We start from the raw sequence: 111353 nt of genomic DNA on the forward strand, positions 1-111353 counted from the left end.
ATAGCAAACTTATAAACTTTATAATATAAAATTAGTTACAATTGTTACCTTATATTTATCTCACTAAGAACATTTAATGAATCAAAGTCAAACAATAACAAAACAAAGAAAAATATTGCCAAACAGCGCATTCTGCAGAACAGACAGTAATTACAAGTCACAGCAATCCGTCACGTTCCAATGAGGTTTAAATTATATTGTGTGTACTAAATAATTTCGAACGAAACTGTATTTTAAAAGATACGAGAGAGCACGAGAATATATCTATATCACTAATATGTGAATTGTGGAGATCACACATCCTGTATAAGGATGCACGTTTACAGATATTTGTATTAGTCGTTGATAAAAAGAAAAGAGATCTAGAATGCGTTATTGCTGCAGGAATTCGAAAGTTTACCTCGGACAACAGTTCCGAACAGTTGACATAACCAGCACAAATATAAGTGTAATGGCGTCTATTAGAGAACGTCGATCCTTCAATGATAACATACGATATCTGTTTAACAAATTTTTATAAGAATCCCGGGGGCAATACATTTGGTAGTTCAGAATACGAAGGAATTCGTCATGTCCAACGGCAAGATAAGCAGTTCTTCGAGCTACGTCGGTGACTTTGGTTCTTCTCCGGATCTCATTTCTGATTTGATCTCGCAGCGAAACTTCGAGCATATTCTTCACCATGGCTTTCTGGGTAGCCTTGAGCCTTCTTATAAGGCCTGTCGTAAGTGACCACGTTTCAGATCCGTATGTCATCAATGCCAACATACATTGGTCAAACACCTTCGTTTTAAATATTTTGAGCGATAAGAGGTTTCGGAGCTTTGAAAATTGATTTAAAAAAATAAACTATTTACATTTTATAAATAAATTCTCTATACGTTTTGATAAAAAATTAAAAATTGGTAGAAACGGAACGTGAAACGAGTGATCGTTGCCATGGTAACGTCCTTACAAACATGTTTATGGCCGACGCAACGACTGATGTAAGATAATAAACTGACATTACAAAACACATAATTTAGTCATGTCTTACAGGGATTTAAGAAGTGAGTATTAATCAACTAAAATCTGTTGACCCTTCAAGTTAAAGAATTTAAGTTAGAGTAGTGTTTCCCAACTTCGGGATCCAAGCCCCACAGGGAGGCGATTCGAAAATGGACTCGACACGACTATACCTTTCGTTTTAATATAAAAACCATGTTAAATCTGGAAACGTAAGAGTTTTAGAAAGGCTTAGGTGTGATATGGCATAAAAAAATCTGAAAAACACTGAGGAATAATATAGCCAACTGTAGGGATATGCTGTAAATGTTTATCTTTTTATATAAAAATCATAATTTTTTTTTGTAAATATAAATACACAACTTTACATTTGTCATGAATTATACATCTGTACGCAAATGATATTTAGATTCGTTTATTATTATTATTCCGTAGGATGTTCACAGCTGGATATAGGTTTCCCTGAAAGATTTACTATAATACAGGATGAAAGCGACATGCGTATCAACCTTCTGGTTTAACGTCCTGTGCTGTGCTTGCCAGTCTGTGGTCCACATTCTAGGATCTCAAGTCCTCAGCGGCCATCTGTTCCTTGATCTGCCTACTGCCACCTGAACCATCAGTTTGCTAGGCTATATCCGTTACATTAGTTCGTCTGCGGATCTTTTTATTTCTGATTCAATTATAATCCTATAATGTAGATATAGCTGGCACAATAGAAGCTACACATGTCGCCCAATTTCTAACTTTCGAGTGTCGATAACACACTAAGCAAGTAAAAACAATTGTCTTATTGGCTGATAGCAGACTTCGAGTAACGTCAAAAGTGGAACATGACGGTGATGCCAAACGTGGCACCCCTTCATGATATTTCGGACGGTGTATAAATATCAGTAATAGTATTCCATATGGAACACACATATGGTATACTTCACACGAGTGCTTCATTTTTAGTTAAAAAAATAGAATATCGGCAGTTGGTTTGGCACATCGCTGGTGCAATTGATGGTCGAAAGGTTCTCGACTTGCTCGTGACCACGAGCCGGTAGACGCGGTGTGGATATGCCTCCCACTAGGTGGACCGAAGACATAGTCAAACTTGTTGGAAGTCGCTGGATACGAGCAGCGCAAGAATATTCATCGTGGCGGTCTTTGGACAAGGCCTTTGCCATGCAGTGGGCGTCCATCGGCTGAAAAGAAGAAGAGTAGAGAATAAAGATGTGATGCTTTGGCTGTAGACTTCATGGAGGCGATGCGTGTGCTGGGGTTCCCGCAGCAGGTATCGATGGAGAGCTTCCGATCTCCGAACTGGAAGCTTTTAGAGAGCTGTGTGCGCTGGCTTGCAGCGCGTGTGGAGCCTGACGCGGTGCTCGCGGGCGGTGGGGGCTCGCTGGAAGGCCGCGTGGCACTTGTATCGCATGCTCTCGAACTATTTGTAAGTTTAAACTACACTTAGACTCTTAACCTAGCCATTAATCCAGTGAATATATTTCCGATGTGCCAAATCAAATGCCGGGCAGTATGAGTGGCTAAGAACTTTGCTCCAAGATCGAATCAGGAGAATCAGGAGAAGAACCAAGGTCACCAATGTAGTTCGAAGAGTTGCTCGTGAATAGTGGCAATAGGCGGAACTTTTTGAAATTTCGTGCTAACGGCAAACAATCCCAAAACTTACAAACCTTGAAGGCTAACATTGTAGAAGATATCGCCGATTTGGAGCCAAGTGCTATACACTTTCAAATAATCTTTTTTTTAACAATAGATCTCTTTCTTTAAATCTAATATATAAAATTCTCGTGTCACGGTGTTCGAACTTGAACTCCTCTGAAACGGCTTGACCGATTTTTACCAAATTTTATATGCGTATTTAGTAGGTCTGAGAATCGGCTACTATCTATTTTTCATACCCCTAAGTGATAAGGGTTGTTCACCCTTAAAAATTTTATTTTATTTTTTTGACGAAATTTTTTGTTTTTATTTTTTTATGATACAATATACAAAAATACATACAACCCTAAATTTTCACCCCTCTACGATCAACACTTATTTTTAAATTGAAAATTAAAAATATTTTTTTTGCAAAACAACGTTTGCGGGATCAGCTAGTTTATAATGCAATAGTTATCGGTTCAAATTATGACACTACTTTTGCACCACCTTTTAGATACGTAGTGATTCTGTGGCAATTATTTAATGCCTATCGTAAAGCAGGGCAATCTTTTTACTTTCACCCACTTGTTCTGATTTGACCAACAAGTTTCTTGACAATATCTATTCTGCTACAGCAAATCAAATATTGTTTAATATATTCAAGCATTCCCGTGCCAACTTGAAATTAAACGGAAAGCGACTGTACGGCGCGGATGGGTGGGCGGTCCGAGAGCTTCTGAAGGTTGCTGCATTCCTCCGCAGCGCTTTGGAATCTCCTCCGGCAGAGGAACTTCGAGCAGATACTGGTCCACTCTCCTATGACATCAGCAGCAAGGTTAATCCATCTATTATTTGATGCACTATGATTTACTATTTGATCAAAGTGCAAACAATGCAAACTACACAACTGCCACCGTTAATTCACTCAACACGTGTTTCACCCCTCCACGGGGCATCCTCAGGAGCCACGTCACCGAGTCTCGGTGTTTGGCACTAATCGGTGTGAGTGAATTAACGGTGGCGGTTGTGTAGTTTGCATTGTTTGCCGCATGTGCATTTATGAGCGGGCTGGCGGGCGGTGCACTTTGTTGCACGACTACCACTGCATGTGCGGCAGTGGCAAAATATTGGTCCCTTTCTTACTTAGGATGAACTTCCGCAATGTATCGCTCGATTCCATTAAATTACTATTTAATATTAAGGATTAGATAATGCTAACATTTATTTAGCGATCGATTCAATGTTTAATCTAGCATTTGGATTATTTCGGTTTCCTTTGCAGATAACCGAGATAAAGCAAGCCAGGACCCTGGCAATGGATATTACTGCACAAGGTGCACTGCTCTACGAGCTGCTGGCCAAAGAAGCTGATAATAAGGTAGAAAGTTCACCTATAATCCTGCTAAATTAAATAGGAATTTCGATCGATTTTGAAAATCCGTAAAGGAGTTCTATGTCCAACAGCAAGGGTTCTGCGGGTAAATAATGATGATGATGAAGGTTTTTATACAAAAAAGTGAATTCAATCATAAATATCAAGCGGATAGACGCCCATGGAAGGCTTAAGCCTTCTCCAAAATCACCACAACGACGTGTCTTGCGCTGCTCACACCCAGCTACGTCCCAACCTTCTTCTTTTCACCTGATAGACGCAAATTGCTAGGTAGAAGCTTTCTCCAAAAAGCTCCACAATAAGGGGTCTTGTACTGCCCGCGTTCAGCGATTTCCTGTAGTCTTGACTATATCAGCCTACCTAGTGAGGAGCTTACCCACGTCGCGTCTCTCAACCATCAAAGTGACCATTAAAGATGTTCACCGGTTTAAGCTCAGGGAGGAGGACCCCTTGTGCTTCTGTGAACCGGGCGTGGACCAGACCGTGGTAGCCCACTGTCCCGCATTCGGAGGACTCCGGGTCTACTCTGAATGCCGGTTGAGCGTAAAAATAAACGAGGGAAACATCGCCTCTATGTTAGATGCCAAAAGTAGGAAGTCGTTCCTCAGTTTTTGTAAAGTAATAGTTAAACATGTTACAAAAATAATAAAAGTGTAATAGAGTAAACATAAAACTGTTAAAAAAATGTGAAATAATGTAAACAAAATCGTAAAATAGAGAAATAAGAACCCGATGTATGAATGAGAATTAGAACGAAAGATAAAGATAGAATGAATTGTGAAAAGAAAGAATGGAACGATAGACTATGTGAAGAATGATAGTCGAAAATGAAAAGGACAGTGAAAAATAAATTTATAAGACAAAAAACTACCCTGTCCTTCCCAAAGATATGGGAACGAGAATAAAAAAACCATCAAAGTGAATACGACAGTAAAATCGCAGAGACAAAGAAAGTATTCCTATAAGTGATATACATACTTTATCTTGTTATAAGTATGTATAAGATCTACAAGATATGTAGTTGCTTTCTCAAGAGCGGGTGTGCCAAGGCATTTAAATCTCTTTAAAAGTTACGATGTAATTTCGGAGTAGCGGGAAAATATGGTTTGAGCTAGATCAAAACTACTCTCTGCTGGGGTTCTCTGAGTACCTTCACAGGTTCAAGCTCAAGGAGGACCCCTCGTGCTTCTGTGAACCGGGCTTGGGACCAGACCGTGATCCATCTTGTGGCCCAGTGTCCCGCCTTCCGGGGAATTCGGCTCGAAACGAACGATTGAAGGATCACAAATATAATATTTCAATGATATCTGATATCGTAGTTTCACTGAATGGTCTTTTAACTCAGGGTCTACTGGCAAGTGGGACCACCATATTTAGGATCTTTGGATGCGCGCAGATCAAGATAGGATATCTTGATGACTTCTGGGATCTCCCCCAATGTCTTGCATCGGCTGAAATACTGTTCAGGAGCACCGTGAGCAGGCGCTCTCGCGTCCCCTGGAGCTGTCGTCACTGGAGGCAAGTTTGCGTCGGGCGGTGGCAGCAGCTGCGGATCGGTTGGCAGCAGCACGAGATCAGGTGGACAGCGTGGCAGCCAGCGAGGCTGCCTTAGACGCAAAGCTGGAACGTCGCGCCGCCGAGCTGCAACGAGCTGAGAAACGCCTCCATACCGTCCAGAAGATCAAGTAACAAGATTACAAAACTGTTATACATTACTTCGAATTGCGTCGATAAATAGCGATAGTGGTAGACTGTATTTTTTTTTTAAATAATAATTATTTGTACCCCTATCTTATGGTAGGGCAGGGACTTTTTTTTTTACAATTAATTTTTTCTTTCACATTAATTTTTATTTTCATTCTCTTCTTTCTTAATTCACATGTTCTTTCATTCTATTCTATTCTTTCATGCCACAATTCGTCTGTCTTTCTCTTTTGCTCTGATCGTCTATCATTCTTCCCTTTCTTTTTACATTTTGTATTGCATTTTTATTTTACATTTTTATCTTATACTATAATTATTTTCTATCACAGATTTGTACATTGTTTCTATTTTATTATTTTAATATCTATTTATCTATTTATTTACTATGTTTACGTTTTGTTTCTTTCTATTGCACTTTTAGCTATTTCTCTGCAGAGGGATAGGAATGGTTGCTTATATTCTCCGCCTATCAGGGAGGCTATCGACTCCTCCCTGATTTCAACGCCAGACCGGCACTCGAAGCCGAGGTAGACTGTATTGCGCTGTTTGACATAGAGTAATCACATGTAAAGGCAGCGCTCAGTTGTGTCGGAATGACCTCACATTGGGCCCCACCAGGCGCGATGCACAGCACAGGCTTCACACTGAGGGTGGTCAGGGGAGCCCATGTCGTTTCCGACCACCGAGTAGTCCTCGCTTCGATATACTACACTTCAATCACAACACTGTACCTACACGGGTATAGTCTCTCTTCGTACAAACGATACGATCTGCCAGAGTAAAATTTTTAATTAACGGACATTTGTTTCCGTGAACTAAATTCCGACGAAGTTACATAAAGCCAAAATAGCTAGTAGCGTAACATCATAAATATTACATACTGTCGGAATGAACTAACTAAAAGGAAACAACGAAAACAGAACACATTCATAAATAATTTTCTTAATTAATATTTTATTCTTTTAAAAATGATAGATGTGCCTAATTTGTTAGAAAGTTGAATCAATTTGATCTCCACTTAATAACAGTCTTCATCTTGGCGTTCTTAATTTCATGTGCCTCAGAGATAATATATGTCGTATTACCGTGTTGCCAAAAAAATTATTTGCTTATGTTATCTGTAAAGAAGGCAAACCCTAATGCCATAAATAAGACTAGTGGCGCCATCTGTTATTGTGATATCTGAACTAATATAATAAATTATCAACCAAATTTTTAATCCAAAACAATATAATAAGCATTGATACATCGCTATTTTGATTTTGAGATTCCATTACTATTATATATAAATGCAGTCTGACGCCAATAAAATTTTTGCTGAGTGTGTGAAGGTGGGTAGATCATCACCAGATCGGAACAAATCCGCTTGTAACTTGACATGAAACTTCACACACTGATTTATGATGGTAAAGATAGGTACATGATATATAATGAAGAAGGTAATTCCGTATCCAGAAAATCACAACCCTCAACAATGAGGACTACGAACGCGGAAGAAGATTCTGTGAATTTCGTCCTGTTACTAGATAAGCTTCAATGGTTTTAATAATCATTTTCGCGCTTATTCTCATTCTTCCAATCAAAATATGCACAAAAATAAGAATTGTATTTATAAAAGATAAAAGATAAAATTCGGTTAATTAACATTGGAACTTTTAACAGAACTTTTATTGGTTGTCAACGTATTATAATTTATTTTTGACTACTCTGCTTTGCTAGGTGTTATAGTTGCGGGGAAGAAGAAGGAAGAAACTCCACAACAACATATATTTTGATAAAGTTTAACACAGGTTACAACATATACATTTTTTATTTTAACACAGGTACACATATACATTTTATCAGACATAGTTCTTTTTAACTTGTCTCAACTTCTCTTTTGTAAGACCGGCGTATCAGACGGAGTTGACAGCGCTAGAGAAGGAGATTGAGGGCCTGTGGGAGCAGTACGTGGTGAGGTACCGCTGCGTGGAGGCATTGAAACAGCAGCTCAGCGTCTTGGAACGCGCGCAGGCTGAGGTCAGTTCCAACCGGAACATAATTTTTTAATATTTGATTACTCGTATTTTCTTTTATACTATTTTTCTGGACTTAACAATTATTATAATTAAACAATTTAAATACAAAATAAATATAAAAGGGATTCTTGGCCAACAGTTTAATATGCGTGTGTACTTAACTTATATTTAAATAGGTAGAGATAAAGATAAAAAAGATAAATTAAGTTTATTCAACACTGGAACTTTAACAGAACTCATATAGATATTTAACTTACTAGGTTCTCTGGATTACCTTGAGCTTTCTTATGAGGTCCGTCGTAAGTGACCACGTTTCGGATCCGTATGTCTTCATCAGCAACACACATTGGTTAAAGACCTTTGTCTACATTGCGGTATTTTGGACTAGAAAAGGTTTTGTTGCTTCCTGAACGCTGTCTATCTGAGTTAGATCGAGGAGATTGATTTCTTTCTCAAGGTTAGTATCAAGGTGGCTGGTTTGATCCAGTTATATATAGTCATCTGCAACTTCGAGCGTAGCCTGCAACTTTATTTTTTTCTATTATGACAGTCTGCTACGACAATAGGATTCTAAATAAGTAAAATTTTCCAGGCGGCAGAAGAACAGCAGGCTGCAATAATGCAGCTTATCCACAAGTACGAGGCGGAGGATGTGCTTGGAAAACTCAGCGAGACTGGTAATATTTAGTTTAAACCTAAAGAGACGGTTTGATCAGCTAGAGCACTGGAAATTTCCAAGAGAGCAGTGGTCTAAATTATTATGTGATTATTATATAGCAGACATTCATAAACAATTGGTGTATTGAACTTTGAATTTTATTTATTTTAAAAGTTGCGACAGTAACTATGTTAACAGAACGATTTATGAAAATTCCTATATGAGTCATGAATTTAGTGCTTCGATGTTTCAGCCCATAGATGCCTATAAAACATAGTCCTTTCCTAAAGATATCAATAGGGTGATATGCAATAATCGCCACGCTTGGCAGACGGGTTGGCGATCGCAGTATTTGGTATTATGGTACTCAGAGGATTGCTGTCCATCCTCTAGAAACTTGATTGTGATCAGTGCCAACTCTATATATTTAATGCACAAAATGTGAAGTATATATAAGACTGTTTTGGGCATTGAACCCGTGACCTATGATCGCAAGTCTTCACCGATAGGCTACCACTACTCAACGCGCACAGGTAATCTATATAATCCAGTGCTTACGTCAACATGATTAAATAAAACTTTAGTGTCTGTTTGTTATATTCAAGTAACCGCTGTTTTCACTGATTAAAATGATAAGTCAGAAAATTTAACTTCTCAGGAGAGACGAAAAAGTATAAATTGATTATTATGTCAATAATTGATACAGTTAGAATTATAATCTTTATATAGCTTGAAAGTTAGTTTTATACCGAACAATCTTTAATTATTTATATTTGAAAAAAATGTTTTGCGTGCCTTATTCTTTTTTTAGCCCTTTATTTTTGTTTTTTTCTTTGCCTTGTTTATTTAGAGACCAAAAAACATAACTTTGCCTCTCTCCGCCATTTTAAGCCAGAAAATTACGGAAAAAATTGACAAGGTACACCCTTGGAACTAGAAGATTGCTAATAAAAAGAAAATCAAAATTAAAAATTAAAAAAAATTCTGTAACCAAAAAGTGAGAGAGGACGTTGGAACTTACTTTCTTTCTCTTTTTATATATAGTTTTAATATAAGTGTAGCTTTTTTATATATTTTTTTTTGTCGCTATTTGAAACCTCTGCCGCCAGTCTTTATAGGGTCAATATGCTTTTCAGATTTTAAGGTTTTAATATTTGATCTAATAACTAATTGTTTACTGTCTTGTTTTCTACTTATCCTTATTTTAGTTAATTTACAATTCTTATAAAATTTTAGAAGCCACATTATTTAATTTAAAGGAGTTTAGTAACCTTGCTTGTCTTTAGCTTGGCTTTGCACAGAGATCGTGTCAGTATGTCTTTGCAGACGAGGATGACTCAAGCGAGGACAGCAAGGACAGCTCTTCCAAGCAGCCCCGCCCTGCGACACGACCTAGGACCAGACTTAGGATCAAGACCGCAGGTGAGTTATCACATTAATTTAAACTCTTGATTACAATTACACATACATACATAACTCTAATTAAATTGATTGTATTAATGTGTTTAGTTTTGATGCCGGTTTAAGACGTTCAATTATAAAAAAATAAAATAAAATAATATGAATATCTTAGTTACTGTCTAAGGTATGTAAGCGGTGAGACAGAAGACGCTGTCACTGTTACACACACGTTATATTTGAGACCAGATGGATTTATAGTATGCGAAATAATAGATGAATTCGTTTTGATCAATAAGCCATTAAAATTTTAAAAACTGATTTTTATATTTTCATTATAAAACATATAGGATGGTTGTAAATGGGTGTGAAAGTATCTCTACTGTAATTAATTTGCTGTCAATTAATGTATGATATCAAAGATTTAGTTTTCTTTATGAAATATGAGGTTTATTAAGAAAAAATATACAGAGCAAACCATGCTGGCCTTTTCTTGAGAGTTGGTTTTTTTTTATGATTAAAAATTTGCTAAATCTCAATTAAATTATTTACAAGTATAAAGTAGAGAAACAGACATAACGTATTGAACATAACGGCATTGAATGATAAAAAAGTGTTTCTGTTTATTATTATGAGGTTTGATAGTTGCGAGGGTAGGAAGGATCAAATTACCCACACAAAAGACCAAGCAAAGCTTGTAAGAGAAAGCTAGTAATTACATATTTATTGTTTTACAGGCGTTATATCATAAATAACCAAGTTGTTACTGATTTTATAAAGACAAGATAAATGTAAACTAGGATATCTTCATATCTAATGTAAACATTATGTACATCGCAGTCTTTCAAAGCTAATTTTGATTTTAAAACAATAAAAATAATTAGTACTAGAGTGTATATATTCTTTTTTTTTTGGCCCCCGCTATTGGGAGCCTCTCGTACCCCCTATCTAGTGTGGGACAGGGACTTTTTGTTTTAATTTATTTAGTTTTTCACAATTTTATTTATTATCTTACTCTTCATTTATACATCTTAAGATCTTTCATTCGGTTTTCTTCCACATTTCTTCTTTCGAGTGTATATATTCAGGTGTTGGTCGTATGGTAATGTTTTCTTTATGTATTTATATCGACTGTGGGCAGGTATGGGCGGTCCGGCGGGCGGCGGGGCGGGAGCAAGGAGAGCGCTGGGCGCCTTGGACGACACACGAGACGACGACTCGCATTCTGACTCCGACACGCAGCTCTACGGTGAGTGTCTGCGACTCTACCCTCGTAGGGGGCTATTCAATACCATATTATATAAATATTAATGAATATTTTTATATGTATATATATATATGGCACCGCTAGTGCTACCAAAATACTTTGCGAGGAAGTTGACTACCCTCGCTATTTATCCGCTTTTTCCGAATTTACAATCTCAAAAATTTCATCATCATTTGTTGTGGAATATGTGATGGTAATCAACCCTTAGATGCCTACTGCAAGGCCTAGGCCTCTCCAAAAGATATCTATGGGGCGATATACCATAATCGTCACACTTGGCAAGCAGGTTGGCGGTGGCAGTGTGGTATGCTACTGGTCATACTTTGTAAACTTGCTAATGTTCCTTTATAATTTATTTATAAAGTGTTAATTATATAGGATTGTATTTTTATAACCGGGAATTGAACCGCAAAGCTCAGTTCATACTGCTACACATGGCTTTGTGTAACTCAAGGCAATTTTTTTATTGGTATTTTGTTGGAGGCTGATGATGAGGAATCTAGAATGGGGATCATCACAGAAAATGGGCAGTAACGTCTTCTGCGTGATAACACACCGCGATTGCCAACCAGCTTACCAAGTGTGGCAATAATTGTAGAACCTTCCATAGATATCTTTGGGTAAGACCCATGCCTTGCAGTGGACATCTATGTGCTGAAACATCAGAGTTTTGTTTGTTTAAATTAGGTGCTGTTTTGAATCCTCAAAGCATATAAGTACTTGTAAAAGGATGTGATTTTACGTGAAATATTTTTTTCCAGAATTCATTGAGTTTTTCTTTCATTATTCACTGATTATAAATAAGTGAGATATGGTATATATAATAAATGGTTCAAAGTGAAAAATTGTAAGAAGAAATTAACGAAAGCTTACGTAACCTTTTAGCTGGTGAACCTGCGATGCGCTGGTCACGCCCGCGTCCTGCTACGCGCAATCTGACCGCGACTGATCACTTTGCTGATCTCATCGATGGTGAGCTTTTGTCAATTTTAACTCAGGCGTCTCCCATTTCTAGCTGTAATTTTAAAATGTAAATATAGAACATATACAGTTCAAGTTGATTTAAGTGAAAACTAATCTGGTACCAATACAGGATGTTTAGTTATAGGTCTAAGAGCGAGGCTCATTTGACGTCAATTAATGTATGGTACACCCTATCTAAAAAACAATGGTTTTAAAAAAAATAACACAATGATAATATAGTAAAAAATACGTATTCAGAATGCGTCTTACTACATATTAAAAGTAATTATTGTGCACTACAAGAAGTAATTGGCCTGTTACATTGCAAAAGAAAAATTTAATGTAACATATTTTAGAGTCGTCACTTTATACAGGTCGATTGTAAATAGGTGTAAGAGGTTTTTGCAGACAAATAACCTATACACCAATACCTTGCTTTGCGTCGTTTCGTTTTGCGTTTTTTTCGAAGTTGTGACGCTGCTTCATTAGTACTGATTTTCACTGTGCGTCGTTAGATTTTCGAGGTTGCGTTGTTTTGGGTTCGAGTTATAATATAATTTAATTTTTCTTTTTTTTTCCAAAAGATAGCAACACTTTTGTTTCTAATTGTGCCATACTATCAAAACTCGGGGATTCCCTTTCTAACTGAGATCAACTCAATTTTAATACACTTTTATTTTTACTTTGGAGTTTAGTTTCAATTATGTAGTGTGTTGTAATGTAGTGTGTTATACTTTTTTTTAAAAGAGAATAATAAATTTATATAAATTTTAACGTGTTGCTTCTGGTTACAAAAAAGGTAAATATTTTTCTAATTTATTTATCGGTGAAGTTATATTGTTTTTGTTTTTTAAATGTATCCTTTGTTTAATTTTCTTTTAAAAAAGTAGTATTTTCGAAACCCTGGAACCTATCCTCGATCTTTACATGATTTGCCATAGAAAATCTTAATTCATTTTGCGGCTTTTCAATTTGCGTTGTGTTTTTTGTAACGTAACCACGACGCAAAGTGAGGTATTGATGTACATGCGGTCCTTTAAAGCAAGTTATACGACTTGATTGTTAACATGTATTTTTACACCTGTATAATTCGATAAACAGACAGACATATTCTTTTGTAATGAATAAGTAATTTGAATCTTAAGGTAAATATTGTCAAATATTTACATTTTTAATTCTATTATTCTATTTCTTTTAAAAAGAAACTTTTACAAATTTTACACAAATGACAAAAGGTACTTAAAACGTCGTAAATATTAAAAATAAAAATTATAGCACGACTAACGGAAATATGGTACATCTTTTATAATTGATTGCTACTCTCATTGAATCTTAAAAAAGAGATATGTTAAATTAAACCTCGCTGTATAAGAATCTTACCATGTTATATAATTCGATAACATTTTTAGGTGAGGAAGTGATTCGCGACGTCGCAGCTGATGGTGCCGAGCCAAGCTCTAGCTCGTCCGATAGTGAACTGCGTCGAGCCTCCGCCCTCAGCGATGATGAATTCTAATTGAGTAACATAGATATATCAAGAAAGATGATCGAAACAGCTTTCATAGCACTGCAGAATTATAGTACAAAAGACATCAACGATATATTACATACAAAAGACATCAACGATATATTACATACAAAAGACATCAACGATATATTCCATACAAAAAGACATCAACGACATATTCCATATAAAAAGACATCAAGGGCTATTATACAGGAAAAAGACATCAGCTAAAAATTAATTCTCTGTATACTGTTGATGTTAATTATGTATTTAATATTTTTTCAATAAACCAATTGACTTGATTTTACTTTTGAATGCTTTATTTTAGGAGAAGCCTTCTTGGTCGGCTTCTTTTTTTAAGAGATCTCTGTTTTCCTTAGAGGAATTCAGTTTTTACCTATTATAGATGATAGTGAACTGAGTTTGTTTAACTTTTGGGCGGGGTTTGCTTCGATTTCAGTCAACTTGAAAGCACGGCAATATAGATCTTTTCACTGGGTTCAATTTCACAAATTAATGTTCTACTGTTATCTGTAATACGATCTAAGCTATACCAGTATCACTCCATGACCTATATTAATTTAAATTCAAAATATCTTTATTCAAGTAGACGTATGCTAGGGGAATTACAATAGCTGTGGGGTCGTTCCTCATTATCACAACTGCTTTTAACGTAGGAAACATTTAATAAGATATTTTTGACTACTGCCTATTTTATATTCTGCGGGTTTTACGGGGCAGGTCGCAGATTCAGCTTAAAACCTACTTTTAACTAGCGAAGATTGGCGGTACTTGGAGAACCTTAAGAGCCGCTACATACCACAGTTTCTCTGCATCGGGAGACCGCCCGGCTCTGGCAGGTCAGTGCTCCAAATTCTAACGAGGCTCAAGAATCCATTTTAGGGGAACTTGGCTTGGGCCGTCCCTTGTCAATAATACCCTAAAAAGCAGCGTGTTATATAGTCATAGTCGTAAAATATAAGTAGATTAGAGTCGTAATAGGTACGCCAAACAAAAACAAATTCATTTCATGAATAAAATTTAATTTCAATACCTTAATTAACAAATATAAATTATCTTTACATAAAATGTATTCTCGTATTGTATCCGTCACTTAGAATAAGTTTAGTATATATTAAGATAAGTTATTAAGTTTATTTACAAATAATATTCAGTACTAAAACTTGATCAGTGGTCAGTTGCTAAAGATCTACCTTACTCACACACATACACATTATTGACAGTAAATACGGGTAATGCTCGAAGAACACAATCATGCAAAAACGGAAACGGGGTTTGTATTGTGAAAGCAAAAAATATATTTAATATTACGTAATTTTTATGTTTAAAATTATAACAAAATGTTTATTTCAGCGTGTTAACGTTTAATATTTAAAATTCACTATTATAAGCAAATAAAATATATCTCATAAATAAATATAAATATGGAGAAAAAGCTTCCATAGCTAAAGTACCCGGCGAAAAATATTGCAAATCAAACTTTGGAAAGAGACAAACTGCTAATTTCTTCGTTATCTCTGTCGCACGAAATACAACGACTGAAAAAACATAATAAAGGTATTGTAGGACAGAGATAGTGCTCTACGAAGCCGAAATTAGCCGATTGTCTCTTTACGAAGATCGATGTGCAATATGTATCGCCGGGTACTGTATATTTAAACAAGTTTAAAAAACTTTCGCGTGGTAATGGTTTCAAGCTAGTTCAATGTTTATTATTCGATTCACTGCTAAGCAATACTTGTAACATTGCACGAAAACTGCAGAACTTATTTTGACATGATGCTGACAAAATAAAACAATCTCATTTAGAAAAATATTTATAAATTTTATTAATTATTTTTATTTGATTTTCTCCTACGATGGTTTTAAGCAGTGATGCGGTTAAGAATTAATAAAAATATGTCATGAGTCCAATAGAAACATTGAAACTTGTAGCGCAATATCGCTGCGTCGCAGTTTTGAAGATGATAATAACGCAGCGCTTTTTCGCTGCGTAGCAGTCTAATTATTAACGTCATTATATAACCTAAAAATACAATTTCGCTGACATTTTTTTATCTGTTCTTCTCAGGTCTGAAGCGTTTCATTTGAACAGATGGTAGACTCACATTGAAGTCAACAAGAGATGCTATCCATCTTATGCTAAAAAAATTTTTTTTTGTACCGCCAGATCTTTTTGATCTCTTAAGACATTGCGACTATGTTAATCGAATATAAGATATTTAGTATATAGACTATACTAGACTATAAGAGTCTCTGAAACATCGACGATGATGTCGTGAACACTTTTTAAAAAAATTCTATGAGGCTTTTTCTCAAACACATAAAACATATTGCCTTTTGCCATTTGACACAAGTCTTTTTGAAAGTAACAAAAGTCTTATTCAAAGAAATAATATTAAAAAAAAAAACATTTTTTTAAGAACATTCAATGCATTATTTTTGTAGACTGTCAAGTCCATTCTTCATGTATCATGTTCTTCGAGGGTTACCTGTATTTCTGATGCATTTATAAACGCCACATTACAATTATAACTCAAATTTTATAATGGATTCCTTAATTAAAACTAATAACATAAATAAAAAAAATTAGAACTATAACTAGACATTATTTATAATAATATTTTAATTACAATTCGATTTCAAGACTGAACATACTAAGAATATGGTAACAAAGTATAAATAAGTTTAATGTGTTGCAATATGAAATATTTGGATGATGGAAAACGTTATGTCACATTGACATTAGCATTATATCAAAAAATAAAAATGTTGCCATTGAATATAATTTATAGTCTATGTTTCGATTAATTATTTTTGTGTTTAAATTGATTAGTATAAAAATTTATGGGAGTAATATATGTTTTCAGTCTCTTTTGATGATATAAAAAATCTTTATGAAAATACAATTGACAACTGAGATTGTGTTGCCATGTAGCCTCGTCTATATAATTAAAACTAAAATTTTAAATAAGAATTGAGCAAATTTAGTTTGCATTGCTACTTACAATTATATTTACATACCAATTGAATCGCACGCGTTCAGAATTTGGCACCGGTTAGGTACAAAGGACTTGATTATAAATGTACAAACACTAGATAGTATGTTATAAGTTAAGTATATCTATCTCTCATGATGAAGTAATCTTATATATACTTTGAAACGTACAGATATATTTACATCGGATCGTGAGTATATATAGCTAATTTGTCAACAAAAATCTTACAGCACCCGGCGATAAATATTGCACATCGATATTTCAAATGACACATTAGGCTAATTTCGGCTTTGTGGAGCGTTATCTCTGTCGCACACTACCTATGTGACATTTCGTAAGTCGTGCGACAGAGATAACGCTCTACAAAACAGAAATAAGCCGATTGTCTTTTTCCAAAGGTCCATGTGCAATATTTATCGCCGGGTATTGTAATTGTTTTACACCCATTTACAATCGACTTGTATAAAATCACCACTCTGAATAATTATATATATATATATTTATTTTTCTGTCGGAATGCTACAAGTCAATAACTCCTAGCAGTAGAGAGGCAGATAGTAAACTACAATTAATTTTATTATGTAGCAATCTAAATTTTGAAAATGGTTTTTATATAACTTTCGGATTAGGTGCACCAAACATTAATTGACAGCTATAAATCTTTACGTTCACCGTTTTAAAACTTTCATACCTTTCACCAATCATCCTGTATAACTTTATAAAAGTAATCTACGTTACAAATAAGTACTTTTTCAATAAGTTCAAAAATTGTCGACTCGCATCAAAAAAGCAACAATGACATTTAATCTCTTAAATCATGAGTAATTTCTTTTTGTTTTTTGCAAAAATTTTCTAAGCCGTTATAAAAGCAATTTTTTAAATTATTTATTGACATTTAAAGTATTGACGTGTATTTCGAGAGTGCATAATAACAAAGTAGGTTTTATATCATCTCTTTCATACCCGGAAATGAAGTACTAATGTGTTTTAATTTAAAAAAAGCTTTAGTTAGTCAAATAACTGGAGTATTATTTTTGATGTCGAGTAAGCGTCGATATTTAAGATCGAAAGGTTCTCTAGTAGGGACTACGAAGTCCGTAGACCATGTGGATATATATATACTACGATATATACGACAATGAGAACCATAAACCTAGATCCCTAGAACTATCTAATCTAGAATTTCAAAGCTGTCACAGTGATCATCTTGTAATATTGTTTTATAAAAAAGAATCAAACTTGATTTAATTGTACAAGCACAAAAACCGTAGAAATATATCTATACGCATCAAATTCTTAAAACTATTATATAGATTTAAAACATAGTACATATAACACAGATATTTGACGACAGTATACGAATTTACAATTTTCTTGTTAAATAGTGTTAGTAATAGTGCGAGTAGCTTGCGTGTTTAGTAACTTGAATGTATAGAGCCTACTTTAAATGTTAAGTTATATTTTTAAGTGTAACAAAGCGAAAAAGCACTTAAAGTAAACATCTTATATACAAACTTCTTAAATCGTTAAGTTTGGTTTTGATGTAGTCATACTATCTAACATTTACATGAGTTATAATATACAATTTTCACAACAACATATAAATTTATATAGTCACAATAATATTTAGTTGAATTAATTTGAAAAAAAAACACATAAAAACTATGATAATTTAAAAAAAAATAATAAACCAATTATTTTTATATTATGGCAATAATATTAAAGTATATATAGGTCGTGTATACAGATAATAAATAATCATGTATTTAATGGATAATGATGGAATGTGATATCTTTATCATCTATTAGTTAGTTTAAAAAGTATTGTTAACAATTTATATTAGCCATTGGAGCGAAAAGGTTGTCAAGTGGAAAATCGCTGAATGCGGTCAGTGTAAGACCGATCACCGTCACCATATGAAGATGATGGTGATGTATAATTTGTTGATACAATACAAGCATTATCTATTCGCTTTACATGTATACAAAAATGTTTTTAATTATTAAGTATAGTGTAAATAGAAATTGATATAATTAAAATTATATTTTAGTAGTTGTTATTATAGTGGAAATATGTATTATAAATAATATTAGAGGAAATTAATATTTATTATAGGGTTTTGATGTGACGGTGACGGTGGCGTGGTAATATCACGTGTCGTCGCGGGTCGTCGCGGGTCGTCACGGGTCGTCACGCGAGTGCGCCGTATCGCTGGTGGCAGTGCTGGCCAGCGAGTCATGTTGCTCTGCCGCATGCCTGCTCTCGTCGCACACCGCGATGAACTGCTCGGCGTAAGCTCTGCGAGAGACCATGGGCTGGTTATAGTCTTATAATTCGATCATTTTTGAAAAGGTATGTTTCCTTCTCGAACTGGTTCCTGCCTTACCGTGGCAGGGGTGGCCAGTAGACGTGATATGATGAAATAGTACATCTAAGATTTGTGATAGTTGAATAAAGAAGAGTGTCGCCAGAACAATAAAAAGCAGCAAATAAATTAAAAAAAAAACAAGAAGGGCAATGAAAACAGAAGAATAATGAAAATAATAACCAAGAGTAATAAAATAGCTGATAATAGAAACGCAAATTAAGTTCGACATAGGTAGTGGAAAGATAAGTAAAAATTAAAATAAATATATAGTTAAACGAATGATAAACATAATAAACGTAAAATTGTAGAACTCTGGAGGGAAGGCGGAGGAAGTAGCATGGAAAGGAATGAGGGATATCGTGAGGGAAATGAGAGGAAATAATGAAAGACATTGAGAAGGACGAAAGTTCTACTACTTTTTATTTTTATTACTTTTATCATTTGTTTATCAATTTATTTATCATTAAAATCTGTTTATTTTCTTACTGTCTACATCGCACTTAATTTATATTTCTAATATCACAGCTATTTTATCAGTCTTGTTTATTATTTCTATTATTCTTGTTCTTTTTTTATTGTTTTATTATTTTTCTTATTATCTTTTTCCAGAACTCCAAAATTGTCTAGCGATATTTCTTTTTACTCATCAGTGAGGCGATTTTCTTCTCCTTTATTCTGTCTGCTAACCGAGACTGGTATTCTGCTATTACCGCGCGAAATATGGAACAGCTGGTGATCAGCAGTACCACGGTCTGGTCATAACATGGATCACAGATACACGAGGAACTCTCCCAAGTTTGAGCCTATGCAGTTATTCGGAGAATCCCCTGTGCCCTGGTATTACCAGATTGGGAGATCCACAGAACCCTTAGATCGCTTAAGTAGGTGCTAGAAGTAATCGAGCCCTCAAGAGTCCAGGGCTGAACTTTAATTTGGTTATTGCTATCATTAGTGCTGGTAGAAGAAGTGTCGGAAGACACTCTGGAAATGCTTATATCCTGACCTGTGTTGTACAAGTGTAGTGATGCAGTCGTATGTGTGCGTTCTTGTCTATCAGGCGGTAAGTTATCTATGTGTGCATATATATTTGATTGTGGTGTGAAACTATGCGTAATGCAGTTGCATGTGTGCGTACCTGTCGAGTCCTGTGTAGGTGCGTTTGAGGTCGGCGTCGGTGAGCCGTTCGCGCTCCGCTCGTCGCTTGCGGTGGATGCGCTCTAGAGAGCGGGTGAGCGAGTCGCGCTCGCGTGCCGCCCTGCGCCGCTCGCGGCCTGCGAGCGCCGAGCGCCGACGACGCGCGCGCTGCTAATAACACGCAACAAGACATACATAAGCTTCAAAGTTAAGATTCGAATGCTTTTGCTTTGAAAAGCTGATGATAAAGCAAAGCTGCGAAGCTTAAGCCTCAAGGGCCGGTCTTGCATTGCCTGCAGCCAGGGAGGTCACGCAACAAGACATACACACTGGGAAGCTTCAAAGTTAAGATTTGAATGCTTTTGCTTTGAAAAGCTGATGAAATAATTGCAAAGCTTAAGTCTCGAGGGCCGGTCCTGCACTGCCTGCAGCCAGGGAGGTCACGCAACCTTCATGTCGTCAGTCCAGCTAATGGGGGGTCTACCGGCCGCGTCTACTGGCTTCTGGTCGTCACTAAAGATCTTTTAGGTGCGAACAGTCGAAAGTTTCACATATTGTATATGATAAATGATGTATATGTGTGACTACGTTGCAGGATTGCGTAATTGTTGAAATTTAATTATTGTATGGATCACAAACTGTATTTTTAAGTCCTTTTTAACGGGATATACATCGACGACACAAAGAAACAGTTGTAGCGCTTAAAGACGAAGCGTTCAGATCTTCAAACATTATTACGTTGTTAGTTGAATATCACAATATTATCTATAACTTAATTCACTTAAATTATGTTAGTGATTTTAGCAAAGAATTACTGCTATTTATACATTAGTATTTCTTATAAATTGTAGTATTTATATATATAAATATATATATGTATATATATATATGTATATAAATATATATATACATATATATATTTATGTATATACTACAATTTATATACATTTTTGTCACAACTCTGTATTTTTGATCAGTGACGACAGATGGCGCTAGTTGTTCGTAAAGGGATACCGCGCGTGAAAAAGTCCACATTAATAAAGAAGACTCGACATCGACACGACATTTATATACATATATATATATATATATATATATATATATATATATATATATATATATATATATATATATATATATATATATATATATAGATACACACGCACATATATATACTACATGAAAATCATTTTCATAATGTCAGGCGATAGACAAAAACTCTGCAAGCCCTCCTCCGAAAATCGCTTCGATGGTTTTCGAAGCCTTACTTATATGTTTTTTATGATACTTGTTTATTGTCATACTTTACCCACCTAAATATATTTTTACATGACCCCCCCTCTTTTTAGTAGACTGTCGTTACTTGACACGTAAATTTTTCTTTAGGATAATAAAGCTGTGATTTTTACATTAATAAGTTTTTTAATTGGTATTCCCTTCTCTCGTCCTTCGCAATCTCTGCCACTATATCCTCTTTCAGTCTTTACATTTCCATCCATTCTCTTTCCTCTCATTCACAATCTTTACACACGTCGCCTCTCTTCTTTCGCCACATTCCTTGATATCAAAATTATTGTTCACAATTTTGTTCCTACCCCTACTTTTTTTATTTAGTTTTATCTTTAATTTATTATTTATTTACATTGTTTATCTTTTCGCTTTACCCGAACTTGTAATTACGTTTTATTTTTTTTGATCACCTTCTTTATAATTTTGTGATAATACCTAAGGACAATATGGTAGCGTTCTCCTATGAGGAAGTCGACGGTGTCACGTTCCTTCCTATCTTCGAGCTCCATTTCGCACTCCTTTCTTTCTTTATGTAAAGTATGAGTATAAATAAATATATATACCGCTTCGTGGAGTGGATAGTAGAGTGGTGGTGCGTGGGGCTGGTGTGGTGCGTGCGGTGGGAGTGGTGCCGGCGCTGCGTAAGGGCCAGGCAGCGGCAGCGTCGCGTATCGCGGCGGAAGCATCACGCCCACTGGAACTCTGCCCAACTGCAAAATAAACCTGATCATTAGTATACATAATAATTGTAATATATATAGCATTCAGGCCTCGTTTTACTGACAACTATGGTGACAATTACTTATTATTTAATGGAATCAGGCGTTACCTCGCGGAAGTCCATCCTAAGTAAGAAAAGGACCGATATTTAGCCACTTCCGCACATGCAGTGATAGATAAATACGTATGCGGCAAACAATGCGAATCACACAACCGCCACCACCAAATTACTCAACACGTCCACGGAGCATCTTCAGGAGTTTAACTCCTGAAGATGCCCCGTGGAGGGGTGAAACACATTTCATTGCACGACTACCACTGCATGTGCGGAAGTGGCTAAAGATTGGTCCTTTTCTTAATTACTTATTATTGAAATTAAAAAGTCGATTTCAATTTGGTCGCCATTAGTGATATGGTCGCTGCTATTGCGTTAGGCATGAAATTATAAATATCTATGGGATATACCATAATCACCACACTTGGCGATCTGTGTTATTTCTCTGGACTCTGAAAACTTGTATTAATAATAAAGAAATAGGTTAACAACCTTTGTTCAACAATTAATATTGGCAAATGTATAATATATAATTAATGCATAAAGAGTGAATAATATAGAATTGTATCTCCGGAATCGAACACATAACCTACAATTGCAAATCTCAATCAGAGAGTACATAACGAATTTTATTGTAAAATTGTTTATATTTCGAATTTTAGTTTAAATATTGAATTGAGGTATACTAAAAATATATATCTTGTTATATCCATCAACTTATAATTACAATTATAAAACTTACTGTTTAACAAAACACTACGTTGATGTTGATGTAACAATTTTGACAGAATTGTTATTATAATATTGAAAGAAGATAATGATAAAGATCTAAGTAAATACTTAAATAAGAAAAGGACCAATATTTAGCCAGTTTCGCACATGCAGTGGTAGTCGTGCAATTAAATGCACCGCCCGCCCCCAGACACAGTTTGACTCTGTGTTTGTCACTAATCGGTGTATCATAACTCCTGAAGATGCCCCGTGGAGGGGTGAAACAAGTGTTGAGTAATTTGGCGGTGGCGGTTGTGTGATTCGCTTTGTTTGTATTTACGCATTTATCAACGGGCTGGCGGGCGGTGCATTTTACTGCACGACTACCACTGCATGTGCGGAAGTGGCTAAATATTGGTCCTTTTCTTTTAGGATGGACTTCCGCGAGGTAACGCCTGATTCCATTAAATAAATACTTAAAGGTAATGCAGAGAATAAAAAGATTTACACTAAAAAAATGTTATTTTTTTAACAAACTTTTCGCTTCGTCCCAAGGGTATATATAAGTTCACCATTTTCCCACGGATTACCCGCGTGATAACGGCTGAAGTCCATTCAATTACGCAAATTCAGTTTTGATATCGCTAACGACGCGTAACCAGTTATTTTGAACGCGGTTGGTTTTAATTGACAGCTCCGACGGTGCTCCGAAGGTCGGAATGCTTCGACCTCAACATATTTGGCATTCATATCATTCCATAAAGCTTATAACACTATATTTTTACGGTTAAATAACTACTGACGCGATAAAAACTCACTTAAGTATATACTTATACTTACACTTTAACAACTTCAATGACACTACTTCATGAAAATTACTATCATTATCTTTCGTTCGTTTCTTTCTTTCCACATTTCTACTATCTTACTCTTTCTCTTCTTTCACACGTCACATTATCTTTCGTTCGTATCTTTCTTTCCACATTTCTACTTTCGTTCTGTATCGCCTTTGATTCATTCCTCATTACTTTTACATTTTCTTATATTCTATTCTTATTCTATATATCATTTTTTACTTATAATCTATTATTATTCTATATCACTTTATTACTTTATTTTTGAAGCTTGTTTTAGCTTGTTTTAGAGCAGTGGCGATCATATATAACTAATTAATTAAATATGAATTATATAAGATTGTATCCCGGAAATCGAATCTGCGGCCTAGGATAGCAACTTTCAGTACAGTAGCGACGTCACCGGCTACGTTTGCTCGGTATCAACCTCGCTAATTAACGTACCGTTAGAAGTATACAGAGGAAGGTGTCCAAAAATCGTTTAAGGAAGATCAGCTCTGAATAAAACTTCACTCCTAAAGATGTGATCCTTAAGTGATTTGAACACGCAACCTTCTGATCTAGAGTCAGCAAACATAGCATTGACGTCTCTACCACTGCTCAATTTTCTGTACGATATTCACTCAGTCTTAATATTTTAGAAATAAAAGTATATTGCAATGAAATAATGAAACAAATATTTATCCATTCAAAGAAGCTTTGCTAAGCACCTTCAAAAAGTCTACACATGTATATGATGTACATTTAAATATATCTCTACATAGTATTTTACTGTCCACATTTTCTCTATATGATACTACTACCTGGTTCCGTATGTTGTTTCTATTAAGAGGAACCATATAGAAAACATTTATAGTATGTTAAATGATTTTATCACGCTTAAAGCATATACTGTAATATATATATATATATCATATACATTTGTTTATATACAGATTAAAACAATTGCAATCATCTCGAGCGAGAAAGATACTTGCTGCCCTTCACGCGCCGCGCCTTCGCATCTCGAATAACGACTTCTAGATGATTCTAAACTAAATACCCATTCACAATATGATTCTATATGATATATTATGTACAACTCCTTTATGATAAAATGTTAGAGGATTTATTAGATGTTCAGAAATATTATAATACATTGTTATTCTTTGAAAGTAATACAACGATTAATTATGATAGAGTCTAAATTGTTATACAGGATGATTAATTACATATGTAAAAGCTTTGAAAAGGTAAATTCGTACTCATTTGTCAGCAAATGCTTTTAAAACTTTTACACCTATTTCCAAATTAAAGATGAACAATTTATCTATATAATAAAGGATGATTAGTTATAATTGTAAAAGCTATAAAAGGGCGAATGTGTAGTTAATTTTCTGATAATAAACCTATATAAAATGGTTACTTTGCTATGTTAGATAAATTTATATTTTCTATTGAAATGTGTCAGGGCTAATAATTTCTACTAGTATCAAGTCTGTAGGGACAGAATTTAAACAATAAAATTATATATGTAAAACACATATATTTATTGTATAGCGTCTTTCTTCAGCCGATGGACGCCCTCTGCAAGGCATAGGTGTCCCACAAAGATCGCCACGATGATGTCGTATCTCACGGGTTTGATTCCCCGGATACAAGTCTCATATTATTCATACACTACATTAAATCACATAGGACTGCCAGAGATCAAAATAAGTTGCAGAGGTTGAGCAGCAGCGTCCTCAACGTACCAAAAAACCACACGATTATGATATATCCCCCACAGATAACTTGAGCGGAAGCCTGTCTTACAAGCTAGGGGTAAACATGACGATATAGAAAACTTATATTTATTTATTAACGTCAGTTGACAGACGTTCATTACAAGACATTGGCTTCCCCCAAAAATATCTATTTGGTAGAGCTATTTGTAAAGAAATTAATTTTTGAATGTACCATATATCAATTGACAGCAAGTAAGCTATTTATTACCGTTCTATGGTATTCCTTTTAAAACTTTTACATCTATAACCAAAGAATCTGTATATACACAAACAGGATCTATACCCATTAAATTCTAATCTCGAGCTTTTAAATATATTACATGTTTTTTTTTTTTAATTCATTATAGATATATCACTTTCTATCCGGCGAATGCCACAACGTCGAGTCACTTTCGAAAAGAAAAAAAATACTTTTAGCGTATTAGCGTGTCTTATATAACTATACACTCACAGATTATATTTTTCTCTTATTTATAGTATTATATAATATATTCGTATTAAAAGATTAATATAATAACAGATGCGTCTGGTTTTCAACTGGTTAATGTGAATAATGCTTTCTAATGCGAAAAGATTGTTGTAGATTACATAAGTATCAAAGATAAGGTTGAGTAAAAATATATTATTTTTGTATTGATTTTATATTACCACAGAATGCTTAAAACACTTCGTATGTCTTATCGTGTTCATTTATAATTCTGGCAATATTAAATTGTTTCTGTCATGTTTAAATTATTTATATATAGATAGCTTATATATTTAACAATGTTTATCTTTACCATATTTGTCGATATCAAACCTTCGAATCTGCAAATTATATTCTGAAGTACAATTCAAATACTTGAAACGAAAGAATTCGATAAATATATCAAGAAATTTCTTTAGTACTTTTCTGGAACTTTATTAGTTCACCTGCACCAGATATCTCGGTGTCGTGGCCTTTCGATGCGTTCATTTGTAATTCCGGACCATTACGCCAACGAAATAAAACACAGATTGCGTAAAACGTAATAACTGCGTCTATTTTGGTGCATAAATCAACTGATAGATGGCGCTGATTTATATTTTAAGCGCTGTCAAAATATTATTTAGTTAATACTAACTAAAAAGGATATAAATATAGGTTATTTGCTCATGATATTATATTGTATTAATAAAAATGAAATAACCGGCGTTATCTTACTTACATACATTTAAATACTTCTCAGAAACAATCTTTGACATACACGAATAATAATTAGTCGAAAAAAAATAACATTATTTGAAAAAAAGGAAACAAACATTTATTTTGAAATAAAATAATTGGTTTCGGTTATTTTAATTTATAAAGCAAACATTACCTAATATTTAAATTATGAAGATGATTGGTTATTTGCCTATATTATATTTAAATGATTTTACTATATCATTACGGTATTTTTTAACTTTGCGTTCATTGATTATTGGATTGAGTTATCATTAATCATACGCAAATAAGCTATGCATTGCAATCACTATATACATGCCTTATTTGTCAGATACAAGTAAATATTAAGTTATATATAGTATGTTTGCGGTTTGGCTTAAATATGAGCTTACAAAGATGATAGAACATGTTGTCGGGTCGCTTTGCAGTTGGGCAATTGCCTAGTGTCGTCACATGTTGGCAGCGTTTGTGCATCTCTAGCTTGCAAAACGTCTCCTTGCTTTTCTTACATCTGAACGCTTATTTGTTTCGGTTTGATGCAATTTACTTTACGCATATACTCTAGTTTAATGTAAATAATACTAGATAATATTCTATTTCTAACCTAAACTCGAACAAAGCTAGTGTAGAAGTTAACGACTATTTTGTAATATTATAAGTCCTGTGTGTAAGTTTAATAACATTGTCATTGCGAAATATCCTATGTCAAAGACAGCCAAAGTCTTCGAAATTCGCAGCCGTTATTCGAAATTTGGAATTTTTATACTAACCTCAATTAAATACGTATTTGAAAGTTATGTCAAAAAGATTTTTTTTTACATAAATATATTTAAAACATATTATAAAAATAAAAATCTTTAAACGCACAAGCCGTTCTATTGTGAAATGATTTACCGCTGAATATAATACGTGCTAACTCGCTACCAATTTTTAAGACCTTTAAGAACTATTTACTAGACCTATGATTATTTATCTGTTTATTCATTTCTTTTTACTTCATCTCTTTCTTTATTCTTTCTAAGACAAGGGCGATCTAAATTAGCTTGAAGTTTTTATTTATTATCGTACTACATTTATAATATTTATTATAGCTTATTTATTATAAGTATATATGTTATATACATGTATATATATATGGGTTTTGTACATGTTAACTACCTATTATTTAAACTTCTACCTTTTCCATACTATGGTTGTATGTAATAGATTGCCATGTGTAATAAGAATATTAAATTAAATAAAAGTGCAAAATATGTATTGAAATATACAGCCTTCCAAATATCCGCCCGCATCCAGCGATTTCCTGCAACCTTTATTATGTCGACTTTAAATAATAAATATTCATTAAATAAATTAAATCCAATATTGGAAATTAAACCGCCGGAACCATCTGGTGGTCCCTGCGGCCATATTACAAATATGAGATTGTACAATTGCCTGGATGGATTGCTTCACCTTGAGCTCTTGGAGGATGGAGACGCTGAATCCATGATATTCTCGAAATTGCTGTATTAGTACACGGTTGAACGAAAGCATCTCTACAATGGATACATAAATCTATAGGCTCTTATATATCTTCCAATAAAACCTTGATCTGGTCATTAGTTCGGTTAGTGCGTTCGTAAAATTTAATAATTGTCGGCATAACAGTATAGCTTTATACTTGTTATCGAACAACAAGCCTCTACGAGGTTTTAATGGTTGAATTTAACGAGAAATGGAAGGAGCTTCAAATGGCACGCCAAGTCGTAAAATTAATGTTTAGAAAACTACTAAACATTAAATCGGAATGCAGGCCGCTTCTTACTGCTTTCGTTGAAAATTTAGGAAACTGTCTCTTGAAGTCAATTTTATTTGTAGTTGTGTGAGAGCAACAGAAGATGATTGTGATAGAGAAAGATATATATATACATGTACAATACCGTCCAAAAGTTTGAAAGCACTATAGGCGGTAAAAACTTGTAATGAATGTTATCTTCGCAGCATTTTACTATTATCTACATATTAACAAAGGGAAGAGATGAAGCCAAAATTTGATTATGTTTCCCATTATTTTTTAATTTTCTCTTTGGTCTAAATTACTTTTTATTTAATTTTACTGCACTGCTTCCAAACTTTTTGACGGTAGTATATATATGTAAATATATGTATATATATATATATATATATGTAAATATATGTATATATATATATATATATATATATATATATATGTATATACGAACGTTCCTAGTTTTGTCGCCTCACATCGAGCCTCTGTCGAGTACGATGCACGAATCATATATCATATACTCATGACATGGCGGCCGCGCCCGCCTAGCCCGCGTTCAAGCGAGGGCGGTCTGGAGACTCCCGTGTCGCTCCCGACCGCTGAGTAATCCACGCTTCGCATAACTTACACTACACCTAATTCACTACACTATACACCTACACGGGTATAGTGCCAGTATAAATTTTTAGTCAGCGAACTTCAGCTGTACAAAACCTAAATTAGCTGGCAGCATAACTTCAAACACATCAAATACTAGCTTAGTAGCACACACTAATTTATGCAGCCAGTTGTGGTCGCTACAAAAATATATTGGGTCAATGTACAGCTGTGGACAACCAATAGCTAAAAATATGATAATAATGATAAAATCGACAGGTAATATTAGACTCAAGATAGACTTGTTTACGTCCTGTTGTATTATATAGATAATGTTATAAGTATTTTTAATAAAAATATTAATTTCAATCATTTACTTCCTCTTTATTTTACACTTATACTGGAAATTAAACGAAAACGAATGATATAGTCAAAAGAAATGTAAAAGACAGTCATATCTAAATTGCGACAGTTGGAATTTTTTAAGAAAGTCAAAAGTATGCCATGTTTTTATACCGTCCTTCAACTTAAGGCTTGATTAAAGATGCCTTGACTCACAGCCTTAATAATTTTATAGATATTTAATACAATAAAAATAAAGAGAATAAGCGACGTCCATTTCGAAAGTGCACGCGCTAGGCCACCGTTAACATATGTCGCATCGCATTGCGCAATACAATTTCCGGTTGGACTTTCTTCCGCTGTCGCCATCTTGATAATTAGATAACTTGCCGCCACTTAAGAGCAGTTGTTTAGATAAGTTATTTGCACTTACGTACGTTGGAGAAAGAGCCTCTATAGTATCTTTAACACGTTCACTGCGGCTTGAGGTCGATTCAGCCTCATGGTAAACTTTGCATTGGTGCGACGCGTAAAACTCGTGTTTTCTCTCTAGTGCGGCGGCTGTTTACACTCAACCGTATGAGGTTTGACAAAGACAAATATAGCTTTCTTTATGTCTGCGAAGCATTGACTCAATATTGTAAAAAAATATTGATGAACATGAGGCAGAAAAGGCCTCAACCGCACTACTAGGAAGTTCAGCTTGAGGCTGATACGACCTCAACCGCACCAGCTGAAAGTTCTACAAAATTGGGCCCGCAGTGTTAAGAGTGATGTACAGACGAGCGGTGGTAGCCCATTCGTAAGGAAAGAAGACAGTCTTATATAACTACCACTTTGTGCATTAATTATATAGGATTGTCACTGCTCACAATTGAGTTTCCAGAGGATTGGCAGCAGCATATTCTGCGCATCACGTACTGCGATCGCCAATCCCCCTGCCAAGCGTGATGACTATGGTATATCTAATATATAAAATTCTCGTGTCACGGTGTTCGAACTTGAACTCCTCCGAAACGGCTTGACCGATTTTTACCAAATTTTACATGCGTATTCAGTATGTCTGAGAATCGGCTACTATCTATTTTCCATACCCCTAAGTGATAAGGGTGGTCCACCCCTAAATTTTATTTTTAATTTTTTAAGACAATTTTTTTGGTTTTTATTTTATTATGATACAGCATACAAAAATACATACAAACCTAAATTTTTTACCCCTTTACGATCAACCCTTATCTTACATTTGTTAATTAAAAACTTTAATTTTTTTTGCAAAACAATGTTTGCGGGATCAGCTAGTTCCCTATAAATATCTTTGGGGGAGGCATATATCTTGCAGTGGCTGCCTATGGACTATAATGATTATATAATTTCGAAGAATCTTTTGTTAGAATAACAGCGTTTATATCTATTTAAATATTTTGTACAACTCTCTGTCAAACTTTACTTGTTTGTTACTATCAACAATTATTATTTAAAAATAAGTTTTATTATCTTTTTTATTTAATTTTGACGTGCTCCTTTATGACAGATGTAAATAGGAGTTTGTGAAAAGAGTAGTGAAAAGATAAAGAGAAAATTTGTTTAGTTAAATACTTATATTAATAAATTATTATTCGCTTTAAGTTTTAATCCTGTCGTCTCACACATATGTTCATATACAGATATATATATATATATATATATATATATATATATGTATATATAGATCTTACTAGCTAGACAGATAGTAATATATACGTAATACTATGATCAAAACCTAATACGAAATTGTCATTTATCGTATTTTTTTTTCCTGATTTGTTGGAACGTCTATGTCATTTGGCAAATGTCTGCATATCAAAAGTTGGAATATCATTTCGTTCAACTCAAAAAAATTTTTCAAGATGTTTTGTGTCTCAGATGCGTCAAGTATCAATTATTCTCGACTAATTTATAATGAGACATTGTAACAAATGGGCCGAGTGTTTGTCGCAAGACGCTTCATCTCTTCTATTTTCAGTCCAGTTTTTTACGAATAATAAGCAATACTGTGTAATATTATTGAAGAAGGGAATTATTAGAAACAAACTGCAATTATATTAGATTCGGTTGGTCGTTTGTGAAATGCTTACGGAACACCATTGCTGCGAAATATTGGTTAAGCAACACTCATTACAGCGTAAATAGTATTGTTAACTTTGCATTTTATGCATAAAATATAAAACTAACTATATACAATATATACAGTTAGTTACAACATAAATGCACAGGGTGATTGGTTATAAGTGTAAAAGCTGTCAATAGGTGAATGTACAGCGCGTTTGATTTCAATATTGAAATTTTAAGTAATGATTTTGTGTATAAACACCGTAAGCCACCTATAAACAAAAATTAAAAAATGTCTATGTATATATATATATAGACATACATATATATAATATACAAATACGATATCATGATATATTACCGGATATAGGCAATATCGTAAAAAAGCCGTACTGTTATGCATAAAAAGGTTTATAAAACTATATGAAACCGTTACAGACGCCTTTTTGGTCCAAATAGTGGCAACGAGCCGAGAACATTTCATTGAGAGGCGCAGAGGGATCGACGATCATGGAATTACAACCTGATTTTGTGTACAATCGTGCACGGAACTTTTAACGATTATTTTAATTTTAATATCAAAGTGGAGAAACTAGTGTCGTTAGTGATATATTTTATTAAAAAAATTATATTACAAGTATAGCATATACAGAAGACTCCAGTACTATAAAATTTCATAGCCGCATTTTTTTTTACGTTGTGTATAGATATCTCGTTTATTCAAAAATTTGATCAGTACTATAGAAATAATTCTTTGGCATTTATGACTTTAGCTGGTTTGTGAATACATGGTGCAAAAGGCATTTAGGCTAGACCATTTCACTGTTACTGCTCGGCGACATTTTAGGAAACTTGTTTCAGAATTCCACTATTAAGTTTCTTAGGCAGTCGCTCCATTGAGTGACCTAGGTTTAATCCCCCACGAGGGGATCTTGGATTGGGATATCTCTCGTTGATCGTACCCGTTTATTATTTCGATTCAAGGGAACCTAGACTTAGTAGATAGATTTATAGAAATTAAAATAAAAAATGTAAAATTTATGTACATGAGAAAAATAAATAAAATAAATAAAGCTGTGATGCTGCAATAGAAAATACAACTGAAGTGTTTGAGGATGGATGAAAGGAATGGAATGATTGAAAAAGGAAGATGGAATTATGGAATGATAGAAGGAAGAAAAAAAGATATTGTGAACTATGGAAGACGAGGACGAAAATAAAAAATTCATGTGAAAAAGTTGTTAAGAAATAAAAAACCCTGTTCCCAACAAAATAGGGGTGGAAGTAGAGGTCCCAATAACGCCACAAATAAAAAAAAACTCAGACTTAGTCGGTTAACAAGGCGTAACTTATTGGAAAATTATTGTAGTACCATTACGCATAGCGTGAAAAAAGAAACGGCGGAAGACACTTAAAAAACGCTTCTATCATTAAAATACATAAACATGCTTGATAAATGGAATTCAGATTTACGAGATAGTTACATAAATAAATGATAAATATTAAACAGTTGTGTTATCGAATGTACAATGTGACTTACCGCTCAAAATCTCGTTGACATAAATTTTATTTTAAAATTCCTAAACTCGATATATTAGTGTTGCCACTTTCTCTGATTCATAATTTTTGTGTTATGTGGAATTTATCTAGGGTGTAAAGAAAGTGTACCATACTATTGTAGTTAGAAAGTTAGTTCTTGCCTTGGAATGAGACTAGTATTGAGGGACCTTAATACCTTCCATGCATCCCTGGACCACTTTGATATTGAAGACGATTTACTTTATTAATTTTAATTATTACGAAGATATATTTAAAGTCTTATTTAAACTTAAGACTGTTATCAAGGACGTATGTGAAAGTGATCAGAAAAGGAAACGTGAACAAGTTTTTTGTAGGCTCTTATCATATCAGAACGCACTTGCAACTGAGTTTTTTTTTTTCAAACTGAAGGATTTCATCACAGTCTGCCAGTCAGTCAAATGAGTTTTAATCTAGTTGCAGTCGAATTGGGCTCTTATGGATTTTAAATGGCACACACAAAGGACCCCTATATATGTTCCGAAGTGAAGAATAATTTGGCTGTCGTGCAAGTTCGGTAATTAGTAGAATACTGTAGTCATATATGGGATGAACCAGGGAATTATTAAATCGAAGTTTTGGAAGTATATAATATAGAGTATATAATATAGAGATAAATATATAATATAGAGATAAATATATAATATAGAGATAAATATAAAATATAGAGCCAAGAGGCTGATTTGTAACGGTCATTTGGTGAGCGATAAGTTTCAGAGCATCGCCGAACAGTTGCCAGTTTATCAGTGTTCTATACACTGCATTTTTGAGAGTGTGCAGCAGAATTACATCAAATAATTCTTCCATCACCTTTCTTCGGTTCAAACTCCTTTTAACGTAGTAACGCACTAAGCGTTTTGCTAATACTTTTAAAGTGCGAACAGCCAAGGAGCGAAACAACCGGCGTCATTGTTTCCAGCCAGTTGTAACTTAGAAGTCTTCAAAAAAAAGGTTGAATAGGTTTCTTCTAGGCAAGCATGTATCATTGTAGACTTACTTATTTGCTCTTAGCCCAGAGGCTTTTACAGCTTCATCTGAGTTGAGTTCACAGAGCGGAAGGGTCCGTGAACTTAAAAACTTATAGACTGAAAATAATGTTGGTAGGGCGCGTACGCATGATGGCGTTTACACGTAGCAAAGAGCTCTACTCGTGTAGGGCTGTGTAATGATGTATGTATGCGCTTTGGGACGGCAGCGTGGATCAAAGGTTAACCAAGGAGGGATCCGGATCCAACCAACGTTTTCCCACGCTGTTCGAACGCTGTTTGACAGCAGTTTCGTCTATAAAGAAAAGTAGGATTGGATAAAATAAATAAATTATGAAAAATGTACGTCTTTACCAATCTGCAGTCTATTAAACTAATTCACAACTCCTACGTTGTAGTCTTGTGCGTGAATGAAGCTAAATTAAAAGCATTTTATTTACCGACAGAAGGTTTAGTAGTGTCTTGGTTCAATTAGTATTTTCTCTTCGATATATTTATAAAGCTAGGGTGATTGGTTTTAGGTGTAAAAACTTTAAAGGAGTGAATGTGTTGTTCATTTGATGTCAAAGCTTTCAATAATAATCAATAACGTAATGCGTAAAAAGCGTTTAACTGATTTCTACGTATTAAAATTAATCATAGTATGTGTCTGTCCATGGAGATTTTGTACTTTCAGAAATTGACCTTTCGTATTCCTGTAGAAAAATAAACATAACGTATTTCAGAATAATCATTTTATACGGAATGATTGGATATAAGTATATATACCTCATTAAATGCTTTTACAATTATAACCTATCACCCTGTATATAGAGCAAAATATTTGGTCACGCCGGGCGTTGCTCAAGCTGCAGGGGTCAGTGTTGCGTGCGGAATGCACTGACGAAACACACCGCACCCTGCGCGTGTTTAGAGGTCACAATGAAGGGTCAGAGAACCGGTGGTCAGGGTGACATTTTATCCACACCTTCGAGCGTCAAATTGGTTTTAGTGTTATGGCATTTATACATCAATGGTTTGATTCTAAAATCACCTTAATTATAAACTTTAAGATCAATAATTTATATTTATTGAAGAAATATCCCTTGAAGGAATTAGTAACATAATTTACTATATTTAAGTCCTCATTTATTTCTTTTACTGTGATAAAAGCTTCTTGTAAAATAAAGTATAATTAAAGACAATAATATATAACAGTTTAGTATGAATATTTTAAGTTAGGAAAGAAAATTTCCGACGACGAATCAAAGTCCTTGACTTGCCACAAAACGCATAAAACAAATGGCCACTCTGGAATAGAGATCATAGACGTAAGACTTTGTTAAGGTCGACTCTGCATTCAGATCGGTTGAACCGATCTTATTAAAAATATATAGAGGAAGCCTATTTCTAACAAAGGATTTCTTACGCCTAAAATATGATGAGGATATCAGGACTAATCACGTTTTATAACACAATTTATCTTAAAATAGAATAACCATGAATAGAATTTTACTAGGATAAAATAATACAGAGATACCGTCTCTTCTAGTATGGGATGTATATAAAAATAGCTTTATAAATAAAATTCTAATAACACATTATTTTTTTTTAAATTCGGTTCCCTAAAGTTACGAGTTGCGAGATCTGAATGCGCTATGTGAGAATTGCTCAAGGATGCAAAGGTCGAATCGATTGTAACACAAATAGACTGAATATTCCCACCGATTTCTTTCAATACTTCATTCTATCTTACGTACAGTTCATTAACTGTCTACTGTTCTGTGTAAGTCCTGTTAAGGTTTTTGTTTATCATCATCATAGCTGTCGATAGGCACTGCAAGGCATAAACGTCTACCAAAGATCGCCACGATGTCGCAAAGGTTCAATATTGCTAAACTATAAATAGACCACGAAGGCGTGTGATGTATTAGAATCGTTTCCTGTTTTATTATATTATATGTATTATATTATTTCTTAAGTAAAAAAAATGCTGATTCGATCAATAATTTATTCTAAGTCAATAATATATATGTTATTGACTTAGAATCAGCATTTTTTTTTCAAACGACTCCCGTTGTTGAAGGTACTTCCTTCTTCTTCCTGTGGTACTTCCCTGTATTGAGTACGCAGAGACAATTTTTCAAATGATTTATTAAATCTTTAATTTTAATTTCCTCGCTTTTCTTTTGTTCTTCTCAATTTTTCTCACTCTTTTTTTATTTATATAGCTATGAGGTTAGGCAAGCGATAGATGAGGCTTTAATGAGAATAGCAATGCTTCTATGCGATCCAACACCCATAATTACGTATTATTTATTGGATTCTCATGATATATTACATCGAAAGCTTGCAATTAAATGTTCTGAATACTGTATTAAAGTCGTTTGGGAAAATAAGTTCGTTTTGAACTCTGACCCCTACAGTCTGTGATTAAAAACTCCCTATAGGTTTATTTTAAGTTAAAAAAATGTCTTTATACATTTAAAGTCATAAAAATTATATAAAATATTTTAAGCTTTACACCTATGATAAATCACCCTGTATAATCGCAATGCGACAGGACAATAATTTCCGGCACAAAGAGTGTAGGCACAGATATAGAACAATTATTATGAATACGCTGAATTTAGAAAACGCTTTTTCTTACTTTGTAGTTAGTATGTTATTATTTTTGAAACCGTTGATTATTTTGGGTGTACTACACACTAATCGACAGCAAATGAGACCTCAAAACCTAAAGCTTTTACATTTATTTCAAAGAACCTTATTGACTAACCATACTAATACTATAATTTGAGTAAAGATACTAACACCGCTGATAAATATTGAAATGCAAAAAAGTGATCGGAAGAAAGAGATTTATTAGATTATTATTGCAGCCACACAATCTTCACGATTCGCAATAAAACCTTTTTGATAAATAGAAAAGAATATAAAAAAACACGTCAAAAGGCGTCAATAAAATATGGACATATAAAAAGCAATCGACACCTAATTGTCGGCTGCCGTTCGACGCACAGGTATATATATATATATATATATATACATATATATATGTGTGTATAAACTAAATTATTGTTAAATAAAAGACAAACAACAAAGCTTTCTAAAGCGAATTGTCCTTGGTTATTAAAAAGGATTGTCAGTAGTGATTATATAATTTTCACGATATAGTTTTTTCAAAGGAAATGCAATTTGCAAGAGGAAATATAAAACCGCGTCCGCCGTTTAATGTATCCGCTACCTTAGACGGTTCCGCTAATGCAATCCGCAGCGCTCCAGTATGCGCAGGTGAAAGGGACGGCCCTAGAAGCACTAGAACCGGCGAATTACCTGCACATACAACCTTAATACTGTTCATAAACAACCTGGTAATCTTTTTTCAATCTCTAAATCCATTTTCTTTTATTATATATCTTAAATTGAGATAGACTTATTTATTTTCTTTATTAAAGTTCTAAAATACTTTGACCTTCGTTCCTAAATCAATTCACGATCACTTTTATTTTATAGTATATACTTTGTCGACTTTTATTTTTTCTAATACATTGATGTAATATATAAGGCAAGGTAACCCAACTTTTACTGTTTAATTTACATATGTATATAGATCATCGACGTAACTTTAATAACTGTCTAAAGTGGCAGTGATAGCATACAGTCATTGAACCGAAAGGTTCAAGTGGAGACTGCGACCAAGTAATAACAGCGTGGGTAAATTTTACCCACTAGGCAGAATGACGATTAAATCCAGATTACAGAAATTCGCTATATGCGAGCAGTGAACTAAAGAGTTTTGGAGAATACCTATACCATGCTGTGATGAATATAGGTAAACTATCTACGTAAAGAACATACAATATATGTATATACAAATTACTATATGTAATAAGATGCACAACATAATAAGTAATATGAAAATATTTATACAATTCACATTACGTCATGTTCCTTTATCACAGGATACCAGAACATGTGAAAAAGAAATTATATTTACAATTTAATTTGAAAAATCAATTATTTATACAGGATGATTGATTATTGGTGTAAAAGATAAAGTATTGAATGTTTAGTTCATTTGCTATCAGTTAATGTATAGTACACGCTTACTATCAAAAATAAATCATTTCAGAATTGATATTATATACATATGTAATAATAATTGCGTTATATTTTCAAAATTTGGAATACTATGTACATATTAAAATTAATAATTGTTTACTAATCTCTACCTGCAGAATTGCTGTCGGAAGTTATATATATCGAATTTCAATAGAGTAAATAAACAAATGAAACAATTTTCAAGATGATAGTTTAAACAGGGTTATTGAAAATGGAAGAAAAAGTTTTAACACTTGTTGATAAATACGCTATACGCTGTTACGCCTTTAGACTTTTTACAAATATAACATATCAATACAGTAAGTAATTTTTTTTATAGATTTTTTTTATTTTATACAATCATATGCAGTTAAATAAGTTATAGTAATTAATACTACACGCTTTTTTTATTACCCCTATTTATTGTGGGACAGGGACTTTTTTTTGCATTTTCTTTTTCACATCATTTTTATTATTTTCTTACTTTTTTTTTCGTACTACATTCTCTTTCAGTCTATTATCTCTCTTTCATACTACAGTTCTTCTATCTTTCTCTTTTGTATTATATTACATTGTTTTATTTTGCATTTTTATTTTACATTATTTACTTATTACCTATAATACAATATACATCACATTTGAGTTTTTTCTTTTTATCACATTTTGTCACGTATCTTGTTGCATGTTTGAATTTTTGTTTTTCTGTATAGTGTATACAGTAAGTAACAATATAAATACAGTAAGTAATAACTCATTCGAACAAATATAAAGACTGAAATACGTTTAATATAGATAATGTCATTTTAACAGACAAAGTTGCGCCGCTTTGGCGATATTTCGAAATATTTGTTCGTGAGAAAATTCGTTATTACGTTGTGCGCGACTGTACCCGCGGGCTTGTGTTGCAGCGACCGCACTCCACCGAAAGGTCGCCGCGTTCCGAGCCGCCGCAGCTATGTTCTTATTCATGTAATATCTAGATGCACCGATTCCACGCAACAGTACTACAATTGTTTCTAGTTACTTATTTATTTATCTTATTTTTTATTTATTTAATATTCTTTATTGTTCACGATAAGATGCATTTAATAAGTTTTACAATAATATACAGAAAAGTACAATGGGCAGTCTTATCACACAAGGCAATCTCTTACAGACAACCATAGTAAGGAAAAGATAATTGTACTTACAAAGGGTAGTTCACGTATATCATGTAGACATTATTTATTTTTATTTTTACAAGAAATTTATGACTGATTTCGTTCTTTCTTTCCGATTCCGATATTCTACTAGAAAATTATTGACACAACCAATAGATAGGCTTAATTACCTTTACTATTTCCATACTATGGTTGTCTGGAAGAAATTGCCTCGTGTGATAAAATCGCCTATTGTAATTTTTTCTTTACTTTTATGAAACTACATATTTATTTTTTAGCGTGTACAATAAAGAACATTAAACTAAATTGGTGAGTTTTAGGCAGTGATCAGGCTAGGATACAGGCAGTGATCAAACTAGGATGCAGGCAGTGATCAAACTAGGATGCAGGCAGTTTCAAACTGGATCTAACTGGAAATCCATGGGGGAAGCCTACATTGATGTTGATGATGGTGTTGATGATGTGATTGGCAACTGTATTAGTTTTCAACTGTAACTGCCGTCAGCGTCTTATTTTAGCAGCTAAATATAATTATAGATACATTTAAATGCAAAAGTACAATAGATATGTGTAAACAATTAAATTTAATATAAAATTAGCATGTTTGTTACTATAAAAGTGATATTTAAACATTATTAATTCACAATTTGTTTGTATTTCTTGTGTAGCGTTTTAAAGAATTTGCACATCTTTATTATTATTATATGTTTCTATATTCAACAGACATTAGCGTGTGCCTTGGTTTTAGACTTACGTTTGATATATACATTTTTTTATTTAAGTTTTTACATGTTACAGTGTTTAAATAAAAAAGTAGGTCTCTTAATCTATTTTAACAGCGCTTCAACAATGTCCAGTTTATAAGATTTGGCATATTGGCATCCTCGGGTTGTGCGCCATTGTCTGTGCGGCGGTTGTCGTATTCGCCGTATCTTATTTAACTTAATTTACACATACTATATCTGTTCACAAAGCAAACATGACCAATATTATATATTCCATCGCGCTATAATCAGTTACAAGTCATATTCGTTGATGAGCGTTCGCTTGTCGTCGATAATGCTAATCCATCACTCACGCCAGTGATTTCCCTTCATCACTCGGACGGGAAATCGTCATTTAATTACCAGTTTAGGCGCACGCTTACTTAGGTAAAACATCTCACTTATAAGGAGATCGGCGAGGTCTCAACACGTATGGCACGGAATTACACCGGCTCTAACTAATGGCGTTTTTTCTAATTACTTTTCATTCGACAGCTTTCTGTTAAAGTAGTTGCAACGTAGTGTTGAAAAGTCTATGTGTTATCAGACGAGATCATTCTATTTCTAAGTAAGAAAAGGACCAATATATAGCTACTTCCGCCAATGTATGCAAGTTGCTATATGTTTTGAAAAATAAAAGCTGAATGTATAAATGAAATTTATAAACAAATAAAATGAGAGCGTATATAAAATGATGAAATAAAAATATTTTGTAAAAATTGTTCCTGTACACCCAAGACGCGGGAAGTACGAGAAACCTCCAATAAACGAGGACGTAAAAAGAAGCATTGCTTCATGGCACACGTGAGTGATCTTGCCGCCGACACTGGTAAGACCAATGAAAGTTTTGCAACAAATCTGCAGCTCTGATAGTATATCCAAGCCCCTGTTCTGGACAGAACATATAAATCTTTCCCCTACCAAGGTAAATCGAGCTTGAACACACATAATTTATTTTTGCTCTCAATGTAAAAATTTTAATTAGATGAGTTGGATTGATAATATTACACATATATGATTTTTTATTTAACTATAAATTTACTGCTAGATATTTTGTGAAACCCAGATGAAGGTATAATAAAGATATCTATATTTAAAGAAGTATAAGCTTAAAGAGTGCCACAAGAAGCTCAGTTCTGGCCGATGCATTTCAATGATGTTATTTATTCCAACGGATTGTACTTGACTCTACACGAAGTCAGTGAGCACGAAGGCTGTTTATTTAAATTTATTAAGGAAATTTAAATGCCTATGACACTCCATTCGATATAGATCTCACACATGTCAGATCATCTGCCACGCGGGAAGTAATCCAACGCCCTGAACATATCGCTGACGTCACGATGAACATGCAAGACAGCTCGGCCGCGCACGGAATCAAACAATCCATAAACTGATCTCTGACAGTGTACATAGACACAAGCGATAGCGGATTTGAACAGTACGTCTAATTTTTATCTATTCGATCAACGTCGATCATCACGATTATTATATAGTTACTAATAACGCACACACAACACATATATGAATAGAAAAATATATATATATATATATATATATACATAAATATGTGTGTGTGTGTGTAAATATATATGCTATATAATTAGCAATCAGAGAGATGTCAAGACGGTTCTTCCGCCATTAAGTCTAGAACCTTCTTTATTAATATAAAGTAGTTATTAATACATAAAGTGATCATTATGGATTATGTTTTTTTTTTTTATTTTTAATAATCGATCTCAGTTCAATAACTTTCAATAGTTTCAAATTCTTTCAAGTAATATGAAACAGTAACTTAAACAAGAAATGTTTGGACATACTTAGTTTCGTTATGCTCTTAAAATCATGTTTAAAAAAAATTTCAATTCGCTAATCTAATACAATATAACCGCAGTTTGATTTAAGCATATCAAATTATAGCTTCTAGTTTTTGTCGCGTGTATCAGTTGTGTTTTTATTATTTTTTCCATCGAAGCGAGATCGCGTTACAATAACTACTCGACTTACATGCACTGACAACTGTTGTGTCAAAAAATATTATTAATTTATAACAAATCGAGAATTATGAACAAAAGACATCAACGCGCACTAGTGACAAATTACGGTATGACACACGTATTTCTAATCACCATGTGAACTAGAGTATATGGTTATAAATTAAACTGCAATTAAAAATATATAGGCGTAAGGCTCTCCAAAATAATTACCAATAGAGTAATCTTAAGAAATAACTTACATTAAGTGAATTTAAGTGAACGACAGAACGTTGAGCAATAGAGTGACGAAAGGCATTATCTCGATCACTCGGTGCATTAATTAACTTACTTTTTCTTTAACATCAGAACAATACGTTACGGCGGACGACGTTGCGAAAATCACTGTTTCGCATACATCTCGAAACTTTCTTGCGCGAAATTAATTCAGATTAACTGATTAGGTGTTTTTGAATTAATATGCAATTCTTATTTCATTATTATAAGAAATCTTTGTATAGAGGTTAAGTGGCCTTATACATAGCGCATCGTGGAGGTTCGATTCACAAACAAATTTATAAATTTCTCACTAACATCTGTACATTTGTAGCCACAGACCATGTATAACTAGTTTTTCAGCTTAAACCTTTAAATTTTTTACACTTAATTCTAATCATACTGTATAAAGTGATCTTTCTGAAACAGTATTTAAATGCGTTAGACCAATTGCTTATGACTATATAAAATCTCCAGGGACAGAGTAAAAAGTAATTAGTTGTAATTTTAAAGCTGTTACTCCTATAATCGATCATCCTGTGTATAATAAAATTTCGGGATACAGTTTGATGTTTCCACCATCTTCTTTTTCATTGTAAGCACAATGGGTCACGTCCTAAAGCCACGCTGCGGTTACGCTACGGGCGACCGACGAAGGCTCGACGGGAGACTCCAGCGCGCATCTCACTACCGATGAGCGGCAAAAAACTTTTTATAGGTAGTGTGACCATGATTACATAATTTTAATGATTAATTTTTAGTTACATAAGGATTAGTGTGACCATCTGTCCCTTACTCTGTGCCTCATCGATAACCTTACAGTTCAACGGGCCATACAGATATATATTCGGGATTTCTGAGCGAGAAATCAGAAAAGAAGATCCTAAGATGAACGAAAGTTACCGACATAGCCTAGCAGATATGCAGCCTTAAGCCTTAAGGATCCATAATAGGCATCCTCGTTCATGACCCGGTAAATAAATATCTATATATAAAGTGCATAGATAACGTAATAAAACTATTTTGTACTATTTTGTAGGTTATAAAAAATAAACATTTTTTTATAATTTTATAAGAAAAGTCTTATAATACTACACTACTACTATATATATATTTCAAATAAATATTCTACACCTCTAAAAAATGGAAAAAGTTCGGACACTATCCCAATGTTTATTTATTTATTGTCACCCTTGCGCGGCGACTTTCCCAGCGGCGCGAGTCATTGACCCCGCATTGTTTATTGTTATTTCTGTCGATTCGTTTTACTGCGGCGCGGACACCAACTGCTCGCGATGCAGCGTCTAGCTTCACAGACTGCAGGCTTTGCAGAAGCCGCCTAGGTGGTCACTGCAGCTGTGCTTATTCCTACTTCGAAACAATAGTTTAATTAATGATTACTGTTTAACTTTAAGTAACTATTGATGTTACTAAGCTAATTAGATCCTGTCAACCATGTTTATGTGTTTAATTTATACTTTACGTGGTTCCATACACTCAATGAAAATTAAGATTTCTTGTGTATCGCTCGGCTTCATCTATTAATTTAAAAAAAGAATATAAAGTCAACGGGCTTATTAAACAAAACGAATCAGTTATTATTAATTGCATAAACAAGTTTCCAGAGATTAGCAACGGCGTTCTCTGCGTACCATATTACCACACTGCGATCGCCAAACCGCCTGCTGAGCGTGGCGATTATAGTATATACCTCCATAGATATCTTTGGGAGAGATCTATCCCTTGAAGAAGGTATCTATGGGCAAAAAACTATGACATTAACGATATTACCTATATCATTATTTAACTTACATCTAAAAATACTTTATTAATGACTATGTTTTTTTTCTGATACGCAATTTAATAATGAATTTTCTATTTCTCATTCAAAATTATGTCTTTGACGTTTGGCCTTTGACCTGTTACATCACTACCAGTGCAAATGATAAATCGGCATAAGGCACTCATAATTAAACTAAATTTAAATATTCCTATGCTAGAACTAAGTACTGTGAATGAATAAAAATGTAAAAATAGTACTCTGAAGGTGAAAACGAAGAAAGGAGACGTAAGAAAGGAAAATAAAGTATGGAATAGAATGTGACGAATAAAAGACGAGGATGAAAATAAAAAAGTAAAAAACTACAGGGGAATGTTCGTACATTCCTTTCCTAATAACGGGGGCCATTGTAAAAGATAGTAAGTACTGTGACTATGGAAGAGGTATAGTAGTGGACGTCCTGCGGATGAAATAATGATCATTGTTTACTGACCACAGATAGTTGGAAGAGGGATTACCTCTATTTGATACTTTATCTTTATTCTCCCAGCTATGAGTCAGCGTTTTACATATAAATATTCTTATAGTCATGTGCACACTTTATGGGTGGATATTCTACACGGCACTTACCGGTCAGTATAATTTAGTCTAAAACAGTTTTTATGCCATGCCCCATCTTAGCTTTTTGAAAATTCTTATGCCCGGCATTTGAAATTTATTTTGTATACATTCATATTTATTTAAGAATTTGCTTTTAATTTTAAACATGGCTTCTGGTGTTGCATTTAAATGGCTCACTCATATTGATTCCATTGTCGAATTGCCCCCACAACCCCATGTTGGGAAACACTGATCTAGAACGTTAATAGCTCAGAGGTTATTAGTACTGCAAGCAATTTGACCTATCACTGCCACAGATTGCCACAAATTGCCAAACCTTCAGGCCTTGTCGGTTACTTTTGCTAGTCTACATATCGTTTTATTCCTAATTCCATCTCTTTGAGAAATCCCAAGCATATTCCTCTTGGTAGTTCATTGAGGGCCTATGTTAATTGTTAACAAATGATATCACCGTTATATTATCTGTGGTAATAAGTTCTTTCTTCCTCTACACATCTCTCACTCTCCACTTCCTCTCTCCTTTTGGATATGTTGGCAATATGGAGTAGGAATAAGGAAGTGATCACACGAAACGTAATTTTAAAAACTGGACATCGCAAGGGCGTGTTAAATAATAGTTTAGTTCAATGTTTTTAGTTATGAAATAGTTTAAATAGAGACTAGAATAACTTAGCTTAGTAAACACTGTGACATGTAAAAACGTGTGTAATTTTTTTTCGGAAATAATAAACGTAAAGGTAAAACAAAGGCACGGATGATAATTTATGTGGAATATAGATCCTAATAATAATAAAAGACTTTTTTGACAGGTAATCGAGTGCAACGTTATGCCATCTTTACCGGCCTTCGTCAATGTATATTGCTTTGGCTACTTCGAACATGGTGGGGCCTTTAAATCTTTTTGAGGTCTAAATCTCAACCTTATATATAGTGAAGACTAGAAATACGAAAAGCCTATCATATTTCCTTAGATACCAATAATAAAAATATTTATAATTTTTTAATTGTAATAGTGTGTTAAAAAACTCCCAGTGTGAATGGACCCTAAGGCCGCAGCGGTCCGACCGCAGGGGACGAGCGACCACTTTCTCCACGGCATGGTGAGGCCAGGTGCCGTAGAAATCGTGCGAGCCTATTTGCACTTTTTGCGCGGCAACACACGCTGCTCACTGCTATAGTAAATCGAGTAAATATAACAATACATTAAATTTTATAAACCCACAGATTGTTAAGAAATATTTACTAGACCTGTGATTATTTATCTGTTAATTCATTTTTTTTTCTCCATTTCTTTATTCTTTCTGAAGTAAATGTGATCCTAGTCAGTTTGATGTTTTGATTATTATTGTACTATATTTATAAAACCTACATATGCGTGCATATGTATGTATGTTTATATATGTATGTTTTGTACATGCCAATTACCCATTATTTATACTTCTACTGTTTCCATACTATGGTTGTTTGTAAGAGGCTGCCTCGTATGATAAAACCAAACATTTTACTTTTTTGTTTATTATTATGAAACTATTTATATATATTTTTTGCGTGTACAATAAAGAATATTAAATAAATAAATAAACCCCATGTCTACGAAGTGCATGACATTCTCTCTATTTCAAAAGATTAATAGACTAACAGAAAATAGTGATTGATATTAGTTAGTAAATATCTCTTTTTACATATTAATCTATTTATATACACTATCTAGAATAACGCACATACAGAGTAATTTTTAAATGGAAATCTGTAAAGGATTGAAAGTAAAACTGTCAGTAAAAAGCTCTAAAACTTTTAGACCTACTAAAAGATTTTTTTAACTTAATATGTGTTATTTTTACGAGAAGAAAATTTTTGTTATACAAGTTGTATTTAGGACCTTCTCAACGGATACGCTAATTTAACTAATTCTTATTTTATAGATGACATAAATTTTTACAAAGAAAATACAATAATCCCAGACGCTTTTTTTATTAGTTTTACGAATATCCCTAATATGATAGAGCTTTTAATCTAAAGCTTTTATTTTCAAAAACAATACTTTGAAGTGTATTGTAATACCACACACAATTGCCCACAAAATAGGTAGTATTTCTTTAAAGCCTATAGAAAGGTGTAACGAGTTTGTCTTTATTTCTAGTGCCAACCTTAAATCGTCTCTTCGATTGACTTATATGTACTAAGATATATATAAATGTATATGTTAATATACAAAAACTATTATTAATAAAAATATTAACAAAATAAATAATAAAATGTTTTTTAAATGCGCAGTTGATAAATCCAAAATGGCCGCCGTATTACGTACTTACATATATATAAAGCGATAAGCAGTTGCAGCAATACCGACAACTTTGATCGACAGCGACGGGGAAAGGATATTTCGTACTGTTTTATGTACATTGGTTACTTTGTTGCGTTTTTGACGTACCGCTCAATGGATAATACATCAGTGGAATTTGTTTCACCAAGTAATTTCAATACTCTTCATTAACTAAACAAAGTTATTGCTATCTTTCAACCGGCACATGCAAATGAAAGAGATAGATGATTGTAATTATAAAGATATATAAAGATGCGTTCACATGTTTTCACTTTTTACAGGGTATGTAAATGACAATTCACTTATTTTATTTATTTTTAATCTATGCTTATTTATGATCATTTTATCAGTCGATAGATGCCCACTGCCAGGGTTAGAGATTCTTCAAAAATCTCCACGATGACCAATCTTGACTATTTCCTGTCCATCTAATGGAAGGCCTACCTACTCCGTCATACTTTAATCGTCATAATTTTTTTATTTTGAATGTCGTTTCAATCATTGCTAGGATTTTATAATATACATGCCATCGTTGAAAGAAGCCAAAAACACAGATTAAATAACTAATCAATCATTCATTCAAATAAACATTACGTCAATCAAACATTACGTCCGGTATCAAAAGGTTTCAATTAACAAGAGAGCAAGAGAATTTATTAGCAGTGTCTCATCCTATATATTTAAACGAATCCAGCAAAAGTATGAAGATATAAGAATCCAGTAACTCCATCAGTATAATTTTAGTCATAGGATGCCCACAGCTGGACATAGATCTCTTTATATTTCCACATGGACTGGTGGGAAACGCCAGAACCTCAAAGCTTTTACTGCAAGACTAAGTTTTAATAAAACGTAATTAAACTTGAGGAAACATAAAGCCTTCGAATTCGTTTATTTGTATTTTTCCGGTCTAATTGCTTTTTATGATTTAATTATTGATGCGGAAATGATTTGTAATTGACTTAGAAGAACGATCTAGAACGATTCAAAGTAAATGTTAACTAACCTTTGTATTTTTACAAATAACAGACAAAACTTCGACGAGTACAAATCTAATTAAGATTAATAGATGACGTAACAAATAGTTCTAATTTCAAATATAATTTTGCCTTCAACGTTAGTACGTAATATTTATTTACGCCATTATTAGTGTTAGTTCCATTTTTAAAACAAAAAATTTTCTTCAATCGTCTATCCCTTTTACGCAAGTCTTCTCTCTCGCTCACGGCGGCGTGTTCGTGCAGCCAATCGAGCATTTTCCCGCCGAAAGATCGCCATTATTCTATTACTCTATTGATCACAATCATACAAACTTTGTTTTTCAGCACCTATTCAAATGCTGTATGGAATACACGCGAATAGGCTATTTAACATCTTCATACGAGTTTTGCAAAAGTGTGAACATTTCAAATTTATATACACATCGCCTTTGAAAAGATTCACAATTACCAATCTTTACTTTTTCTCATGCAGTAATATTTATGCAATTGACACTCGTGGTATAAAATATCCTTTATATCGACTGTTAAAGAAATAAAAATTAAATTAATTAGGTATAAAATCTCTAATGGAATCAGGCGTTATTTTGCGGAAGTCCATCCTAAATAAGAAAAGGACCAATATATAGCAATATTGGCGGAAGTAGCTATATATTGGTCCTTTTCTTATTTAGGCATAAAATCGTAATATCAAATTAAAAATATTCTTTATTCGAATTGGCTATTACAGATACTTTCAAATCGTCAATTGACATAAAATGTCGACATTGTTGGCTATACAGGAAGCTACCACCGGCTCGGAAGACAGTTCCTCTGAGAAGAACCCGCGAGTAATTTAACAGGGCCGAGAGGTTCTCGAAAAGTGACCACTAGCCCTCTAGCCACTAGACCCTCCAATATATGGATTGATATTTAATGGAATCAGGCGTTACCTTTCGGACGTCCATCCTAAGTAAGAAAAGGACCAATATTTAGCCACTTCCGCACATGCAGTGGTAGTCATGCAACAAAGTGCACCGCCCGCCAGCCCTAATTATACAGCCCTTATGGATTGATGACAAAAAGTCACGGGAAGACACACAGATGCGAGCAATGTCATAATGACTGACATGAATGAACTCTTACAATCACTTTAAAGACATTACATCTATAATCAAGCGCCCTGTATATTTAATAAACGGTTTAATTTAGTTCGACCCGTACGGAATTTATTTATTTATTTGGGTCAAAATTAGAACTTGAAATTTAAGCACCTTCCCGTTGTCAGATTGATCTGAAATTTGGTACACACATTTAATTTAGATGACAATACAATATAATAAAATCAATAACATTATAAATCTAAGATGGCCGCCGATACAAAATGGCGGATTACATATTTTTTCTTAACCCCCTCAATATGGGTATCAAATGAAAGGGCTACACTAATAAAACACGATGATTGTGTCAAAATTTAAAATTCAAGATGGACGCCGTTCCAATATGGCGGACTAGGTACATATTTTTCCAAAACCACCACAATATTGGTATCAAAAAACCGTTTAATTTAAAAGTTTTTTAAATGTATTTATAACACATTTCATGTTATTTGACAGTTTGCTATCGTCGCAAATTACTAATTTTATTTTGAAGTACAAGTCCTTTTATAAAAATATCCCCAGAGTTCGGTAAGACTTGTATATTTGGAAAGCTTTTGTAAGCACAGAGTACTTAGTTTAAAACGGTACGTAGTCTTTGACGCGTCGGACTTATTACAGACTTTCTTTTATAATCATTAATATTTTCCACACCATAAATTTACTTCGCTCCAATAACGATTTTACTCCCGTCCATAAAATCCGCACTGCGTCGGAACTGACTCGAATACATGTGTAATGACTTAAAATAAAACATTTTTAATCTCTAAACTATTGCATCGTTATTATCAAACATCTCTGCTGGGCATAGTTCACGATCATAGATTCTATTAATCATAGATTCACTAATTAGTGCCAAACACAGACTCTGTGTTTGGCACTAATCGGTGTAACATAACTCCTGAAGTTGCCCCGTGGAGGGGTGAAACACGTGTTAAGTAATTTGGCGGTGGCGGTTGTGTGATTCGCATTGTTTGCCGCATACGCATTTATCAGCGGGCTGGCGGGCGGTGCACTTTATTGCACGACTACCACTGTATGTGCAGAAGTGGTATATTGGTCCTTTTCTTACTTAGGAAGGACTTCCGCGAGGTAACGCCTGATTCCATTAAATAATCAAAGATTCTCAAAGAGACCTTTTGGAAGCGGTATACATCCAGTGTTTCCAAGGACCTCAATAAAGTCGTCTATCCATTTTATTGGTGAACATTTTATGTTACACTTCACAACGTTAATAAATCAGCTGCCTATTCTGTAAGTTCATCATCATTTCAACCATAAGCGTTCACTGATGGACATAGACCTCCATAAATTTTCCTTAGGACCTATTGGAATCGTCTTCCATACAGCGTTTTAACAAAGTCATCTGTCCACCTTGTAGGATGTTTTATAAAGCGCTTGCCAGTTCATGGTCTTGATTCTAAAACCACAACGGCTTAGTGGTCATCTGTTCTATTTGCTAAGTCGCCTGCCCGCTGCCACATCAAGGTTCTAGTGGTGCTTGCATTCAGCATCTTTATGCAAGGTTAATAAGGCCGTCTAACTTCTTTTCAGCTGATGAACATCCACTGACAGGCATTAAACTTTAAGATCAACACGATGACTGCTCCTGCGCTGCTCGAGCTGAGGTCTTTCGACTCTCCCTACCGACCGGAAGGCACGAGTTCATTGATATTTTTTTAAGCCAGAAATAGGGGACGCTCTCGAGCGTCTTCTATATCGGGCTGCTGTCGAGCCCCCGGTGATTGCTGCCCAATCCCGTCTCCTTGGCAGTCGCCATTTACCATGAATTCGGCACAATGCGTTTTCCGCTTGAAGAGTAAGGGGACCAGTGGGCGCTCTCCGCGATCCGTAATGATTATAACTTAACTACTTCGTCGGTTCATCCAGTAGGGGACCCACCCACTCCCCGTCTACCAGCTCGTGGTGGCTGCTAGAGAACCTTTCGGCCCCAACTACCATAAGTTGCACGAGCAACGTGCCCTACCAACTGCCACTTCTTATGAGCAATTCTTCGACTTACGTAGTTGGTGACGTTCTTCAGAAGGTCTCTTCATTTCTAATTCGATAACACAACATAACTCCGAGCATAGCCCTCTCCATTAATTTTAGTCTATCTTTATTTGAATACAAATTTATTGTTCCCACATATTACATATACTCTAAACTCTTTTCAAAATGAATATTTATAAAATAACTGGGTAGATTTATTACTATGAATTCAGTTCCACTGTATATCTTTCTATTGCTCTCTGGGTGATCATTAGCATTCGTATGAGATCCATCAACCTTAACCCATTGTTAGAGGCCATAGTGTATATAGTATACAAAGGCCGTATAGAGATTTGGCATGTCAAAAAAACGACAATTAAATATTTATTTTCCATAATGCATCTTTTTCTAAAGAGTAGTTAAAACCGATTGTGTTATAAATAAACCGGATATCACTTTGCAAAGCTAACTCCGAATAAATCAGAAAGTAGGATTCGAAGCCGCGACCCAAGCCGCTGGGACAATGGCCGGTCGGCGATCTACATGAGGCGTACGATTCTCCATGCACCGCGCATCTGGTCTAAACCCATATACATATCTTAACAAAGCGAAAAGTGCCAACTCACGTTCAAGCCAGTTAGTGATTATAGAAAAAAAAGTTTTTATATCGAATCAAGGTGGACTCTCCTAGTCTTTTCGACTCTATAGCTTCATTTAACTCAGGTCTTTCGGGAACCTTTTAATTATTTAATTAATATATATAGTTAAGTTCTCTGTGGCTTTAAGATATAGATTCACGTAATATAAATGAAAAAAATAAATAAAAGCAAATATTGCAGAAAATAGCTTTAATAAAAATAATAATGATATAAATATAGGGAAACTCTCGTTAAATCATTTCAACTTGTCTTCCTCTAAAGGTTTTAATGTTTTCAATGTCTTTCTCCCATCTCTTATTTTGTCTACCTCTATCTCTTTCGCAATCTCGTTGATATCCTTCTCTCTCATAATGTGGTCTGTTCATCTCTACTTTATTTGTAAATTGCGTAGGATTTATTTAAAATATATTTTGTTTTTTATCCATTTTTTAATCGTTCAGTTTTGTCAAATTTGTATTTTAATGACCTAAGTAGTTAGGATTCCAAATGCCTCTGGTTTTCGACCGAAAAGCGCCTACTAATGCAAGTCCTTCTACCGCTGGGCGACCACAGTACATTCATAGTTTAATAATCAAAAAACGATTTGAATAATATCTTAAAGTTAAATAATTTAAGAAAATTCGTTTAGTAGAATGTTCATAGATCAAAATGTCGAAATACAAAGTGAATTCTGTTTGATGTTCGTCTCACGCACACAGGCGCGGCCGGCGTGTGCGCAGCGCGGACAGGTGCGCCGGAATGTGGGCCAAGGATGTGTCGTCGACCGCCGCCGCGCCTTGTCGATCAGCGCACGCACCTCACTAGCGCGCTAAATCGATTATTTATCGTTTTCGAATTGCATTGCCGTATTAGTATTTTACGTAATGTCATTTGTAAATATTTCATTTACAATTGTTCATATTTTTTTTTAAATTCAAACGTCGTCGTTTCTTCAACACATAAGCGTCCTCAATCTATCTATGGGGGGATATACAATAATCACCACGCTTGGCAGGCGAGATAGCTTGAATCCTTAAACTTGCTTTGTATATAACTAATTCACAAAGTGTGAACTGAACCCAAGACCTACTATCACAAGTCTCAGTTCTTACCGCTGCGCCACCACTGCTATATATGCTACTGTCATATGCTATATAAGCGTAAACCTTAAAGAAATAATTTCTTTATATTCTATAACAGTATGCAACTTTGTTAATTTGACATAAAATGTAACAAAATTTTCTAGTATAAATACGATATTAGAGTATAAACGTAGAATAAAAAAGATTAAGTAAGAAAAGGACCAATATTAAGCCACTTCCGCACATGCAGTGGTAGTCGTGCAAAAATCAAGCCTTACAAAAGTTGAGTCTAAACCTCTTTACAGTAACTAATCTTGACTCTATCACTAGATAGAGAACCTGAACTATTACGTAGTATACATTATTGAGAGAATTTGCGTTGGCAACACGTTGAAGGCATTTAGTCTAAACCTATTTACAGTAAATAAACATGATCCTCTTAGGGACCTCTAGTTTACTTAGATTACTAGATAAGATTTAAGCTGTTAAGTCGAGGAGGCTTCACAGCTGTATACTAACAACGAATTTACGGTTGCACAAAAGCGCTAAAAGCGCTTAGCCTAAACCTATTTAAAGTAAGTATTTTCAGGTATCGATCAGAAACATTGATACAAGCTGTTACACGTTACGTTGTTGTTTATTACTACAGATTTAGAGGTCTCTTACACAGTTTAAACGGACGCTTTACGGAGTGATTGGACCCCTGGGAGCGGACCTCGGCTAGGCCCATTCGATTCGTCTTAGCATTTGCAAGCCCCGTGATAGTCAAGCCGAATAATCGATAATAAATTACGATGATGTAAGATTGATAGTATTTATTCGTATACTACTTATCCCGTCAGACTTCGTACTACCAAAAGTTATTAGCTTGTTGTAATGTAACTAAAAGATAAATTATTAATAAATCGTTTTAATGATATATGTGCTAGTAATTTGCCCCCCGTTCGTTTTGTTTGACCCGTGAAATCCATTATCCGTATTTTAACGTCAAAATAATATTTTGGCGAAATTATATTGTAAGGGTAACATTATGTCATCGTCAACGGTGCATCGAAAAGGGGAATTTCACAGAAATAAAAAGGTGCAATGAATATATGCACTTTTACTTCGGACTTCGTGTTGTTATTAACCTACTGGCTATAGAAAGAATCCCACATTGCTGACCCTGATGTGATGTCACACTATGAAGGCTATAATTTGAAATTATTAATTTTTTTAATAAACTTTCCCTCGAGCTTTCTTGCATGCAATTCGTTTGTAGGGTCCAGAAATATCGTACCATAAATATCGAAATGGATAGGGTCCCCAAAAATTAATGTTTTCATAAATAATATAATGATAATAGAGTAATAAACAGTGTTTACTATCTGTCTGTGAATTCCTATTGATATAATAAACTAATGAAACATATTTCAGACTGATCACTTACGTAATGGTTTTATGCTGATATGTGACCTATATATTCGCCAGTTAGCTTTTATATCTTTAAGGAATCACTCTGTAGATAAATTATATATGTGGAAGTAAATAATACAGCGTGCAACAAATGTTAACGGCAATTTAATCGCGTTTAATGAGACCCGTGCGGAACTTGCGTTGCCCGCTGTCGGACGTCTGTTCGTGTGCGTTCTCCGGCTTTTTTGCCAGCTTCGTCACGCTCTCATAGTTACGTGCAGTTACCTGTAATTGAGTGTAAGCAACGCGACAGTGCGGCTATATTTTTTTTTAATTCTTCAACTAGTTCCCCTCACGACTATCCGTCAGGGACATTGTATTTTCCTGATTTTAATGTTTACATGATTCGATAGCAAATTAACATAATAAAAATGTATTAACTATATAAAATACAGTAATACCCCGCTTATACACGGTTTCACTATAACGCGAATTGCAAATTTCGCGCTCAAGTGCCTCGAATTACGCGAAAGAATGTATATAAATATAATGTAATCTATAGAGAAGTTGATCTCTATGGTGTCTTGACCATCTGTCAAACAATTAAAAACAGTGTTGGGTGTTATGAACGTATATTACAAGAACGTAAACAAAACGTTACCCAAAAGACAATAGATGTATTTTTCTGTAAAAAAATAAGAGTATGTGTTGCATAAAGTGTTCCTAGAATTAAAGTGATTGATTAAAATGATTTGCTTTTTTTTTGTAATAATTTTGACTATGTTTAATCATAAACCTCGTTATACGCGAATTTCAGTTAACGCGATTTTATTTGGAACGTATCCCTCGCGTAAAGCGAGGTATTACTGTACTGCCATAAGGTATCTGATTTAATGTACATATTCAAAATTGTTAATAGTCTATTGGCTCCAATCCGGTAAAATAGTAGGATGAGCCCAGGGTCCTCATGGAACCCTCGAACTTGGTTACTTTATAAGAGGTGTTAGAATGTATAGATCCTAAGATCCTCTCGCAAATTGAAATAGATGTCTCCCAACCTGGTTTCCGGTTTATTAATAGAAAATATTTTTGTTTGCCATTTTGTCGAACAAATACAGACTATTACTGTATATGAAAACTTCGTTTCAGCTTCTCTGTACAGCATAAGACTTCCGCAAAGACAAGATCTCTGAAGGATATACCACAATCGCCACGTTTAGCTGGCGATATGGCGATCACAGTGTTGTACTATGATACGCAACAGTCGCTGCTGCCCATCCTCTTAAAACTTATTAGTGAGTAGTGGTAATTCCTTATAATTACTGCACAAAGTGTAGATTGTATCTGTGGAATAGAACCCGCGACCTAAGATCAGTCTCAATCCTTTACCGCTAGGTTCCAACTGCTAAACTACTAAGTTACTATAAATAAATGTAAATAAAAAGCACAAAACTCTATGCAAAGTATAATTATGATACTAGTCAACTTCTATAAAACGTTTATGTAACGTTTTATGCTTTTAAAACACAGGTAAACTTTACATGCACATATTAATGAATAAATAAATATTGGTTGCGTATGCGGTCATACAAGTTTTAACTTAACTTTTCTTTCTTATGGATACGATGCATAGAAGCCTGAACATGAAATTTAGTAAATATACTCCAAAGGTTTTTTTGAACTTTTGATCACAGGTAAAGTCCAAGATATCAACCACGAGGCTATAATGCTATTCGCAGGTCAGATCAAACACGAACTACACTAGATATATAATAGCCGAAGCGGTACACACCTAAGACATAGGCTCTTTTTATTAATTCTAATTTGTATCGCCAGTGTTTTTTTACAATATTTTTTTTTCGCTTTTACTGGACGCAGACAGTTGGGAGAGGGTTGCCGCTATTTGATACGGATCTTTCTTCTCCCAGCTGCGAGGCACGACATCGTTTTATAATTTTTTACAATTTTTCTTATACAATTTTCTCTTATGGGTATAAGACATAGGCTGTGAAATTTTGTTTCTGATTTGCTAGCTTTGTCATATTTCTTCTAAAACATTTGAAATTAGTGCTTAAATATAACTGTTGAAGATATTACCAATCTGTTATAATTGTTTTTCTCGAGTCTTTTTATTGCTCATCTACAAGCTTAATTAGTAATAAATAAATAATTAGATATCTTTTATTTAATGGTTCCACTTTTGGGGGCTTTTCGTTCCCCTATCTTATTTAAGGGACAGGGACGTTTTTACTTTTTAATGATTCACTTTCTTTTCTTTTTTATTTCCATGCTCTTCTATCATGATCTATCTTTCTTCTACTTACATTCTAAAATTTCTTTCTTTTAAAACTTTCTACCGTTCATTTATCACTTGACTTCCTTTGCCTCATTCTTTACTATCACAGCTTTTGGTTATCACAATATTTTTACTTTATTTCATCTTTTATTTTACATTTTATAATTTCGATGTTGTACATTTTATCACAGATTATGTAGTTTTTGTTTTATATACTTTATAATTATTTCTTATTATTTTTAGCTACCACCTGTAAGTACCTGTAAGTTTTGTTTATATTTATTACATGTTTTGCTATTTTTTTTTGCAATAATCATGGAACACTGGCCTGTTGAATTTTTTTTTTCTATTAATGAGACAATGGTATCCTCACTTATTTTTTTACTCAATTATTACTTTTACTATATACTATACTTTTTTTTATTACTTTTACTTTTACTATATCTATATTTCTATTTACTTAATTATTATTTAGATTTAGAAAGCAGTCGTTTCGAAGTCCTCCGAACGCGGGACAGTGGGCTACAAGGTGGACCACGGCTTGATCTACGCCCAGTTCACAGAAGCACGAGGAGTCCTCCTTGAGCTTGAATCGGTGAAGGTACTCAGAGGACCCCCGTGCCCCGTGAAAAGCTGGACCACGACCGCTTCCACCTCGACACTGCAGAGCACGCGGCTGATACAGCGTCAGGGAAGAATTTTCGCGTTGTCGTAATAAATAAATAGATATCGTAACATAGAGCACGTTAACCTTTCTAAAAAAGGTTACGAACCTCTGTTGGAATACGGCTCAAGTAGGATGCAAAACGAAAGCTGTTACATAGATTTAAAACTGGATGTTACTACAACTGGCCGCTGGCTGTATGCTAGGGATTCCGTGTACATTTCGAATTTAACGACACCAGGGAGAGCTAACTCGACTTGTGTTTGTTTTATTCTATTTACATATACGTAAAGTAAATAACCTCAAACGTTTACTAATACGGTACATTACAAAGAGTGTTAATACTAGTCGCGTAATGCGGAAACAAACCCACGCGTACATTGTCTAGACGACGACGCGCTGCTACAACGGGATCTTTGTCGGTTATCGGTTTACCGATTCAATGCGTCAGGCGCGAGAAAAACACCGGAAAAACGTCTGCGATGCACAGCACTATCGCATGCGTCGTGCTTCATCGCTCGTTCAATTATTAACTGTTATTGTTAACTATCGTAGGTTTTGTTATTCATTGCAAAACTATGATCTTCCAAAAAAAAAATTAATTGCAATTTTGTTACTAAAATATTTACATGGACAAATAAATATTCACATCCAATACTGCTAATCTATAAAATAATAACTAGAAGTATCTCGCCAAATCTCGTTGCCGAATTCTGCGTCCGGGTGGTGGAGGACGCTGTGCGTAGAAATTAAAATAAGTAAGAAAGATATGTAAATTGTATATATTAAAATATATACAGGTGACATATACTAGAGTAGTGATAAGCAACAACGTAATGAGTATAAGATAAATAATAAAAGAAAGAAGGCCTAAAAAAATTTAAAAAATTAAAATAAGAACCAATATATATAATAATAATAACAAAAAAAAGAAGGAAAACGACTATGATAACCATAGTCATAAAACTTAATTTAAAAAAAAGCAAAGGCCAGCACGGCTAATACTAGTAGTAAGATATAACCAATAAGACACATAGAAGGATCTAGAAAAAAGCCATCGACCTGAAAAGTGGGGAGATTGGCAAATGGGGTTTTTAGTCGGTCAGAGTCCGGACTACCTGGACAAAATTCCCAGGTGTCCAGGAGGATTTTCCCCATTTGTCAATTAGCTCGACAACATTTATAAAAAAATAACTAAGCTAATTCCCTGATTACATAAAATTCACGTTATAACAGAATTACCACAAACACACATATTAGCATTATTTAAAAATTCCACCAAGTCCATGGTATAATATTAGGAGTATAGTAAATATTATTTTATAAAAACAGTTTTACAAGAGAACGAAGCTATTAATGTAGACCATATCAAAAACCTCTATAATGTCTTACGTTGCCTGCGTCCAACGATCTTGACTATTTTGTCGGTTGAGCTATTAAGGCGCCTATGCTCTGTCGACGGGTTCTCGATTGTCACTAGTGAACCGGCTCCAAAAGCTGTCAGTTGCAACGAGTAGCGCCGCCAACTGCCATTTCATACGGACCCAATATAATATCCATTACCATTATACATACCATTAAAAAAAAGTTACGAACATAAAATCAGCAATGTAAATAGGATCTAAAGAATAAAAGATATGTCGGATATAACATAATACAGATGAAAACAACTGTGATTAGTACAATAAAGAAAGGATATGAACTTTATAAACTTGTTATGTATAAATATTTTAAATACAGAATAAAAAAAGTATTATTGTAAAAATGTTAAACAATAAAATTACAGAAAGTGTAGCGAACGACAGATAGAAGCGTGATTGTAATGTAAGAATGTGAGGAATATAAGAAGAAAAACGTTGAAGAAATTGTGAAAGATGAAAGAAAGAGAATGATAAAACATAATTAAATATATATAGAAAGTATGATCCCTGTCCAAAAACAAGATAGAAGGAACGAAAGACCTCTAAAAACGAGATCCATAAAAACAATATATTATTTATATAACTGATTCGTACTGTCAAAAGTTTTAGCCTGATATAGTAAAACAGAAAAAAAATCGTATTACAAAGAGGTTAATTTATACAAATAGGTCTTATAGGTTTCAAACTTTTTGCTGTCAAATGAGCAATAAATTTATCCGTTTAAAGCTTTTACATCTATAACCAATTATTCAGTACATTGTAATGTGATGTTCACGGTTGAGATAATTGTAAGTCGTTGCATCTACAACATACTAAACATTATTTGCTAGTCCGCGCAAGTGATGGACCAGTTACGTGCGTTTCATTCCGCAATCACTTTTATTGCAACGATGCCAAGTGGAACATTTGGCACCTCTGCGAGTCTCCGTGGCCAAATGCCGTGAATTTGCCAACTACGACACGGACCACCTTTCTCTTAATGGAATGTACGACGTAATGAATCCGATTGCAACCATTTATTGGTTTCTTTGATGTATTTATATAGGTGATATTGTTTCATCTGGAGGGTAGATTGAAAATAATGGCGGCTATTTTCTGTCAGCGTTTGAATTCAAATCGGTGTTCGAATTTCAATCCGAACGAACTATATTAGTAATAAGTAAGAAAAGGATCAATATTGATCAATGGATTCAATACCGGGCTGGCGGGCGGTGCATTTTATTACACGACTACCACTGCATGTGTGGAAGTGGCTAAATATTGATCCTTTTCTTACTTAGGATGGACTTTCGCGAGGTAACGCCTGATTCCTTTAAATATATATTAGTAATAAACGCTGAAGTAAACTAGACGTTCTATTAATCAATTTTCAAATCTTTATTATATAAAGAGGTTTTAGCCAACCATACCATGTTTAACAATGATTCAATATCACCTTTTTAGCTGTTAGAAATTTACTACTGCACAAATGCCTCCGCCAATGTTTTAGGAATAATTAAGAGTGGCTTGTACCGATCAACAAGAGACTTGTGGTAAATTATTATTAATAAGCCTTTCTGAGATTGAGGGTTGGACGGCTATATCAAAATACAAATCGCTAATCCCAACCCAGGACATCCGTTTAAAAGTGGACAGATGTTTTTATTAAATCATCGAAAAACGCTGGTTGCTTGTAACTTAGACCGGTCTAATTGAAAAAAAAAATATGAAGGAGCCATAAAGCCCAGCTGTGGGCGCGATACGGAACTAGTTATGATCGTTGTGATCTTAGCTGCCAACGTTTTTAAAAACACACTAATAATTGTATGTCGCCAGTTTGGTTTGATGGTTTCGCAATGCTATATCTTTATAGATTTATATTAACACAGTAATTTTTTAACTAATGTGATATTCTTCATAGCACACACTAGAAAATATACGCCTTTTTATAGTAATAAAGAAAAAAGTACAATGGGCGGTCTTATCACACGCGGCAATTTCTTCCAAATTACCATAGTATAGAAACAGTAGAAGTATAAATAACATATACGTGCTGCGTTCATTGTCATTGTAACGTCCAAGTGAGTAACCAAGCTAGTATATTAAAATTGGTTGACATTTAGAAAACTGAACGACGTTAATCCAATACATAGTATATATGCAAAGAAAGCTTGTTTTTCAACACAGCAATGTTACTACAACGGTTATATTACGCAAATTTATTTATTGGACGTTCATGCTCTGCTTATTTGGTAAGGAAACGCTAATCGTGCGTGTGTAACGGTGTGCCAATTCACTTACCGTGCTGGCCGGGTGCGGGGGGTGGGGCGGGTGCGCGGGGAGCAGCACCACGGGCGCGGACGGCAGCTTCTTGGGCTTGCGTACGCCCGCGGGCCGACGGCGTGTCGTGGTCGCAAGAACTGCCTGGTGCCGCCCCAGCCACCGCGTCACCAGCTTCTCCTTGCTGTTCGCACTGCCGAACTCAGCTTCCTCCTGTTATGGAAAGGTCACCTATTCTGAATCTTTCATCATTAGCGTACATGAGAAAGGGAAAATCCAAAAGTATAATTAGGTAACGAGGAGTATTACTTAGTTGCTGTTTTTGAACATTAAACAAAACAGGCAATGAACGTGTACCACTTTTATGTTATTGTTTTCGTGTTTTTCTTGTTCTTTCATAATTTTTTTCCTTTAGATCTTTCTTTCTATTTTAACTTTAGACAATCCTTCAAACATATTATATCTTTTTCACAAAGTTTCCTCTTTCTTTGAATTTTTCCGATGCCAAAACTTTTTGCGAATTTGACGACAAATAGCCCTTTTGTCAAACTCTATCTGTGCAAACTTTGTTAGTTTTAGTAGTCATTATTACAGGATTTCCTTCACGCGAAACATCACTTAAATAAGTGGGAACACGTTTAAACTCATTAAACCTTTTGTAAATAGTAATACATGAAGGTTCATCAATGAAAACTAATCAGAATCTATTTTGACTTTTGAACTGAGACTGTAAACAAAATAAAAAAATGCATCCAAAATTTTGTAGTGCGAAATCGATAAACATAATGTAATGTCAGTTTTGAAGTATCAATTTTTGAAAATAAATAACAGAATAAAGTTGAAAAAGATGATTAGAAAAGAGTTCCATGTTTGAACTAAAAATATTTTAGTGCTACCAACATGATATGTATACGAATACACTCCCGGCCTTTAGGCGAGTATTTTTCTCTAAGTTGGTAGAACTGTCTGTTTCTGTTTGGACTATTTGTCTCTGCCCAAATTATTTTGAAGAATGTCTTGTATCTCAAACGCGTCATGTCTCGATTGGTCGATGTCATAATGCATTGGCATCGCGACTTTCTTGCCAAAAACCCGTCTGATATTATTCCGCAACCACCGTATTCGCCTGATTTAACTTCGTGAAACTTCTAGCTACTTATCAAACTTAAAAGGCCAACGCGGGAGTGCAGTTTAGACACAATTGAAGAGATAAAAACAGAGTCGAAGGTCATGAAGCCTATACCGGAAAAAGACTATTCTGACTTCCGAAGATTGGAAAAATTGTTGGCAAAAGAGAGTTTTATAGGACGTGGATTACTTTGAAGGCGATGAAATTGTTTTGAAAGAATACATAAAAATGTACATTTTATAAACAAATTCACATCACAATTTTTGATCATAGTATTTTATATTTAAACCACCCCGCCACGGGGCATCTTCAGGAGTTATGTTACACCGATTAGTGCCAAACACAGAGTCTCTTCATTGCACGTGCGGAAGTGGCTAAATATTGGTCCTTTTCTTCTACTTAGGATGGACTTCCGCGAGGTAACGCCTGATTCCATTAAATAAATAAATAAATATGAATCACATATTACATTAACTTGAGGATATAATCTTGGTCTTAGTATTTCTGTATAGACTTCACCAGGGTGGTCTGGAAAGGATGATGGAAGTCATGGATTCCATCAGAAACACTAAACTGCTTACAACAGCAAAGTCGCTGGACTTGATTGAACTGGAATCAACTCATCAAGAGAGAAACTTGAACAGGCAATATGAGCCTAGAAGAATATTACTTAAAATCAAACAGAAAACTTACTTTCTTCTTCTTCAACGTCTCCACCTGGAGTTTCATCTCTAGCTCTTTGCACAACTCATGATTCCTCATCTTCTCCGCGTCGTGGGCCTTCTTGACCTCGTCCACGTGCATGACGCACTGTTGGACCTTGAAGGCAGGGTCGAACTGGTTGTGGTTGTAGGGCTGCTTCGGCCGGATGCAGGGGCAGACCCTCTTTGACAGATGGTAAATACTGACGATGCACACGAGGCAGTGCACTGCTGCAATGATGAGCAGGGCGATGTTTGTGAGCACTGGAGTCCACGCCTGCATTTCATCCTGTTAAAAGAAGTACAGTATAATTATATATTTCTTTAAGTACATATCTGAGTATATTTATAGCTCATTTCATGTCAATTAATGTATAGTACACCCTATCTAAAGATTAATAATGATTTCAGAAAAAAGAAATAAAGCATGAAAAAAATTTTTTAAATTCGTATTACATATTAAAATTAAATTTTGCTTTTTTTACCTGTACCTGTAGACTTTATTGCCAAAAGTTATTGGCCTATCACATTCCACTAGAAAAAATTTAATTAATACAACACCTGTCAGAGTGATCACTTTATACATGGTGTTTTGAAATAACTTTAATAATTTTATAGCATTTAGTTGGCAAAGTTGTTTACTTCAAGTGAATAAAAGTCATAAAAAAAAAGAAAAGTATCATAAAACCTCGCATCATGTGAAAATTAAACTGAAGTTATAAACGAACGCGCTAGATCGTTCAAGTCACTAAACAGCAAGTTTGTTTTGCTCTTCAGTATTGTGTACGTTATCGCATTTATGACTGTCCCGTTAGACAGTTACTGTCTGCCAACTTCCGACAGTTGTTCAGCAGATGCAAATATAGATACACCAGCTCTTAGCTCTCAGACGACAGAAACTCGTAATTGAAACAATGGAAATTACATTGGTTACAATTTATTTGAATAATGTTTTGTTTATTCAATACTTTTTATTGTAAACGCTAGAACATTAACCCTTTCCACTCCAATGTTCTGTTCTATTGTCATACCGGCTGTTATGTAGCATCGATAAAATTTAATTGATTTATAGTATCTTGCGATTCTAGAATATGTTTCATTCATTCGTGATTCCAACATTTTAGTAACAAAAATCTTTCCTGTTTTATAATTTTCCGCAAAAAGAAGTATTACACCATGTCGAGTATCACTCGACAGTGGAGCTTGTGGAACAAAATCAGTGTCGAGTGACACTCGACATTGGAGTGGAAAGGGTTAAGACATCTTTCCATCGGGTACTGCAATACCTACACCGTTTTAAAATTTATTTCACCACGTACTCAGACACTGCTCCCGATTCGAATCCAAAAGACGTAACCACGTGACCTTATGCGAAAACCTTAATATACCTCCGTTCAATTTACCGAACCTCTTCAAGATAAAATCTTCGGTAGAATTTTTTGACGAGTCGGCCCGGCACATTGTCCAAAACCTCAAGGCATTTAACAGTCTGTAGCGCTTGGGCAGCGACTTGAAAAAATGTACCAATTAATATATAAATGAGTAAAACTTCCAAATTGTATTGTTTACATGTATACATTTTAGGTATGTGCGTATGTAGAAAAATTGTAAATAATGATAAAACTATGTCGTGACTCGCAGCTGGCTGAAGAAAGATTCGTATCGAATAGCGGCAACCCTCTCCCGACTGTCTGCGCTCAGTAAAAGCGAGAAAAATATTGTAAAAAAAACACTAAAAAAAATTCCTTGGAATGGAACCAGTAGATAAGGCGTAGTCAACATGCACATATAGATAAAACATACGTATATAACATAACTCTCTAAATAAAAACAATGATAAATAACAAAAAAATATAATTTTACTTAGTTCATATCATCTGTCTGTTATACGAGTATTAATCCTACATAGTTTTTAATAGAAGAGCGACATTCAAAATTATGTATTTTAAAAAATATATATGAATATACTGACGGTAAAGATGGTGGAATAGCGGTTTTAAAATTGGAAAATTAATATGCAGACCGTTTCTATACGCGGCCAATTAAACTAACGACTCCTTCAGATGTAGAAAGACACGAAAAAGTTTTTATATCTGATGGATTCGGCACAGCGGCAGCGACTGGTGCCGCGGCGCGCACAATGGAATATGTTTTCAAATGTTCATCTCGTTAGGCGGCTGTTCCCACGCGCCGCGGTCAAGGTTCTCCAACGCTCGACGTATTATAATCTTTGTGTTAAAGTGACAATAATTATGAAAATAATATTTAAAATATTCAAATTAAGTTATATATAGATTTATAGTCTTTGGTAAATTTAAATTTATATTCAAAATAGGAATGATTATATCTTTTTTGACAGAAAGCGAAATTTTGCGTTTCATGCACGCATTATTTTTAACCTTTCTAATAAATTATCTTATTTGCTGATAATTAATGCATCTTATCTGAAATGGATTCTAAAATAATAAAATATAGTAACAAAAAGCGCTCTTAAAATTCGAATTTGCAGTAATTAAAGTAAATTACTATGTATTCTTGTTTATTGTGCTGCTTTTAGTCCGTCGGCGGCGGTCAGGCGAATTAAAGTAAATAATAAATTATGTTATTTGCTAACAATTAATGTAGAGTACATTTTAAATTAATTCAAAAATAATAAATAACGTAATAATGATACGTAGTAAAAAAAAAAGAGTTTTTAAAATTCGAATTTGCATATAATAAAAATAATTACTATTTATTGTTGCTTATTGTGCTACTAGAAACTTTTGTCCCGCTTTCAAATGTAGAAAATTAATTAATGTAAACATATATTATTATATAAGGTGAATGAAAGTAGATTTAAAAGCTCCAAAGCTTTTTTTTTTGACAAATGAGGTAGCCTTTTACATCCATGACCAATTATCTTGTATATTATTGTAATAATTAGACAATGAGATCTACAATACTTTCTGCATGAGATAAAAGTTTGGTATTCTCATTTAGTTCTGTCTCCGGAAACTCAATACATGGTCACCCTAAACACGTACGCGCTGCGCGGCGTATGAGAATTTCAACCAGCGAAATGAGAGCTTGATTAACTGCGATTACCCCAATTTGGCGGGTGTTATGCGATAAGGCATAAATCTTCATATATCCGAAAGACTCATTATTTTAATTTGAGTTTAATCTCTGATTAACCAATGATTAACATGATTTAGGTTGCTGAACGCCTGAACACAATATTGATGTTGATTAACAATTAATTAAAGTTCAATAGAGAGTCCCAAAGCAATTTTATTAAAAGATTCGTCAAAATTAATCTTTAGTTTGATTAATTAAATTATATATATATATATATAAATATATATATATATATCGCAAATACTAAAAGAGTGATTTATTTGGTAGCTATTAGTATGTGCAAATAATTAAGAGAGTTCCCTATGCGCAGTATTTTCCAACTTTTTTTATACCATGCCCCATCTAAGCCTTTCTAATTATTTTTATATTAAAACAAAAAGCTTAGACTAGTGTCGAATCCATTTTCGATTTATCAATCTTAACAATCAAATTGCCCCTCTGTAGAGCGTGGGCCCAGCGTTGGGAAACACTACCCAAAAGCGTTTCAAGTTCGAGATGAAAATTTTTGCTCCCCAATATATTCAACGCAAAGTAAAAATAAAATAAAAATGTTAATTAGAAATCTAACCATCATATATAATTATAATATACTTTTTTATAAACAATATGGCGGTCATCGTGACGATCATTGGTGAAGGGAAATGCTTTTTAGTAGGCGTTTATTGACTTAATAGATATATCGACTGAAATAGGAAATATAGAATGAGAAAAGAATAATTATTTAACTTTATATGTATTTATTATAATGTACTTGTGGTGGAGTTTAACAGGTCAGGTAGGCAATGTTAGAGACAACACCCAACGAGCTGGAGCACAAAAATAAAACGCTTATATGAAAGATAGACACAGTTTATTTTAAAGGTCATCCGCCTACAACTTCAGATACACAAACGCCGTAATAAATTATTTGTCATACGAATGAAATAATTTCACATAAAACTTTAACCACTCATTTGTAAATATTAAACGTTGATTCAAAATTCATATAATTCATATTAATTACAAATTCACAAACAACAACACATACACACAACAATCACTTGACGCCATTCGCCTTTTTTTATTATATAATATATTTATATATAAATATATATATATATATATTTTCGGCGTGAGACGCGGTTTTTTGACAACCACCTACAAATTATACGCCGCGCGTCCTTACATTTTGCGCATGCGTAGACTGATGGATTGACAGATTAGTGAAAGCATTTTGACAACAGTGATTATTTCGCTACATAATAATCAAGAAAAAAATATTTTTACGATCATTGAGTTTTGCAGTCCGCCTATAGTTAATCATTGTTTATTAAGCCCAACATAGCTTTTGGGTTGAACACCCCTGCCGTAGAATGTGGTTATAATGCCAGGTCCAGAAAGTGAGAGTCCATCTGGAGGTACAAGGAAGAAGTCATTGAAATCGAATCCCTGATGTATGTTCCTATGAATCGATTACAAATCAATATATGTCCAAGCTACATATGTAACCGGCATCATGTAAACATTATCGGTAATACAACTTGCTTAGAATAAAAAAAAACAGTAAAGATAAAAGAAATGAATCGAACAGGGGAAACCCATATGTCTTATATTGACGATCCTTGTTACAAAACTTATTTTTTCCACTTAGGATCATTCTCATTAGGTAGATCAGTAATTTTGATTGTTCTGTGGATCTCTTCATTTCTTTATAACTCCGAACTCTCTGAGTAACCGTGAACTTTCGTATGTGGTTCATAATAAATGACCAGGTCACAACATACACTGGTGAAAGACCTTCGTCTTTATTGCGGTTTTTAGGACAAGATGTTTCGGCGCTTCCCGAATGGAAAAGCGACATTATAAGGCTGATATCGAAACATTTTTTTTTATTTATTCTCCTACTGAACTTGTATCCAGATGAATGGTTACTGTTTGGTTCGACTCACCTCGAAGCTTGTCTGCTGTGACGGCTGCCGCAGCGCATCCCGCTGGAGTCCAGTTGCAGCAAGCACCGCGGCGCTGTTCCCGCATGCCAAACACAGTAGAGACAATGCCAGGAATGCCGTCAACAGCGGGTTGCTTCTAGAAACAAAAGTTACACGTCAAAAGATATTGGTATAGTGAGATAGTTAAAATAAGTGGACAGAGGAAACACAAGGAGATGTGTTCAGACTTTCTATACAACAATCAGGGATGTGGAGATCCATAGATGAACAAAAGTAATAGACATGGCACAGTAAATTATCAAGCAGAATAAAAGGAGACAGCACGCAGAACAAATGCCAGTGGTAAAGTTCAGGAGTGAAAACCATAGACCGGTAAGCGCAGACACGTTCACTCATAAGGTCGACTTACCTTGTTAAGGAAGAGGTCGCTAAATGCAGGCCGCTTCAGACCAGTCTTTTTGAAATTCAAAATCTATGGGGAAAGCTCATATACAACAGTGGACATCCTATAGCTAAATAAACAGTAGCGTTCGAACAGAAGATTCGAGGATTTGAAAGTCATTTTCGTATTATTTAGTAAAGGGGAGAATAACAAAATAACTTTTTTAGATCTAAGAAAAGGACCAATATTTAGCTACTTTCACACATGCAATGGTAGTCGTGCAACAAAGTGCACCGCCCATAGGGCTTTTCTTTTATAACTTTTTTGATTTTTTTTTAATTAATTGCATTCATATTGCATATTTAAAACACTACTTAGGTCAACAGAAATAGAATTGGTATTAAACTTATTATAACATTTTTTTTTGTTTTATAAGGTTATTTTGTTTTATACGTCGTAGATTTCGACACTATGTTTTAAACCTCTCTTAAACTTAAACCTTTTATTAGTTTTAGATGTTGAAAATAAATAAATCTTTTCTCAATATTTTACAGTTTTAATTTGATCGTAATGATGCAAGTTGTTTTGTTGACTTGTTTGTAGGATTGATATTGTAATAACATAAACAAAATATTTAAAAATAACGAGCAAGAGTTTCAGGACTTTTCTCTGCAAATCAACACTGATGTATGGTGGTCCAAAAATCGATGTAAATGCGTACTTGCATTTAAAAGTTAATTTTATTTATTTATTGCATTATTCGCACATATAAGGTGTCTTAAAAGAAAGTTTACAATATCAGTAAATGACGTCATCGCCGGGGGGTGAACTGCACATCAGTGCACACATTTCGAGATTACCATCACCACTTTCACCGACGCTCTGAAACCTCAACGCCAGACTAATAAATTTCGTTATCAGTGAAAAATTATAATGAAAATCTTACATCGCAAACTTTACACCTCGTTGCCCCCGCAGAAGTTCCGTGAAGAAATTAATGATTAGCATTTTTACAATGAAAAACCACGAAACAGTGGTTGAAAACATTTTCACAATTTTTTGGTCGCTTAACAAAATTAAGCAAATTTTAAAATTAATACAGTGGTGGCAACGGTTTTTGGTAGCAAATTAAAAAAAATTAAATCACAAAGATTAATATTTATACAGTTATGTACAATCGGAGCAGTTATTAGCCGCGTGCCAATATCAAGCTAAGCGTGAATAATAAAGGATTAATACAGAGGTCGGCAACTTTTTTTGATCGCTAATCAAAATCAAGCAAATTGTGTATATTAAAGGGTTTGGTATAGTAGTCGGCAGCCTTTTTTGATCGCAAATTAAAATCAAGCAAAATTTTTGTATTAAAGAGTTTGTTATAGTAGTCTGCAACTTTTCTTGATCGCCAATCAAAATCAAGAAAAGGTTGTATATTAAAAAGTTAGTTATAATAGTCTGCAACTTTTCTTGATCTCCCATCAAAATCAAGAAAAGGTTGTATATTAAAAAGTTAGTTATAATAGTCTGCAACTTTTCTTGATCTCCCATCAAAATCAAGAAAAGGTTGTATATTAAAAAGTTAGTTATAGTAGTCTGCAACTTTTCTTGATCTCCCATCAAAATCAAGAAAAGGTTGTATATTAAAAAGTTAGTTATAGTAGTCTGCAACTTTTCTTGATCTCCTATCAAAATCAAGCAAAGTTTGTATATTAAAGAGTTTAGTATAGTAGTCGACAACCTTTTTTGATCGGAAAACAAAATCAAGCAAATTTTTTTTATATCAAATAGTTTGATATTGAAGTCTTGTAGACCTTTTCGAGATTAAAAATACGACATTTTAAAAATTAAAATCCATCTAATTTAGAATATTGGAAAGAATTTTTTTACAGGGGTTGGCAACCTTTTTGACTTCTAATCAAAATTACATAAATTTTGATAGGGGTTAAAATCCTTTTTTTTTCTCTATCAACTGATGCTGTAAAACCTGAACCTCCCCCAAAGATATCTAAAGGGGATTTACCATAATCACCACGGTTGACAGAGAGGTTACTGTTCGTAGTGTGCTATTATGGTATGCAGAGTACGTTGCTGTCCATCCTCTGGAAACTTGTTTATGAGCTTTGACAATCATATATAATTAACGCCCAAGGTGTGAATTATTTAAGATTGTATCCCGGAAATCAATCCTGCGACCTAAGATCGTATGTCTCAATTATATACCGTTTGTCTACAACTGTTCCGTTTTACTATGAATTGAAATGCTCAAAAGTGTTCAATATTAATGAGTTTGTTAAAGTGGCTAGCACGAAAATTCACTGTACCGTTTATTAAAAATTTTAAATATCTTTATTCAAATATGCATGTGCTTTTAAATCGTTGTGTTGCGTTTATATATATCGTTAATTAATTCTTATTTCATTTCTTTATTTAAATCAATTTTCTCTTTAAATCATTAAAGAAGATCAGTTTTATGCGTCGACATTTTATAACATAAAATTAATCAAGGTTCTACAAGAATTGTACGAAGAAAACCATTGCAAATTCTGTTGTTTTCTTATGAGCAGAATCAATAGATTTTACCACGTTATAAGATAGATATTGTTCTGTTAATGATTTTGTGTTGAAAAACGTATAGAAAAAATATATTTTCAATATGCGATAGTTATTCAGATGTGGACTTCATGTGGACTACATATTAAATCAAGAACGAAATCATTGTACGGTACATTAATTTTCTTCATTATGACAATTTATACTACTTTTTAAAATTTATACTTTTAAACAAATTTTTAAAAATCAACCATATGTGGAAGACATATGATACAAATTTCAATGAATGTTAAACCAACACATCGCTCAAGGGAAGTCGTGGAAACGGGTGAAAGCGGTACACACGCCTTTACATTTCGTTTGCGTTATTACTTGACTACTTCAAGGTGATCGCTGTTAGGTTTAACTCTATACATCAATGGTTGCCTTCCGATAAATAAAATCAAAATCTTCTTTATTCTAATATGCTATCACAAGCACTTTCGAATCGACAATCAACATATACGGCATTCTGGTACCTACAGGCAGCTACCCCCGGCTCGAAAGGCAGTTGTTGAGAAGAGCCGACGAGAAACTCAACAGTTGCTCTTTACAAATATAGTTCTATAAAGATTGCGCCACTATAATTAGCTTCCTGAATGAGCACCAACAACATACAATTTCACGTATTAACATCAGAATAATATTCTTGGATACAATAACATACTTTTTCAAATATATTTTATTTTAAATCTCTCCATTGAAATAATATATTATTTATACGCAAAAATTTTAATATTTACATAAAAAATAGTGACAAATATTTGATAGATACAAGAATTGAATCTTGACTCGTAACGCATTAATTTCATTTTTAAAAGTTGACAAATTCTTCAAAGGTCTGAACGTAGGCAAACATAATAAGGTTCTGAAAATTTAAAACCTTCATTTTCTTAATTTTATATCTAAATATATCTTATTACAGCGTTCAAGTTCAATTTTTAGTTAATTGTTAAGTTTCTTTACTTATTAGCATTGTTAAATTTGTTAGTACATTGTTGCTTGTGTTTAAAAAGAGCAACTATTTTGTTTCAGATCGTCTCTTCTGGGCAGATCATCATATGGAGCCTATGGTAGTTTATTAACAGAATTTATTTCACAGACGTTTTTATAATGTTAAAAATAATAGGCACATCGCTCGTGCTACCTTCGGGTTCGAGTCAAAAGGTTCTCGTGTGGATATAACAAGCCGGTAGATGCAGCAGGGGAAGGCCTGCGAAATAGTCAAAGTAGCAGAACCAGTCGTTGTGGTGATATTAGTAAATGCCTGTGCTTTGCAGAAGGCATCTATTCATTGACATAATGATGAGTGTTGTAATTATATAAATTATAAGCCAAATGTAGATTAAAATTCAAATTTAAACTCAAAATATCTTTATTCATCCAGGTATTTACATGAGCTTTTGAATTATCGATTATTTTAACATTATAAGTAGCAAGTTACCAATTACCACCATCTTGGAACGCTGATCTGATATGAGCCGGCCAAAAATAAAGCAGTTGTTTTTTTTTTAAATATGTTACATACAAGCGGCGACGGACTGAGCTCACTCTGTGTTTGGCACCCATCGGTGTAACATAACTCCTGAAGATGACCCGTGGAAGGGTGAAACACGTGTTGAGTAATTTGGCGATGGCGGTTGTGTGATTCGCATTGTTTGCCGCATACGCATTTATCAGCGGGCTGGCAGCCGGTGTACTTTGTTGCACGACTACCACTGCATGTGCGGAAGTGGCTTAATATTGGTCATTTCTTACTTAGGATGGACTTCCGCAAGGTACCGCTTGATTCCATTGAATAATATGTTACATATTTTATTACATAATCAACTAAGCTCTGTGTAGATGGAATTTAATAACCTTTGATGTATACATAATATCAACCTTGTATGTCAACAAACCAAATTCCACGCATTTCGAACAACCTTTGAATGATATAATGATTTTTTTAATATACTATGAAAGGATTAAAGTAACGTAACATATGTTGTGGAATGTATATATATACACACATACACAAGCTCAGGCCCATGTAGGATTCGTTTTTTTTTACGTCCACACTACCTAAATCTAAAAAAAATATCGACTTTATACTATCACAATTTTTTCTTCACGAAACTTTTCTCTTAACACTCTTATTATAGATTAGATTTTTAGATTATTGATTATTATAGATATAAATTAGAACAACTCACTTTTATGAAAATAACTAAAATAGATTAATTTGTATAAAAATAATCTTTTTTTTTAATTTTTGGACCTTTACGTGTTAGATCTTCTGTAGTTTTCCAAATAAAATGTAAGTAGCACAAGTTTGACCTTCGTTTAAGTTTAAGTCGTCATAAGTCGCTGGATGGAATCCGCTCCACTCTTGACTCCTCACTTCAACCGTGCTCCTCGTTTCCAAATAGAGAATGATTACTCAACTACATACGAGAGTAACGAAACTGAACCTCAAAACTGAACTCAAATAACTTAATCCAGCTTTTAATCATGGCTTCTACTGCACTTATGCGACAGTATCCATTCCAAATTAACCCTTTTAATGCCGGGCGGAAAAGAAGTGCCTCCGCGAGTATAACCGGCCGAATTTCAGTTTTACTAGCGTTTAGAAAAACGCGAATACAAACCTAACAAGAAGTAATATTTACATGACTCAAAAAACAGTGTACTTTGAATGAAATAGAGAACAAAATATTGGCTAGTTTTTCTCTACTCATTAAAAATTATATAAATAATAAAGGTATAAATTTTCACAATAATAATAAAAGTTTAATTCTCTCTTAAACAACGTATATATAAAAAGTCATTTTTTTCATCATAATTTTATATGGACTAATTGTTATGAATATATATACATATAAGTGCCCAAAGCCACGGCAAATGACGCCGCAGTTTGGACATCGCTAGAGCGGCCACCATCGGTGTTTATGTTAGATTTCGATACGCTCCATATTTTGTCATCTCCCTCAGAGTTAAAAAAAATATATTTTTTAATTCTCTCTTAAATGAAATTAGATAATTCACAACATATTACAAGTTTATTTTTAAATAAAGTTCTTCCAATGCGAATAGTAAAGCACTACGAGGCGCGGGCCAGTATCAGCTCTAGAAATTCTCTCCGGTGAAACAGGATATATCGGCTTCCGACACTGAAAGGGTTAAATCTGCAACATGGGTCCTTCTAACGGGTCCTGTTTCAAAAGACTTCCACTTAGAGAGGAAGCCTTTGTCCATCAGTGGGTGTTCAACTAATGACTTTATAGTATACGATAGGACAGATGCTTCAATTCACTATGGTTTGCAGAAAATGTTGAATCCAAGAAGAAGAACCAGAAGAATGTTTCAGAGGTGTGTACAAGTGGACAATACACGGTTAGACCAGGATGAGGTCACTAATATACACCAGTACGCGTGACGAGTATTCGAGGACGACAAGTGTTATGCCGCTTGCTTCCGCGTGCCGCAACTTAGCGACAATAGAAACGTGGTGTTCAACTTAGCGTAACTTGCTCTGTGGTCGTGTAATTACTAATCTTTATTTAGACATGAAACTAAACTTCCTTGTCGCAGGCACGCGTTGTTTACATTAGATAGATTGCGTATTATTAAAATTGTTGACCCTTTTAAAAAACTGGTAATAATAAACACTTTATTTACTAACAATGGTAAACAAAGATTACTTGGTAAAATTAGGAGATATGTAGAAGGACGGAATTAACCGACATAAGCACGGGTATTTTTTTTTTGATGGCCCCCGCTATTGGGAGCCTCTCGTACCTATCTAGTTTGGGACAGGGACTTTATTTACACATCATTTTTTCAGAGTTTTATCTTTATTCGACACTTTCATACTTCTCAATTTCTTTTATTCTTTCCTTTTATCCAATTTTTATTCTTTCATTCCTTCTTGCTTTCATCACCTTCATTTCCTCATCTTTTTACTCTTAGGTATTTATTTTTACATTTATTTTCCAATCGTTATCTTTATTTTTTGATATCACAGATTTGTTTGGATTTGAACTTTTTGATACAATGCTAGACTTGTCTTATATAAGGTATTGGCAAGTTAAGGTGTCAATGCCACATAGCGCGCAGAAGTTAAGGAGTCAACCCCAGGAGCTTTAAGAAGTGGAGACCACGAATCGTGAGCACTGCGTAGGAGGTTTACTTGCATTCTCGTAACTTGTTTATGTAAAGGACTTTTACACTCCTTAATAAAATTCCCAAATTTTTCTTTTATTCTTTCTATCTTCTTCTTTTCAGCTAATGGACGCCTTCTATAATGTATAGGCCTCCGCCACAGTTCGCCAACATGATTGGTTTTGTGCTACCGGCATCCAGCGGCTTCCAGCGATGTTAAATATATCGTTGGTCTACCTAATGGAGGGCCTCAAGAACCTTTTATATATCGTTCAAATTCATTCCCCATTCTTCATCACCTCCCCTAAATATCATAGTTTTCTTTGTTTATCACAGCTTCAGTATTTAATTACGGTTTTTTTATCTCCATTTTTAATTCTACATTCTTATATAGATTATCTCAGATCTAGTTATGTTTTTCTTTGTCAAAGTTCAAAAAGCTCGGGCTGCACAACTTTTGCACATATCAACACATTTGGAAATTAATTTTTATTTATATGAGATTAATATCCTATCATAAAATATTCTATAATATTATGCAGATACAATCCGATACATTATTAAATAAGGAAATGAAAATGAAAAAAGATATTTTTTTGATTAATATTAATGTAAAATTATTTATGTTATACAATAACGCCGTATATTACCATGATATTACTTTTTTGATTATTTTATGTGGTAATGGATATAACATAGATTATATAACAGTGAAACATTATGACAAACGGTATACTGACAATTAATATTTGTCAGATAAATCTAAGAAGTGAAATTTTGACAATTCATTAATGACAGTTCAGTGTTTTATTTTTAATTAAATAACAGAACGTTCGATATTGCTGGCCAATACGGCGTTCGATTTCAAATTCGAACGCGGATTTGAATTCGGACGCCATCATTGGTGTAGTCGCTACCGTCGACCAATCGTAGTCATTTTTCTCGTCATCGAAGTAGTAAGGAATACTTTCTCAGAGTAGCTCATGTTCAACCTCTAATCGGATATAAAGGATTCGTTACTATAGTTAAAACATAATTTTTAATCTGTATAAATGTTTAATGCGTATTATTAAACTTGATATGTGGATTAAAATGTGAAGTCCGAGCTTCTTTCACTGGTTATCTGATGATAAATATATTCTTCTTTTTCTTTTCAAGTCTTTCGCCTAGTTGTCGCCACTCAAGAGTCTTTTTGGTCCTAACAGCCATCGGATATACGAGCAATGTGCTCCGCCTACAGCCGATTCATACAAGCAATTCTTTGACAACTTCAGTGACCTTGGTCTTTAGCGGATCTTCTCAATTCTTATTCGATTTCTCTGGGCGACCGCCAGCTTTCTTATTAGCCCTATCGTAAGCGACCATCTCGGATCCGTACGTACACTGGTAACGCACATTGGTCAAAGACTTTCGTCTTTAGATAAACTTATTACGATTATATAATTATCTATGGTTTTACAAATTAAGTTAAACAAAGATGTAAATTGTCTTACAAAATACACATAAATTACGGGGTAGTAAGTAGAGTAAAGATTCATAAGGCATTGCAAGTATATAGCTGATAAAATAATTAAGTTAAATAAATAAGTAATTCAAAGTTAACTATAGCTTATATTTGTAAAACAGATCCCCTCTTATGTACTGACTCATCGCGATATCTCTAGAATCATAAGGTTTAGAGACTTAAGATTTGGGGAGAATATATCTTCTGCTATGTAAAGATTAGCTAAGTAGCAATTAGCGAAGTTAGGGAAACGGGCAGTGGACAGCCAGTATTATATTATTTACCGCATGATTAGGATTCTAAATAATGTATAATTCGCGAAAAAATCTGAATAAGTTAAGGCTTTTAAAATATGATGTTGGTGGAAAATGTTGCTCATACCATGGAAATCCATCATCACCCAACTTAACCAATGAGTCTTGAGTTATTTCTGCCACATCGCATGTTGATGGCATTGGAAGACGTGGAAAGTTGCTCCCAACCAGTTTAGTAAATTTATGAGGTTGCCTATGCCTAGCAGTGAAAATCCTGCGGCTTAAATTAATATGCTTATATACGTAGATAACTTTGACAAACTGCTGCTTGTTTAAATAGATGATAAAACATCACGTAAACCATCAACTGGTCTGTATAAGTGAAGCCAATAAATGGACTTTTTCTTTCTACAGCCAAAAGAGAAAAATCAAATCAGAAGAGATGTAGCTAATAAGAAAAAATGTATTTTTAGTTTTGTTTTTTCAAAACATAAGGATATACTTCTTACATATAACTTGAAATAACGCGCCTACATTAAGTGAGGTAAACGTTTGCTTAGCACACACTTGACTATAAGTCAATGGACTCGCGCGTAAGTTAGAAAACTTAAGTTTCTAATGTCATAACTTATTTGTAGAAAGCGTCATAATGTTGAAGTCGATTGCGACTTAATCGACACCATCTGATCTACACGTGTGATCTGAGGTAATTGTGCGGTGAAGGCTTCCGTGGCGGAAGAGAAACATCATGTATTGTGGTAGACAATACATTAATTATTTAATCGGTAAATTTATATTTTATTACTATTCAGATAGTAATTTAAAGTGGCCATTTCTGTGCATTATGAGAAAAAATGTAGAATTAAATTTTATAGAAACTAGGATTAAATTGAACTAACTTATAACGACATTCTTCAACTTAAAGTTACAAAGGTTCCAAATGCGCTCTGATATAAAAACAGGCCTCAGCAAACTTAGTCGAGTTTTTATATTCATGATCACAATAATATAAATTAAAAAAAAAGTTCCGACTGCAAAAGTCTTTAGTTTATTTATAGTAAACATATGCAAATTTTTTAATAAAATTCCTTAATACATTATTGGACTAACATTTACAAAATTCATAACTAATATTTATATGTCAAAAATCCTTGACAGTGATATCGCTTGATTGTTTTGATTCAGGCTGTGTGTGGTAAAGTGTATATATATAAATATGTGTTGTTAAACTATTAAAATATGTATTGTTATGGAGTTTCTTCCTGCTTCTTCTCCATAAATATAACATCTTGTGAAGCACGGTGGAGTCAAAAATAAAATAGATTTAAAAACAATGAAATTGACGATCATTAAAAGTTCTGTTAAAAATTCCAATGTTGAATAAATGAACTTTATATTTATCTTTATATTAATTAGAGAAATTCATTCCATCACTTGAAAATCCTTTACATAATATAAAAATTTTTACAAGTTCTTGTTTAACGAACTTGAATTTAATTTTTGAATACCAGTGCAAGTTGACCACAAAAACGCTGCTAGTTTTATGAAGACACTTTAGATGTTGGCTGCCTATCCTACTCCTGAAATATATTTCCTCGTTGCCAAGGATCATGATCCTGATAATATATTCGCCTTCCTTATATTGAGCCATCTTTGCTACTATGTTCCGCAGTAGAAGTTTGATGTCAAGTGTCGATCGGATTTGGACAAACTATCTGCTAGAACTTTAGGACATTTCCCTCTGAGTTTTCCTCTGGATGTTCATATGCCATAATAATTCCGAGGTACTATTAAATAAACCTTTTGTCATTGGACCTATCTTCGTCGACAGTTATATACAATACAAATATATATATATATATATATATATATATATATATATAGATAGATATACATATATATACGTTATTTATATATATATTGTATGTATATATCGTATATACATATATATTTATATATGTATATATAAGGGGGTTAGTGGATAACTCATTTACTATTATTTAGTGTATAATACATTTTATTAAAATAGTGATTTCAAAAATAATAAACATAGTAATATTAACAAAAACGAGAAAGCAGTTTGAAAATTCGTATTACTACATGTTATAATGAATTATTGTACTATTTACCTCTGCAGACTTTATACAGAAGAGAAAATATAAATTAATATAACATATTTCAGAGTGATCGATTTGTACAGTTCTGATTGGAAATATGTTAAAGTAAAGAAAAACAATCACCCCGTATGTTCATCCATTTAGAAAGATATAGCCATAGATTATTATTCGTGATGATGACACGTTATATACATGTATATCATATACATATACTTTATATTAGAACATTATATATAGTTAGTTGGTTTAATCAAGAAACTGTCATTGTCAAAATTATTAATATACCTAAGATTTCTTTCTTCTTATGGTTAAAAGAGCAAAACTTGAATTAATTTTAAGAGTTAATATAGCTTGTGAATACATTTTACAACAACTCTACTAAAGAAGGCTTTGCAAGAGGTTCCATTAAAAAAAAAAACTATCTGAGTTTGTTGTGGGCTCTTCTCGGAACATTTTTGGAACCTTTTTATCATTATTTTACTGATAGAGGATATCCCTCAAGGATGTCATTATAAGAAACTAAATTTTATACAGGATTAAATCTAATTGAGTTTTTCTACAACTCCACGCTACACACTTTACTTTATACACGCATTAGCCCATAGACGCCGACTGCTAGATATAAGCCTCCCCAAAAGATATCTATGAAGGGATATAAACACAATCGCCAAACTAGGCAATAAGGTTGGCAATCGCAGTATTGTATTATGGTTCGCTGCTGCCCATCCTCTAAAAACTCCTTTGAGAGCAATGGCAACCTTATGTAATTACACTAAGTGTGAATAATATAAGACTGTATCCCGGGAATTGAACCCGCGACCTACGATCACATGTCTCAGTTCTCTACCGCTGAGCTGTTACCGATTTTTAATCTAACATACATTAAGTGACAACATATAAGCTAATATACAATCACCGTTTTATAGCTTTTACACCTATAACCAATCATCCTGTATATTCTTAAGATGACAATTAGAGATTTGACTTCGTAAGCGAACGATTCTGAGCTTTAAAGGTTTAATAATATTTTGTTTTCTGCTAAAACTTAATAGATATATAAATAAGCAAAATCGCTTTTACTATAGCGCAATAATTTTGACACGTTATCATCAGTAGCTTAGAGAATCGCTTAGGATTGTTTTATTTACGCTGTGGTTGTCTAATCACCGTTTCTGCACTACTCTCACGTACAACAATAATTGCTTACACTAAAATCTCAAAGCCTAACCCATCTAACAAGATATCGTTAACAGGCTTTGAATGTGTTGCATTAAAACTGTAAGCTATAATTATTAACTTTATTTTGAGAACTTTTCTAGTAACAACTTTGTGATATATGCCGGCAGAGGTCAATGAGCATACCACATCGCAAACCACTGGAGGTATCTTAACTCACCCGTTGTTCTCTCCATTGAGTCCATAACAGTCGTTGATGCCGGCCAGCACGCCGACAACGCCCGCGACCACCGCCACGCAGCCCGCCCACAGTCCCGCGCCCACTCTCGACAACGCTGCGCCCTTCACCACCGCCAGAGCACCTGCACCCACCAGCAGTGCCCCTAACACCACTTGCGAGAGCCCCAACAACACCACAAGTCTATTCCCCCCCGTGTCCTCATCACTTCCAGCTTCCACACTCTTTGAGCTCACACTGCATTCTTTCTTCGGTACCTTTGTGCTCTTCTGCGGGGTTTTGCTGATCAACTGCTCAGTTGAGTCCTCAGACTTGAGACTGGAGACAGTCGCCACGTTCGCGAACTCCCCAGCCACCACCGTTACGTTCTCCGACGACGAGGGTTCCAGTTCCTCGGTCATGGCGGCGCATCACTCGCACACAGTTCCAGGATCGATGTTCGCGGATTGCTCGGAGGGTCCGTGACGCGTGCGTCCCTCGGCAACTCTCGAGACGGACTGGCGCACGCGCAGGTGAAAGTACAGCCGGCGCGCCTCTCGATCCTCACCGCCGAAGCCGCAAGGTGCCGAGATTCATGTGGATACGTATTCTAAACAATTAACCATTCCACCTGAGGAGAAAGTGCCGACAATATTACACAAAATCACTTATTGTCTTATTATTAGCCGTCCCGTCAGACTTCGTACAGACAGAAATTTAAAAACCAGTTGCAGTCCAAACGAAAAAAAAAAAAACAAATAAATAAAACGCATCACGCTGTGATAACTTCATTTACAGCTTTCATTATAATCATATTAAAATTTTAGTCCAATAAAGTGTTACTCGCATATTTTTGATATATTTTTATAGAAAAATTATTATTTTTAATTTTGTAATTTTCAAAACTTCGCTATTTATTTAAATATGCAGCTGTGTGCTCTAACCTATTCGCCTATTATATTTATTTATTTTCTACAATGATGAAAATTAATTAAAAAAAAACACATGAACAACAAAAATTTAAAAAGTGTTCTATTTCGTTCACTGTTCAAAAACTTAAATAATAAATTGATTATATATTTACGTTGTAAAACTTCATGGTTGAGCGGGAATAGCCCAGCGGCAGAGGACTCATACTTGCGATAGTAAAGCGCAGGTGAGATTCCGATACAATCTTATGTAATTCATACTTTATACATTCATTATATAGGATTACCACTGCTAATAAACTAGTTTCCAGATTATAACGTAACGATCGTTAGTAAGAAAAGGAACAATATTTAGCCACTTCCGCACATGCAGTGGTAGTCGTGCAATAAAGTGCACCGCCCGCCAGCCCGCTAAAAAATACGTATGCGGCAATCAATGCCAATCACACAACCTCCACCGCCAAATTACTCAACACGTGTTTCAAACCCTCCACGGGGCATCTTCAGGAGTTATGTTACACCGATTAGTGCCAAACACAGTCTAACGATCGTTACGTAAGACTAAAATATTTTGACAAAACTTCTTTTTTTCTTAGCCAATGGACGCCCAATGCAAGGCCGACTTGTGGTCGCCAGTCCAAAACTTTGTGGCCCCTTTTGGTGCGTCGGAGATCTTGATTCTCTTGCGGATTTCCTTATTTTTGATTTTATCTCGCAGTGAAGCTCTGGCATAACACTCTCCATTGCTCTCTGGGCGACCTCAAGCCTTTTTGGTTACAAATGTTCATTGTATACATAATATAAATTATTTAAAAAAATCAAGGTTAAGTTTCTTCCGCCTGTTCCTCTCGAGTCTGAAACATTTCTTACCTGAATATGTAATAGATTCAACTTGACATCAATAAGAGATGTAATACATTGTATGTTGACGTAGGTTGCAATTTTTCAAATTTTTCTTTTCATAAAAACCTTCCGTGTGATTTGGACCTCTTGTACATACCCCTGTCTTAGGTAAGCAGGGACAATATGTTCACAATAATTTTTTATTTTTATTTTCATCCTCATCTTTTACATTTTTCATTATCTTCTACACATCTTTCTTTTATTCGTCACACTCTCTTTTATTTTTCTCCATGTTTTATTTTCCTTTCTTACGTCACCTTCCTCACTTTGCCTTCACCTCCTGAGCATTACTTTTACATTTTTAATTTCGTTATGTTTTTATTTATTTATAAATTTACATGTTTCTTTTTGCTTTGTTAAATTCTACATCAGATACAATCACAATTTGTTTTCTCATTCCAGTCATACCCGACTAGGATTTGTTGCTTTTAATTACCTTATTTAATAAACAGAATTATGATATATTTATAAGTATATGTAAATAGGTGGTAACATTATATAAGTAAAAGGTACAACAGTATACTTATTGTTACCTATTATTGATAATATGATGATAAGGGTGGTAAATAACAAACCAAAAAAAAGACAAAAATATATATGAATAAAAAATACATGAGTAATATAATAATAATTGTTAATGCCAAAGAGCGGAAAAAAAATTTATAACCAATTACTTACTCCAAGAAGATTTGGCACCTTTCTTCTCTCTCTAACAGCTTGGCATAGTTTCTCTTTTATTCTCCGTGCAATGCATCCAACATTTCCTGGCATCCATCTTCTGGCAATGTGGATCGTACGCTGCATTTGCTGATCCGTGGTCTCCAATCTAGATCCAGGCGCAATGGCCATCTGTTCTGACCTGCCCACTGTCACTTTCAACTTGCCAAATGAATTGATTTTTAAACTATAGCATAGCTATAACATATGACAGTTACTTTATAAACTTAAATGTCAGCTAATAACCTTTAATATACATATTAAACGTCGTTCTATTCAATTCTAGGAATTTTGTCTCTTTCTTGGATAAATAATACTAGTGTGATTCTTCGTCCTTGCAGGTTAGGTTTTTAAGAGGATTTAATCCTCACTGTTATTGAGTACCAAGTGTGCTGGGTGGCCTTGGTAGCTAGCTTGGTAGCTCTCTCTCTCTTGCTATCTCTTACGGTTGTTACAGTGCGACTGCTCAACTCTCTTCTTTTCATACTAATGATACTAATCCTTAAATTGAATTTATTTATTATCATTATAACAACCTCACTTTGAGTCTCCAACGTAATTGCAGTAAAGAGATCCAGGATGTGACCCTTTAGCGCTCTGTCACCACAAAAACAACAATTACAAATATTACCCCCATATCCTTTCTTTCATCGAACAAGAAGACTTACGAATTGACATTCGCGTTTTGATAGTACTTTTATAATGAACAGCCAAGGTGTGGAACAATCTACCAGTGTCATTGTTTCCAGACAATTATAACTACGGAGTCTTCAAGACAAGAGCGAATAGGTTTCTTCTAGGCAAGCTTGTACCATCGCAGACCTCGTCAACGCTTAACAGCAAACTAGACAGAAGTCAAATGCTTCGTCTATAAAGGATAAAAATATCATACCACTGTTGTATATCTACGTAGTATTTTTAATCCTTTTTTTTAATGAACTCTCTCCTTCCACCCCTATTTTGTTAGGAACAGGGTTTTTTATTTCTTAACTATTTTTGCACATGAATTTTTTATTTTCGTCCTCGTCTTCCATAGTTCACAATATCTTTTTTTCTTCCTTCTATCATTCCATAATTCCAACTTCCTTTATCAATCATTCCATTCCTTTCATCCATCCTCAAACACTTCAGTTGTTTTTTCTATTGCAGTATCATACATCAATTTTATATTTTTTTATTTAAATTTTAATAAATCTATCTTAAGAAGATTAAATATATAATAAGACTTACAACAATTTATGTTTAACTATGTTTTATTCATATTAATTACATATTGTGAAACTTTCCTGAAGAATTTGAGGACGGACTTTCTTGCATCCTTTTCCATTATAATGGATGCGAGTGTGGCCTCCTTAATCTTTTTTCCTATCCGGCATTCGGTTTCGTACCCTTCAAATGCGGGACATTCTGCTGCCTGATTTTTAATCCTTAACACATGAAATATTATATTATTTTGATAAAAATGATGTATAATTATTTTTAAAAAAAGAATCAGAATTCAAACTTAGGACTGGTTCACAATAAGTTACGCACCAGCCACGTAAGGTGAAGTCAAGTCGGAGAAAGCAAAGCCTGTTCACGTCCTCTCGCCGCTTTACAAACGGGGTCGGCAGTGAGCCTGACGTCACTGGCTCACAACGCACACGTATTCGCTACGACAGCGTGAAAGATGTGGTACCGAGACTTGCTGTTCTGGAGCTTCAGCTGTGGTTTAGATGTAATCGTAGTACTAATGCAGTTCTCTGGGCTTTTTGATGCGATGCGGCTACTATTCAAGCGCTGATACAATGCGGTCCCATTATCACACGTAAACGGATTCGCTATGATTCCGGTCAGCTTCTAGAAGGTTCTTTAGGTTTTAATACAGCAATACGGTTTTGAATATGCTCTCATACAAAAACTACACCGGGTTTCGTTGTAGTTCCTGTGCAGTATCGTCGCTAAAATTTCTTTCGTTAGTTATTCTTCCGGCCTTGAGGTTTATGAAACGGAAGTAATTTTAGTCAGACAGTAGAAAACTCAAGTCTATGTTTGGCTTTCTCAAGTGCTTCAGTCGGAATGCTGAGCGGGTATGTGCCAGATTTAACCAAAGTCCCGTCTCGCCAAATTTCAGCGCCTGATCACATCTCGGAACATCCGCCTAAGCAATCAGTCAGTGGCCTCTTAATCTGATGATACTGATGATGAGAAAGCCTTTGAACTATGCTACCAATAAAAGATGTTTAAGCTAAGCATCATAAAATGTGTTTTCGAAACACCTTGGTGTGAGAGAGACGATGAAGAAATTTCTTTCGATAAAAACACTTGCCGATCAGATCAGTTTCAGGAAGCTCTCTCCACTTTACTTTTCGATCTGTAACACCTCTACCAATGTATTTATATTTGCTTACACGACTCAACTATCTGTCCAGCCAACGCTTTAATATTATATAAGTTATTAAAGACAGATGCAAGTGATATTAGATGGGTTTAAAGGCTTAAATAATATGAATATGTTTTACAGCGGGTGTCTAAGGCTGAAAGGAGGCTGAAACGACGATGATTAAGAAGGGTTGAGGCTGTGATAAGCAGTCGCAACCCGGTTATCAAGTTAATTTAGATCCAGCCTATTTTCTTACTGAAATAACATCGATCATGGCTAAACCATTTCACTTTTGCACTATCATTTGTCCAGCCTGACAGATTGAAGCATAGTGTTATATATACAAATACATTTAAAAAACTTTTAAGTAAAACGGTTTTTTGATACCCATATTGTGGTGGTTGTGGAAAAATATGTACCTAGTCCGCCATATTGGAACGGCGTCCATCTTGAATTTTGAATTTTGACATAATCATCGTGTTTTACTTGTGCAGCCCTTTCATTTGATACCCATATTGAGGGGGTTAAGGAAAAATATGTAATCCGCCATTTTGTATCGGCGGCCATCTTAGATTTATAATGTTATTGATTTTATTATATTGTATTGTCATCGAAATTAATCGTGTGTGCCAAATTTCAGATCAATCTGACAACGGAAAAGTGTTTAAATTTCAATTTCTAATTTTGACCCAAATAAATGAATTCCGTAGGGGTCGAACTAAATAAAACCGTTTAATAAAAACGTCAGAGTTGTATGTTGTTGTTGTCGATTCGTTCCGACACTCGGAGACATGTAAACGTCAGTAGATTGACAGAGATGTCGTCACCGTGTCGGGAAAGGAGGAAGCCCGTATGCTAATATTGATAAAACGCATCATACATATTGATGTGAAACAGGTGAATTCGTCTTCAAAACTGACAGAAAGAATTTACTTTTTAAATTCGATTTTCAAAATATAATTTTAAAGTTACTTTTTAAGCAGTCAAATAAAAAAATAACTCCTGAAGATGCCCCGTGGAGGGGTGAAACACGTGTTGAGTAATTTGGTGGTGGCGGTTGTGTGATTCGCATTGTTTGCCGCATACGCATTTATCAGCCGGCTGGCGGGCGGTGCATTTCATTGCACGACTACCACTGCATGTGCGGAAGTGGTTAAATATTGGTCCTTTTCTTACTTACTACTCTTTAATTTACATCAAAACAGATAAATAAAATATGTTATATTAGGAACTTTTAACAGAACTCTTATTGATTTTCAACTTTTTTCAAGTTTTTTTTAAATCTGTTTTATTTTTGACTCTACTCTGCTTCGCAAGGTATTATAGTTGTGGAGAAGAAGCAAGAAGAAACTCCACAACAACACATCTTTTAATGAAGTTTTACACATACATTTTATTAGATATAGCCTGAATGAAATCAAAATAATTAGTCAATATACCAGCCAAGGATTCTTGTCGTGTAGTTTATTGAATAATAAACCTTTTACATCAATTTACTTTTAATATGCGTTTTAAATTTAGTAAATGGTAGTTCGATAATGTTATGTGGTATCATCGCACAGAATTTTTATTTTCAAACCATACTATCGGCTAATTTGCCAAGGAAAATGCTCTTTTTCCCATACTAGTGGGTAAGGAATCCTATGTATATATATATATTCAGACACTTATATAATGCTCTATTATATTTCTGAAGTCAAACACGGTTATTATTTCTGAAATGAATTTTTTTTTCGTTAATACTACAGTTATTAATTAATATAATAAATTATCAAAAATATTATTATCTATAATTTGTTTACTTATTCAATTTGTGTGCTGTACTTGTAAGTACAGCACACAAATTGAATACAATTAAACAAATTATAGATAATTACCTGAAATAAAGAAACGATATTCAAAGCATTTAACTCATATTAATTAGTTTTAACATTAATATTCGTGATTAGAGATTAAAGGTTAGGAAAAAATACTAAATTTGTTTTATACAAGCCATTGCCAGTTAATATATTATGAAATTATAGTCAGTAAGAAAGGCTGGCGGGTGGTGCACTTTGTTGCACAACTACCACTGCATGTGCGGAAGTGGCTGAATATTGGTCCTTTTCTTACTTAGGATGGACTTTCGCAAAATAATGCCTGATTCCATTAAAGAAATTATAGTCATAAAGAGAAAAATACATCACCATTTCCAAAATCGGATAGAAGCGGCCTGCATACAACGTCTTCTGAGAACATATATTAATATACATATATATATATGGATGTCGTTACTGTTAGAGCAATGGAATGTTTTGTAATCCTCATATATATATACTTTTTATATCCCTAAGCTTTTCAATGACGTACATTATAAAGCAATAATATCATACCCTTCTTAAGACTTAAGGGCTGTTTCAACCGACCATAACATCCGTTGAAACCGGAAATCGACAAAAAATACAAGGGGAGCCTTTAATGTCAGGTGCAGACAAAAATATATTAGAGAACCGTTGCAAAGACGCATTCCATGTATGCATACAACTAACTTACAGCAATATAAATTTAGTTTTAAAAATGGCGGCGTGTACTTATTACGCGCGTAAGAATTTATATATATATATATATATATATATATATATATGTGTGTGTGTGTGTGTATATATATATATAAATAATTAAAAATAAAATTAAGAGAATAATAGGTATATATGACATTATTTCTACTGAATATTAAAAGATTGCAATTTTTTGAAATAATTTGGTAAATATTTAATATTTTAAAAGTAAATAAAGACCTAGGCCTTGCAGTGGGCGCCTATAGGCTGATAAGAAGAAGAATATTTAAGCAAGAAAAAGAATTAACACGTGTTGAGTGATCTAACAGTGGCAATTGTGTAATTCGCAATGTTTGCCGCATTCGCATTTATCAGCGGGCTGGCGGGCGGTGCACTTTGTTGCACGACTACCACTGCATGTGCGGAAGTGGCTAAATATTGGTCCTTTTCTTACTACTTACGCAAAATAACGCCTGATTCCGTTAAATATTTAAGAATATTTAACTAAATAAGATACAATTATACTTTATTCATATCTTTTCATTCATAGTGATCCCTTTTATATTTTATATGGCGTCATTCATCTTAAATCTGTCGCTTCCTTACGCATCCTGATCTGAACAGAGCCCGCAACAAGGAAAAGTCGGAAAAAGACGGGATTTTTTTGGTGGTCACTTTTACGATATTCTTAACACAGTAGATAGAGTAATTCATTACTAAAATCTATGAACACCTTACAATATCTCAAACAGTAGTACTTAAAAACAAGATTTAGTATAACTTACTTCTTAATTTTCTTGAAGTGTATTGTAATACGTACACAACTGCCCAAAAGAGTTTATAATATTATGAAACTTTTCTATTTCTAGTGCCTTATGTACAAGAAAATTTATATTTTAATATTTTTATGTACATATAGCAGATTGTTATATATATTGAGTATGTAGGGACATAAAATTTTCTTCACTAAATTTTTATCCAAGTGACTTTATGAAATATCTTACATATAAAACATACATATCGAGTGATAAAACACTCAACATCCGTGCCTTTGTTTGAACAATCACGTGAGAAAAAAAATGTTTTGAAATATTTCCAATTTTTTTTTTTGCTCACGTTTATGCTTATACAGTGTTTACTAAATTTCTTTAACTATTTACTTACTTATTATAAATAGTTAACTATTTAAAATTAACTTAAAGTTGACTAATTGGTGTCTTATTTTTAACGACGCTCTAACAATGTCCTGATTTTTAAAATAACAGAATAAAATTGAATTCACCAACTATTGTAGGTTGTATACACATATACACATTACTGCAGATTTTTAAAATAATAACAGAATAAAATGGAATTAATTAATGATTGTAGGTTGTATATACAAATTACTGAACATATCACTTCAAATAACATAATTATATAATCGAGTATAATTCAATGCAGTAAAATGAACCCTTATCACGTTACGTTCTAGTCACGTAACACGTGTCGATGTCCGCAACGGTCTACGTCACGTTCACGTAAATATTACGCAGCAACGCGCCGCCCTTTGATGGAGTGAAAAGTGTATTGCGTCGCCATGCCTTAGGTGATAGGCGAAAGTAATTATCATACGTGCGCATGAATATTCATAATAATCTATGAATATTATAGAACTGGCCAATTTATATAATATTTTTACAAAGCACAAGCTACACAACCTTCTAAACAGCCTCCCTGATAGCAGGAAAGGATACTAGGGAAGAATTCCTCTCATACTGCAAGGAAATAATTAAAAAAATGATACAAGAAAATAAAAATTAAAGAAAATAAGAAAAGTTTTAAATAGACAATAAGAAAAAATGTGATAAAATGTAACTCAAAATGTGATATAAAATGTGATATAAAATGTGATAAAAATGTAAACGAAAAGAAATGAAGATAAAATGTAACATGTAATGAGGGAGGAATGAAAGGTCACAATGACTGAAAGAATATGTGAAGAACGAAAGGAGAGAATGGAAATAATAAATAACTACGTGAAAAAATAAATTGCCCGTAAAGTCCCTGTCCCACCTAAGATAGGGGTACGAGAGGCCCCCAATAGCGGGGGCCATAAAAAAAAAACTAAAATAAACCTTCCAAACAATAAACACAGAACCCTGGGATCAAGAAGTGCCGTAAACACGCGTGATCTTAAAGTTATTTATAAATTTCTGTGTACGATTCTCGAAAACTCTAACAGAGTACTATCTCAAACTAGAACCTTATCCGTAGTATAAATACGTGTACTCCCCATGTCGACAGTGCAGTGTTGTTTTTCGAGTTATAAGATTATTATTTACGATCAGTAATGCAAAGTGACTATTTGGCAAGTTATCTGGACAATGATTTCTTGAGCGATTTGGAAGCGTAGTATGGACTATGCGAAAGTATACTTTGTGTTAAAGTAGGGTGACCATCTGATTTGTGAATAAAGGACTCCTTGTGAACCAGTGGTGTTTTACTTCGAGTCAGAACTCATAATACGTAACAACAACATTTTAAAATATTTTAAAATTCGAAAACAGAATCTTTTTCGAATCTTCTCTTTAATTTAATTTCGTCATTTATTTTCTCAAATTGGCGGCAATTTTAAAAATTACGTGTATTTATTATTATATTATATCGAAATCAGCAAAAAAATTCACGATACTTCTATGAGGTAAGTCTTGGCTAGCAGAGAGAATAGAGGAGAACATCGCCACACTGGCGAGTAAAGAGTCTCACCAGATAGCAAAAAGGTAATAGGAAAAAAAATTAAATAAGCAATAGCATCATTAAAAATAATAAACAAGATTGATAAAATAGCTGAGATATTATAAATATTATTATAAGTGCGACATAAATAGTAAGAATATAAATAAGAAATAAAAATTAATAAATTGTTAAATATATGAATGAAAGCAACAGAATAAAGAAGCAAAATTAATAAATTTAAAATTATAGAACCCTGGAGGGAAGGTGAAGGAAGTGAGGCGATGTATGGAAAGTAACGAAAGATATTGTTAAGGAAATTTGAATAAAGAATGGAAGACATTGAGAAGGATAAATTATGAAAATAAATAAAAAAATTATGAAAAATAATTATGTCAAACAACCCTAACCAACGATACCAGAGATTGAACGAGAGGCCAAAAAAACGGTTCCATTAAAAAAAACGAACTGATTTTCATACGTTATTTGTATGAAAATAATCAATATAATAATTTCTAATAATAAATTCTAAAACTTTTTTTAATATGTAAATTTTTTTCTAAAAAATTTTAGTTTATAAAAGAAATTAACATTATTTTCTCTTTTCATATTTAAACTGATGTGATTTTTAAAATTAAATTATAATTACAACTCAATTATTTATAAACTAGCCCCAATCGCCACAGAATATAAAACATACCATTACATTTATAAAATAAGCAGTGTTCTAGTTAACTTGGTATTTATCCTCAGTTTTACGACACGTAATGATAGTTTATTTAGTAAAACATCGGACAAAAGGCAACTTCAACTTAAAAATAAGCAAAAACGAAAGTAAAACAAGTGATCGTTTATTCAAATACTTGGAATTAAAATGCATTACAACCGGAATAAGATGAATATATACCATTAAAAATAATAATACTGATATATGTATACAGTACAGAAGTACGTGTGTAGAGATTATCCCTGGAATATCTGTATGCATTTTGTCAAGTATGTGTCAGTGTTTCTTTTATAAAATCGACAGCGCGTTCGGCTATCATGACAACGGGTGCATTGGAGTTACCGCGTATTATCTTCGGAATGACGCTCGCGTCCACCACCCTCAACCCATCTAATCCCATCACGCGAAGCTGACCGTCAACCACCGATCCCATGGCAGCGGTACCAACCGAATGCCACGCCGACATAGCCGAAGTCTTGGCAACACATTTATTTTTATCACTACCCACAAGACCTATACACTCCTCGATCTCCAAATCCACTATTCGAGCATTTTTACTTTTAAAATACGTTGTTTCTTTAATCTGGTGGGCTATTTCCATCGTCTGAGGGAAACCTTCTAAATCGTCTAAGTCGCTGAACGTCCCCGACAGGATCAAAGGGTCTTCCGAAGAATCCGTAGACATTAAACGAACCGCGCCTCTCGATTTCGGCTTCAGATGCACGATAGCCAGAGAAAGAAGCTCATTATCTTCATTTTCTGCGACCAGTTTCTCACAAATGTTTTCATTGAAGTTTAATACGTTAGTGCAACCATCATAAAACCCACTCCTGATAGCCATACAAGTGGGATAAATGGCAAAATCTGGAACCTTGGAGGACCCGTCCAGCGAAATGTAAACTCCAAAGTCTGTAGTCCTCGATAAAGCTCCGCTGCGGTCGTACAAATACCTGATCGCGTCCAAATGCTTATTCTGGTCATCGGGGGGACAAGTTCCGTTGTCTGCAGCAAGGTAAGTTAGCACCATCACATGGTCGTGCAGGTTTTCTCCCACGGGCAAATCCAGCACTACATCTATACCCAACTCTTGTAAATGCTCCTTAGGTCCTATCCCAGAGAGTATAAGCAATTTAGGAGTATTAAATGTTCCCGATGACAAAATGACTTCACGCTTTGCGTAATATTGGTAAAGGTTGTCCTGGTCTCCATCTAAAGCGACTACAACACCAATGGCTGTATTATTTTCAAACAGAACTTTCGTTACTTGTGCCTCTTTCAAAACAAATAGGTTACTTCTTTGTACTTCTTTATTAAGTAGAGCTGTTAAAGAACTATGTCGCTTGCCGTTGTTTATAGTGTGTGAGAATCGTCCAACGCCAATAGTTTCTGGGTTCGTCATATCTTGAACATGTTTGAAGCCCAACTCTTTGAACGCCTCGAGAAATCTATCCGTCGTGATGGTCGATTCGTTGGTGCCTGTGACTTCTATCTCGCCGTTGGCACCGTGATATTTCGTCAACTCTGGATCGTTTATTATCCTTTCATCCGTCAAACGTTCCGTCTTCTTGAAATAAGGTAACACTTTGTCCCAGTTCCACTCTCCACCCGCGATGCTCTCCCATTCGTCGTAATCTACGGGGAATCCCCTCGCGTAAACCATGTCGTTGAGTGATCCGCTGCCGCCCAGCATCTTTCCCCGCGGCTGGCGCTGGCTGCCGTCTCGCAGTGCTTGGCTTGAGAAATGATCATTCACTGTCGTAAAATTCCAGTCATATCGGCTTCTTTTCAACTGGTTGCGCGTGCCGGGTATCTGAAAATAATTGTGATACAACATCTATACAACTACGAACAGACAATCTTTTATAATATCATTCTAAAGACTACTATAGACTAGTAGTCTAAAGGTACCTCTAGTTCCGCCACTAAAGAAGCTAAGAGACCACACAAGAGCACACAGTACAAGCTGTTTTTAACCACTGAGTTGGATCTATCTTTGGTTCCACTGCCAAATGGCTCTTTCAGACCTTCTAGAGAACAATCAGTCATGTAGGTACCTTTAAATTTCAGCCTGCGTGACCAGACAATTGCTATCTATTCTCCTACAGTGTCAACAATTTGGGAGTGAGTTTAAAACCACAAAGCAATTAATACCATAGCAAAAATTTATCAAAATACTTGCGATGCTCTCCTGTGGAGGATCCCCGCCGGCTTCTATCAGCAGCACGGTGACATGGTTCAGCTGCGACAGTCGCGCAGCCACCACAGCACCAGCTGTTCCACCTCCCACTACTATATAGTCATAACTTGATGCATCTGGAATTGGTGACGCAATTACGTAGGTGTCTTGGTTTCAGACCACTGCTAGGTATAGTTCCTCTCCAATGATATGTATGAGACGATATATCAACATTGCCACGTTTGGTAAGCGTGTTGGTGATCACAGTGTGATATTATGTTACGTAAAGGACGCTGCTGCCTATCATCTGGAAACTTGTTTGTAAGCAGTGGCAACCCTAAAGAATTATATAGGATTGTCCATGATTGCATCCCTGGAATTAAACTCTGAACCTACGATCGCAAGTCTCGTTCCTTCACTGCCTTTTTGTGCAACAAGATGATTAAATTAAAAATATTTCGTTAAAAAGTTTATCATAAAAAAATTATTCGTACAGATTATATAAATATATTTCGCTTTTCGGATATTCTTCACTAACTGTAAAGATCATTTAGATATATCCAACATTTATGTGAAAACAAAATAAAATTACAAAAAAAAATGTTACGCATACCACAGGTTGTGGCAATCATATATAATTAACGCACAGTGTGAATTACGTAACATTGTTTCCCGGGAATCGATCCCACAATCTACGATCAGAAACCGCAATCCTTCACCGCTAGACTACCACTACCCACATTTACTCACTATTTCCTACATTGAGGCATATGTAGTAATCACACACGTACGCGTCGGAAAAATACCAGTAAACCCCAACTTTATAAGACTTTCGTATCTATCTAAGCTATATGGCTATATCATTCCATCAACTTTAAACAAAATGATTTCAACAATATGTGTTTTAAATAGATTTTGTTTCCAAACCAAGTGGCATTTTTAATCATGCGATTGGAGCAAATTATTTCCGGAATAAAGCAGGTTATGAAGCTATACAAACTTTTAACAGTCGCTTGACGTGGCCAGGGCTCCTGCAGGAGACACTGAGACGCTGCGAGAAACTGCAGAGCAGCAGAGAAGGCAGCCCCAGCGACTCCGCCCTGGGAGCAGGACCCTTCAGAACCTGCACCCATCTAACCTGCAAAAATATTCAAACATAACTCGGATTGACAAGCTTCCGAATTTAAGAAGATTTCGTTCTGATTTCGAGGTCAAGGTGAGGAAAAGGATCTCATGGGCGACGATAATTGTCACCCTGTATTCCTAGAATTCCACAATAAAGCAGTGCAATACACAGTAGAATACATATAGGGTATATGCCAGTAAATATATATTAAAAACTAACTGTTTTTCATAATATTCTTCGTCATCGTTTAAATACAGCACATAAACACAGGTCGATCGATTCAAAGAGAGACTTGGACACATGACAATTGAGATTTGTCTTTTGCCGTTGACATCTAATATAAAAACAAACCAGACGTGAATCTGAGACAGTCAGAACAAGATGAAATCAGTTTTAAATGAATTTAAACCGTCACCCTATTAACGTACTCTAAATATAACTTCGTTTATCTTAAATACTTTTTTAATTTTTATTTATTTAATATTTAAACCGCACTCAAATGATACCTATTAAATAAACATTAATGTATACTCGTAAATGAGTTTAAAATTTTGTTAATTTAAATATCATTATGTTTATAAACAAATTCAGCGCCTGCGTGTTTTTTATAGCAAAGTTATTTACTTACATTTTATTGCTGTAATCATAAAGTATTGTTTTGCTACTATATTTTCATTATATTTCAAGTTTAAATTTCAACTATATATAGCATATACTGTATAGTTAATCATTTATAAATTATCAGACCATTATAAATGACAACACAATTATTAATTAAAAAAATGTGGCGATTAATTATTATTATTACCATCATTTGATTTATAATATTACTTAAAATGAAAACATTTATTGTAACAAAATTTTTCATTCAATGTATATTTAAATTAACCATAAATATTTTTATTATCTCGGCTAATTTCAAATAATAAATAAACAGTTTTTCTTTTTTTTTTATCTGTAGTTAATGTCACACACAATTTTACACCATAAAAAGTACTTCAACTCAATTTAGGAATGATATATGTCTTGAATTAAATAAATTTGGGTGCTTTGTTCTTAAAGAATATAATTTTAATGATAAATAAACTCACATTGGTGTTTATACAGTTTTTGTGCCTCTTTAGAATAATGTTTACGTGATTAGCATTTTCTTTATATCAAAATTTTATTTTAAATGTTATCACAACTTTAAACACAGGTTAAAAATAATAAATAATGAAAACAACTGCCTTAAAATGAAATTAATACCGTATATATTGCTGCCGTGTTACCTGACCGACAAATATGCGCCCACGAGGTTCAATGAACTGCTTATCTTTGTTTAGTATTATGAAAACAAAAAAAAAACCGAACACTGACAATTTCGACTTACCTTGAGAAAAGCCTATGCCTATTTACCATCTCGTCACTAGTTTCTACGTTCTATTTTTACATATACAGGATGATTGGTAGCTAGTGTATCGTGTACCCTGTCCAAAAATAAAATACAGGATGAGCCAAGAATCGGCTAACATTTAAATCTTCCATTCTAAGTAATCGCCGAACGAGTTTTTAGCACCGATGCTTCTGGAATTTTCTGGATACAATCGTAACATATAGTTTCAGCAAGGTGGAGCCACTTGTCAAACATCCCACGAATCCCTGACGATGGGTCAAGAAATGTTACCAACCACCCAGGAACCAAGATCCATCCCCAGCAGACTTATTTTAAGGCGGTATTTAACACGTTCACTGCGGCTTGAGGTCGATTCAGCCTCACGGTAAACTTTGCACTGGTGCGGCGCGTAAAACTCGTGTTTTCTCTCTAGTACGGCGGCTGTTTACACTCAACCGTATGAGGTATGACAAAGACAAATATAGCTTTCTTTATGTCTGCGAAGCATTGACTCAATATTGTAAAAAAAAATGATTGATGAACATGAGGCAGAAAAGGCCTCAACCGCACTACCAGGAAGTTCAGCTTGAGGCTGATTCGACCTCAGCCGCACCAGCTGAAAGTTCTTCAAAATTGGGCCCGCAGTGAACGTGTTAAAGAGTCCGATCTGCATCCGTAAACCACATACGTTCACGCTCGCACAAGTCAACTGAAAGAAATATAATCAGCGAAGAGATATCGACGACCTCGTGGTCTATGTCGATGAGTATTTGAAAATTTTCGACCACGCTTAAAAGAATTCAAAAATCGAATTACAGTCATTTATATGACAAAATAAATATCAATGAACCTTATCCGTAAGTAAATAAATTTTAAAATATCTTTAGTGGTTTTTTTTTATAAGAATTTTTCTATGTTTAGCGATTGCTAATCTGCATACATTTAATCTAATATGTTTTTTTTGTTATTATATAATTAATTTAATTTAAGCTGCATAAATTTATGACGGAACCAACTTTCAAAAGAACGTTTTCAAAATTTTAATTAGCACATATTAAAATTAATTATTGTTTAGGTACTATCCATTTCTGCAGACTTTGTATTGACTGAATTTATAAGCCCATATTATTTAGCATATTTCAGAGTAATCACTTAAAACAGAGTGATATGAAATAGATGTAAAGATTTTAAAGCTTTTAACTGCCAAATGAGGTATACAATTAACCATTTAAATCTTTTACACCTGTTACCAATCACCCTGCAGATCAGTATATTTCAACCTTTTATGTGCACTCACCTTAGTCTTTCTAAAATTTTTACGCTCCCAGTGTAACATATTTTTATGTTATAGCGAAAGGGTTAAACTCGTGTCAAGTCCACTTTCGAATTACCGCTCTTAACAACCAAATTGCCCCACTGTACGGCGTGGGCCCCACGTCGTGAAACACTGCTATAGACTATTACTCGTACTGCAAATATTACAATTAGCTAGCATTAGCTTTCTTTAAGTTCTAAGGTCTTTTATCAGCCGATAGAGGCCAACTGCAAGGCTTAGCAAAGGTATCTATAGGGATATATACCATAATCGCCACGCCACGCAGGCGAGGCGGCGATCGCAGTGGTACGCAAAAGAACACTGCCACCCATCCCCAGGAAACATGTTTATGTGGCAATCCTATAGAATCATGCATGAAATATGATTTACATAAGATTGCATCCTGAGAATAAAACCCCGGGTTCGGATCGCAAGTTTCAGATCTCGACGGCTCGCTTAGCAATAAAATGATTAAATATAATATATTTCGTCTATTTAAAATATTTAATATATAAAATTCTCGTGTCACGCTGTTCGAACTTGAACTCCTCCGAAACGGCTTGACCGATTTTTACCAAATTTTTCATGCATATTCAGTATGTCTGAGAATCGGCTACTATCTATTTTCCATACCCCTAAGTGATAAGGGTGGTCCACCCCTAAATTTTATTTTTAATTTTTTAGACAATTTTTTTGTTTTTTATTTTATTATGATACTGCATACAAAAATACACGCAAACCTAAATTTTCACCCCTCTACAATAAACCCTTATCTTACATTTGTTAATTAAAAACTTTAATTTTTTTTTGCAAAACAACGTTTGCGGGATCAGCTAGTATGTTTATAAAAAAAGGTCGTACAGATTATATATGATTAAATTTCGCTCGTATAAATGATCATACACGCGAATATTTCACTAAGTCTGAACAAGGTTAAGATATTTTCAGCGTATATGTAAAAAAAAACAAAACAAAATCCAAAATAATATTACGCGTACTGCAGAAAGCAAGACTTAATAATAATTCCACCCTCGATCAGCTCAAAATAAAGCGAGGCTCACCACAATTAGCTACCAGCGAGTTCTAATTTATTTTGGCCACATCGCAGATAACCGGATAACTTCCACAAACCACTGGTCGTAGGGTAAGTAGACTGTTGAAGATCACGTGGGCGATCACCTACTCCCTGATCAGATCAAGTCATTTCTATACCTGGACTCTCCATTATTACAGCCCTTAAGAAAGCAGAGAATTAGTAACTCTTGCGGAAAATTATTTACGAAATTACAATACCTCTGCTTGTACTATCACTAGGAGAACGATCAAAATTCCCACCATAGGGTCCTCAAGAAAGTTGAATTTCGTCGAAATATCAGATAAATTGTTTAGGTAAACATTATCACCACTACGGAAAGCATTGGACATGGGAGATGTAGCGGAAAAACATCAGCAATACTTCAGACTTTTACAGATGTAAACCTAAATAGCATATAGATATCTAATTTTTGGTTCCATGCTGTTATCTCGCAAAGTACAGACGAGTTTTATAAGATAACCAACCTTCTAGATTTAAGATTGAAGACGAGTATAATAAATTTATTTATCTATATTTAGCTCTATTTCTATATTATTAAAATTGTTAAGTAAATTTGATACAATGCGTTTAAAACTGTACACAACACTTAAAATATAACCTTTATCTACCACTTCTGTTAGTTCCGGCACACACGACAAATCCAATACGATTTGTTTTATCTAATCTGTTGTGTTATAATACCAATGAGAGTTGCGAGGCACCATATTGTATCGACATTCCCCCGACAACTCACACAATTACATATCATTATTTTAAAACGGGAAAACCACATCCTACATACACTACATTTAAGGTAGAGAAAATAAGCCTTATCAAGCGTCTATCAGTGACTCCACATATGACAAGATCTTTAACCGTACACCAAATTATGACCCATAACACCCATATTTGAGTGTCTACGATATGATTTTTAAATTGCGGTAGATTAGTCATCAGTGACAAGAATTTAAGTATAAACGAAATCCTGTTGCCCGTAATAGACATAAACAGATGCCAATGAACCCCGTTATTTGTCAATTTGGAAAGCCGTGTTCACATTAAATTGATGGGATCGGTTTGACCTATTGAAGTGTCAGTAGATAGACTTTTTAAAAAATAGAGTATTGTTATTGTGAACGAATCATCCTCACGGCGCACGCAAGTGAATACATCCAAAGTATGTACAGCATTCAAAGTATGTACAGCATTCAAAGTATGTACAGCATTAAAAGTATGTACAGCTTTCAAAGTATGTACAGCATTCAAAGTATGTACAGCGTTCAAAGTATGTACAACATTCAAAGTATGTACAGCGTTCAAAGTATGTACAGCATTAAAAGTATGTACAGCTTTCAAAGTATGTACAGCATTCAAAGTATGTACAGCGTTCAAAGTATGTACAACATTCAAAGTATGTACAGCGTTCAAAGTATGTACAACATTCAAAGTGTGTACAGCATTCAAAGTATATACAGCATTCAAAGTATGTACAGCATTTATAGTATGTACAGTATTCAAAGTATGTACAGCATTCAAAGTATGTACAGCATTCAAAGTATGTACAGCATTCAAAGTGTGTACAGCATTCAATGTATGTACAGCATTCAATGTATGTACAGCATTCAAAGTATGTACATCATTCAAAGTATATACAGCATTCAAAGTATGTACAGCATTTATAGTATGTACAGTATTCAAAGTATGTACAGCATTCAAAGTATGTACAGCATTCAAAGTATGTACAGCATTCAAAGTGTGTACAGCATTCAATGTATGTACAGCATTCAAAGTATGTACAGCATTCAAAGTATGTACAGCATTCAAAGTAAGTACAGCAATCAAAGTATGTACAGCATTCAAAGTATGTACAGCATTCAATGTATGTACAGCATTCAAAGTATGTACAGCATTCAAAGTATGTACAGCATTCAAAGTGTGTACAGCATTCAATGTATGTACAGCATTCAAAGTATGTACAGCATTCAAAGTAAGTACAGCAATCAAAGTATGTACAGCATTCAAAGTATGTACAGCATTCAAAGTGTGTACAGCATTCAATGTATGTACAGCATTCAATGTATGTACAGCATTCAAAGTATGTACATCATTCAAAGTATATACAGCATTCAAAGTATGTACAGCATTCAATGTATGTACAGCATTCAAAGTATGTACAGCATTCAAAGTATGTACAGCATTCAAAGTAAGTACAGCAATCAAAGTATGTACAGCATTCAAAGTATGTACAGCATTCAATGTATGTACAGCATTCAAAGTATGTACAGCATTCAAAGTAAGTACAGCAATCAAAGTATGTACAGCATTCAAAGTATGTACAGCATTCAATGTATGTACAGCATTCAAAGTGTGTACAGCATTCAAAGTATATACAGCATTCAAAGTATGTACAGCATTTATAGTATGTACAGTATTCAAAGTATGTACAGCATTCAAAGTATGTACAGCATTCAAAGTATGTACAGCATTCAAAGTGTGTACAACATTCAATGTATGTACAGCATTCAATGTATGTACAGCATTCAAAGTATGTACATCATTCAAAGTATATACAGCATTCAAAGTATGTACAGCATTTATAGTATGTACAGTATTCAAAGTATGTCCAGCGTTCAAAATATGTACAGCATTCAAAGTATGTACAGCATTCAAAGTATGTACAGCGTTCAAAATATGTACAGCATTCAAAGTATGTACAGCGTTCAAAATATGTACAGCATTCAAAGCAGGTATATAATCATCACGTCAGCAGATAGACGACCGATGCAAGACATAGGCCTTAAAGACCGTTACGATGATCTTCAACGATTTCCCGCGATCTTGACTATGTCGTGACCATGTGACATAAATATTACTTCCGAAGACTAGCCAAACACAAAAAAACCGTAATATTACAATAATAACATACTCAAAATAAGAGACTATAATATAAGAACAATGACAGGCGTCACCATTTGTATAAATCTTGATACTTACTCTAGCGTTCCATATTCAAATTCAAAATAAAAGAATCGAGCAAAGAGAAAGAAAATATCAGAGCTCCACACCCACAGCAAGAGACCCGAAGTCGAAGGAGGTTGTGCTCTCTTACAACCTCTTCATAAGGCGTTGTCAGCGGATACGAAGCGATCATCACCTCATATGCCTAGACCATAGCACGCGAGAGGAATACTGAAGTAATTTATCATGTATAAATAGAAATTTATTAACATATATTAGGGGTACTGGAAAGTAATGTCGCTTTCTTAAATTCACACAACTACAGTTTTAACAGTTCCTAATTCTAATCAACAATATATTCTCCTTCGTTATCAACCTTTTGTCATCTAGTATACAAATCAATGCCGGAGCGGTAACAAATCAATTGGTTTTTCTGTGAAATATGTTGACAGAAACGACATTACTCTCCGGTTCCCCTTACATATAAGCACTAAGTCAATGCCGTTAAAACTACGGTAGTCTAAGAAAGCTTTTCCGTAGTTTTTATGTTAGATGTTAAAGAAGACCGTGAGGTTTTAGTTGGTACAACTCTGACATAACTAAAAACTTACATACGAAACAAAAATAAGCATAAATACAATGTTTGCGACACAGTTGTTGCGCTCGAACCAATGATGTACAACGAAATATCAACATACCCAAAATTGCAAAGGCCTCAACTTCAAGTTTTGAACAAAATGTCTCCTCGTTTCGTACGCGGCGACAGCAGAAAAAATATCTCTACTTTATCTCAAATATTTATTATCAATATTATCAGCTCGGTTCAATATCATGTTCCGTATCTCTGCATCACCGGACAATTGCGAGCATGACACCATTTTGATATAATCCTAGCGGTACTTAACATCCATCACATAGTTATTCGATTTATGTTCTATACTCAAAAACTACTAAGTAAAGTCACTATTTAAATTTTTACACCTGGCAACATTTCTCCTTTATTAATGTCCAACTCAGCCGAGAAATGGCTTTTTACAACTACCCGCGTGAAAAGACAGCGCGTGGTTAACTACACGCAGCGCCATCTATCGATGTCATTTATACATGTAGAATGATATCCAAGTATTGCAAAGCGGTAAATTCAAATACAGATCTACCAAAGCGTCTATTTTTGTTTTCTTAAGGGTACAGATAAACTTCTTACGGAAATAAAAATGGAAAAACTGCGAAGAATGTAGTGAAAATAACACTTTGCCTTTTTAATATAAACCACAGTGTAAATAATACATTAGCCTGTCCGAGAGTTACTAGTCATGCAGTTTCCAAAAAAAATTCTTTTGGACTGCAACAAGCCAATTACATTTGACTGTACTAAGTTTGTAAGTAAAACGTACTGGTAGGTAATAAAACAAACAATTTTTTATCGTTACATGTTTTATTATAATATATTTCATATATTAAATAATCTGTATTTTAATAAAATTAGGAATACAATAGTATATTTGTGACAATCTTTTAATTGGAATAATCAGAAACATATATTTTCGATGTCCTTTAAACGTCAGCTTCCTGTGAAAAAAGAATTCAGGTTATGTACACAGGTGTTTTTTAATTACAATTTGAGTCAGAAATACTTACGGTAGTGCGTTGACAGAGTCCAAAATGGCCTAAGAGTATCGGACCCTCCGAGTGGCCCGTGCGACAGTCCACCGCCACCACGCGTACACCGTTCAACGCCACCATGTAGTAACTGTCAACAATGACAGCGTCAGTGTGAAGAGAACAGTTCTTCTTCCTTCTTGGTAGTAGGAATCACATACAGACAGAGTCTCAAGAGTCTAGAGTGAAAAATGGTCTTATTGGAAATCTATGGCGGAGACCCAAGCCCAACTGTGAACATTCTACGTCTATGATGTTATTGGGAATGTTTATATGTCTATGTAGAGTGGTAATGGCAAACGCCTGACTTATGATCATATGTCCTGGATTCGTCCAAAAGAGCAGAAACTTGTATGAACTATCATGAATTACCAATGCTTTGCAAAAAGACACTATAAATTTAAACATCGTCAATTCTAAGACCGACAAATCTGATTAGCTTGGTGGATTTTCCGAGAAGCCTTTAAAAGAATGGCAACGCTATTAAAAATAACGTCATAATAAGTAAGACTTATTTTTGAGAGTATAAGATAGCACACCTGACAACCCATCCGAACTTGTTCTCAACTGGCACGTAGAACCCTGGCTCGTTGAGCAGTAAATAAGCCTGGATGCTCTTGAACACCGGCTGCGAGTTGACGGGCAGCGCGTACACCACGCTCGAGCCTGTCGGCGGCGTGTTCTTCACCTTCGGTACGTACCCGCCAAACAAAACTATCTTTAACTCCTCGCCTTCCGATGAAAGTGCACGCAATTCGATATTCAAATACTGGTCAGGTGCTTTAAGCAGGTTTTTCGTGACCACACATGCGATCAAAGAACTTTTGATGTAGAAATCGCTGTGGAACAACCTAATGCAGCGGTGAGTGGAATCAACTTTGTCAGAAGGGTTCACTTTCAAACAGGATCCGCCGATGAAGCTGTCCTTGTAGTAAGGTTGTAGGCATTCCAGCTCATCGGGCACCGGGGCCAGAGCTAATCGGACCTTTGCTGTGTGGCCAAGGCGGAGGTTCATGGAGGTCTGAATCATCGAGCTATCGGACCCTTGGCACTCTATACTGGAATTACTCTCTTCCGGGTTGGCCGAGTCCGTGGTCTTTCCTTTAAACAAACTCCGGAATGCATTTGAGACTTTCCGAGATTTTGTCGGTTTTTCGTCTGACGGTACTTTTTCGACGGTTTCTTCTGGCACTGTGTTGGCATCTCCTTCGGCGATTTTGATGTCTTCGTTGACGTTAAGATCGATGATATTTTGATTGTCTTCACCTTCCTTAGCTTCTCTGGTTGACAACTCGCTTCTGGTTTGTTCTAGAGAGCGTCTCACGCGACCTATCCCCGCCTTATCTTTGAGGAAGCCATGCCGGGACGCATTGAGGATGTTCTCGAGTACGGAGAGCAGATATCCGTGCGGGCCGTGGGAAGAGTTGGGCTGGTACTGCATGTGACGCAGGTTGTACCAAGGCCCTGGACTGATCACCTGGGAACAACACGCCATAATTAACCTTGGGATTTCCCAATATATCATTCTATATTTATGCACATAATAATACATATAATTTTATATTTATGAATTTATTATGCATCATAACATTGCCTGAGATTTAAAAAGTACCTTATAATTGTAAATACGGGCCTTCTGAAAGTTTCGTAGTGTAAAACTTACGAAAACTGTTCGACTGGTGCACTTATCTCTTTAATAAATAACAATTTGATTGGTTAAGGCATTCTTAATGTGTTTAAATTGCTGAATAGCAACCCTATGTGCTGACTCATCACTATATCTCTGGAACCATGAATATGAGGGACTTGAAAATTGGGAGCAACAGTCGTATCGCCGTTTACAAGTCAACTAAGAAAGACTTTACGAAATTCAGAAGAACAGATACTCTATTTCAATTCTGAGACATTAGCAAGGATTTTATTGCAAAAGTATACACAGTTGCGCGAAAAGAAGTTATTTATTTATACACATACCTCACCATAGAACCGACGTTGTTTGCCTTGTCCCCTGCAGAAGGAGGTGGCGAAGGGCAACTCACAGGGCAGCTTGGTGTTGAGGAAGGGCCAGAGGCTGCCCCAGAGTGCACGCTCGCGTAGCAGGAACTGGTCGTAAGGGCCCTCGGTGGCGAACATGTCCACGTCGCAGGACGCGTCGGAGCGCGCCTCGTGCGTCCAGGCAGGCGCAAAAATCGCCAGCGAACAGCCGTTTTTATGTGCAACCTTGACTGCCTAAATGCAAAATATAATCAAGCTCTTAAGTACATTAACAGCAAGCCGGGGGAAATAGATAAAAGTCAATCCATCTGTTCTCAAACAACAATTAATTAATTGCAACCTCCTGTTCTTACCGTTTACATACTTCAGGCGACGACTACAGTGTGTATGAAGCGCAAATCTGAGGTATGTGAATAGCAGGAATCAGAGGGTAGACACATGTCAAGATATTTTCCCTCGAACATCTCGTGTGCGTCTCATCAATCGCAATCTACCACGTTTTACCATGTGTCACCAAATGGGTATGTAAAATGATAAAATATCTTTACTGTTGCTAACACTATTCTTAGGTAGCATATGTTATTCATCCTGTTGTTCTAAATAAAATTATTTAATATTATTGCTAACGACATTTATGATATTTAATGATTTTTTTATTAAATGAATACCATGTCTACTGATTTCATTAAATTAAAACCAATTAAAGTTAATACATAATAATTTTGTGTAAATAAGTAGAAGTTTTTCGAAGCACAAATGTCACCGTACCCACCTCCTGAGTGTTGAACTGACCACCGCCGTGGAAGTTTCGACCCCACACGTCCATACCCACATAAACGTCCGTCAGTCGATCGCCAGCCGCCGCGGCGCTCGCACTCACGTCGCTCTCTGTCCACGAATAGTTCGTGAAAATGCCGTCGCACGCGTCGAAAAATGGCCTGCACGATATCACAGCAACATTATAAATTCAAAACAAATATTTGATGCAATGAAAACAGTTTCCAGCACTTGATAAAAGATGGCGTTAGTGACGTTGTAACTTCTGAATTAGCTGTTAGATGGCGTTGGTAATAGATAAGGGTCAGTACGAAAGCGCTACGTTCGGTTGATTTGATAGTTAACAAAAAGGATTAATTACGACCAGCCTGGAAGAGTAAGAGACTACTGCTCACGTACTAATTCGGTGCATGGGTGTAGCACTCTGCAGGGCATCCTCGGCATCTCGGATTGCCGAAGTGCCTCTCCACGATCGCCGGCTACATCAAAGGTCTGTCGGAATTTCTGTAGGGGTTAGGGGTTCACGATGCAAAATGAGCACGTTGCTGACATGGTTGCGGGAACAAGCTCAACGAGACAAGACAAGAGCTACGACCAGATATTTTATAATTCTATCATCGGTGTTCACCCTCTTCTCTGTGTGTAGGACTACGGTATTTCCATTAGGAACTTTTATTATTCTCACAGCCCCTCGCGCTGCGCTATTCTGGATAACCCGTTCCCCGTGACACATATGGTGCCATCAGGATAGTTAGAGGTCACGTCAATCCATCGTCCTGCTCTAAATCGCTGAAGCAATTGAGATTTCAGGGCCCATTTAAACAACCGCCTCTCTGAAAGTCTGGTTTCTGGTAAATGAACACAATTCTCAGGAGGGGCGTAATATGCGCGCCTAAATTATCCTATGCCGGCACCCTCCTTCTAGACCATGGTTGCACAGACTTATTAAGACTAGGGGCCAAAAATCGGGCAAATCATGAACTGATGGCAAACCGGCTGCCAGAAGTATAGGTAATTAAATTTTTTTGTTTTATTCTGGAATAGAATTCAATATTTTTCGAATGTACGAGAGTATTATTTTAGCTGTCGGCGGGCCACCGGTGTGACCGGCAAGCCGCGGTCTGTGCATCCATGTTCTACACCATGACAGTCTCAACTTAGGTTAGTCCATCACAACCAAACTTTTGTATACACATGTATTATCGGCTGCTCAAGGAATATGTTTTTAATTTTAAAAGTGTCATATTAAAGTTTAATAGAAATAAAACCTTTTTTTAAAAACCACTTTTTGAAACCCGTAACAATATGAAATTCTTCGGTCAAGAGAAATACCGAGAACTAAAAAAATGGCGTGCAATGATCGAAGAGCCTCCCTGGTCATGATTATTCTAACAAAATTCTTCTTCTTTTTTCAACCTCCCCTAAAAATTGCCACGGTGAACGGTCCTGCGCTGCCCGGGTCCAGCGACCAAGATTACATGGCTACAAACAAGTTTAAAGCTAGTAAAATTATGGCTGTCAGACTCACCTGTTCTTTGCGTTTAGACAGTTCTGCCAATTGAGATGACCATCTATGGTGACGCTGTCGTACCACAGAAGCACCGGCTCCACCAGCTCCTTGTGCAGCGAGGTGTGCAGCATCTTCACGAACTCCACCAACTGCTTTGGCTTCATAATCTGATTTAAATTACATGTGTTTAGAGAATCTACAGGAAATGGAATAGACTTTCGCCATGTTATATAAAATAAAAGAATCAATATGATAAAATTGATTGTCCAAGGTAAAGTAAACGAATTGAATAGCCTGATGACATTACCCAGAAATTCCTCGGTACAAGAAAAGAAAACGGAGACCGTAGGAAGATCCATACAATTATCCACATAAACGCAACTTCAGCCAACCGCAAACCAGCGCATATGGTCCCTATTTTTGGATAACCTCTCATGCTCCCTTGCCATGTTGTAAGGACATTATTTACAATAAATATTTTATAATTTATTTTGTTATTTCTACGCTTTATCCTTTTGTCCAATATATATATATATATATATATATATATATATATATATATATATATATATATATATATAAATATATATATCTTTCATTTATTCCTCTGTTGTCCTAATTCTATTTTCCATTCCTTTCCATACCTTATTATCTATCATACATCGCTTCATTTCTATATCACAATGGAATTTACAAAGTTAGCTGTTGCTGCGAATGGTAGCAGAAAATGATATTTTATTAATAAAAATCGACGTTGAAATAAAATTTGAACGATTGGTTTCGATACGGGAAGCTACTGAAAATGGCCGCGGTCAACTAGTTGCTTCATTTGCATATTGCCTGGCTTTCAGTCCTTAGATCTATCTCATTCCAGAGTATACGTATTTCACGCTACCTCTGAAACCCTCGTTTTCTATTTTCACACCAGTTTCAGATAATATCGATCCATAATCTTCCAAAGAGTCTGTGATGCTAATGGATATTTGGGGCCCGCAACCTAAACATCCGCAGTAGTTCTATCTCAATTCATATATTCTCAATTTCCTTTGCGCATTAGTCGGAAAAAAAAATTGTTACTTATCTATTTCTATTTTGTCGTCTAGTGTCATATCACTGTTATATGACCGTTAAACAGTTGTGTTATTCTAATAAAACCTACAATGTTTTAAAATAAATTATAATGTACAATTATTCAAACCTTGTTCTCCACATTCAAAAGCCATCCATCAAAAGAGAGGGTTTTCGCTATGGCGACCAGTGCATTCGCAAAATTCTGCATCTTTTCTTCTGACGCCAAAATTTTCTCCCAAAACGCTGCTCCATCGGACCACTCCGTTATTAAAGTACCTAGTGGTAAAGCAATGAATAAAAACCGAACGCATCAATTTTAAAATATTTTTCGGGAACAGTGAGCAATGAAAAATAAATCTAAAAAAGAACGTTGCGATCGTAATCGCAAGTAACAATTTTTAACAATTAAGCAGCAAAATAAAAAAAAACACATTTACCTCTGATTCAGACCGCATTTTTCATGTTATTTAAACGTAAAGTAATTTATTTTAATATGAACAAGATTAATATTAGTAAAATAATTAAAAAAAAAACAACAAACCGATGACTTTAACACCGTGCGCATGGCCTACATTAATCCATCCGAGCGGCGGAATGGTCACCAGGTGATGACTAAAATAGCAAAATATATCTATTCCGCCCCAGTTGTAAAATGTGTAGGCTTCATGGTGACTCGTACCGTCTATAACACTAAAAATAAAAACTACTTTAAACAAAAAATACCTGTAAAATTTACTATCAGTCAATTAATTAACTGATTTTTTAATGCAGTTGTATATGAGAGACACTTTGTCTATCCGTTGAATTGACTTGGAAGGGCATAACAATCATCGCATTATCCAACTTCATAAAATTCAAACATATTAAAAAAATCCGGAATATATAAATGAGTTTAAGCAAAGTATTATATATTCTTAAATACTAAAAACATAGGATATGGTTACGTAATGGACGAAGTAACTTTGATATTACTTTGAGAAAGTCAATATACTTCTCAGTGAATTTCCCTAAATTTTTTCGCTTTCATTTTTGTGAATTTGTTATTTTTAGTTTTATGTTTACAAATATTGCATATCTAGTTAATTTTTTTGAAATATTATTTACAACATTTAAACGAATTAATATAATTCAAAATTATACGCTAAATATACCATCTACATTAAAAATATTACCAATTATGTATTATAATAGTAAAAGTAATTTTTTATTTTAATTAATATTATTTATAGTTAAAAATGTAAACGTTTTCAAAACTTACCTGTCGTCATGATATCCATTGGCCAAATCGTGACATACCAATGTCTTTGGTAACTTTTTTCTGTCTTGACGTTCAACAATGTCTTCCGCATCCGTTTGGTAATGACAGAAAGTTTGCGGGGTTTCTAAATATATTTTTCCAAAATCTTTATTTACGTCCAGGTTCCTTATCGCTTCTTTGCTGTGAGGTTTAAATTCTGTACAAAGAGTTTTCCACAGTGGCGGATCTTGTAAAAAGGCTGTTATCTCTTCGTACGTATCTAGAGGTTTGCAGGTTAGTTCTTGGAACAAATTCGAAATCTCCGACATTTTATTAATATGACCACGGTTCTTCGAGCCCTTATAAATATGAAACTAATTTAGAGAGGTTAAGGCAATATAAAATTTATCATTAATAAGTACTCTGCTTATTTACGTTAAGTTCAGACATAGGAATGACATTGACAAGTTGCAACAATGGCGGGCGATATGAACGCGCCTAAACAAATGCGTTGAATTAATACAAAGTTGCAATGGGTATTTGTAATTAGAACGCGGGTCAATGCCGCCGATATTGTATTTACCTAATATTCACTATTTATATATCCTTATGGTCCGCAATAGGCTATTGTTTTATTGTGAAACGTTAATTGCGCGTCCATCGGTACGCCATTTGATTAAAGCATATCAATATTTACGTGTGATATGAAAATAACAAGTAACATGCAAGAAATAGTTTGATTTATTGTACTATTATTTTTCTTCATGTTCGAGGCTAAAATAACAATAAAACTGTTTTTTTATAACCACAAATGTACTTTAAATGCACTATTAACGTAAAGTTCTATGGTTATTACAATTCAGTATATAATTATAAATTAATATTACTTGAAAAAAATTGGGAGTCTGAATTAACCACGAAATAAATATACGGAACTTATATATTGTTGTTTTAATCTAAAGTCTCTTAATAATTAGTAACTGTATAAGCATTGATTAATTAATACATAGAAACTTGAAAATTAAAGGTTATTTGTTCAATATTTGTTTACTTGATTATTTGCTATTTTTAGGAGCTACTTAATAAGGTAATAGATTGAAAAAAAATTAATTATTGTACTGTAGCGTTTTAATCAACATTGACATGAAAGTTACCATAACTTAAAACTTGTTTTATTTAATAAATATTTCCACAACACATTTTAAGTAATATTTTATTTTATGTACTCAGAACAATTATTGATACCAATAAATAGATCAATGGTTGATACCTTTAGCTGCTTGACTTTTTTATATAATACAATTGCAAAGTTTGTCTATCCATGACCAATAAAAGAATAATAAATTATTTGATTAATAAAGTTTTTTTTGTTTCTTTTCCTGCAATCTGCAACCCAACCATAATTAGACTTGTGTATTTCTTGCATTTTATGTGACATCATTCCATTGAATGCTGGCAAATTCTTAATTATTAGACTTCCAGGTCCAAACAATAAATTACATTATTTAAAGAAAAGGAAATTTAGGATTGTAGTATAAAAAAAGTACAAAATATATGATATAAAATGAGATAGATAGGGACAGGGCAAAAACTGCGAGAAATAAAGATTTGGATATTGATTTCAAGGTTAACTGTACACAAGCTTCATAATTAAAATATAATTAAAACTAATTCAAATGTAGGACAGTAGTGGAATATTTACCATTACTGTGACATTATCATATCTAGGGCAGGCTAGCCCTAGATATGATAATGAAATCAGGATGTATGTCATAGTAGATAATTAATGTACTATTTATTGCACATTTTGTCTTTCAATTGTAGATTGTAACATGTTTGTTCTTTGTTCATATTGTGAATGCGTACAATTACATACATACATATCTTATTATCAGAAGTTGCATATGATAATGAGTGTTAACTGCATGAACAGTTTAATTTGTAATAAGAATTATTTGATTCTTTTTTATAAGTTCTTATACTAAAATAAGATGACACCGTCCAATTGATTATCTGATAGTAATATGAGACCAATATAACA

At 34.4% G+C, this 111353-nt stretch overlaps 4 protein-coding genes across 4 annotated transcripts; 1 reads left to right on the forward strand and 3 right to left on the reverse strand.

The window, feature by feature from the left end:
* The first annotated feature begins 1027 nt into the window (after positions 1 to 1027).
* On the forward strand, positions 1028 to 13572 carry Cluap1 (clusterin associated protein 1). Its single transcript, XM_068775972.1, has 10 exons — positions 1028 to 1049; positions 2244 to 2440; positions 3320 to 3490; positions 3938 to 4033; positions 5516 to 5733; positions 7639 to 7771; positions 8363 to 8447; positions 9755 to 9850; positions 10968 to 11075; positions 13466 to 13572. Exons 1-10 carry the CDS (start codon positions 1028 to 1030, stop codon positions 13570 to 13572), a joined length of 1233 nt encoding a protein of 410 aa, XP_068632073.1.
* A 5192-nt stretch (positions 13573 to 18764) lies between these two features.
* On the reverse strand, positions 18765 to 80570 carry LOC137932369 (uncharacterized). The gene is made up of 7 exons (XM_068775973.1): positions 80152 to 80570; positions 67770 to 67902; positions 62714 to 63010; positions 60913 to 61104; positions 21940 to 22086; positions 20088 to 20254; positions 18765 to 18882 (listed from the first exon to the last, which is right to left on the reverse strand). The coding sequence occupies exons 1-7, from the start codon at positions 80568 to 80570 to the stop codon at positions 18765 to 18767; spliced, it is 1473 nt and encodes a 490-aa protein (XP_068632074.1).
* A 10596-nt stretch (positions 80571 to 91166) lies between these two features.
* On the reverse strand, positions 91167 to 94347 carry LOC137932370 (ecdysone oxidase-like). The gene is made up of 3 exons (XM_068775974.1): positions 94215 to 94347; positions 93218 to 93351; positions 91167 to 92848 (listed from the first exon to the last, which is right to left on the reverse strand). Exons 1-3 carry the CDS (start codon positions 94345 to 94347, stop codon positions 91304 to 91306), a joined length of 1812 nt encoding a protein of 603 aa, XP_068632075.1. The 3' UTR covers positions 91167 to 91303.
* An 8195-nt stretch (positions 94348 to 102542) lies between these two features.
* Positions 102543 to 109641, reverse strand: ENGase (Endo-beta-N-acetylglucosaminidase). Its single transcript, XM_068775976.1, has 9 exons — positions 109334 to 109641; positions 108617 to 108765; positions 108203 to 108351; positions 107023 to 107171; positions 105490 to 105655; positions 104697 to 104951; positions 103262 to 104199; positions 102702 to 102813; positions 102543 to 102632 (listed from the first exon to the last, which is right to left on the reverse strand). The coding sequence occupies exons 1-9, from the start codon at positions 109639 to 109641 to the stop codon at positions 102618 to 102620; spliced, it is 2241 nt and encodes a 746-aa protein (XP_068632077.1). The 3' UTR covers positions 102543 to 102617.
* Between the last annotated feature and the right edge of the window lie 1712 nt (positions 109642 to 111353).

This window comes from Battus philenor, unplaced genomic scaffold (genome assembly GCF_028537555.1).
Source record: "Battus philenor isolate CCGP_79_NKW_IND1 unplaced genomic scaffold, ilBatPhil1.0.hap1 SCAF_9, whole genome shotgun sequence".
Taxonomy (NCBI): Eukaryota; Metazoa; Arthropoda; class Insecta; order Lepidoptera; family Papilionidae; genus Battus; species Battus philenor.

Coding starts and splice junctions, on each gene's coding strand:
- Cluap1 (XM_068775972.1), top strand. CDS start 1,028: ATGTCTTACAGGGATTTAAGAA. Junction 7,772..8,362: donor TGGAACGCGCGCAGGCTGAG/GTCAGTTCCAAC, acceptor AAAATTTTCCAG/GCGGCAGAAGAACAGCAGGC. Junction 8,448..9,754: donor TGGAAAACTCAGCGAGACTG/GTAATATTTAGT, acceptor ATGTCTTTGCAG/ACGAGGATGACTCAAGCGAG.
- LOC137932369 (XM_068775973.1), bottom strand. CDS start 80,570: ATGACCGAGGAACTGGAACCCTCGTCGTCGGAGAACGTAACGGTGGTG. Junction 67,903..80,151: donor CTCAATGGAGAGAACAACGG/GTGAGTTAAGAT, acceptor TGTTTCTAGAAG/CAACCCGCTGTTGACGGCAT. Junction 22,087..60,912: donor CCCCGCACCCGGCCAGCACG/GTAAGTGAATTG, acceptor TTTATTTTGCAG/TTGGGCAGAGTTCCAGTGGG.
- LOC137932370 (XM_068775974.1), bottom strand. CDS start 94,347: ATGGGTGCAGGTTCTGAAGGGTCCTGCTCCCAGGGCGGAGTCGCTGGG. Junction 93,352..94,214: donor ACGTCAAGCGACTGTTAAAA/GTTTGTATAGCT, acceptor CACCAATTCCAG/ATGCATCAAGTTATGACTAT. Junction 92,849..93,217: donor ATCCTCCACAGGAGAGCATC/GCAAGTATTTTG, acceptor AATTATTTTCAG/ATACCCGGCACGCGCAACCA.
- ENGase (XM_068775976.1), bottom strand. CDS start 109,641: ATGTCGGAGATTTCGAATTTGTTCCAAGAACTAACCTGCAAACCTCTA. Junction 105,656..107,022: donor TGTCTAAACGCAAAGAACAG/GTGAGTCTGACA, acceptor GATATCGTGCAG/GCCATTTTTCGACGCGTGCG. Junction 102,814..103,261: donor AAGTTCGGATGGGTTGTCAG/GTGTGCTATCTT, acceptor CATTGTTGACAG/TTACTACATGGTGGCGTTGA.